This window comes from Schistocerca americana, chromosome 3 (assembly GCF_021461395.2).
Source record: "Schistocerca americana isolate TAMUIC-IGC-003095 chromosome 3, iqSchAmer2.1, whole genome shotgun sequence".
In the NCBI taxonomy this organism is placed as follows: Eukaryota; Metazoa; Arthropoda; class Insecta; order Orthoptera; family Acrididae; genus Schistocerca; species Schistocerca americana.
Genome location: NC_060121.1, coordinates 125,121,535 through 125,265,713, shown reverse-complemented (window position 1 = coordinate 125,265,713; position 144,179 = coordinate 125,121,535). Strand labels below are relative to the sequence as shown.

The 144,179-nt window shown below is 39.3% G+C and overlaps 5 protein-coding genes across 6 annotated transcripts; 4 read left to right on the top strand and 1 right to left on the bottom strand.

Moving 5' to 3' along the window:
• Nucleotides 1–5,148: 5,148 nt before the first annotated feature.
• Nucleotides 5,149–16,909, top strand: LOC124605805 (cytochrome b-c1 complex subunit 8). Its single transcript, XM_047137708.1, has 3 exons — nt 5,149–5,276; nt 9,887–10,042; nt 16,744–16,909. The coding sequence occupies exons 2-3, from the start codon at nt 9,889–9,891 to the stop codon at nt 16,836–16,838; spliced, it is 249 nt and encodes an 82-aa protein (XP_046993664.1). The 5' UTR covers nt 5,149–5,276; nt 9,887–9,888; the 3' UTR covers nt 16,839–16,909.
• Nucleotides 16,910–31,859: 14,950 nt separating this feature from the next.
• On the bottom strand, nt 31,860–32,980 carry LOC124606773. Its single transcript, XM_047138829.1, has one exon. It carries the CDS (start codon nt 32,969–32,971, stop codon nt 32,276–32,278), a length of 696 nt encoding a protein of 231 aa, XP_046994785.1. The 5' UTR covers nt 32,972–32,980; the 3' UTR covers nt 31,860–32,275.
• Nucleotides 32,981–33,779: 799 nt separating this feature from the next.
• On the top strand, nt 33,780–34,181 carry LOC124605911. Its single transcript, XM_047137863.1, has one exon. The coding sequence runs from the start codon at nt 33,780–33,782 to the stop codon at nt 34,179–34,181; it is 402 nt and encodes a 133-aa protein (XP_046993819.1).
• Nucleotides 34,182–35,342: 1,161 nt separating this feature from the next.
• LOC124605910 lies at nt 35,343–35,839 on the top strand. The gene is made up of 2 exons (XM_047137862.1): nt 35,343–35,396; nt 35,486–35,839. The coding sequence occupies exons 1-2, from the start codon at nt 35,343–35,345 to the stop codon at nt 35,837–35,839; spliced, it is 408 nt and encodes a 135-aa protein (XP_046993818.1).
• Nucleotides 35,840–84,915: 49,076 nt separating this feature from the next.
• LOC124607322 (splicing factor 3B subunit 3) lies at nt 84,916–140,643 on the top strand. Of its 2 annotated transcripts, none has more exons than XM_047139622.1 (20): nt 84,916–85,052; nt 92,122–92,379; nt 92,467–92,637; nt 98,697–98,869; nt 102,840–103,094; nt 106,614–106,855; nt 120,625–120,803; nt 121,041–121,196; nt 128,696–128,847; nt 130,137–130,292; nt 132,356–132,511; nt 132,730–132,996; nt 133,190–133,384; nt 133,487–133,827; nt 134,106–134,225; nt 137,707–137,872; nt 138,032–138,244; nt 139,852–140,001; nt 140,115–140,312; nt 140,400–140,643. In XM_047139622.1, the coding sequence occupies exons 2-20, from the start codon at nt 92,154–92,156 to the stop codon at nt 140,538–140,540; spliced, it is 3,657 nt and encodes a 1,218-aa protein (XP_046995578.1). In that variant the 5' UTR covers nt 84,916–85,052; nt 92,122–92,153; the 3' UTR covers nt 140,541–140,643. The 2 variants fall into 2 exon arrangements, with proteins under 2 accessions (XP_046995578.1, XP_046995579.1); XM_047139623.1 differs by having other exon boundaries at nt 84,971–85,052; nt 92,128–92,379.
• Nucleotides 140,644–144,179: the final 3,536 nt, after the last annotated feature.

The window sequence follows — 144,179 nt, the reverse complement described above, 5'->3', positions numbered from 1 at the left end:
TCCTCATGAACGGCTGGCGGTAACATTAAGATTCCTAGCAACAGGAATGAGCTACAAGGATTTGGAATTTTCAACTGCAATATCGAAACAAGCGTTGAGTGAAATAATACCCAACACATGTGAAGCTATTTACGCTGTCCTGAGGGATGAGTTCATGAAGGCAAGTCAAGTAAATTAAGTCTGCCAAGTTACAGATAATATTTTTGGTGTTGTAGACGTGTTTGAAACACAGTAGGCCTATATTATTAGAGATTGTATACCTACATGGCCAGTGAACTATGCTTTACTTTGTTTCTGAGTAGGCGTTTTCAGTTCGCTACTGTGTAGAAGCAACCCGTTACAAACTTTTGTTACAGGATACAAAACTCCACTCTGAATTCTAGACAGAGTTCGCAACGAATTTTTTTTATCATTATAATTACTGTTTCTCTGTTTGCCGAGGCGTCAACTGCCCGCAATTTTTCAATTAGAGCATTGTATGCTGCTGTCTTTTTGTGTCGGTCACTATATTCTTTCCTTTTAACCTTACACAAACATGGGTGGTTTCTATATATTTCAATGAATTCGCTTACAAACTCTCGAGAACACTGACGAGTATCAGCCATTTTAATGCCCTGTGCGTACAAATACTGAGCAAACAGATGTTTCGCGCCAGATTTGCGGCGATCTCCTGTCCACGCGCTCCAGCTTGTCTGCGCAGATGTGGTTTGAACCCATAGATTTGAGAGGTTTCGCTCAAACCTCCAACTCCAACTTCCAGGTTTCCACACACCTCAGGTTGGTGCACATCTTCTGTACACACGCAACGATGTGCCTGCGCAGATGTGATGTGCTCAGACATTTGCGCAGACAGATCGTTGCGTGTGGACGGGCCTTTAGGGTAAACAGACTATACAGTTACAATACGGTTACTATACATGTATAAAAAGTTGTATTACTGTGTCTTGTATGACCATGTATTATTTCCTTGTACTTTTTTGTACAATTTTGTATATATTATTCTTTGTACTACTTAATGTAAAATTTTGTATGTTCCTTTGCCACAGATTGTTTCCCATAAATTTACATGCCCCCCCATGAACCACAGACCTTGCCTTTGGTGGGGAGGCTTGCGTGCCTCAGCGATACAGATAGCCGTACCGTAGGTGCAACCACAACGGAGGGGTATCTGTTGAGAGGCCAGACAAACGTGTGGTTCCTGAAGAGGGGCAGCAGCCTTTTCAGTAGTTGCAAGGGCAACAGTCTGAATGATTGACTGATCTGGCCTTGTAACAATAGTCAAAAAGGCCTTGCTGTGCTGGTACTGCGAACGACTGAAAGCAAGGGGAAACTACAGCCGTAATTTTTCCCGAGGGCATGCAGCTTTACTGTATGATTAAATGATGATGGCGTCCTCTTGGGTAAAATATTCCGGAGGTAAAATAGTCCCCCATTCGGATCTCCGGGCGGGGACTACTCAGGAGGATGTCGTTATCAGGAGAAAGAAAACTGGCGTTCTACGGATCGGAGCGTGGAATGTCAGATCCCTTAATCGGGCAGGTAGGTTAGAAAATTTAAAAAGGGAAATGCATAGGTTGAAGTTAGATATAGTGGGAATTAGTGAAATTTGGTGGCATGAGGAACAAGACTTCTGGTCAGGTGACTACAGGGTTATAAACACAAAATCAAATAGGGGTAATGCAGGAGTAGGTTTAATAATGAATAGGAAAATAGGAATGCGGGTAAGCTACTACAAACAACATAGTGAACGCATTATTGTGGCCAAGATAGATACGAACCCCACACCTACTACAGTAGTACAAGTTTATATGCCAATTAGCTCTGCAGATGACGAAGAAATTGAAGAAATGTATGATGAGATAAAAGAAATTATTCAGATAGTGAAGGGAGACGAAAATTTAATAGTCATGGGTGACTGGAGTTCGGTAGTAGGAAAAGGGAGAGAAGGAAACATAGTCGGTGAATATGGATTGGGGCTAAGAAATGAAAGAGGAAGCCGCCTGGTAGAATTTTGCACAGAGCACAACATAATCATAGCTAACACTTTCCCGAGGGCATGCAGCTTTACTGTATGATTAAATGATGATGGCGTCCTCTTGGGTAAAATATTCCGGAGGTAAAATAGTCCCCCATTCGGATCTCCGGGCGGGGACTACTCAGGAGGATGTCGTTATCAGGAGAAAGAAAACTGGCGTTCTACGGATCGGAGCGTGGAATGTCAGATCCCTTAATCGGGCAGGTAGGTTAGAAAATTTAAAAAGGGAAATGCATAGGTTGAAGTTAGATATAGTGGGAATTAGTGAAATTTGGTGGCATGAGGAACAAGACTTCTGGTCAGGTGACTACAGGGTTATAAACACAAAATCAAATAGGGGTAATGCAGGAGTAGGTTTAATAATGAATAGGAAAATAGGAATGCGGGTAAGCTACTACAAACAGCATAGTGAACGCATTATTGTGGCCAAGATAGATACGAACCCCACACCTACTACAGTAGTACAAGTTTATATGCCAATTAGCTCTGCAGATGACGAAGAAATTGAAGAAATGTATGATGAGATAAAAGAAATTATTCAGATAGTGAAGGGAGACGAAAATTTAATAGTCATGGGTGACTGGAGTTCGGTAGTAGGAAAAGGGAGAGAAGGAAACATAGTCGGTGAATATGGATTGGGGCTAAGAAATGAAAGAGGAAGCCGCCTGGTAGAATTTTGCACAGAGCACAACATAATCATAGCTAACACTTGGTTTAAGAATCATGAAAGAAGGTTGTATACATGGAAGAACCCTGGAGATACTGAAAGGTATCAGATAGATTATATAATGGTAAGACAGAGATTTAGGAACCAGGTTTTAAATTGTAAGACATTTCCAGGGGCAGATGTGGACTCTGACCACAGTCTACTGGTTATGACCTGTAGATTAAAACTGAAGAAACTGCAAAAAGGTGGGAATTTAAGGAGATGGGACCTGGATAAACTGAAAGAACCAGAGGTTGTACAGAGTATCACGTAGAGCATAAGGGAATAACTGACAGGAATGGGGGAAAGAAATACGATAGAAGAAGAATGGGTAGCTTTGAGGGATGAAGTAGTGAAGGCAGAAGAGGATCAAGTAGGTAAAAAGACGAGGGCTGGTAGAAATCCTTGGGTAACAGAAGAAATATTGAATTTAATTGATGAAAGGAGAAAATATAAAAATTCAGTAAATGAAGCAGGCAAAAAGGAATAAAAACGTCTCAAAAATGAGATCGACAGGAAGTGTAAAATGGCTAAGCAGGGATGGCTAGAGAACAAATGTAAGGATGTAGAGGCTTATCTCACTAGGGGTAAGATAGATACTGCCTACAGGAAAATTAAACAGTCCTTTGGAGAAAAGAGAACCACTTGCATGAATATCAAGAGCTCAGAAGGTAACCCAGTTCTAAGCAAAGAAGGGAAAGCAGAAAGGTGGAAGGAGTATATAGAGGGTCTATACAATGGCGATGTGCTTGAAGACAATATTATGGAAATGGAAGAGGATGTAGATGAACATGAAATGGGAGATATGATACTGTGTGAAGAGTTTGACAGAGCACTGAAAGACCTGAGTCGAAACAAGGCATCTGGAGTAGACAACATTCCATTGGAACTACTGACGGCCTTGGGAGAGCCAGTCCTGACAAAACTCTACCATCTGGTGAGCAAGATGTATGAAACAGGCGAAATACCCTCAGACTTCAAGAAGAATATAATAATTCCAATCCCAAAGAAAGCAGGTGTTGACAGATGTGAAAATTACCGAACTATCAGTTTAATAAGTCACAGCTGCAAAATACTAACGCGAATTCTTTACAGACGAATGGAAAAACTAGTAGAAGCCAACCTCGGGGAAGATCAGTTTGGATTCCGTAGAAACACTGGAACACGTGAGGCAATACTGACCTTACGACTTATCTTAGAAGATAGATTAAGGAAAGGCAAACCTACGTTTCTAGCATTTGTAGACTTAGAGAAAGCTTTTGACAATGTTGACTGGAATAGTCTCTTTCAAATTCCAAAGGTGGCAGGGGTAAAATACAGGAAGCGAAAGGCTATTTACAATTTGTACAGAAACCAGATGGCAGTTATAAGAGTCGAGGGACATGAAAGGGAAGCAGTGATTGGGAAGGGAGTAAGACAGGGTTGTAGCCTCTCCCCGATGTTGTTCAATCTGTATATTGAGCAAGCAGTAAAGGAAACAAAAGAAAAATTCGGAGTAGGTATTAAAATCCATGGAGAAGAAATAAAAACTTTGAGGTTCGCCGATGACATTGTAATTCTGTCAGAGACAGCAAAGGACTTGGAAGAGCAGTTGAATGCAATGGACAGTGTCTTGAAAGGAGGATATAAGATGAACATTAACAAAAGCAAAACGAGGATAATGGAATGCAGTCGAATTAAGTCGGGTGATGCTGAGGGAATTAGATTAGGAAATGAGACACTTAAAGTAGTAAAGGAGTTTTGCTATTTAGAGAGTAAAATAACTGATGATGGTCGAAGTAGAGAGGATATAAAATGTAGACTGGCAATGGCAAGGAAAGCTTTTCTGAAGAAGAGAAATTTGTTAACATCGAGTATAGATTTAAGTGTCAGGAAGTCATTTCTGAAAGTATTTGTATGGAGTGTAGCCATGTATGGAAGTGAAACATGGACGATAAATAGTTTGGACAAGAGAATAGAAGCATTCGAAATGTGGTGCTACAGAAGAATGCTGAAGATTAGATGGGTAGATCACATAACTAATGAGGAAGTATTGAACAGGATTGGGGAGAAGAAAAGTTTGTGGCACAACTTGACCAGAAGACGAGATCGGTTGGTAGGACATGTTCTGAGGCATCAAGGGATCACCAATTTAGTATTGGAGGGCAGCGTGGAGGGTAAAAATCGTAGAGGGAGACCATGAGATGAATACACTAAGCAGATTCAGAAGGATGTAGATTGCAGTAGGTACTGGGAGATGAAGAAGCTTGCACAGGATAGAGTAGCATGGAGAGCTGCATCAAACCAGTCTCAGGACTGAAGACCACAACAACAACAACAAATTTACATGTACTTTTGGACAACATCCATACAATATTTATTGTCTACTAATGGATAAATAAATTAATTAATTAAATAAATTACTTTGCTTTCCGTCTTGTGTGCGATCATATCCGATCAGATATATCGCTAGTCGATCGGTAGCCAGTCTCGATCATATTACGCCGTACTGGATGTTCTGCTGAAGGTTGTGAAAGGGTAGAAGATCATAAATAGGTAAGTTGTTATTGAATTATGCGATTGAAAGATACTACCGTGGAACTTTATGACGAACATTGGTAATTTGATTAAGGACAATTAAGGTCACAAATGTAATAACGCATATATCTTTCAGTTTCAGATAGTCTGGCATCCCCAGTCCCAGTATTTTTTATTTTGTAATTACTTTATTATTGTTTTTATTCGCTCAAGGAAAATGTAGAACAGACAGATTGCTGTCGAGTGCTTTGTCAGCGCAAACGTGTTTATTTTATTTTGATTTATTTATTCCGCACAACAGTATATGTGCTAGGACGTGTCAGAAACATTGCACAAATATATTCGTTTATAAATTAGCAAGGATAGGGCAGGAAGACGGCTAGGGCCTTGTATATGGAATCCTCCCAGTATTCATCATATTAACTTGGAAAACCCAAGTAAAGATGTCTGTACAGGTAACAGGTCTCCCAAAAGCTAGTGCAATTCATTAAGACTGGCTTAGCCACCTCGCTGTGTGTATAATTTGTACATGCACCTACTCTATAAAAAGCTTACAATCTGGGCAAGAAGTGTGGTAATGATACAATGGAAATATGGAAACTTTTATGTTACACTTCTGAGAAAATGTGAACTCTGAAAGACATTATATAACACTGCTGAAAAATATAAACATATAATACCTGCCAACACTTTGTCCACATTTGACTGTTACTAACGAAAACGTTTCAGTAATGTCTTGTTTGCTGAAATTATTAAAATGAAAGTTTAGCTTATCAAAACAGAATTGAATCCATGTAATACACCTAAACAGTGTAGTATCAGCATAATTTCGTATCACTAGAGTACTGTATCAGAAGTCTGATGCTCTCATACACAATTTTATTTGTATTACCATTTATGGTAACGGAACACCCAATGTAAATGCATCCTAAACAAACGTGTGATGTTCCAAATGTGAATTTTCATGTTATTGATATTTGATGGACCAAAGCAATTAGCAAATAAGATCCAGCACTAGATGCTGGATATTTTCAGTGAGGCTTAAATAGTACAGTACAGAAAGTGATTGTAGGGCAGCATGTATATTACTAATGTGCACTTACTTTTATTGACTGATTTATTACCAAAAAAGTGAATTGGTGTCCAATGGGTGTGGCTTCTTGCCTTGTCTGTTACAATTTAATGTGGTGAAGATACCAAAGATTGTGGCCAGCAATGGTAAGGTATGGCAGAAAGAAGGGAGGGTGGAGGCAGTGTAATACCATTGTGTTCCATGCGTGCTTCTGACAAATATACCAAGATTAATAGTGTCTTTTCCCCCTTGCAGTTTGAGCACACACGTGCTTCATCATTACATTATGGTACAAAGACACGCCACATATTGTTAGATTCAGTTGACTGGTAAATTTACTGCCTTTTTTCCATCATAGGCAATGTGCATAAACAGGCAAATGATATTTTGAATTACATTAATGTTGTGTCTAGGTTCAATCACTCTGGTACTTATGGCTACATTATGAGGCAGCGTTGAATAGATTCTCACCCTCTCCTTTAATGCCAGTGGACTAGAGGGTAGGCACATGAAGCAAGATCCATACAGCACAGAGGCTGCTACAGGGAGATACTTGGTGTGGAGAGAGCTTCAGCACCTGCAATACGTCATTTTTCTGTCTGTGTCCTATCATTTCCATTTTCCTGATGGTGCTACTGTATTAATTTAAGATGGGTTAAAACATTGCATTTGAAGGTGACTAACAGAGCTCTGTATGCAATACATCACATGTTCCAGTACATGGCAGTATGTTATTCAGGGGTGTTAACCACAGTGAAAATCATTTAGTGAACCTTTCTTGTATTTGTAGTAGTTTATATATATTTTTGCAAAATATGCATCAAAATGCTCATCAGATACTTGTCCATTATGTGATATAGAGTTTCTAAATTTACCTTGTAGTTTATTTTTATGATAAAAAGTGTGTTTGTGTTGGGGACGAAAATATTAGACTGTGCTGTAGGTCAGTCTATTACAACATTTATTTGGCATTTACGTTCATGGTCTCACCAGCTCACATCTTTGTCAAATTTAAGCCTAACGTAGACCTTGGCCTCTGCCACAGATCAGTCTATAACCACACCAAGATTTCAGGGGGGGGGGGGGGGTCTAGCATCACACAAATCTTAAGATTGATTTTTATAAATTTGTACTTCCAAAAATTGAACAAAATACCCATATAGTTAAAATAATGAATAGCATGCAAATACCTTTATTATAGAGTCATATACAGAGACAAATTGCAATAAAGAGTAAAGTCAGCAATGTTAGCCAACGGGAAGGGAGGAGAAATTAGTGCAAAGGAGGTTACAAAAGACAGTGCATAGATGTGGAGAAAATGTGGAGATTTTTGGGAGAATTGGATAAATCTTCCACTGCCACTAAATTTCTGGGGTACTTGCTACCATAAGCCTCAGGGTTGGGGAGCAGTGTTACTTTCCTTTACCATGTGCAGACCTGTACTCTGGTAACTGGTCACCTCTGTCAGTGTTGTTACTTAAAATCCCAAACAGAAGTGCTATCTGAAAAACAAAGCTTCCTCTTGCAACATTCCATAATTCAACCTTCATAATACACTCTTAGACCCACTCTCTTCTCCATAAAAAAGAAGCCTTTGTGGTTGTATTCATGCAGTCCCTCCCTTCTATTTTCGCTCACTCACTACAAAAACTGTACCTAACTCCTAGTCTTCTTGTTCTTGGAGCAAAATCAGAATGATAGTATTTTTATTGCTTTCAACAGGATATATCTTATATAGTGACTGCATTTTCCCATGTTGAAGTTTTCTACCATTGAACTGAAAAGTGATGAGGAAACAATGTATAGCTGAAATAGTGTTTAAATATGCATGGTGTCTGTTCTAGGACATACACTATCATAAAAAAAGTATCTCGACACCCCTGTCTAATCTGGAATTGGCCACTAGATGTTATGAGAGGTGGTTTGTTCTGTGAAATGAGGGGCACGCGCGGAGGGGGGGGGGGGGGGTTGCCAGTGGAGGAACATTAACAGCAGGTTCCTCCCATCATAAGAGCTCAGTGACTTGGCTTGCAGTCTAGTCTTTGGGTGTCCCCTAAAAATAGATTTGTCAGGGTCATTTCAATCCTTCTAAAGCTTCCCAAGTTAACTGTTTGTGATATGATTGTGAAATGCAAATGCAAAGGAACAACCACAGCTGCTGTGACACTCAGGCATTGCAGAGGATGCTTGTAAAGAATTGCACAATATCATTGGAAAAAATTACGTATGTTCCAGATTGCTACCAGCAGTCCATCTGGCACAACGAGTGTGCATAGAGAGCTAAAAAGAATGGAGTACAGTAGGCTCCTCATAAGCCACACTTTTGTTTAATCCATGCTAAGAGACACTAGAACTGGGTGCAAGAGCGACACCACTGGACAGTGGTCAATTGGAATCTTGCTTGTCAGTGTGGGATCCATTACAGATAGAGCTGGTAAAAGAAACAGAAGATCCAAAGAAGAATGGCACATTTTGTTACACGTTCATTTAGTAAGTGTGATAGTGTGAGAGAGATGATCAGTTAACTCCAGTGGCAGATGCTACAACTGAGACATTCTCGATCACAGGGTGGTTTATTGTTCAAGTTCTGAGGGCATATGTTCCTAGAAGAGTGAAACAAATATATTGCTTCATCCCATGTATATCTTGTGAAAAGACCATGAAGAAAAAAATAGATATCAGAAGCCACCCAGAGAGGATTACTGACAATCGTTCTTCCCACAAATCGGTCATGACAGGAACAGGAAAGGGGGAAAGTGACAGTGGTACACAAAGTACCCTCTGCCACACACACACACACACACACACACACACACACACACACACACACACACACACACACACACACTGCATGGTGACTTGCCCAGTACAGATGTAGATGTAAAGTGACTTGTGATGGTGAATTGTACCATACCCTGTGGCAACCTGATCTAAGAAACTGGGTTTGGCGAATGCCTGTAGAACATCACCTGCCGTTACGTTTACTATTAACAGTGAAATATTGAGGAGGTGTTATGGCATGGGTATGTTTTTCATGGTTTGGGTGTGGTCCCCTTATTGCACTTAACGGAATGCTAAGTTCACGCAGAAATGAAAACATTTTGCAGTAATTGTATACTCCATACTGTAGAGGAACAGTTCAGAGACAACGATTGGTGGTTGTATCATCATGGCAATGCAACATATCATAAAGCAGCATTTGTGAGGTGTTGGTTTGTGGACAATAATCTTCCTGCAATTGACTCACCTGCCCAGAGTCCCAACCTGAAAGCAATGGAACAACTTTGGGATGACTTAGATACACCGACTTAGCTCCAGACTCCAGCATTCAACACCACTATCTTCTCTGGTTTTGGCTCTTTAGGAAGACTGGACTGCCGTTCCTTCAAAGACATTCACAGCTAATGGAAAGTGCCACACCAGAGATCATCTATGATGACAAAGGGTGGGCACACATCCATATTAACGTTAATAATAGGCATATTTTTGACCGGGTAGTTTGTAATTTCTTTCCCTTGCACATAATTTGTTTGTTGTCATAATTTCTCTTTTTTAGACATGGGGAAGCACTTTGGTGAATTAGCAAAGGTGCGTGGAATCATACATTATAGGCTGTCACCCTTTGAACAGCGAGCATTTGCTGGAATTTTAAGTGGTGGGCTGCCCAACCTTTTTAACAGGATACGAGATAACATCTTCAGAGTTGCACCACGTAAGTACATCTTGAGTTACCTATTACTACAGTTCTAGCAACTCTCTGAATACTTAACATTTGGCAACAAGAATGGTCTGGTTTAAATGAATATATATTCACAGCAGTTGTGCGAGATTTGTTATTATTTAGCAGTAATATACAGAGAAGGAAACGTTGTCCAACTAATGGACAACTGGGTTCACCAGTGTAGACATTCAACAGCTTTTCTTTGCTGTAAACTTCATCAACCATAGCAACATTCTGTTTGAACTAAATGAAGATACAAAAATATTCAACAAAATAGTGACTTCAGTTATGACCATTATATTTGGGAAGCATAAATTTTATCAGTTTTTTTGTTAGTATGCATAACAACAATTCGTGAAGTTATGTTCTGGGAGCAAAAATGAAATTCCTAGATTTGCATAATTATAATATGTTAATCCAGGCAAGTGCTAGAGGAATATTTATTTTTAGAAAGAGGAAAGTTGCTAGTCACCATATTGCAGAGGTGCTGAGTTGCAGATAGGCACAACAAAAAGACTTTTCCAGGTAAAGCTTTCGGCCAGTAAGCCCTTCATCAAAAATAGGCAAAAAAAAAACCACACACACACACACACACACACACACACACACACACACACACACACACACACACACACGCAATGCAACTCCTGCATACATGACTGTAGTCTAAGGCACCTGTAGCCGTAGACTGCAGTCGTGTGTGTAAACAGTCTTTTTGTTGTGCATATCTGTGACTCAGCACCACTGCTGCATGGTGAGTACCAACTTTCCTTTTCATAATATTGTTACATTCCATCCTGGATTTCCTATTGTTTGATTTTTAGAAACAGGCCTCCACAGTTCTGATTTGAAAATGAAAGATTGGCGGACAGTCAGACCGTCATGACCCTTCATGATGTTTTGAACATGAAACCTATTAATGTTGTGTAAGGGTGGTTTACCTAGCCCGTACTGCTTGACCATCACGGATTTTGGTGAAATTTTATGTGAACTTTCCCACATCTCCCTGATAATGGTTGGCAGAGTTTAACATTTGTTGAAACAATACTGGCCAAGATAAAGGCTATTGTTTGCCTCCATGCACAGCGTTGCACAGGCCGGGCATGATTTTTCGGTGACTTTGAGCCATTATGTATCAGACAATGTTGTTGTTGTTGTGTGTGGTCTTCACTCCTGAGACTGGTTTGATGCAGCTCTCCATGCTACTCTATCTCCCAGTACTTACTGCAACCTACGTCCTTCTGAATCTGCTTAGTGTATTCATCTCTTGGTCTCCCTCTATGATTTTTACCCTCCACACTGCCCTCCAATGCTAAATTTGTGATCCCTTGATGCCTCAGAACATGTCCTACCAACCAGTCCCTTCTTCTTTTCATGTTGTGCCACAAACTCCTCTTCTCCCCAATTCTATTCAATACCTCCTCATTAGTTATGTGATCTACCCATCTAATCTTCAGCATTCTTCTGTAGTACCACATTTCGAAAGCTTCTATTCTCTTCTTGTCCAAACTATTTATCGTCCATGTTTCACTTCCATACATGGCTACACTCCATACAAATACTTTCAGAAATGACTTCCTGACACTTAAATCAGGCAATATTTTGTTGAAACACTTGAAATTTGGTCATCTTGTACAACTGTAAGCTTTCTCTTAAAAATAACATAAAAAGTCTTGTCATTTGCAGCCAGAAAATTTTTGGCAAAATCAGCTCTTAAAAAAATTTATAAGTTTGGCTTCTCATACCTCGGGGACTACAGGTGTGAGTGACAAATGTAAAACTTGGCATGTTGTAACCTAACTAAACAAGGTTCTCAAGTAGAAAGATTCATTTGTATACCTTTTTCCAATACTAAATTAACTAAGTAAATAAGTAAATTAAGTAAATCTTGTAAAAAGATAAAAAATGCAGTATTTTAAACCTGATTTTGCAAACAAGTATGTTCTGTAAAACTTTCCAAACTAAGCTAGTTATAAAGTGCATGATTTTAACTGCAAAAAAAAGTGTATTTGATTGTCCAGTGGAGGCTAACAGTGGATAGGGGAAGATGGATCCCAAGAAAATAAAATTGATGAGATAACCTAATGAAAGATGTGTAACCATATTAGCGATGAATCCGATTTTAAACTTTTCAGATAGTTTGCTTGGTCAGGAGAACCTCGTATTTAAAGTCAGTTGTTTGTTTGCTGCAATTTTGAACCAACCTCTAATCTTACCAAGCTGAAAATTGCAATTTAGTACAATTATTTTAGATAGTAAATCTCACAAGTATCTTCTGTGTATATTTTGTCAAACATTGACAACAAATAAAAGAAAATTATTAAAATGTCCATGAATTATAAATTGTTGTAATTAAAAAAATGCTTCTGTTTTACTTATGCTCGTGATCTATTCCTTATTGATGTATTTATAGGCACAGTTTTAATCTAGGATGCATGGTATTATTGCTTGCAATATTGTTTCCAGGTTTTAGGTCTCTATGTATGTTATTGAATGAAATACTGCCGAATTTGACTCAGACTTTTAATATTTTATTAACAGTTTCAGTATTCTTCTTGCAGAACAACCAAGTGTTCTGCCAAACACATGACCTCAAAGATTATACGTTATGGAGCTATTCCTGTGGCTTCAGTATTACCACTTCAACAGAAAACAATTTCACTTACAACTTACTTTAAGTATACTATATCAAGAACTTTTCCTTAACCAGTAATAATAATAATAATAATAATAATTACCGATGTAACCAATCATGCAAATATTCAGTAAATAAGGCAAGCAACTTTGTGAAACAATTACATTTAAGTGCAAATGTTTTTTTATGTTTTTTGGACTAATTCATACATAAATGTCATGAAAATAATATCCTAGTTAAGGAAGCACTGATTATGATACTTTAAAATTTTATTGAAGTGTAACAGTAAGTATATAAACCTTATAAGAAAGAAGACAGGTAACTTGGTAATTACTTTCGCAAACTTGTAGATGAGAGACCTACGTTAAGTATAAAGTTTATAGATATCCTTGTGTCTCTCTCTCTCACCATCATCATAAGCACAATTAGTTAAGCTGAAACTGTACCTCACTGAAACACACATGAAATAATTTCTGTTGTTTCATTTGTAAGCAGAGGGGTTTATTAGTTATTGGGAGCTCCAACGTTAGGCGGGTGATGGAGCCCCTTAGGGAAATAGCGGGAAGGTCGGGGAAGAAGGCCAGTGTTCACTCTGTCTGCTTGCCGGGGGGTCTCATCCGAGATGTGGAGGAGGCCCTACCGGCGGCGATAGAGAGCACTGGGTGCACCCGACTGCAAATTGTTGCTCGTGTCGGCACCAATGACTCCTGCCATCTGGGTTCAGAGGTCATCCTCAGTTCGTACAGGCGGTTGGCGGAATTGGTGAAGGCGGAAAGCCTCGCTCGCGGGGTGGAAGCAGAGCTAACTATTTGTAGTATTGTTCCCAGAACCGATCGCGGTCCTTTGGTTTGGAGCCGAGTGGAAGGCTTAAACCAGAGGCTCAGACGATTCTGCGGAGATCTGGGGTGCAAATTTCTCGACCTCCGCTATCGGGTGGAGAAATGTAGGGTCCCCCTGAATAGGTCAGGCGTGCACTACACACCGGAAGCGGCTACAAGGGTAGCGTAGTACGTGTGGAATGCACATGGGGGTTTTTTAGGTTAGATACTTCCCTCCCTAGGCCCGACAAGACGCCTCCTGAGACGCGGCAAGGTAGGAGTAGGCAAAATGCAACAGGGAATAACAATATTAATGTGCTAATAGTAAACTGCAGGAGCGTTTACAGAAAGGTCCCAGAACTGCTCTCATTAATAAACGGTCACAACGCCCATATAGTACTAGGGACAGAAAGTTGGCTGAAACCAGACGTAAACAGTAATGAAATCCTAAACTCAGATTGGAATGTATACCGCAGAGACAGGCTGGACAGTGAAGTGGGAGGCGTGTTTATAGCGATAAGAAGTGCAATAGTATCGAAGGAAATTGACGGAGATCCGAAATGTGAAATGATTTGGGTGAAGGTCACGGTTAAAGCAGGCTCAGACATGGTAATTGGATGTCTCTATAGGCCCCCTGGCTCAGCAGCTGTTGTGGCTGAGCACCTGAAGGATAATTTGGAAAATATTTCGAGTAGATTTCCCCACCATGTTATAGTTCTGGGTGGAGATTTTAATTTGCCGGATATAGACTGGGAGACTCAGACGTTCATAACGGGTGGCAGGGACAAAGAATCCAGTGAAATTTTTTTAAGTGCTTTATCTGAAAACTACCTTGAGCAGTTAAACAGAGAACCGACTCGTGGCGATAACATATTAGACCTTCTGGTGACAAACAGACCCGAACTATTTGAAAAAGTTAACGCAGAACAGGGAATCGGCGATCATAAAGCGGTTACGGCATCGATGATTTCAGCCGTAAATAGGAATATTAAAAAGGGTAGGAAGATTTTTCTGTTTAGAAAAAGTGACAAAAAGCAGATTTCAGAGTACCTGTTGGCTCAACACAAAAGTTTTGTCTCAAGTACAGATAGTGTTGAGGATCAGTGGACAAAGTTCAAAACCGTCGTACATAATGCGTTAGATGAGTATGTGCCAAGCAAGATCGTAAGAGATGGAAAAGAGCCACCGTGGTACAACAACCGAGTTAGAAAACTGCTGCGGAAGCAAAGGGAACTTCACAGCAAACATAAACATAGCCAAAGCCTTGCAGACAAACAAAAATTACGCGAAGCGAAATGTAGTGTGAGGAGGGCTATGCGAGAGGCATTCAATGAATTCGAAGGTAAAGTTCTATGTACTGACTTGGCAGAAAATCCTAAGAAATTTTGGTCTTATGTCAAAGCGGTAGGTGGGTCAAAACAAAATGTCCAGACACTCTGTGACCAAAATGGTACTGAAACAAAGGATGACAGACTAAAGACCGAAATACTAAATGTCTTTTTCCAAAGTTGTTTCACAGAGGAAGATTGCACTGTAGTTCCTTCTCTAGATTGTCGCACAGATGACAAAATGGTAGATATCGAAATAGACGACAGAGGGATAGAGAAACAATTAAAATCGCTCAAAAGAGGAAAGGCCTCTGGACCTGATGGGATACCAGTTCAATTTTACACAGAGTACGCAAAGGAACTTGCCCCCGTTCTTGCAGCGGTGTACCGTAGGTCTCTAGAAGAGCGTAGCGTTCCAAAGGATTGGAAAAGGGCACAGGTCATCCCCGTTTTCAAGAAGGGACGTCGAGCAGATGTGCAGAACTATAGACCTATATCTCTAACGTCGATCAGTTGTAGAATTTTGGAACACGTATTGTGTTCGAGTATAATGACTTTTCTGGTGACAAGAAATCTACTCTGTAGGAATCAGCATGGGTTTCGAAAAAGATGGTCATGTGAAACCCAGCTCGCGCTATTCGTCCACGAGACTCAGAGGGCCATAGACACGGGTTCACAAGTAGATGCCGTGTTTCTTGACTTCCGCAAGGCGTTCGATACAGTTCCCCACAGTGGTTTAATGAACAAAGTAAGAGCATATGGACTATCAGACCAATTGTGTGATTGGATTGAGGAGTTCCTAGATAACAAAACGCGGCATGTCATTCTCAATGGAGAGAAGTCTTCCGAAGTAAGAGTGATTTCAGGTGTGCCGCAGGGGAGTGTCATAGGACCGTTGCTATTCACAATATACATAAATGACCTTGTGGATGACATCGGAAGTTCACTGAGGCTTTTTGCGGATGATGCTGTGGTGTATCGAGAGGTTGTAACAATGGAAAATTGTACTGAAATGCAGGAGGAGCTGCAGCGAATTGACGCATGGTGCAGGGAATGGCAATTGAATCTCAATGTAGACAAGTGTAATGTGCTGCGAATACACAGAAAGGTAGATCCTTTATCATTTAGCTACAAAATAGGTCAGCAACTGGAAGCAGTTAATACCATAAATTATCTGGGAGTACGCATTAGGATTGATTTAAAATGGAATGATCATATAATGTTGATCGTGGGTAAAGCAGATGCCAGACTGAGATTCATTGGAAGAATCCTAAGGAAATGCAATCCGAAAACAAAGGAAGTAGGTTACAGTACGCTTGTTCGCCCACTGCTTGAATACTGCTCAGCAGTGTGGGATCCGTACCAGATAGGGTTGATAGAAGATATAGAGAAGATCCAACGGAGAGCAGCGCGCTTCGTTACAGGATCATTTAGTAATCGCGAAAGCTTTACGGAGATGATAGATAAACTCCAGTGGAAGACTCTGCAGGAGAGACGCTCAGTAGCTCGGTACGGGCTTTTGTCAAAGTTTCGAGAACATACCTTCACCGAAGAGTCAAGCAGTATATTGCTCTCTCCTACGTATATCTCGCGAAGAGACCATGAGGATAAAATCGGAGAGATTAGAGCCCACACAGAGGCATACTGACAATCCTTCTTTCCACGAACAATACGAGACTGGAATAGAAGGGAGAACCGATAGAGATACTCAAGGTACCCTCCGCCACACACCGTCAGGTGGCTTGCGGAGTATGGATGTAAATGTAGATGTAGAACTTGAGAAATGTACATATCTGTCCTTTATAAAGTGTTTCTCAAGTATAAACACACATTTTTAAGTTTGCTGTTGGATTTACATTGTGTGCGTCTGAATGCTTGATATATTCTTACAAATTTGTAACTATTTTCCAGCCTTCATCATTGGTTATCTGGTGTATGACTTTGTGGAGAAGAAACATCTGGAAACATTGAAGAAGAACCCAGCTGACTTTGAAAATGACGAATAATTATGATTTTACTTGTAGGCACTTGTAATAAAGCTTGTAAATATTAGCACAATAAAAATCTAAAATGCTGACTTTTTCCTTTCACTGTAACAGTGAAAATAATAAATATTTCATGATATAATGTAATTGAACAATGGAAAATCCAGAATGGAATCCAACACAATTGTGAGTCTTTTTGTTGTATCTACCTGTGACTCAGCATCTCCACTATATGGTGAGTAGCAACTTTCCTTCTCATAATATTGTTGTAACTGGATTGACAAAAAAAATTGTGACATTATATTCCTAATGTCACTACTTATTTCACACTTTTACACTGCACATCATACTCAGTTACTTCTTGTAATGTATGGGAGTGAATCAAATATAACCAACGCACTACACGTGTGTGCAATATTGACATGGAACAGATCCCACTCCTGTCAGTTTTACGCGGGTATATGAGGAATGGGAAAAACAGTGGAGTGGGGCTGCTTGCGTCTGTCATTATCATATCATCTGAATAAGTTACCCAACTCCATTGTGCAGCACACTATCATCATATCGCATTCGGGAGGACGACGGTTCAATCCCGTCTCCAGCCATCCTGATTTAGGTTTTCCGTGATTTCCCTAAATCGCTTCAGGCAAAAGCCGGGATGGTTCCTTTGAAAGGGCACGGCCGATTTCCTTCCCAATCCTTCCCTAACCCGAGCATGAGCTCCGTCTCTAATGACCTCGTTGTCGACGGGACGTTAAACACTAACCACCACCACTATCATCATATTTCTCAATCTACAAGCTGTAAAACCAGGCAAAATCCTTAGGAAATTTACTGAACAATTTCAAGATCTTGCTTGATTGCTTTCTTGGCAGAAGCAATTTATGGAGGGTTCTGAGCATGTTGAGAAATGATGGCCATGATCGCCGAACTTGCACTAATAACATAGACATCATCATTTGCTGTGTTCAACTTCTTGAGGGTGACTGACACTCGATGGTTGCTGAAATTGTAGATGATAATGGGAAGTCACAGTGGGCAAGGTCAAGGCAACTGTTTTTTACAGTCCAGTATGACTCGTTGAATATAGACTTTTTGCTCTGACATTGGATAATAGAGTGCTTACAACTGTGATGATGTGAGCTGGGTTAGACAGGCATATCGCTGCAAATGACATGGGAGTAGTGATTCATCTGTAAAGACAATGCACATCCGCATGCGGCAGCACTAACCAAACAGAAGTTGGAGCAACTTGGCTGGTGGTGAACACCTTTCCGACAGCTCATACCTACCTCCCTGTGACCTTTGTGTCTTTGGCCCGCTCAAAGCTGCTCAAGAAGTAAAGATTCGACGATGGTGTGAGGGTCTGCAGACACAACTGACTGTTCTGTAAGGATAGGATATCATAGTTACCTATTCACTGGGAAAAATGTTATGGAAGCTGGGGTCTATGTGGAAAAATGAGCTACACTTGTACTTTTTCTTGTCAAATACAAAAAAAAGTTTCATTTATAGTTGATTTACTCCTCTTATGTCTAAGGCCCTATTTATGTGGAGTTACTGAATGGGAATCAGGTACTGGTTCTGTTAACTAAAATCAGTGTGGTTGTGTCAGCATGTATTATGGCCACCTCATGTACACTGGCAAATAACCAATTAGTTATCAGTTTCAGGAGAACATATATGGTGGTCACATAGTGACTGCAGAACAGAATGTCTGAAGTGTAGCTTAGTATAAGGCATAAATAATATAATACAACACTGAAAAACTATATACTTATAACACCGATAAATTTTTATAGAATATCAAAATCAGGACGTAATAGAACCTAAATTCACCTGTAACACTTCAGCAGAAATATGGAACTAATGTAAAGGTTGCACTTCAATAATGAACCACATAAATGTTAACATAAGAGCAGAACAATTGCTTACAACATTGCATACATGGCTGTATTCTGCACCTAAAAGAATGTGCACCAATTAGTTACTAGGTAATTCAGTGCACAATGAAAGAAAAACACAAATCAATCCTACAGCATTTTGGAACCCACCTACAAGTACAATCTGACAACTATTAGAAAACACTCACACCCTGCAGCTCTGTTTCAAACGGATAACGCTGTAAAAGCAAAGATAGATGAAACTGCAGATCTCTATTATATTAAGTTTGTAATATTTTTACTTATTTTTGTTATATAGTTAGAATATTTTAATTACAAAAGTGATGGAAGACATGAAAAAGGAACAGAAATAGGAAAATAAGATTTGTTCAAAACAATGCTAAGGCCAAAGCAGTTAATACGGAACTGAATACTGACACTTAAGACTGTTCCTGTTGTTATTTCCTGTAGAGCCAGGAAAGGGAACACATCTACATCTGTACTCTGCAACCACCGTGATGTGCACGGTAAAGGGTATGCCCCATTGCATCAACAGCAGAATAATAAGTGAAGGCTTGGATACTTGGGAAGAGGAACATCAAAATTTGGAAGATGAAACAGGAGACACAGGAATGCAACACCTCAAAGAGTGACAATGAAGGCGCCTTCCAAAGTGAAGGTGAAAAAAGTTCTTTCTTTGCATAACTGTTGAGGGTTGTAAAAAAAGTCCTCAGTCTATGAACGCCACAGTTGCATTTTTATATGTGTAATCCAAAAAGCTTGTTTACACTCTTATTGTAACAATGGTTATGCTGTTACTCAATAATGCAATTGGGTGGAAAATGAATAAGTTGAAAAAAAAAGGATGAAGTGTCATTCTACCGACACTGTTGGACACCTAGCCAGCCTTAACATTTTCATCGATCACTTCTTACACCTTTGGCAATATTTATTTTTAGTGCGAAAAATTCCTTCTTGTGTCATGGTTCAGAATAGGGTCAGGAAATGAGACCACGCATTTTGAGACACTCAAGAACTTCTCGCTGCATTTCCTGTAAAGTGTACCTTATAAGACTCTTCGGTGTTTAAACACATTCCTGATGTCACAGTTCTGTGACACACAGAGGGTCTGAGGACAGCACCAAGCACAAACTAGTGCAGAATCAACTGACAGACAGATAATGAGTGATAAATGGAGATTCTGGCCTTGTATTCACTGCAAAAAGCATACACGCAACTGGTGAAACTCAATGACAAATACACAAAATAAATGTAGTCATTGCATTCGAGCTGTATCATTCATTTTGTGAATAGAAGACAGTTGTCTTAAAAATAGTTGTAAAGTACATTGATGGCAGCGAAGAGGCAATAGTGGACCTGAGAGTATTTTACGGATGCCCTGCTATGCAAAGTGCCATGTCATATTTGTTCCCTGTGTATCAGTTTGAAGTGCTGAAATACAGTGGGTGCAGTCTGCTGCTTGAAGAACCATGGAATATTTCAAGGCAGTGATGCATCAACTACAAACTCTTCTTAACTGTAGATTACTAATGCTGTTATATGACGACAGTATGTTTCTGATTTATTTTTTTATGTAGGCCTATGTACTTTGGGAGTGAAGCCTTTTGATTATTTCATCAGTGTGGTGAAATTACTGGATACTGAAGATTGTGTGGAGATGAATTACAGTGAAACTATTAACATACAGGAAAGGCTGAAAATCAAAATTAATATGTCGACTTACAGAAGTAGGCACATAAAAACTTTACGAATTCACATAGTGTAAATTATACCATAGTAAACAGATATCATGTCTGTTCTTCATAAATACACTTTATGAGTGTTTATTATTTGATTCTATCAGTTTCAGTGTCTTCACTGATGATATTTTGCCCCAGATTTTGGAAGCAGCTTCACTATATGACTTTTATTTCCAATATGAATGCTGTTAGTGTATGATTCTAAGATGTTCCACAAATTTTCAGCATATGTAAATCTGGAAACCTGAGTGTCTTCAGCTGTTGCACACTGTTATGCAAGAACCATGCTGTATTTGTGGAAGTATTCTTAGTACTGCTGTATTTGTGGAAGTACTCTTAGTACCACAGTCCTAATGAAAAATGAAATTGTTTTCGTTTAGGTCTATGCTCAGCAAGCCACCATACGATGTGTAATGGAGTGTACTTCATTGCCACTCCACACACAGTTTTTTTGCCTCAGCACATGTTTGCCTTCAGTATATCATGTTGATAATTGTTCCTTCAATGAAATGCAGGATTATAATTACAGACCAACTTATCATGCACACACACACACAAATACTGACTCACCTCTGTACTTTATCACTGGAATTACTGTACATATATGGTCTTTTTTCACCAGAAGCTGAATAAATCATATTCTGATTTATTTTATTTGGTCTTATTGACCACTATAGCAGTATCTATTCTGTTTATCTTCATATTATTTATTATTATTATTCCTACTACTATTTAATTTTTTTCTGATTTAGCATTTATGGTTCCGAGTGCAAAGTTTAAAACAAAGAGTAATCACAAGCTAATTCAATGGAAAAGAAAATCCAGTTTTATTCAGCGGAAAATAATAAAATGCCTTCTTTCTGAACCCGATTCAAACTGGGTATAGATTTATGTCTCTTTCTTTTCATAAATAGATTACGATTTTCGTATTAAGCAGATGAACCAAAAATATAACCATTTAAAACCACATACTGCTACATGCAATTTCCACATGTGACTGTTCAGCTTGTGTAACAACTGCATTTAAGACCATGTAACCCATGAATAGTCAATCTGTGGCTTAACCTCTTGGTGACTTACCAATCAATTTGTGTACCCAGTCAAGAGACATCAGGACAGTTCAACTCTTACCAAGATGTTTCTTGAGATTATCAAGGATTTGGCTATATTTCTTGTGACGCTCCAGTGAAACAAATTCCTGTCACCAGTTCAAGGCCCATGTAAAGTTGCAAGTCTCCTATAACTGGCTACATAAGTCAGCTCAGTGGTCTGAACGAGAGAAGGGAAATTCTGGACTGCTACACCTGCGAATAAATCTTCTTCGTAGACCGTGCAGGTGCCATTCAACTAGACTTGTTGCACTGCAATTGTACATGTGCTGGAAACTTAGACTCTTAAAGTGTCTCTTGGTAAGTCACATGCCGATCCTTTTCAAGCATATTGCACACAGCAGTGTTTTTGGGAACAACAGGCTTTGGTCAAACTCCACAAAATCCACCAGTGACAGAAGCACCACTGTGATGAAATTCTGTAAACCAACTGCACTTAGTCTCTTCTGAAGGTAACTGATTATGAAAAGCTAAACGAAGAGGCTCAAGACATTGCTGTTGACCTACGGCTTATTAAAAACTATCCAAGGAAATCCTTCAGGTAAAATCAGTGTTTTGTAACAAGACTTTTTCTTTAAATGGTATTGCAAACAATCCACTTGGCTAATTTGTCAGCTGCCATTGTTTTAACAATACCAAATGACAAATTTTAAAACAATTGCCACATCACATCTCAGTAGTGCCATCTAAAAGGTAACCCCTGTATCATGTGGGTACATAAATCTGAAGTATCTAAAGAGGTCTCTTTCAGGATTTTGGAATCCTTACATTCAACTTCCAGTAAATTTACTTCATGTTTTCTGTTAATATTAAAAATTAGTTTCATCTGAACTGTAATGGCAGAACCATAATACAATACAGAAAATTATTTTCGTGCAGACTAGGGTTAAGGATAGAGTTATGTATACAGGTGGAAAACTATTCAACAAGCTTAACATCTAACAATACAGCAAATAATTCGGAATCCGTAACAATTGAAAAGGCAATTAAAAACATATCTCATTGGCCACTCCTTTTACAAATTACCTTGTTATTTACGTCCAAGGACAGAAAATTTCTGTTCACTACATGGAAAGTTGAAGAGTTCACTGAAGATGTGCACGGCAAGTAGTAGTGCCTTATAAAGTCTTTGTATTTACAGAGGCAGGTAACCATTTTTTTTGAAAATGACAATTTTGTAGTTGGTTTGGTCATCAACCCTAAAGTTAGTTTTGATGCTGCTCTCCCCTCCTGCTGCTTGCCTGTTACACTCTTCCTTTCAGCATAACAGCTGAACACTACATCATTGATATTCTGCATTGTGTACACATGCATTGGTCTGTCACTGTGATTGTTGCCCTTTACTGTACCTTAAACTACTGTTTTTATCCTACCACTTCATTTCATTATGTTGAGTAGCAGACTTGTTTTTTTCTCTTTGAATCATTTCAGGAGATCATCTTTTCTTAATCAATCAATCTACCTGATCTTCAACAACCTCCTGTAACACCAGCTTTCAGAGACTCCTAATCATTTCATTTTTGTCCATGTTCCACACCCGCATCAAGTTATGTCTTAGACAAAACTTTTCATGAATATTTTTCTCACCTGAGTGTTATATCTTTTGGAAGTTAATAGGTGTTTCTCATTAGTGCCATGCAGTCTGCCTTACCATGTCTTTTGTGCATAGGCCATCCTTATCTATTCTACTGCTGAGACAGCATAACTCACCCATTCCTTCGAGTGTCTTTTCCCGCATTTAACATTTAGCTGTCCAGCATGTACACTTCCTGCACACACTATTACCAATAACTTAGGTTTCTGTTTGTGCTCGTTTATAACCATCAGTCTGCACATCTTCCATTTCATTCAGTATCTGACTCAGATTCTGTTCACTTTCAGTAACTACTGCTATGTCATCAGCAAACAGCATCAACCAGATTTTCTGTCCATGACAAAATACCAATGTGATCAACAAAGTATTAAGCTCCTGACAAAAGATTGTTTTCTGCTGTTTTAACTGAGGATGCAGAAGCTTTTTTCAAAGAATCAGTTATTTCTATTTTGTTACATTACATTTAGCTGCCATGTCCTCCTTTACAGGATCTAGGAACTTATGAATGAGTCTATGGAACTAATGAATGAATGAAGGAACTGACTACAGAAGTACGGACCTACCTGACATGTGTAAATTTCTTGCTGAATTATGGAACGTATACTGTGCTTACGTACAATGACTTTTCTTGAGACTGAAAGATGCCTGTGGAACCAACATGGTTTCTGCAACCATTAATCATGTGAAGCACATCTTGCTCTGTTCATTTCAGATTCATAAAGCAGAAATTACTGGAGCTCAGACTGATCCCCTGTTTCTTGAGTTCCAGAAAGCCCCTGACTTGGTTCCATACCACTGCCTAAGTAAACAAATCTCAGTATGTCACTTTTTATTGAAGATGAATTGTCAGAAGTGTAGGTAGCAGTTAGGATGTCACAATGTAGTCTGATATGGCCACTTGAGTTCACAATATTTTACTGCCTACAATACATATCTCTCATAACGACCATTATCTTAAAATTAGAGAAATGTGGGGCCACCATGACACACCACACAGCAGCTTATTCAGTACGTATGTAGATATGTTTCTACCCAGAGGTTGTACTACTTTGATACCGACTACCGTTACACCGTATTTTACCAGAAGTATCATAGCACTTTATTTTTAACATTAGACACACCCAGAGTATCATATTAAATTACTTTTCCAAATGGAACAGTTCACAAACATATGTATTGATGCCTTGGTATGTGTTTAAGGATGCCAAAGTGTTTATTGGGATTCTATTGCCAAAAGCAAAGAAACATGTTATGTTTCTATTTGACATAATTACTATAACAGCAGTGCTGACAGCCCACTCTGTGGTCTCCAACAAATTTACCAACAAGTCAAGGAACTGAATACCATATTACTAGATTCCAGATCAGCATTTACTATACTGAATCATTTATCTAGGTCAAGTAGGAACCACTCAGTTTCATATGGCACACAGAAGCTGATAACATTATTCCTTACTATCAACAGTAGGTTGGTATTTTTCAGATAAAAGCACATTCGAGCATAAATGGAAAATGTTTTGGCTAAGGAAGTAAACATTGTTGCAGAAATTAGTTATTGTGGAATCCTAGCTCCTGATTTCTTACTACGAATTAGATCTTAAGCCTAGAAAGGGTGGAACAAAGAAGGGCAGCATGCATGCATAACTACAGAAAGAGCACATGCATAACTGCACCCTTCACCACCAACATGTCACTGGTATGTCAACTGTCAATGTTTGAGGACCCTCAGAACCACAATTGAACACAGCTTCAGTAATGACTGCCTCAAGGAGTATCTTCACAACATTGGTCTTGTATCATTTCTGCTGAATGCATGAGGCAGACAACTTTATCTCTTTCCAGTTTATAAATTGGTGAACCCAAACATTCTCTGTTATAATTGTACTGTTCCCAGCCAACGTCCACAATGCTGTTATAATTAGGAAAGAACTACAATGTATACAGACTCCTACTTACGTGGTAATCAACTTAAGACCTCTGCCCTTAATATGAAGCTAATAGTGAAGCATCTACAATACTGTGTAGAATTTGTAACAAGTTGCAAGTTGTTGATTTGATGGCAAAGTATTACTGGTCATCAGCATAACAACACCGACTGTAGGAGACCTTATCAGATGAAAAGGTTAACAAAGTTTGCCTTTGATGGTGGTAGGCATGACAGGAGTTCCATTTCATCTCACATATAATCCCCTTTCAAGGGTAGGACCAGATGCTCAAACTAAAGCCTGAGTAATCATTTTCCATGCTTTGATAGCTCAGTGTGGTCTTCTTGTGTCCTTCCTAATTTTTGCATTGTCATGTGCAGTTGGCCGATGTATTCAAAGGGGATGGCGGGTTTTGCACTCTATAGTAAGTAGATGTAGATGTTAGCATCCAGCACTCAATGTATTGAGCAGTTGCCCTCGCAATACATAGTGTTGACCATTGCAGTTGACTCGGCATACTATGGCTCAAAGTACTCACAATGCCACACAAAGTCAATATCTACACAACTTTGGTAACAGGACACTGACACGTCCAGTACGTATGGCCCGAGTTATCCTATTGTAATCTAATGTGATGAGATCTTGTGTATTCTCATTCTCAACTCGTCTGACCCTCAGATGATCAATATGATATTTGATATTAGTCACATATAAAACAGAATTTTCCCATTTGCTGATGAGAAAGGGGTATTACAACTAATTCAATGTCTCATTAGTATCTTATCACAAGACAGAACATTTCTTAAATGGAGCCTTAGACATATAAAGATGCAAATAACATAAAACTGACAGATTATTTTTTTGAATTTACATTCATTTATTGATAAGAGTAGAGGGAAGTTTTGAGGATGATTAGTAATTTCCATATTCCTTGCTTATTGTAGCTCCCTTTTCCTCACATCACGGATGACCAACCTTTGAGAAGCTCTGTTCCCTCCACACATTTCTTGTTTGTAAATCTACAGCTGTCAGATGACAAGACATTTTTTTCCCTTATCGATATTTACTTCAATTTACACTGTTCAGTTCCCAACTAGTAGATCAGTTCCTCAGAAGTTTTGCATATAGGCCTAAATGCAAACTAAAACTTCACTGTATTTAAACATACATACAAAGTTACATGCGAACGGCTGAAAGCAATGGGAAACTACAGCCGTAATTTTTCCCGAGGGCATGCAGCTTTACTGTATGATTAAATGATGATGGCGTCCTCTTGGGTAAAATATTCCGCAGGTAAAATAGTCCCCCATTCGGATCTCCGGGTGGGGACTACTCAGGAGGACATCGTTATCAGGAGAAAGATAACTGGCATTCTACGGATCGGAGCGTGGAATGTCAGATCCCTTAATTGGGCAGGTAGGTTAGAAAATTTAAAAAGGGAAATAGATAGGTTAGAGTTAGATATAGTGGGAATTAGTGAAGTTCGGTGGCATGAGGAACAAGACTTTTGGTAGGATGAATACAGGGTTATAAATACAAAATCAAATAGGGGTAATGCAGGAGTAGGTTTAACAATGAATAAAAAAATAGGAGTGCGGGTAAGCTACTACAAACAGCATAGTGAACGCATTACTGTGGCCAAGATACACACGAAGCCCATGTCTACTACAGTAGTACAAGTTTATATGCCAACTAGCTCTGCAGATGATGAAGCAATTGATGAAATGTATGATGAGATAAAAGAAATTATTCGGGTAGTGAAGGGAGACGAAAATTTAATAGTCATGGGTGACTGGAATTCGGTAGTAGGAAAAGGGAGAGAAGGCAACGTAGTAGGTGAATATGGATTGGGGGTAAGAAATGAAAGAGGAAGCCGCCTGGTAGAATTTTGCACAGAGCGTAACTTAATTATAGCTAACACTTGGTTCAAGAATATTGAAAGAAGGTTGTATAAATGGAAGAACCCTGGAGATACTAGAAGGTTTCAGATAGATTATATAATGGTAAGACAGAGATTTAGGAACCAGGTTTTAAATTGTAAGACATTTCCAGGGGCAGATGTGGACTCTGACCACAATCTATTGGTTATGAACTGTAGATTAAAACTGAAGAAACTGCAAAAAGGTGGGTATTTAAGAAAATCGGACCTGGATAAACTGAAAGAGCCAGAGGTTGTACAGAGTATCACGTAGAGCATAAGGGAATAACTGACAGGAATGGGGGAAAGAAGTACAGTAGAAGATGAATGGGTAGCTTTGAGGAATGAAATAGTGAAGGCAGCAGAGGATCAAGTAGGTAAAAAGACGAGGGCTAGTAGAAATCCTTGGGTAACAGAAGAGATACTGAATTTAATTGATGAAAGGAAAAAATACAAAAATGCAGTAAGTGAAGCAGGCAAAAAGGAATACAAACGTCTCAAAAATGAGATTGACAGGAAGTGCAAAATGGCTAAGCAGGGATGGCTAGAGGAAAAATGTAAGGATGTAGAGGCTTATCTCGCGATGGGTAAGATAGATACTGCCTACAGGAAAATTAAAGAGACCTTTGGAGAAAAGAGAGCCACTTGTATGAATATCAAGAGCAGATGGAAACCCAGTTCTACGCAAAGAAGGGAAAGCAGAAAGGTGGAAGGAGTATATAGAGGGTCTATACAAGGGCGGTGTTCTTGAGGACAATATTATGGAAATGGAAGAGGATGTAGATGAAGATGAAATGGGAGATATGATACTGCGTGAAGAGTTTGACATAGCACTGAAAGACCTAAGTCGAAACAAGGCCCCGGGAGTAGATAACATTCCATTAGAACTACTGACAGCCTTGGGAGAGCCAGTCCTGACAAAACTCTACCATCTGTTGAGCAAGATGTATGAGACAGGGGAAATTCCCTCAGACTTCAAGAAGGATATAATAATTCCAATCCCAAAGAAAGCAGGTGTTGACAGATGTTAAAATTACCGAACTATCAGTTTAATAAGTCACAGCTGCAAAATACTAACGCGAATTCTTTACAGACGAATGGGAAAACTGGTAGAAGCCGACCTCGGGGAAGATCAGTTTGGATTCCATAGAAATGTTGGAACACGTGAAGCAATACTGACCCTACGACTTATCTTAGAAGAAAGATTAAGAAAAGACAAACCTACGTTTCCAGCATTTGTAGACTTAGAGAAAGCTTTTGACAATGTTGACTGGAATACTCTCTTTCAAATTCTGAAGGTGGCAGGGGTAAAGTACAGGGAGCGAAAGGCTATTTACAATTTGTGCAGAAACCAGATGGCAGTTATAAGAGTCGAGGGACATGAAAGGGAAGCAGTGGTAGGGAAGGGAGTGAGACAGGGTTGTAGCCTCTCCCCGATGCTATTCAATCTGTATATTGAGCAAGCAGTAAAGGAAACAAAAGAAAAATTTGGAGTAGGAATTAAAATCCATGGAGAAGAAATAAAAACTTTGAAGTTTGACGATGACATTGTAATTGTGTCAGAGACAGCAAAGGACTTGGAAGAGCAGTTTAACGGACTGGACAGTGTCTTGAAAGGAGGGTATAAGATGAACACCAACAAAAGCAAAACGAGGGCAATGGAGTGTAGTCGAATTAAGTCAGGTGATGCTGAGGGAATTAGATTAGGAAATGAGACACTTAAAGTAGTAAAGGAGTTTTGATATTTGGGGAGCAAAATAACTGATGATGGTCGAAGTAGAGAGGATATAAAATGTAGACTGGCAATGGCAAGGAAAGCGTTTCTGAAGAAGAAAAATTTGTTAACATCAATTATTGATTTAAGTGTCACGAAGTCGTTTCTGAAAGTATTTGTATGGAGTGTAGCCATGTATGGAAGTGCAACGTGGACGATAAATAGTTTAGACAAGAAGAGAATAGAAGCTTTTGAAATGTGGTGCTACAGAAGAATGCTGAAGATTAGATGGGTAGGTCACATAAATAATGAGGAGGTATTGTATAGAATTGGGGAAAAGAGGAGTTTGTGGCACAACTTGACTAGAAGAAGTGATCGGTTGGTAGGACATGTTCTGAGGCATCAAGGGATCACCAATTTAGTACTGGAGGGCAGCGTGGAGGGTAAAAATCGTAGAGGTAGACCAATAGATGAATACACTAAGCAGATTCAGAAGGATGTAGGCTGCAGTAGGTACTAGGAGATGAAGAAGTTTGCACAGGATAGAGCAGCATGGAGAGCTGCATCAAACCAGTCTAGGACTGAAGACCACAACAACAACAACAACAAAGTTACATAGCAATAACACTGTCTGTAAACCCATTTAGCATTAATGAATCATTATAATTTCATCAAAGGTTTTAATTTTAAAGTAGCCCATTTATATCACAATACTTTGGTATTTGCATTGAACACATTTGTGCTTTGCTTGGAATATTTTGGAAACAAGTACCTGCCCAAGTAGTATCTTGTGAAACCAATTTTTTTCACCAGACAATGTTGTTTGATCATGGGATATTTTAGTCACTCATCCAATGAAAATTTGCTAAGACATCAAATATTGGTGCATTGGTGGGAAAAAAATGTTAAAGACCACTCTTGAAAATCGTTTGCATTGCACCTGCCGTTTTTCTCTGTAATCATATGAAGAGAAGGAAGTAAGAATGTAATAGAATAATATAATGTGAAATGAAGTCCAGCAGCAGCAACTGGACAGATCAGTGAACAATGAGACAATTGCATAGCATCAAGGAATGAATTTGTGAAATAAAATAGCATTGCAAGTTATGTGGAGTAGAAGATGCTTCAGCATACCTACAACGAAATAACTATTGCCTCTAGTTATTTCTTGGTTTACTGCAAACATATTAATGAAAGGTCATTGTAATGAGTAGGCTATACTTAATGTATTATGTGGGTATTCCTTTTTAGATGGCACTATAAAAGAGCAAAATACACTTCATAACTTCTGTGATCCTATTAAGAACTGGAAATACATCTCTTAAAATACACTGGAGTGGGGATTAAAAGAACCAATCACGGTAGATCCCCCACTAAACCTCATGGTACACAAGTTACTCAAACTATACTCATCCAGTATTTGAGAATGAGAGCACTTGGTGACTTCTAACAACAATACGTAATTTCAAACTTTCACAGAACTTCTAGCCACTGACATCCCCCTCCCACAAAATGATGAATGGAAAAAAGTTGCTACATTTTTGCTGTTCATGCAGTAAAACTGCAGCATCATCTGGCTTGATTTAGTACTATCAGCACTATTCACAACTATTTGCAGTAAGTATCCACGTATACCACCGAATGTAAAATTATACCGCTTAACAACACATAGTTTGAGGGATATGACATTTTGTACACGGGAGGTTCATTCCTTAAAGAATTGGGGGGGGGGGGGGGGGGTGTTTGCTGCTATATGTGTATTACAAGAAAGAGGACCCTATTCGAGAAAAGCCACTGCTCTTTCTGTTGAACTAACCACTAATCAGCTGTTCTTTTATTTAGTACTTCACACAAAGCATTTACATTACACGGATTAATAGTGACTATGTTCTGATGAAGTCCAGATCTGTTTAAACCAAACGTAGAGCTATGTGAAGCTTGCATTGTACTGTCCACATATTCTGATAAACTGTAGGAGTGGCTTATGTAGTATTCTTTTAGGCCTATTTTCTTTTTGAATGTCTGGAGAGTTTTAATTTCCTGCTTGATGTCTAGGCCTATTGGCAACCTTTTATTGATTTTTGCATCAAAAAATGAAACTCCATTCTGGTTCTAAATAGGAAGCATGGTTTATATAAAAATTATTTTCGCTTCCAGTACTGTGGTTGTAAATTTCAGAATTCACCTAAATTCACTTTTGTTAGCCATGAATACCTAATGGAGCATGTCTATTGGCATGTAAGTGTAATTCACTACATTTCCACCATGAAAGGAACCATTCACAATGTGGAACATGTCGAGATATACAATAATGAAAGACAGGAAAATTGTAGAAACTTCATTTGTATTCAGCATTACTGAGCACTATAATTCTTAGGCATGCTGAATTTAATCCAGTAAATCAGAATGAAAGAAGCTGCTACTTTTTATTAAAAAAAACTGCTGCCTACTTAGTTATACAAGACAGCTGTTCTTTATCTGCTGCTGGTCTCTAATACCTAACATGCCATATTGGTACCTAACAGAATGTTTTCAGTCCTACAAGCTACATATTCAAATAAGTAGTAGACAGAATAGCTAATGATGAATGTACTTAGTTTTCTTTCTAATTTGTAGGGATCCCCAATTTCTTGCTTTATGTAAGGTGGGAACTGATGAATACTATCCATGTGCTAGTGCCACCTCAATTTATTTTGCATCTGGATGCATAGGAACTTCAAAATATGTAGCCTCATCCATTGTACACCCTTTGACCTCTACGTGTGGTATCTACAGTAATATCCCAAAACATCTATTACCATGCTAATATATTATGACACATCTATCACTGACAGCAACTTGGAAATATTAATTAGCATCCATTCAGAACTCATAATTAGCATTTGCATTGCAAAAAAATAAAATGAGATAATACAAAATGATTTTTTCAGTAAACTGTTACACAGTGGAGGAAATAAGACTATTGCTGAGGGCTGCCACAACACTAAGTAATTTATCATACTAACAATGTAAGTAATTTATCAGACTCTGAAATAATAATAATACGAAACTGGTGATGGGTTCGAAGGTGAGATAACCCGTGTACACCAGTTGCGGCTCTAAAGAATGTCAGGTACCGGTACTTGCGTTAAAACAAAAATTTAGTGCGTTAAAAAATCTTTATTATTAGATAACAATTACAAATGTTGTCTAGATTAAAGGCGTACAATTACAAATGTTGTCTAGGTTAAAGGCGTACTTGATTAATGCTGAAACACTTATGTAATTCCATAATTCAAGAAACATGATTGACTTTCAATGTAAAGATTAGTATTATTCAGCATAAGCGACAACATCCTGCTGTAGTACGTGACATACGGTAACTGACACATCACTTCGGTGTCCATATAGCTACAATGATATATGTAAAATACAAATTAGTTACGTTAAGCTATGCTATCTACCATCAATATACAAACTGATGTGTCACGAGAAATGCAGCTTAGTGAAAAAAAAAGAGCCACACACACAAAGCTCCCTACCTTTAAGTGTAAACCAAACACATATTAAAATACTTCAAGTATGCGGAAAATGAGCTTTCCATTCCATGGGCGCGAGCTCTTCCAACCTTTTATCTAGGAAATTAACCTTCGACGACAGCTGTTGCATAGTACGATCTATTGTTGCCAAGCGATGTGTGCGGAGTTCTGGAACTAACGATTCGACACAGGACACACGCTTCTCCAGACTGTCGAGCTTATTTTTCACTGTTTCAATATACGTAGGAGAGAATGCCACTCGCGGGGAAGCTGGGGTATTTTGATGAATGCGAGCAATATCCAAGTAGTACGGATTTGATGCAGAGTTCCCTTGCAGTAAAGTTGACAATGTTATTAGCGTGCCGTCTTTATTCCTTAGTTTAATCACTTCAAAACCATCTTGTGGGAGCCCTAAGCAGTTTTTTATTTCCGTTTTAATTTCCATAAAATTTGAGTCATGATTTAAATGTATAGGGATAGGTGGTGAACTGAAGCCATCTGTTCCTTGTGGACATTTGTTATCTTGATCGTAACGCCGTACAATGACCCACGACGTGACGACGTCCATAACCATGACAAAGTTGTTGACAACAGAATTTACGCGATCCGTGAAGTCTGTTGATATAGGTGAAATGTCAGCTAACACCCACACAACACGGAACACAAGCACTGCTGAAATCCACACATTATTGGCATCTCTGATTCGATACGCCAACTGAGTGGCGCCAGTCATCTACCTATTACAACACAATGGCTAGCGCCAGCATCCGCCTAGACCTCAAACTTCCGAAGCCAAAGCGAAATGAATTTACTGATATTGTCCAGGTAATAGTCATTGTGACCACATAATCAACACAGACAAGGCAAATACATAATAATAATGTTGCAAACTGACGTACTACATTGCTAGGACATATGGTGATAATAGCTTTTAAGTAAGACTATTTGACCAATAGAATCAACACCGCCAGTGCCAGTCCCAAGCCCGGGGCCTCACCTTGCAAGTGGGAGGAAGGAGGAGGGGGAAGAGTAACAACCCCGTTAAAAAACCTGGGTTCGTCTGACTCCAGATGGTAGTACCCTGTAAGGGCCCCTCAACAGGGTAACAGGTGAAGACAGACAACGGTTGGAAAGCGGAAGAGGATTTTACATGTCCCAACGGTGGAAAAGCGGAGGGGCGGCTACAAACAGCATCTGTTCTCCATGTCAGGAGCAGCCTAAACATATATGCTGGCAGCAGCTCTAAAATGCCTTTGGGAGTGGCGACCCCATCGTAATAATAGCCTATATATGAAATGGTACTTCAAAACCAGCCTCAGAAAAACTAGCTTCCCTGCAGACGTCACGCAGTTTTTGGGGTGCTGGGGGAACTGTGAGAAGTGGGCTACTAGGCACCAACACAATGATGGTGGATATCATAAATGAGATGACCCTTACTGGGAAGGAGGAAGAGTTGATAGACTTCATGGAAAAGGAGAAAATAGAACTGATAACTGATGGGACTTAGTGAAGTTATATGGAAGGGAAGAGGAAGAAGGAAAATGAAGAAAGGCTTCACATGCTACTGGAGTGGCAGACAGGAAGCCAATATATATGTGGAAGCAGTAGAATACACAAGTGACAGGGTGGTGAGGATTCGGCTGAGGACAAGGAATGTAATGAAGGACTTCATCCAAGTATATGCACCACAAACAGGAAATAAAGAAGAGAACATAGAGGATCTTCTAGAGGTATTAAAGAGTATAATTACAGATGTGCAAGCAATAGTAATGGGTAACCTAAATTATCAGGTAGGCAAAGAAAGGCTAGGGAAGGAGGAGATAATTGGCCCATATGGATATGGGAGGAAAAATGAGGAAGGAGAGAAACTGGTTGATTTCTGTGAAAGAAACGGTCTGACTGTGGCAACACATGGTTCCGTAAAAAGAATAGCCAAAAGATAATGAGATATGGATGGGGTGATAGGCGGATGAAGACATTCATTGATTACCTTCTGGTGGAAGAGAAAAATCGGACACAGTTGATGGATGTAACTGCACTCCCAGGAGAGGCTATTGATGGAGACCATCGAGTGGTGGCAAAGATGAGATTCGATGAACTGAAAGACATAGAGGAAGAAAGGGGTAGGAAAATAAACGTGTGGAAACTAAAGGATGGCATGACACAAGAAAAGTGTTACTTAAACATAAAATCCCTAACGCCAAGTATAGCAGTGCTGCAGAGGAATGGGGTAGGTTCAAAGAAGCGTTTGTAAGCTCTGCTAAGAAGACCTGTGGCAGAGTGTCTGGTCTGGAAGGGTAAAGGAAAAGGAGACACCATGGTGGAATGAGAGGGTGAAGGAGGCACTTAAAGGAAAGAAGAAAGCCTGGCATGAATGGAACAGAGACAAAACAGCTGAAAGTAAAAGGAAATACCAGGATAGTAAAAATAAGTGTAAGAAAATAGTAGCAGAAGAAAAGAGGAAAAGCTGGGAGAAATTTACCTGAGTGTTGGAGCAAGATGTTACTAGTGCTAAGAAGATGATATATGGAATTACAAAGAGTATGAGGAAGGAAAAAAAAACATACACAAAGCTAGTGAAAGGGGAAAGCGGAGAGCTATTAATGCAACTGGAGGAGGTAGGTAAAAGATGGAAGAGTACTTTGATAAATTACTAAATGTGAAGAACGACAATGGAAAGGAAATAGAAGTACAGCAGGGGGGCAGAAGAGGAGGCTATAACGACGTTAGAAGTGGAACTAGCTCTGAGAAGAATAGAAACAGGAAAGGCATCTGGGATAGATGAAATTACCGTGACAATGATAAAGGCAGCTGAACCAGTTGGGCTGAAGTGGCTATATAGACTCATACGATGCATTTGAATCCAAAAATATGTACCTGAAGAATGGGGAAAGGGAATAATAATCTCAGTTTTCAAGAAGGGTGACAGGAAAGTATGTGATAATTATCGAGGGATGAGACTCATATCCCAAGTAGCAAAAATAATGGAGAGGATACTGGAAAGAAGAGTGAGTGAAAAAGTGGAAGGGCAGTTAGAAGAGGAGCAGTATGGCTTTCGTCATGGTAAATCAACAGTGGACCCCATCTTTAGTTTGTAACAGTTGATGGATAGACATTGGGAGTTCGGGAAAGCATATGACAGTTTTATCAGGGAAAAGGTATGGGCAACCTTGAAGAGAAAGGGAGTTGAAAAGCAAACACTTGAAGTCATCCAGGCACTGAATGAAAAAGCTATACTTATGTGCAGACACCAGTTGGAAGATCTGAATGTTTTAAGAATGTTACGGGACTAAGACAAGGAAGTGTGATATCACAACTACTATTTATAATGGTGATGGATGAAATAGTCAAAGAGACGAAAGAAACCCATAGAGGAAGGGAGTTGAAGCTGTTACTATTTGCAGATGATATTGTGGTGTGGGGAACAAGCAGTAAGGAGGTACAAAAACAAATAGACATCCTAAATCATGAGGTCGAGAAATATGGAATGAAATTTAGTATGGACAAAAGCAGGAGCATGGTGGTAACCAGAGGGGACAGAGAGGGCAAGGGACAAATTCATATTAAGGGACGGAATATTGAAATAGTGGGACAACTTTAAATATTTGGGAAGTGTATTAATGGGGAATACTCGTTTGGAGACAGACATTAGCAAAAGAATACAACAGAGTAGTACATTTAACCAGTGTGTGAGGGGCTTGGTGTGGGGAAGGTGCAAGCTGGTGCTATACAAGACTTGCTTCACACTCATACTAATTTACAGCTCAGAGACTTGGACTATGATGTGAAGAGAGGAGAGCAGGATACAATCCAGTGAAATGAAGTTTCTGAGAAGTATGCTAGGGAAGACGAGGAGAAACAGAGTGAAAAATGAAGATGCTAGGAAGGAAATTGGAGTGGAGAAGCTGACTGAAAAAATTGAAAAGAATAGATGAAAATGGTTTTGGCATGTGAAGAGGTTGGGAGAGGGGAGAATACCAAGAAAAATGATGGAATTCAAGACTGAGGCCAAGAGGCCAAGAGGAAGACCGAGAACAAGATGGATTCATACAATAAAGATGAATTTAAGGAGGAGAAACTGCTATGGAACCAAATTGTGGAAGAAGAATGGTGGAAAGACCGAGTAAAGTACCATTGATACCCCAACCCGATCAGATGTTGGGTAGAGGGCAAACGAAGATGATGATGAAGTAAAGTAAAAATCTACAACTATATCTACACTTTGCAACATCCTTTTGTACCAGTTATTGTGGTTTCTTCCTGTTCCATTCACGTATGGAGCATGGGAAGAATGGTTGTTGGAATGCCTCTGTATAACAATCTTATACTTATGGTCTCTATGTGAGCGATACATAGTGGTTTGTATTATATTTCTAGAGTAATCATTTAAAGATCGTTCTTGAAACTTTGTTAACAAACATTCTCGGAATAGTTTAGTCTATACTCAAGAGTCTTCCAGTTCAGTTGCTTCAGTATCTCTGTGACACACTCCCATGGGTTAAACAGTCCTGTGGCCATTCATGTGGGCCTTCTCTGTATTCGTTCAATATCCGCTGTTAATCCCATCTGGTAAGAGCCTCACACACATGAGCTATATTCCAGAGACACCCGTACGAGTGATATGTAAGCAAATTTCTTTGTAGACTGATTGCACTTCCCCATTATTCTACAGTAAATCGAAGTCTAGCAACTGCTTTAGCCACAACTGAACCTATGTGAATATTCCATTTCATATTGCTACAATGTGTTACACCTGGGTATTTGTACGAGTTGGCCGATTCTAACAGTGACTCATTGGTATTATGGTCATAAGATACTAAGTTTTTTTTGTTTTGTGTAGTGCACAATTTCACATTTCTGAACATTTAGAGCAAGTTGCCAATCTCTGCATCACATAGAAATTTTATCAAGATCTGACTGAATATTTATGCAGCATCTTTCAGATAGTACTTCATTGTAGATACCTGCATCATCTGCAAAAAGCCTGATTTTACTATTAATATTGTCTGCAAGGTCATTAATATACAACTTGAATAGCAAGGGTCCCAACACAGTTCCTGGGGCACACTCAAAGTTACTTCTGCATCTGACGATGACTCTCCATCCAGGATAACATGCTGTTTGGTCCCTACCAAAAAGTTCTCACTCCAGTCACAAATTTCATTTGATACCCCATATGATCGTACATTTGACAGTTAGTGTATGTATGGTACTGAGTCAAATGCTTTTCGGAAATCAAGAAATACTGCATCTACCTGGGTTGCCTTGATCCAAAGCATCCAGCATGTTACGTGAGAAAAGTGCAAGCTGGGTTTCACAGGGGTTTCCAAAATCCATGATGGTTGGCATTTCAGCCTTTGCTTTGGGATGCTGGTGTCACTAACTGTCTTTAGATATGGCCAGAAATTCTTTGGGTTTTGTGAAAGATCTCTTGACAATGATCTGCTACAGTAGTCATTGAAGGCATCATGCATTCTTCTCTTGAGAGCCAAATGCATTTCATTCAGCATCTCTCTGTCCATAGCACTAAGCTTTGTTTTACACCTATTATGTAGTAAATTCTGTTTCTTTAAAAGTGTCTTGACAGTGACAGTATACCATGGAGGTTCCCTCCCATTATGAAGTGTTCTACTGGGTACATACCTATCTAGTGCATGGTAAACTATTCTTTTAAACTTGAGCCAGAGTTCCTCTACATGCTTCTGCCCTGTGCTGAAAGTTTCAAGGTCCTCATTGAGATATGACACTACTGATTTTTTATCTAGTTTACTATACATTTATATCTTTTTGCTTGTTTCAGTTCTCCCTTACACTTTGGTAATCATTGTTGCCACAACTGTGTCATAGTCACTGATACAAGCTTTGACGTGGATATCCTCAAAGAATTTAGGTCTATTTGTTGCCATTTGATCCAATATATTTCCACTATGAGTGGGGTTCCTAACTATCTGTTCTAGGTAGTTTGCAGGGAATGCATTTAGTGAAGCTTCACCGGATGTCTTGTAACGCCCACCACTAACAAAACTGTGATTTTCCCAACTGATTGTTGGATGATCAAATTTTTCACCAATGATTACAGTATGATTGGTAACCTTACATACAAGTGGAAGGAGGTTTTCTCCAAAGTTTTTGGTTACATCAAGAGATGAGTCTGGTGGACGATAGAAGGATCCAGTTATCATTTTATGGCCATCGCTGATTCTCAGTCTTGCCCAAACAATCTCACATGCAGCTTCAAATCTTGGTGAATTTGAGTTTCTTGTCTACTGCGACAAATACAGCACTCCCATTTCTCTATCCTTTCGATAGACAATTATATTTTCCCTAAAAATCTCACTGCTGTCAATTTCATTTTCAACCAGCATTGTGTACCAAGTATTATGTGAGCAACGCTGCTTTTCTCAAATGCTTCAAACTCTGGTACTTCACTGCAAATTCTTCGGCAGTTTATAATTAGGATCTTAATATTCTCGCCTGTTGCAGGCATTCTTTCAGTCTTATACTGATGCTTCTGGGTTTCCTACAGTTATCGTTGTCTAGATTGGATGGAGAGTCACCTAATCTAAAAAACTGATTTTTCATATTGTTTACACCACATGCATTATTTTGTGTTTCCAGTAGTTCAACTCCACATGGTTTACATGGTTGATTTCGTGAGCTGCCTTGTGTGAACTTTCGTGCTACTTAATGATACTAATGCTGTCACCTATCTTAGCGTTTTCGCTGTTAATATAGCTTGTTCCACTGACAGACTGTTGATATTTCGCTGCAGATGCAACTTCCAAAAGTCTGGTGTATTACCTATCTTCACAAGCACAACAACAGAGCTTAATTAATTCTTTTGAGCTATTTACTAAGCTTACTTCACTATAGGTAAGGTCAACACAGTCACTGTGAAAGAAATTCCTGCACCATTGTTCACAAATCACACTAATTTCCGTGTGTTTTAGTAGTTTGTTGCCCACTTCACATAACATGCCACCTTCACTTGCTGCGACCTTGAAGTCAGTGCAATGGATGTTGAAAGATCAATCAGTTATCTTAGATAGCAAGAGTTCACCTCTGGGGCACATACTAATTCAGACTAATATTGAATTCCTGGTAGTACTTTGAAAAACAGCTATCTCAGCTACAATGTTATGTGACTTACTATGGGCTGTGTCTGCACACAGTGTCATCATTTCCTCATTGCCACCCAGACAGCTGTTTTTCAAAGTAGTATCAGGAACTCAATACGGGTCTACCTATAATTATCTAAGATTACTGATGGATCTTTCAACATCCCATTGCATTTGTTATGCCAGGAGATGTACCTTATAGAATGATAGGAGATCATATTTGTTTACTGGCTTGATATAATCCAGCCTAATTAAACTAAAGATGCGATTGCGAAACAGGTTGTGATTCCTCAATAAATGAGGATTAACAGCTACATGTGAACTTAACAATTTTTGAAGATTTTAACGAAAAATGAAAAGAATTTTTAACTAACTAAGGAAGGACAGGAACACAGCAAGATGAAAGGTTCCACAATATAGGTAAAGCAAAAAAATCAGAGAACTGTTAATTATAATTTCATCACATGAAAAAAATATTTCTTTTTCATTTCTTGCCTGGCTTCAAACTTAAAATCAAAACATTCTCGAAAGTTTTGAAATTCCCAGGCTTGACTGTGACTGCTTGTTGTGTTCCTATCCTTCCTTAGTTTAACTTCTTGCTGGCATGTGTGTTTCGACTTGTTGGCGTGTGGAACACACTGTAAAAGCTTTGATACAATAACATCAGCTTTATATTTGTTGCAGAATATCGTGACTTACTCACTGGCACATAGCAATTTTGCCTAACACAGCAGAGATCTCTGCAAATGAAATCTAACTCTTATGCAGCACTTGTTTCAATTTGTGGAACCCTGAGCATGCTCACATGTAAAGCATTCAGCTCAGTCCAGAGAGTCCATAAAAACTGGTGGACACTCTAATATTATGTATGCTCAGAATTAATTATATAAAACAAAATGTTATCTGTTACAGTAATGTATGATCTCTGAATTAAAAAGCTGACATGAAAGTTTCACTGCTCCCCATAAATGAGATTTGATGAGATTTTTCCAGACCACTCCCACCTCTATTTTAAGCTCACCTAATTAATGGACATTCCATTTGTACTTACATGTTTATATGTATCTTGAGCTTCTGTGTAGTTTCATATGCACACAAAACAAAGTTATTTCTAAAGGTGATTTCCTTCTTTAAAATACTCCCTTTTGTAAAAATAATTAGTATTATATGTATATATCAAATCCTACTGAACATATATGTCTAAAATTTTTGTATGACTCACATTTCATAAATTTCTTTCTTCAATAGTGAAAACAGGGTTTGCAAGATGGAGTTTTGTGTGATGTGAATGTTAACTCTCACAATTTTTTTTTCAGAATTTATGAGGTCTTGAACCACTGTGCTAAACTATGCATAACCAGTGTTGCAATTTCCAGCAGACTTTCCCACTGTTTGATGTAATAAGAATATTAATATCATCTGCAAAGACCACTGTAGTTCCATCATGTATTTTATCTGCCAAGTCATTTACATGTAGCAAAAATAGGACAGTTCCCAGAACTGACATTTGTAGTACTCTATACCTGATCTTTTTTTGCACATTACTGCAAAACCCAGAAATTTTTTATGTTTCACGGCCTTTGTATTTTATTTCTTTGTATTGATGACGGTTATTTAGGTTTGATCACATTTACCTTTCAGACTGGCCTCTAATTCCATAATTACTTAAGGTAAGCAAGAGAATGTTATGATCAATAGAATCAGAGGCTTTACTATGGTCAAGAAATATCTAGAAACATGTTGCTTAGTATCCACTGCTGTTAGTATTTCATTTAAAAACGCGGAAGTTGCTGATTGGGTTGACTTTCCAGCTCCCTTCCATGTAGGGAGTCACTTATGAGCCTCTCTTTATTTAAGAAGGTCGTTAACCTCCTAAGAAACAATTTTTTGTGTAATTTTCTAAAGCCTGACAAAACTAAAAGTGACCTGTAATTAGCAGTTTCACATTTGAAACTCTTCTTATACAGAGACATTACTTTTGTAGTTTTTAGTCTACTTGGAAATACACCACTCTCAAATGATGAATTTACTATGACTGCTAGTGATTCTACAATAAATCTTGCACTAACTTTGCTGATAGCATCTGGTATCTCATCAGCAGCCACTGAATATTTATTAAGTAATCCCTTTATAGTTTTAGGCAGCTCCTCTGCTGTTGCTTGGTACATACATAACGTATTTATATGAATTTTCTGATCTGACTGTACTCTCATATTGTCTCACTATTTGTGACATTCATCAAATGCTGTGCCATGTTTGAGAAATAATTGTTGAAAATAGTAACCACTTGCTTGGAGTCAATTAGTTTACTTTTATTCTTAATCAGCTTAATATTACTCTGATTAACTTACCTTGCATCTTTTTATCTTCTTTAAATTTGCCAGACTGCTTTATTTTTATTCTTGGAATTACACAATAATTTTTTATCCTTTGAAATAATTATTGTTAGTTTTTGCTTGCATCTTTTGAAGCAAATAATAAAGACAGGACTTGTATTTTGCTCGGAGTATTCATACAATCTCCTCTTATTTGGAAATTCCTTTACCACTGTTGCGATTCACTTTGTTGCCTTTCAGACGGAGTTAAATGTAATTTTTTTGGGAAAATTTATATAAAAATTGCTTAAATGTGACCATAAATTTATCATTTTTTCATTGGTATCATTACAGCCATATACGTCATTTCAGTTTTCACCCTTCAGGAACAAACAAAAATGTTCCACATTTTTGCAATGAAATCCCTTACAGTGCATCTTATTGCATGGAATTTTGGGTTTCCTGTAACTTTCATCGAAAAAATTTGAGCATGATGATCACTAAAATCCATGTTTACAGCTTAAGTGTTGTAGGCATATTTGCACGTATTTCTCAATGTATGGTAGCTGTTTTTTCGAGTTGAAACAGCTATAGTTGAGCTTATGTTGAATAACTGTGAAACATGGCAACCAATTATGCATGCCGTTTTCATCCAAATTAGAGCATGTTTTTGCAACTGAGAGTCAACAGGGTAAATTGGCATGAGAACGTTTATTGAGGAGATGGAATCATGGTAAGTGGTGGGAGTGCAGTGCTCTATGAAATTGTCCTTTCTCACTCTGAGCAAGATTGAAAGAGATGTGCATGGTTGTGTATAAGGAAATGGAAGTAGGTGAGCAGCAAGTGATAGCTAACAGATACTGATTTTGGCTGGTGTTACAGTTTGGGATAGAAGTATCATTGCCAGAAAGACATGAGGAAGATTTAGCGTGATATTAAATAAGAACATTAAAGGGTTCGAAGACTATAGATTCGTGGCCAGTAAGGAATTACCAGGATATTTATATTTGTTATTGGTATTGTTAAGTCAAGGTGAACACACCATCTGACATGAGAGCAATTACCACACAGGAATGTAGGGTTGGTGAATCTTTCATGAAAGGTGTTTTGTACTTTGCTGCACTAAGTAGCGTGGTAAATATAAGAGCAGCAGAATTTAAAATACACGTTCTCAGATATGTGATTTCCGAGCTTTATGCATATGCAGTTCGGTGTGATTTTCCAACCAGTATGAAACTGCAGGAGCAACAACACATGCAGTACTTTGAAGAATAAAAAAATTAAAGGTAGTATTTATGATCTGAAAGAAACTCCCATCAGTCATGATTGTCAGCCCAGGTCTGAACAGATAGACTGCTAAGACCAGGAGCAGAGACAGGGTCTCAGTGACACAAGAAGTGTTGGAAAGAGCGGGAACGATGAGGATGGTAAAGAAGAGAGGAAGAATCATAGAGCAGGAGAAGACGAAGGAAGTTGGTACAAAACATGTACCACAGACCACAGGAATCTGAAGGTACATGGGGAGACAGTAAATGGTAGGGGAGAGAAGAAGCAAAGAGACAGTAATAAGGAATGCCAAGGAGAAGAAAAGGAACAGCAAATCAAATGAAGATGGAGTGTGGATCAACGCCGTAAAATCCAGAGCAGCTGCGCCAAATAAACGTAGTGGGTAAGGAGACAATGAATTCAAGTTAACCGACGTTTTAAGAGCAATGAGGACAGAGAATAAAGACGTGGAGGAGAAGGTGTAACAGGGACATACAGATATAAGGAAAGAAATTATGGACAAGGAGGAAAGTTCATGAAACGAGATTCAGAAGATGAAAGAAGAAACCATGGAAATGGAAATTTGGTAGTACAAATGAATGGGATAGCACAGAAAACACAGCTGCTGTATGGCAGCTAAAAGTAAGGTGCTGGTGGCGATAGAAGAATATAGAAGAAGAGAAGCATTAAATCATGACGCTATATCAGAAAAAAATCGAAAATTGAGAAAGCCTGTAGGAAGCACAGGAAAGTTTGCGAGTCAAGATGGTGGTTCTTAGAGATCAATTAGTGAGTAGTATAGATGGAGGACTAGATGAAGGCATGTATCAAACATGGGACAAGAAGGTCGGGATGACAAGAGACACCATGAGATAATTGCATGACAGGGCATGGCACCACAAACACAATGGATGAAATAGAGTGGAAAATATGAAAGAACGTGAAATAAAGAAGATGTGTGATAAGGGGAACCGTACAAACAACATGAATTTAACAGATTATGGAACTAACCATGACTTTAAAGGTATGCTTATCATGGAACTAATCAATCCTTAATTGGGGATATCAGCATTAAGCAAATGATGAATGTTGTCACCATCAGCAGCACAGTGTGCAGAATTTAATTAATAATTAAGACCATTAATTCAATGAAAGATATTTTGAGATTTCAGAACTGGGCAAAATTCACAATTCAATTCACCTTAGAATGTGCATAACTCCGTTTAAATAGATATTTTATCTCAAGAATCTTGGACTGAATGTGTTCATTTTTAAGTTATTATTTCCTCTAATTAGTTACTCCATCACTGTAATCACTGACAAATATGTTTATGAACATGTTTTAGATAATAGGAGACTCCGTGTACTTTGGCTAGTTGTAAAAGATTCTGCAGGTTCATGTGGCGAAGTGGGGTGTGGGTGCTGGCTTTTTTGTGCATGCTGACAGCCTGACACAAGCGAAGGGAAATGTAACAGAAGGCAGTGGTGTCAGTGCATACAACAGACAAGCTGAGGGTGTGGCTGGTGTCACATGTCGCAGCCTACATCAACCAGTTCCAGCTATCACACATCCTCCAGCAGGACGCTGAACTGAAGGGGGTGGAACAAAGCACAGTGGAATGGTCTCTTGAGATGTGCTGGTGACCATCAGGTGACTGATGTGGCAGCCGAGGCAAGTACTGCTCTGCTATGGCAGAGCATTTTATCAAAGGGATTCCTGCAACCTGAGGTTTGCTGGTACATTGTCGCACGTAACTGTTCTGTTCTACAGTTGTCAGTCTTAACACAATGAGTCAGCTACAACCTGACCACCTAAATATCCTCTTCTCTTGGTGAAACTCAGTATCTCAAGCCAGTTTGCTTCACCAGACCTTTCTGTTCTAGCCAACCTCATCAATATAACCCATATTCTACCACAGGGAACTTCCTAACTGCTAGCAGTCACAGATATTAGTACAGATCAGCTTCCTCTATTTTCATAGAAACATAGTATTTGGCTAGTGGGTTGTCAGCCAACTAGCCCATAAATTGCCTTTTTCGCTCAATCAAGCATAATAATCACTGTCAAGCGACATCAGAGATCAGTACCAGTTGCATCAGCTCACCCTGATGACTGCTGTTCTGGGTTACAAACCTTTGGTCCCAAAACAACGATTTGAGAGAAGGTTAGCCACGATCAGTCGAACATGGAGATATCATAGTGCAATAATCACCCTTCTCTGAAATGTAAAGGATGAAAAGGAGGCCCACCTGCTGTCCTCTACATTGCCTGTTCCAGAATAGTAAACTGCCCTTCCTGCAAAGGTCGACTAGACAGCTGCCACTATTCTGCATACCGTTCCTGAGACTGTATTAAGTAATGCATCCCCCCCCCCCCCCCCGAATATACCTATGTATCAGTGAACCAGTGCATATGTGACATTTAACGCATGTTTCTTTTGCTATAAAGGCAGAACAGGCTCATTTTTATTTGAATGTATGTAAAAATATTTCTTTGCTTCTCGTCCTGATGTATTGTGTATTCCACATCACATATACATATTTTGCCTTATGTAAACTGAAGGTGGGTGGGGGAGAAAGGAAAGGAAAGAGAAGAATTATTGATGACAGTGGCATCAGAACTTTTTGCAGAATCAGTGGCGAAGAGTGAAAATGTGTACTAGACCAGGATTCGAACCCAGAGTCTCCTGCTTACTCGGCAGTTGCATTAACCAATGCGTAACCCAAACACAATGTTTATTGCAGTTGCACAGGTACCTTGGTATGCCTCTTGTCCAACCCACATTCTCACCTAGTGCTGCCTATCTGGAGTCCCTCTTCATGTCTTCCATGCTTGCTACTTTGAGATTCCCACATAATAATGAACATAATTGTGCACCCACACATTCATTGCATGTCAAGACGAATCAATTACAGGAATGTGTGGTGTCTGTTCTTTTGGACATGTCCAAGAAAACAGACACCATGCAGAAACTGCAGCTGTGATACATACTATGTAAACTGAAGGTGGAGTGGGGGAGAAATGAAAGGAAAAGGAAGGAATTACTGATGTAAGCTGCATTGGGATTTTTGCGGAAATACTACATGAAAATATATGCCAAACCATGATCAAACCCATGGTCTCCTGCTTATTAGGCAGTTGCATTAGCCACTGTGTCACCCAGACACAGTGTTTATCACAACAGTCCACCTGTCCACCAACCCACATTCTCAGCTTGCGCAACCTATCCTCTGTGCCCATCCATATCCTCCATGCTTGCTGCCTTGAGATTCCCACATGAGGCCGAAGATAATTGTGCATCAGCACTGAAGGTGGTAGATTCATTGTCCATCGATGTGACTCAGTTACATATCCAAAAGAACAGACACCACACATTCATGTAACTGATTCACTTTGATGAGCAATGAATCCACGACCTTCAGTGCGGATGGACAATTATATTCCACCTGATGTGGAGATATCAAAATAATGAGTGTGGAGGACATGGACATGGACAGCAGATAGGTGGTGCTAGGTGAGAATGTGGGCAGGCTGGGGGGCGTACCGAGATAGCCTGCATAGTTGTGACAAACCCTGTGTCCGGGAGGGGCAGTGGTTAACACAACTTCCTAGTAAGCAGGAGAGTCCAGGTTGAAATTCCTGTCCAGCACACATTTTCACTTGTCGAAGCTCGTTCCATAAAAAGTCTCGATGCAGCTGACATGAGTATTGCTTTCCCTTTCCCTTCTTTTCTTCCCCTGCCTCCTTTAACTCACACAATATGTATCACAGCTGTGGATTCCATTCGATGTCTGTTCTTTCAGACGTGCCACATATTCGTGTAACATATTTTGTCTGTGTCTTGTATTTATTGTTCCAAATTCCACATATGTTTGATGGTAAGGACAGCAGTAAAACATAATCTTGATTATGCCTATGTTGTTGTTTCAACAACCACCAACACTCATCATGTTGCCATGGGCCATTTAGCTGTTAAGTCTGTTGCGTATACACATGGGCCCATACAGGGCCACCTGCATTGCCACCCGCACTGCCCCCACTAGTCAGCCTGCACGCTATTTGTTCGCATCTTTCGTCTGAAACGAGTTATCGAGTAGCTGTACTTTCCTGCGTAGGACGTGCGTCCACGTCATCGTATTTTATACATTTCTGTCTGGCACATAGATAGCTAACACATACCTATGAGAAAATTTGTGGCCGTTCTAGCGATCTCGATTCTGTCTGGCATTTGTTCAAGAAAAGTCGCGAATATTCTACTGTTTTCTTGTACAGATAACCTTCGATGCATAGCGTTATAAACATGGACTATTCGCGGAATAGGAATATAGTTTACATTTAGAAGCAGAAATATTAAGACTGAAGAACAAATAATAAAAATTCCTGGTTGTAGCAAGTGCAAGTGTGAAGATCAGTCAAGAGCGAGAGTGATCAGTTGATTGTGAAGTATTAATAATAGTAATTCATAGTAATTTCTAAGTAAAAGTATTGTTATGAGACTCATAACAATATTTTTACTAATAACGTAAGAATTGTTTCCCACACCTAACCATCATACGAGTTAGGTATGGAAAACTATTGATGCATATATCTACTGTAATAGTGACTTTCGAGAAGATTCCTAAGAACGCATTGTTACTATATAGGCCCTCCATTGTGTGCTCTAGAAAGGAATGCGGTCGACAATAAAAGTTCCACACACATAAATTGCCAGATGACGTCATCATTGGAAACTCGTCCTTATATTATACGTCGTAAGGTACATATTGGTTTATCGTTTTCACAGTAGGTATTTGTTCACACTCTATAAAAGTCTGGAAGCGAACATTCTGACAGCGAATGTTCTCGAAACAACCTGGCTACACATACAAGGGAATCAGAGACGCTGCAGGTAGTCAGTTTGGAAGCTACAATTGTCGCGATAACTTGGAAGTGATAAAAAGTGAACAACTGCTGTTATTGGCTATTACTACAGACTTCAGTCAGTGTTGTGCTTAGTGATACACAGAGTGTGACTGTGTGTGTTTTAGTGCTAAGTGTACTAGTGTTGCATTTTTCAGTGCAAATAAAGTGTTTATTCAAGAATAATTGGCAGCTAATTTACCTACACCGTAACAATATGATAAAATGGACCGTTATGTAATAAGAAAAAGAAAAGTAGAAACATCTGAAGATTCTGGTCACTATTCAGCCGCAAAAGCACCGCCAGATGTACAGACAGAGCCCAACACTTCGTCAAAACATCCATGACAATGTTCATCGACTGATTCCTCTAATCCCACAGCTATTGGCAATTAATTGGATATATTAGCATCAGGAAATCACAGCTCCAAGGAAACCTGAAAAAGGTTGTATCTTTCCTACTTCTGAGCTTAACAAGAGTGGACGAGTTGAACACAGACAAGTGCACAATAATCACTTTGAACGGTATCCATGGCTGGTGTCCTCATAAGTTAAAAAGGGACTTCTTTGTATTAACTGCTCAATTTTTGTGAATAATAAAATGGTTGGAGGAAAGAAATTCTTTATCGCCAAGAAACTTGTGACTGAACCACTAGCAAAGTATACCAAACTTACTGGTAAAGATGGTGATCTTGGGATTCACTCTCAGCTCAAGAACCACATTGAAGCACCAACAGATGCAAAATTATTTTGGCAACACGAGACAACCGCGAACTTTAGGTCATAAATCAATTGTCAAGAGAGATAATGGAAAGCATTAGGGAAAACAGAGACCATCTTGTACCTATAATAAAAACAATCATATTCATTGAATTCAAAATATTCCTCTGCAATGGCATAGAGATGATGGGAGTCTTGTAACTAAAACATCACTTTGAGACCACTAAAGCGAACGCCACTTACGTAAGTAAAACAACGTGTAACGAACTTATTTCATGCTGTGAAACAGAGATGTTATTGAGAATACTGGAGGAAAAGATTCTCGTTATAACAGCATAATGTTCGATGAGACTACGGAGACAGCGCACATCGCCCAACTGAGTTTAGCTGCAGGATATGTTGATGGTGACCGTGAATTACCAGTACACACAAGAGTTTTGGGTTTCGCTGACATCAATAAAGACGATGATTGTAGTGGAAACATTGACGATGAATCTCAAGAGAGACAAGATGAAGAGCTTAGCATTACTGGTGAAGTATTAGGTACTACGATTCTAAGGAGGATGAAAAGCCTTTCTCTGTCACTGGAGAACTGTGTGGGTATAGGCTGTGTCGGTTGCTCGATTAATATGTCAGAATTGAAAGGAGCTGTGGCTACAATAAAAAAGAAAGCTATCAATGCACAAGTAGCACTGTGTCGAAGTCATCAGCTCAACCTCTCTGTCTCATGCAGGTGCAAAGTTACAAGTGTGAGAAATTCACTTGATACTATTGTAGAAGTAGTATCTTTCTTTACAGCGTCTAACAAGTGGTTTGTAACGTTGAAGAGTCACCTAAAACACTCAGTGTAGACACATTGTCAAACGAGATCGGTTTCAGTGATGTGATGCTGTTATTCAATTCGCAGTTGATCTCGGAACAGTTTGCAAAGTTCTTAAAGAAATTCAATGTTGAAGGGATAGAACAACGGCTGCCAAAGCCAATATTGTCCTTCGCTCTCTTTAGTGCCCCCTCCTTGAGGTTTTTCTGTATCTGCCACTGTGTTAAGTATACACAACACATAGGGTGCACCACAGAACTATTTAAATAATCCAGAAACATGGGTAGTCATAAGAAATCTTTCTGGTGATATATTCATAGTGTTCAAAGTTTAACAAGCCTAAAATGATGTTTTTCACCTTTGGACTTCTTTGTTTCGTTTTTGGTCAATGTCACATTAGGGTGCAATTGAATAAACTTTCATTATAGATGTTCTAAATGTCAGTACAGAAATTGAACTTTACGCACTACACATTTCTGAGACACAAATCTCAACGACCTTCAGTCAGATGATCTTGTCAAATGAGTGGCAAGGAGCCAATGTAAATCTCAGGCAGAGTAAGTTTTCACGATTTGCTGTTGAAAGTAATGTTAACTCTGACCTGTGAGTTGAGATTTGCTTTGCATTTGTTTGCTGGATCATAAGTCATTATTAAGGTGGCATCATATCAAAGGAAGTACCTTCTACACACAATCCAACAGTAAATATGAGGTTAGGGTTGTCTCCTTGGATTTGAATCTGATGAGACGAGTACTGTACTAATAATCAGTCAACACACTAAGGTAGTAAGGTCTCTTGAGGCTTGATAATCTTCAGGCAAGTCAGAGGTTGAACAAATTAGTCGAGGTATTGGCTACAAAATTTTCCTTCTGTTTGCCGCACTAGCGGTAGAGGGGTAACAGGGGTATCAGCGCACATTGTGGGTTACCTACATCAAGGACAAATACACATTCAGGGGCAAACCTATTTTCTCTTTTGATTGACAGGTCCTAAATCTACTGTTCTGCTAGGAGGATTATGATTCCCAGGGTATTATCCATCCTTTTATTTGACAAGATCTTAACCTTTTGTAACATTAAGTGGTTTTCCAAGAAACCTCCACTCCTCTCCCTCCTCCCCCGTGCCTATCCTCCTCTCCACCCCTCTGGGATCTCCCCTCGCCAATACAAGCACACTTTTGATATCAATTTGACTGACCAGTTAATTCAATTAATTAACCCCTCCCCTGAGGAAACCCCCAGTACCCATTTTCCTCCCCCACCTGGAAGTAGATGGATAAAAGACAGTTGATTGGTGATTAAGCGAGAAACCGATTGCAGTCTATGAAATATTGTTTATTTAAACAGTTTATGGGATACAAGGCGTGTTTGGAAAATTATTAAACTAATTAAAGAATTTGTTGAGAAATTGACTGCAGTGTATGGAATATTGTTTAATTGAACAATCTATGGGATACAAGGTGCTGTGTGGACTATAGTTTATTTAAAGAATTTGTCAGGAAGTCGATTTCAGTGTGGAATATTTAAACAATTGCAGAGCTTTTTTATTCTTCGCTCATGGAAACGCTGAGGATGCTAAGTTTATATTTGCTGCTCGAGTAAGGGGTGTTAAAGCTGTTATTTTTTTATTTTTCTCAGTTTTAGATGCACACTGATGTCTAAGCACAGACGGAAATATCAGAACAATTACATATCTAAAAGCTCACGACACATTTCGAAACGCGCCGCCACTTTCTGCAGGCAGACAAATTACTAGCACCTCAGTCACAAACTATTTTGTACATATCGATAGACATACAGCAGTCCTATTGCACTGACAGTTAAACCCTACAAAAGGGGGTCTACAGATCGTGAATGGAATGAAATGTGGTGTAGTAGTCACTATTTGGCGGGGTCTCCGATGTGTGCGTCTATTGTCAGGGCACTGCCACGAAGGTCAAAGCCACCCAATGTCCTAATTACAGACCACGTTACTGAATACCACCGACCATGGACTACATATCGGTCTCCTTTGATCTTGTGGCACCCAAACAAAGCATCAGGTGGGGGCATTCTGTTGACTCCAGGTTCCAGACTTGCTTCCTGTCTTTGTCTTTCTCAATAGACCTCTTCCTGTTTGTCTGAGTGACCCAAAACCTGCACACAGAGGTTTTCATCTCTTCTCAGAAAACTGTGTTCCTATTGACTAATGCTGGAGACAAAGGGAGAGCTGATGCAATTTCTATATAAAAAAGAGAGTGAAATAAGCCTCTTACACTTCCCTATCATATTAATTTCTTAACAACTTAAGGAGTAAAATAGGTCACTTAAAACACTCACCTTGAACTTGTGATGATCCTTCTTCCTATTAAAACTTATTTGCAACACTTGAGTATCACATACAAACATTGTGCAAATCGGATTTTTAGATGGTCCCTCTGCATCTTGTAACTGCTCCTCTGTTCTCTGCCCTGCCCTCCCTGCTGCTTCGTCCATGTGATTTTCCCAATTTAAGTCGGAAATGAATGGAAGTCAGAGAGCACTATATCTAACATCTCCTGCACTCATGGAGAAAGAGCTGAGTTAATGCCACGGGACCGTGTTTTGACCACTCGGTGGAAATGAGAACATGCTGTCGTAGCTCCACCAACCGTGTACTATGTGTAAGGCTACCACAAAACGAAGCTTCCTCCCTCCTGCAAAACGAGATAGTAGGAAAGATAGTACGAGCAGTTACGGGAACTGGAAGAAGCACAAGGATTTTGTTACTGCATTGAGATTCGTCTCCAAACTGCATAGAGGGTACTGGAGTCTGAAGGAGATCTGCGTATCTCAGGGTGCAATTCATGTCTATCACTAAAACATTCTCTCCCTCGTCGTTATTTTGTACCATCCAACAGAGAAAAAATACGAACTATAAAAACTCTGCTAACATCACCCAGTAGGAAACTCGGTATATTACCATGTCCCTGTCTTCCGTTATATCGAAAATAAATACTGTCTGTGTGCTGGCATCGAGCACATTTGACGATTCTATTAAATATACAGGTATTAGTCCGTTGTAGCAGGTGGCTTGTGATCAAAGTCGCTCCTACAGACCAGTGTAATCGAGGACCATATCCCACAGATTATCAGTCGCAAGAGACTGTCCATGTGTTGTTGTCTGATACATTGTTTTTCTCCAGTGTAACACATCCAAGGAGTGTATGTCTACAGTTATATACACTGCCATACATTTTGTTTTTTCCACCATGATTTCGAGGTCTGTGTCAGGTTTTAAACTGACCTAACACATCTCATAACATTGGTTCTCACAGAAAACTGGACATTGCATGGTGAAAATAATGCTGCTGCTGCTTGATTGAAATAAAAGACGGAGACAGTGTTTCTCATTGGCAAAAAAATGTGGAAGACATCACGATCCATGAAAACTGGAAACGTTTTTTAGTGTTGTGGAGCGTTTCCAAACAGCTGTCTGAGGGTGACTTATGATCTCTACATTTAAAATCATCTATCACTGTGATGTGGTAGCAGATGGCTAGGTGTTCTGTTTCGATTGCAACCCCATAGTTCAGTCACATACAATATTATTATTTCGGCAATTGATTCCACTAAGACTCTCTGTCCTTCCCCAATGAGTGCTGTCAGTCAATCATCATGTAATCAACAGCATACCAATGGGTGGATGGGATGGAAGAAACACCATTGGTGTGCTGTAATAAGGATCACAGTTGACAGCACTATCAATTTTAGCAGTTTTACCAATTCTTTTATAATAATTTCAACAATGGCCAATGATGTGGAAGCATGCTTCCCAATTCCTGTATCATTGCTAAACCACCTCTGCACTACCTTGTGGGTAGCATATACTAGATAGCGAATGTAGATATAAGACTGTGCAGTACCTCCATTCATTGTTAATTCTCGAACTTATATATATATACCATCCTCACAGTTTGCACACTCTTTATTTTTATTGTAAATATTCACATTATTTCAAGGAGAGGCTCAAAATGCTTTTACACTGGCCACCAGCTTGTACCCCTATATGTCTGCAGTCATGGTATTGTTTCTTCTGTTCACTGTGAATTGGTCTTTACATGGCAGTAACCCTTCTAACTGTAGGGCCCCCCTAGACAGGTCAGGCGTGCAATACACACCGGAAGCAGCTACTAGGGTAGCAGAGTACGTGTGGCGTGCACACGGGGGTTTTTTAGGTTAGAGGGACCCCCCCTTGGGCGAAACGATAAAATACCTGACGGCTTACCAGAGAGGACATTATCATCGTTGATAAAGAACGTCCGTCCTCAGAGACCAAAAACAGGAAAAGTTAACGTAATATTGGTAAACTGCAGGAGTATCCAGGGCAAGGTTCCTGAATTAGTATCTCTTATTGAAGGAAATAGTGCGCATATAGTATTAGGAACGGAAAGTTGGTTAAAACCGGAAGTGAACAGTAACGAAATCCTAGACACAGAATGGAATATATACCGTAAGGATAGGATAAACGCCAATGGTGGAGGAGTATTTATAGCAGTAAAGAATTCAATAATATCCAGTGAAGTTATTAGCGAGTGCGAATGTGAAATAATCTGGGTTAAGTTAAGTATCAAAGGTGGGTCAGATATGATAGTCGGATGCTTCTATAGACCACCTGCATCAGCAACCGTAGTAGTTGAGCGCCTCAGAGAGAACCTGCAGAACGTCGTGAAGAAGTTTCGTGATCATACTATTGTAATAGGGGGAGACTTCAATCTACCAGGTATAGAATGGGATAGTCACACAATCAGAACTGGAGCCAGGGACAGAGACTCTTGTGACATTATCCTGACTGCCTTTTCCGAGAATTACTTCGAGCAGATAGTTAGAGAACCAACTCGTGAAGCTAACGTTTTAGACCTCATAGCAACAAATAGACCGGAACTTTTCGACTCCGTGAATGTAGAAGAGGGTATCAGTGATCATAAGTCAGTGGTTGCATCAATGACTACAAGTGTAATAAGAAATGCCAAGAAAGGAAGGAAAATATATTTGCTTAACAAGAGTGATAGGGCACAAATCGCAGAATATCTGAGTGACCACCATCAAACGTTCATTTCTGAGGAAGAGGATGTGGAACAAAAATGGAAAAAATTCAGAAACATCGTCCAGTACGCCTTAGATAAGTTCGTACCGACTAAGGTCCAAAGCGAGGGGAAAGATCCACCGTGGTATAACAATCATGTACGAAAGGTACTACGGAAACAAAGAAAGCTTCATCATAGGTTTAAGAGTAGTCGAATCATAGCTGATAAGGAAAAGCTGAACGAAGCGAAAAAGAGCGTAAAGAGAGCAATGAGAGAAGCATTCAACGAATTCGAACATAAAACATTGGCAAACAATCTAAACAAGAACCCTAAAAAGTTTTGGTCATATGTAAAATCGGTAAGCGGATCTAAATCCCCTATTCAGTCACTCGTTGACCACGATGGCACCGAAACAGAGGACGACCGAAGAAAGGCAGAAATACTGAATTCAGTGTTCCGAAACTGTTTCACTGCGGAAAATCGTAACACGGTCCCTGACTTCAGCCGTCGCACGGACGCCAAAATGGAAAATATTGAAATAAACGATATCGGAATTGAAAAACAACTGCTATCACTTAGTAGCGGAAAAGCATCCGGACCAGACGAGATACCCTTAAGATTCTACAGTGATTATGCTAAAGAGCTTGCCCCCTTTCTATCAGCAATTTATCGTAGATCGCTGGAAGAATGTAAAGTACCTAGCGACTGGAAGAAAGCGCAGGTCGTTCCCATTTTCAAGAAGGGTCATAAATCAGATGCGAATAATTATAGGCCTATTTCGCTTACGTCAATCTGTTGTAGAATAATGGAACATGTTTTGTGTTCTCGTATTATGACGTTCTTAGATAATACAAATCTCCTTCATCATAACCAACATGGATTCCGCAAACAGAGATCATGTGAAACTCAGCTCGCCCTATTTGCCCAAGAAATTCACAGTGCCGTAGACACTGGCGAGCAGATTGATGCCGTATTCCTGGACTTCAGGAAGGCATTTGATACGGTTCCGCACTTACGTTTAGTGAAAAAAATACGAGCTTACGGAATATCGGACCAGGTTTGTGATTGGATTCAGGATTTCCTAGAAGAAAGAACACAACATGTCATTCTTAACGGTTCAAAATCTGCAGATGTAGAGGTAATTTCGGGAGTACCGCAGGGAAGCGTGATAGGACCTTTATTGTTTACAATATACATAAATGACTTAGTTGACAACATCGGTAGCTCCGTGAGGCTATTTGCAGATGACACGGTTGTCTACAAGAAAGTAGCAACATCAGAAGACTCGTACGTACTCCAGGAGGACCTGCAGAGGATTAATGCATGGTGTGACAGCTGGCAGCTTTCCCTAAACGTAGATAAATGTAATATAATGCGCATACATAGGGGCAGAAATCCATTCCAGTACGATTATGCCATAGGTGGTAAATCATTGGAAGCGGTAACGACCGTAAAATACTTCTATCCGGAGCGATCTGAAGTGGAATGATCACATAAAACAAATAGTGGGAAAAGCAGGCGCCAGGTTGAGATTCATAGGAAGAATTCTAAGAAAATGTGACTCATCGACGAAAGAAGTAGCTTACAAAACGCTTGTTCGTCCGATTCTTGAGTATTGCTCATCAGTATGGGACCCTTACCAGGTTGGATTAATAGAAGAGATAGACATGATCCAGCGAAAAGCAGCGCGATTCGTCATGGGGACATTTAGTCAGCGCGAGAGCGTTACGGAGATGCTGAACAAGCTCCAGTGGCGGACACTTCAAGAAAGGCGTTACGCAATACGGAGAGGTTTATTATCGAAATTACGAGAGAGCACATTCCGGGAAGAGATGGGCAACATATTACTACCGCCCACATATATCTCGCGTAATAATCACAACGAAAAGATCCGAGAAATTAGAGCAAATACGGAGACTTACAAGCAGTCGTTCTTCCCACGCACAATTCGTGAATGGAACAGGGAAGGGGGGATCAGATAGTGGTACAATAAGTACCCTCCGCCACACACCGTAAGGTGGCTCGCGGAGTATAGATGTAGATGTAGATGTAGAGGAATTACGGCAGTAGCTCATTATATCTTCAAGCCGTGCTTTCATTCCAATTTTAATGGATAGTCCTCTCTTTTCTTCCTTTGTAAAGCCAGGTTTCCACTGGTGGTAATTTTTTACACTTCATCCCCCACCACTATGCTTATACGCAAGTTAGCGTTTCCACATTCCAAAGTTAGAAACGCTACTTACGCGACTTTTGTGATGTGACAAGTGGAGTATTCATTAAGACGTTTCGCAGCTTTTAGCCAAAGAACTTATAGTGATTTGATGAATAAAAATCACATCCACAATCATAGCGTATGGGAATTGGCATGTTGTATTAATCGTTTGGGAGCATCCAAAACACTAAAGTAATAAGGTGATCATCTGCTGAGGACGACGTTGTTTCGTAATCATTTTCGAATGAGCAGTTTTGAAATCTTTTTGAGTCATATTTCCTTCTCTGTACAAAAGTCTAGCACAAGTATGCGAGATGCTGGGCCAGCTTACATCAAATTACAAGTAATATTGAAATATGTGGCAACTGCAGTCTCTACAATATATGCATTTCATTCTGAAAAGTACTGTTTACAAATTTTTATGCTGTCTACAGTACTGTCTACAGTATGCAAAGGATACATCAGAAGGTAAGTATTTCGTTCTACAGTTCAGCTTTGCTTTTATTTCTAGGTTTAGTCAAGGGTCTAGTATGTTGCAGGTGCTGTAAATGTACATTGGTTTATTGGCGCAATACTTAATTTTGTAACCCCTGTTCTGTTGCACAGAAGAGTCATTACTCAATGATGTTACATTTTAAAAGGATTTTAATGAGGGTCGAGAGTAATTTTAAATCTCTGAAGCCCCAAGTAAATTTCCATTTCACCACTATACACTCAATGACTAAAGCATAAAAATTATTGTTATTATACTGAAATAAAAAGATACAGTTACATTGATTGTTCTGCAGCAAAATGAACACTGGCAATTTCACACTGTCAGTTACAATATTTTTTATCCACTTCCTCACTTCACACGATGTTGTGTTACTCTGTTACAAATAATTGATTATAAAGAGCTGTTAAATGCTAGAATGATGCTCCTATCGCATTGTTTAAGAATATTTTGTCACTTTCAAAAGTGTTTATTTACTTAGTTGAGGACTAAACCCATTATTTTGGCATGACATTAAATTAAAAACAAATAAACAAATGATACTAGGTCTGTGCTGTCAAATGCACCAGAGTAGAAAGTGAGCAGATCCATCTATCAGCAGTTGCTGAAACTCGTAGGCTACAGTGTGGCAAGCAACATTGTTCAAGGAAGGTAAACGCCTTTTAACTTTCGTAAGTTACATGTAGGTTGGTGTAACATAGTGCAAGTAGGGTGTTACCACATGCAAGTTGACTTACTCAAGTGGTTGTGTGGACATGCATGTGCATTATACGCACATACAATATGCTTCAAATACTCGCCCCCTTGATGGTGATGACAATCCACATAAAAACTCACCATATTCCTGATTGTTCTATGTACCCATTCTGTCCTTCCATTGGCCTGAGGATGCAATGCGCTCGACCTCAACTTCTTTACATTCAACAATTTACACAGTTCCTTCATTAAATCTGACATGAAGTTGGTCCCTTGGTCAGTAATTATTGTCTCCAGTACACCAAACACATTTTTTTGTCCTCATGCAGTACTATGAGTGTACGAAGTTTGAAGTAAATCTGTGTCCCAAACGTTGTGACCTCCCCTTGTTAGTACTTTAATAACAGCTAAACAAACGATATAGTAGTCACACTTGCTTGTATTCATATGCTTGTGACCATGCCATCATATTCTGTTGCCGGCCGCAGTGGCTGTGCAGTTCTGGCGCTGCAGTCCGGAACCGCGGGACTGCTATGGTCGCAGGTTCGAATCCTGCCTCGGGCGTGGGTGTGTGTGATGTCCTTAGGTTAGTTAGGTTTAAGTAGTTCTAAGTTCTAGGGGACTTATGACCTAAGATGTTGAGTTCCATAGTGCTCAGAGCCATTTGAACCATATTCTGTTATTGTGTTTGGTGTCACACTTTTTATGAAGAGATAAAACTCTGCTGTTATAAACTGGAACATATTTGTTTACTATGCTTATGTTGTCTATTCAGAAAGCATGGATGCGTTTGCATGTGCCCACCCACCTACCTGCCCACCTACACACATGCGCAAATGCACACCCCTCGGCAGTCAGAGGCTGTGGTTTTTGTGTGTGTGTGTGTGTGTGAGTGTGTGCGCATGCACGCGTGCACGCACGCGCATGTGCATGTGGGTGGGTGTGCGTGCGTGCAATATGTAGCTCAACTGTGACGTCATAAGCCACTCCTTTGGAAAATATGGAGTGACATTTACTCTCGATTCAGTTCATTTGCATGTGTCCAGATCTAATGTAGTGGTTTACTCAAACCGATTATTACTTGTTTCTGCAATGAGGAAAGCTGTTTCTTTATTTAAGTTTTCAATGAATGGATACCGTTGCTTTACATTTAAATTCATTAGCTGAGTTCTCGTCCACCCCCACCCCCACTCTTCAGCTTCAACTATCTACTTTTTGATCTTAGACTCTCAATAAATGGGCTCTTGCATTTGCTCTGGTAAGAGGGCCAGTAAAGACAAGTGGAATGATATGACATGCACACCATTTGGTTTTGAGTATTGGAAATTCTCTTCTGTGGATTCTTGTAGTCTAACTTTTAGTATCCCCCCCCCCCCCCTTGCAGCAGGTATCGGGATGGATGCAGATGAGCTAGCATGGATATCACAGCAGACTAGTGTAGAACGCTGTGATGGAGTGTGCATGTAAAGCATGGCACAGGCAGAGCCACTGAATCTGGTGTTGACATGTCAGCAGTGATAGTCCTGGCCTGCCAGCTCTTGCGTTGATTTGAACTTCTTTACAACTGGCCTTCGCCTCGCACTGTGTTCCCACTTTTGTGTTCTAGAGTCAGTTGTTCACGCTGTTCATGTTTGTGTATACCTCCATGGTTTTCTCTATGTGATGTCACTTCCGGCAGTCGTTGTAGCTGTATCTGTCTCCGACTCAAATCTGCTCTCTGCGCACATGGTATACAATTCTTGACATAGTGATCCACATCTGCTTTCCTACCTCTCCACCAATACCTATCCGCCACTCTCCTATTCCTCGCTCTACACCCTCCATGACTAGATAACACGTGATCATGTGCTTCCTATAAAACCTCATCCCTCAGCTTTTCTGGCTCTTCTACCCTTGGTCCTTATTTCGTTTCCTTGCACAGACGACTGTTGTACATATTAAACTGCGACTGTGTCTGATACAACTTACAATGGTTGTCCGCATCCTATAATTCTTGCCATACCGCTAGACCATAACCTATGACTTCTACTTTTGCTACCCTCCTACTTAGTGCATCCATATTACTGTGCTTCTTCCCAGAGTTGTGCACCACCACATAGTCGAATTCACTAAGCCTCACAGCCCATCGAGCCTCACAGCCCATCGAGCGAGTCTAGTGGACGAATCCTTCAACCCAAACAACCACTTCAACACAGCATGATCTGTCACTATCCGAAATCTTCACCCATATACATAACATTTAAAATATGTGATTCCATAGATTACGCTAAGCATCTCCCTCTCTGTTGTTGAGCAACTCCTCTCTGCTGCATTCAATTGCCTAGACACATAGGCTACAGTATGTTCTTTCCATCAATTTCCTGACTAAGAACACACGCAAATGCTTGATCCGATGCATCGCATGCTAGTATAAACTTCTTTTCAAAATCTGGAAACACAAGAACCGGACTTAACGTTAATACTTCTTTCAGTTTGTCAAACGCTTCCTGGCACTCTTCTGTCCAGTGAAATTTCAAACCCTTCCGTAACAATCGCGTCAATGGCTGTGCTAAATCTGCAAAACCCTTCACGGACTTTCGATAGAAACTGCAAATTTCGATGAATGACTGCACTTCCCTAACTGTTTTCAGTTCCCAAAAATCCCTTACAGCTTGTACCAACCTTGGATCTGTTCGCACTCCATCCTTACTGATGATATGACCTAAATATTTCACTTCTTCCAATGCAAAATGACACTTCTCCTGGCTCAACGTTAAACGAGCTGCTCTTAACCTCATAAAGACTTCCCTTAACTGCTGCCTATGTTGCTCCTTACTACCTGAAAACAGTATAATGTCATCCAAATAGACAAAACACAACCATGGTTTCAAACCCCTGAAGACATTGTCTAGCAACCTCTGATACGTTGCCGGAGCGTTTTTCAAACCGAATAGCATTCTAATGTACTGGTAATGACCTCCAGGAGTAAAGAACGCAGTTTTTGGACGATCCTCTGGAGCCACCTCTAATTGATGATAACCACTTGTCAAATCCATCGTAGTAAAGTTCCAAAGTCTCTGATATGTTTGGAATGGGATATACGTCGTCTACTGTCTTATTATTGAGCTATTGGTAGTCCCAACAGAATCTATATTTCTTAGTTCATCCATAGATTTTTTAGGCACAACGACAATGCCCGCTTCCCAGCAACTATTACTCTGCTCTATAATACCGTCCGCAAGCTGCTGATCAATGAAATCCTCCACAATCGGCTGCAAATACCCTGGCACTCTGTATGGTTTACGGTAAACAGGTTCTTCATTCCCTGTTGGTATCCTATGTTGAACTGATGGAGTTGCTGGCAACGGTCCTTGCGGAAAAAACAAATCCTTAAATTCCCACAACAATTCTTTTATATGCTCGTATTCTCCTCCTTTCAGATGCTTAATTTTGTCACGCAATGCAATTCTGTCGGCAGTTAGTGGTTGATCGCTTCGCCTACCTCTCGAACACCAGTCTTCATCATCTTGCACATCCAAGTTTGCTACTAAAACTCCTTTTCTCAAATTCGCGTCTACAGCGCTAAAATTATCCACATTCACGGGAACTACTCGCCTGTTGTTCCCCTCCTGTACGCGTACAATACTACGTTTCACAAAACAATCCTATGCACCCAAAACTTCATTATCCTCCAATGGTTCAATAACACATACTGTACCCACAGGTAAATTCGACTCCACACTTACCCATAGCAACTTCCTGGTGCCACCAGACATTCTCATGCGAATTAAGCCTTAATGCTAATGTATGCGGTTCAATTGGTTTGTTCATTACGTTGAACGCCCCTCACGACACCTCTGCATTGACAGCAGTTTCCCCTAGCCGAAATAACATTCCACCAAGTTCTACAGTTCGTTGTCCAAGGTTAGTTTTGGCATGATGTTGATGCAAGAAATCTACTCCTAAGATCATGTCGTTGCCCTTGCTTACCCATGCATGCATCAAATCGGACTTTCCCTATGCGAAAGTCAACTGTCACTGACCCCAAAGGTGTGAACTCCTTATCCCCCGCTCCACGCAACCTATAACGTGGTGGGTCTAACTTACTTCGTCTCATTAAACTCTTAGTAGCTACTGACACTGTGTCCAACAAAATCTTAAACGTTTTAGTTCCTATGGATCCTACCACTGAACATTCCACCTCTGCATACGTATTTGTAGCATTGAAATTAAATGGGAGCTCCCTTAGGTGGGTCTTGGGCCCCCTCTGCCGTTTCACGCTTGTTCACCTCTATTAACTCCACTTCTCCATCCTCCACACTGCTGATTTCCATCCCTTCCTCTATCCCTTGGTGACTGGGTATATTGCCTCTGCACATGTCCTGTATGACCACACGTATAACATTTCGTACCCGCTGTAAACACTGTTTGTCTATCATGTACCTCCATTGCCACATCTATTTCCTCACATTGGATTGCCAGCTGAATGGCCGAATACAAATTTTTCGGAGTCCCTTCACGCACTTTCCGCGATATATGCGCCGGTAGCCCCTCAAAAATACATCAAGTGCCCTTTGCTCTGCCTCCTGCAACAGAACACCATTCGCTTCATCGCTCTGACCCAACTCGTAAGTGTACTCGTTAATTTCTCTTATTCTGTCCGCAAATCTCTCGACCGTCTCCCCCTGTCTCTTCGTCATTGTACTCAACCTCTCCCTAAAGTACCGAGTGCTATTCTTTTTCTTGTATCTTTCTAAAAGCCCCTCCTTCAACTACTTCAACTGTCCTGCCTTCCTTAAGGCCTCAGAACACCTTACAAATGTCTTCGCTTCACCCGTTAATCAATCTCAGCTACATGTAACAACTGTCATCCGACCAGCCATTCATCGCAGCTGATGTTTCCAAGTCCTCCACAAATGAATGCACATCCTCAGATGCATTGCCAGAAAATGGAATAATCAAACTCGGAGCAGCTGCATCAATCTTCTGCTGCAGCATCCTAGCTACAATGACTGATCCAATGCAGTTTCCCACTCACTTCTAAATGTTAATTCACTCCTTAACTGCGCATTCTCCACTGTCACCTGTGCTACCTTCCCCAACGAAATCCGCTATTCTGACACCAAATGTAGGGGCAACTTCTGACACCGAATGTAACAGCAACACCAAATGTAGTGGAAAGAGGTAGAAAGCTAAGACTCGTCAGAGCTCTCCAAGCGATTTATTGTTTTCAGTTACAGGGGCCCCGTTCCTCTCAGTCTGCATCACTGGGTCCTGCAATGCTGAGGACACCAGTTTGCTGTCTACGAAACAGCTTGTCATGTAATAGCTGCCTCAGCAACCCACGCAATGCCCTACTGTGTGTTGGCTTTGTACAGCCGTGGAGTTGTGTTGATGTCAGGATGCGCCGGCAGTCAAGTCAGCGGTCTTCGCGCGTGCCGCCTCAGCGCCACCCGCTGCAAGACGACTCGCGGCGCGCTTCCTCACCGGCATGGTTAAGAATGTGGCAACAATGAGCGGCCGCCGCAATCCGGCGTCCGAATCTGTGGCCCTCGCCTCGGGATACCTTTGCGTGTGTTGGAAGCCAACATGACTGCCCGCAGAAGCGAGCCATAGCATGGCCCGCCGCTGGCTGGCTGCAGACCCCACGTTGGCCTCAGAGGGTCGAACCAGTGACCCACCATTGACTGGAATGCTGGTGCCCCATCTGCTGCTGTGTGTAGCCGTTGGTGTGACAAGTCCCGCTGTCCAGGAGAGCTGCCACACATGAATTCTTTGTTAGTGAACCGGCACCTATTTATATGCGGCTATGCGCCTCTATTTTGCTAAATGCTTCATGTCACATACTCATAATACTTAGGTTGTCCAGTGTGCCCCTTCTACCTGTGACTTATGCCATGCAAACTGCTTCGTGTACGTTTTCCGGTGGTTCTACGCACCTGTGGCCTCTATTTTACTTCTCAACTGCCGGTGAGCGTAATTCACTGTAAACAGGCCCACACCTGGCTGTAACATGTGCACTCAGGAATATTGCACCAAAACTGACTTTTCCTATACCAAATGGTAGTGCCGCTACAATGTCATTTCCTCTTCCATTGCTTGTTTCCACTTTTATGACTCTTTCGTTGCCATTGCTTCCTCAAAAGTTTAAAGTTCAAAGATAATGGCAGAAAAAGCTATATCTTGTTCCCAAAAACGATCAGGTGCACGCAGATTAGACTGATCTCTCACCTTCATCCTTTAATTTTCTTTCATTTGTTCACCAGTATCATCCTCTTTAGATTCCTCTTGAACATCTTCTGCAGCATGGTCTCCCAGGTGAAATTCGATATATGTTTGTTCTGTGTTTAAGCTATGGGTTCGTTCTTAATTGAAATAGACATTGTAGGAGATTGTAATTTTCTTTGAGTCAGGATTGTAGAGGCGATAATTTGTGCTACATCCATGATAGCCAACACTGATCAATTTCTTTGATTTACTATCCCATTTTGATCTAAATTTATCAGGAACTGATGATCCAGACTTCCTCATGTGCCCTAAAGAAGGATGTTTTCCAAACCATTTTTCATATGGCATAATATTGTCGTTTGCTATACATGGTCAGCAATTCAAGATATATGCAGCACAGTTTGCTGCCACTGACCACAATTTGTGAGACAAGTCAGAACTTGAGAACACAGTGCATGCACACACAGCAATGGACCTGTTTTCTCGTTCAATTTAGCCATTCTGCTGTGGTGTATAGGAACTTGTTTTCTCATGTGTTTACCATTTTACTTGAAATAATCTTCAAATTGCTTATTAATGAATTCGGTTCCATTGCCACTTCTCAGAACTTTGATTTTGTTTCCAGTTTCTCTTTCAATCAGTCTCTGAAATTTCAAAAACATACAGAAAGTATCATGTTTACTTTTAAGAAAATACACGAACCTGTATGAAGTGAAATCATCCTTGAAAATTATGTACAATCGTGCACCTCCAGGAGATGGTTTTTTCATCCATCCACTCAAATCTACATGAATAAATTCACCAGGAACGTTCGATCTTGATTCCAAATTTGAATTAAAAGATTTTCTTTTCATCTTGCCATATTGACACGGTTCATAATGAAGATTTTCAACTTTCTTCATGCTGAAACCAGCTATTAAGTTCAGATCAGCCATACTCTTGAGACCAATGAAATTAATGTGCCCAAGTCTCTCGTGTCAGATCATGGCGGAATTCAGGGAAGCAGGATTTGCCTGTAGTACATCTGGACATTTAAACAATATTTGATAACACTGATTGTCCTTCATAATTAGACCTGAACTGTGAACTTCCATTCTCTTGTCGTCAAAAATAACTGTGATTCCTCTTTTTGTGACTGCTACCACTGAAAATAAATTTTTCTTTAACTTAGGAACATATAATGTGTTTTCTTAAGTCCGAGGTTGCAATTTTCCCTCAACTAATCACAATACCTCAATTGATCCAATGCCTCCTGCTTTGATGATCGAGTTGTCTCCAATCTGAACAAATGAGTCATCTGACTGAATTGGCTAAAATTTGTTCAACCACCCTATGTGTGACATCATACACTTTGATGCAACACTGTCAGCTAACCAAATGTTTCCGCATCTGTAGCAAAAACATGCACATGATCAGCACTCAAAGCTTGGTGCTCAGATGTATCAGTTTTCGTATTAAATTTTGCTAAAAGTTTTCTGCACTCAAATTTAAAATGTCCCTTTTGTGACAGTTAATAACATTCAACATCTTTTCTATTGACAATGTTAGATACACTTTTGTTATTGATACTTGAACTGAACTTACGTGCTTTGTCCGCATTAACTGCTGTGAAGGCTGTTGAGTTTTCATCATATTGTAAAAGTTTTTGTTCTTCTTTCAATAACCTTAAAGTCAAATTATCGAACGTTTATTGATCTTCAGCACATGAGTCCCACGCAGTTGAAAAAGTTGCAAACTTTGCTGGCAGACTTCCCAAAATTTTAGCCATTTTGTCAGCTTCTGTAACAGGTTCCCCAATATGAGCTAATGCTTCTTCCAAGGACTCAACTTGACTAATGTGTTGTGAAATTGTGTCTGTTGGCAACATTCTGTAATCAAAAAATTACTGCTTCAAAGCCGTTTTGTTAACTGTGGAATGCGGTTCATGAATAATCCTTAGGCTGGCCCAAATTTCAGCTTCATTTGTGCACATCATAACAGATTTCAGTTGGTCAAATTCCATCGCAGTAGATAGAATGAGCATCACCTTTGCATTTAAGTCGTCCCATGCGCTTTGACTCTCACCAGCTTCATTTGGCCTCGGTTTCTCCTAGACGATATCAAATACTTCTTCAGCACGAAAAATAATTTGCAACTGATATTTCCACAGTTGGAAATTTTTACTGTCAAATTTCTGGATACTGTACATTTTCAATTTATCCATCTTCATGTAGGCTGAATGTAAGTCAAACTTATAATATTCAGTTCAAAACGAAAACGTAGGTTTTCCACAATAGACCAGCGAAATACCATATTTCCAGAACTAGAGCATCACGGTTCACACCGCTAAAACTCCGATTAAAAGCACTCCGTTCACAGAAAAGAAACAAATACTGTATGTACGCATTTGTCTGGGCCCATAACCTTATGTCTTTAATTATGTTTGGCAGACAATCACAGAGCGAAATACGGTATATTGGAGTAAAAATAACTTATTGCTCCTTTCTTTATTGCAATCAAAGGTTGCACTGCAACCGTAAGAACAAAACAAAAAAAGAAAGTTATAATTTTTTAATGCCATGGAACACGGCCACATACATAACGAACATAAATACCTGACGCACTCACATCATGAAAACTAAAAATGAAGCTACTAAAAAAACTCAATATAACAAGCTCACTGCTGTCAACATCATTCTAATTAAAAGTTTCGTTGTACCAGGCATGACATGCACTTAAACAACAAGGGAAAGGGATTTATGTGTCATCAAATTAGAGAACTTATTAGTAATATAACAAAGGGAAACAAGTCACAAACTATCCTAGAAATGGGAATACAAGGACATCCAGGTACTGAAAATGTAAAGGAAAAAAATAAATTGTCAGTTAGCATACAAATCAAAACGCAAGGCCCATCTAAAACACTCTTCTATGCTGAGGTTGTGATGTCACCTATAAGATTAACATCATCTGAAGAAGAAAAAGGTGTGATATCTACAAGAAAAATGGAAACTCCATATGCATCAAGTGTGAAGACATCTTCATCAAACAATCCAAATAAAAGGTTGTTGGGCTGAAGAAACACTGAGCCTCTCTCACATCTCAACGATTTTTTATTTGTAGGCCTGAAAAAAGAAAAGGGATATCTGTAGGTAGTGTCAAGTGTCTCCTCCCTCTGTCTGAAGGCAGACTCCATTGGATTCTCAGTAAAGTAATACCAGAACTAATAGAATGAAAAAGCAAGAGGAAAGTAGCTCTTTTTCCATCAAAATATAAGAGGCCTCTTAAGCAAAACAGATCAACTACATATTAACACTAATGAAACGGATTGTATAAATAATGCTTAGATTTTGTGCTTAACTGAGCACCATGCCACTAATAAATGTGCCTTGACATCTATAGTAAGTTATAGTTTTGTAACATACTACTGTAAGGAAAATAAAGACAAAGGTGGAGTAGCAATTTATGTTAAGAATAGAGTAGCATACAAAGCTACAAATATTAAGAAATATTGTGTGGAACAATAATTTGAGGCGTGTGCAACTGAAATAATAACTAATTCCTACACAATAATAGTGCTAGTTGTCTACAGGGCAACACAAAAACTTTTTTACATATAATGGAACTCCTGCTGTCAGGGTTACATGCAAAAGCAAATTATATTGTAGATTCAGGTGATTTCAATATAAACTTTTTGACAGAGAACAAGAATAATATTGACTTTAAGATTATGATAACCTTACATAATCTGATATCAGTAATAAACTTTCCAACAAGAATAACATCTGAGTCCCAAACTATGTAAGTAGACAACAGAATTATACTTTCACACAGATTATAAATAGACTTTCAGATCATGATGTACAAATTCTCCCTCTTTATGGTATTAATCTATTTAAAAATCAATTTCTTCAATGGAAGCTCATAAGAGTAATGAACAACAAGGCAAAAGAAACTTTCAGCGATAGGTTGCAGCAAATGGATTGGTCTTATTGATAATAAATTTAACTGTTTGATGAATTCTGTGCTCGTTTTGAAGCAATATTTCCAAAGAAATGGGTCAGAAACAGTGCTTCCAATTCTAAAAGTAAGCCTTGGATTACAGGTCATGTAAAACCAAAAGGGAAACTTATGCTGCAATTAGATTATCTAAAGATGTATAAAAATGGAAACACTATAGATTACTGTAAAATTTTAAAGAAAGTAACACAGAAATGAAAAGCCCTTTATTATGAGAAGAAAATAAATAATTGTATCATAAAATAATGATAATTTGGAGCACTGTAAAAAAATAAACAGGAAGACGTGCAACAAGCAGAGAACATGTAAATGAAATCAGATATGAAGGTACCCTAGAAGATAATCCAAAAAGCGTGGCTGAGATTTTTAATAAATCCTTCCTATCAGTAACTTAAGAGATTGGTTGCAAGCCCGTTGTTGATGAAGCCATAACTCTTTGTCAAGCTGTACAATCAAACACAATTCCAGAAATGCACCATTATCTGGTCACTGTGGATGAAATTTAAAAAAAATCATGTCTCTAAGAGGTAAGAACTCTACAGAAGTTGATTATAATTCTAATAATTTATTGGAATATTCTTATGCGTGGATAAGGAACATTCTCTGTCATTTTTTCAATGCTTCCCTTCAAAAAGGTGTTTTTTCCAGTAGACTTAAGTATGCCACTGTGAAGCCCCTGTACAAGACGAGTAATGAAACTGAATTAACTAACTGTCGACCTATATCTCTGCTGACAGCTTTCAATAAATACTACAAAAGCTGATAAATGTAAGAATTTCTAATCATGTCATGAGGAATGGAGTTCTCAGCAAAAGTAAATTTGGATTTCAAAACGGCTGTTCAACAGAAGACACAATCTATGCACTTGCAAATGAAGTCCTAGAGACCTTAATGAGAAAATGCTAGTAGTTGGTGTCTTCTGTGTTTGGTCTAAAGTATTGGACTGTGTTGATCACCAGATTCTCTTGCAAAAAGCAAAATTAGTAGGAATAAGTGGTGTTGCAAATAACTGTCTACAGTCGTGTTTTCAAGACAGAAAGCAAAATGCTGTCTTCAATAGCTCAGGTGGAGTATGTAATGTTTCTGCACATTCTGAATGGAGTTCCATTACATTTGGAGTGCCTCAAGGCTCAATCCTTGGGCCATTTGGTTTTTTTCTTTCTTTACAATCGTATTGCCCAACTAGAATCATGTTAACAATTTCAGTTCCTCTTCTTCCTTTGTTGTTGTTTCCTATTTTTTCAGTTTTCCCTCATTTCACGACCCCCCCCCCCCCCCCATGAAGTCTCCTCCTTTCTTCTGTCCATGTTGTTCACGATTTTTTATTTCTTCCGCTTTGAAAGCCTTCCAAATTTAGTATTTTATTTTTAAAGCGGTTGCCTTCTGCTATTTCTGATTCTTGTATGTTGTTTCTTTCTGGATCTTTCCTTACTTCTGTAATCCATGCTACTATCGATTTCTTCTTCCAGAAATATAATAGTACTCGTTTTTTAGTTTATTTTCATCCATTCAGTAGAGGTGTCCGAAAAATTAATCTTTGTTTGACCATTACTTCAGATATTTTCTCTATATTTTTGTAGGTCTCATGACTTCTTATTTTCCAACCATCTGCAGTTTCTGTTGCACCCATTATTTTTCGTATAGTCCTTCTTTCCAGTACCTCTAGTTTGTCCATCTTAAAGCTCATCGTTAGGCATTAAAATCCATTTAAACATTATGGTCGTAATACTGTGGTGTTGTGTTTTAGTTTTGTTTTTCTAGATATGCATCTCTTGTAAATATTTTTGGTCAAACTTTCCATTTTGTTGATTCTTACATCTTTTGCAGATTTTTCTAGTCCATTCTGTTGTAGAGTTTCTCCAAGGTATTTATATTTGTTTACTCACTCCATTTTACCTATTTGTGTTTCAATTTGTGTAATGAATTTTGTTTTTTCAGCTGAAATTTTTAGACCCATTCTGTTTGCTACTTTTTCCAGAAGGTTTGTCTTGGGCCATTATTATTCTTGATTTTTATAAATGGTCTACCATCATGTACAAGCTGCCATGTAAATTTACTTTATTTGCTGATGATACCACAGTTCTTATGAGTAGTAGAACAGACAGCAATGTTGAGGAATCCATTAACCACATACTCTCAGATGTGGTTAATTGGTTCAAGGTGAATGGTCTCTCATTAAACTCCAGTAAGACCAGTTTTATTCACTTGGTACAAAAGCAGAAGAAGAGAGAGAGATCAGTGTGACATTTGGTAATCAGCGAATAGAAAGACCAGAAACAACAAAATTTGTTGGACTGCACATCGAAAAGAAAATGGACTGGTCTATGGATATTATAGATCTCTGTAAGACGCTTAGCTCTGCTATAAATGCTTTACAGGTTGTCACTACATGTGGTGAACCTAAAAACACAAAAGTGGCATGCTATAACTATTTTCACTCACTCATTGAATAAGGAATTATTTTTTGGGGCAACCAGCCATTAGCAAGAAACGTGTTCATTGCTCAGAAGCGATCTTTAAGAGTTGTATGTGGATTGTGCCCAAGAGAGTTGTGTAGAAATAGCTTTCGAAAACTTAAAATATACACAACAACATGCCAATATATTTTTTCTCTCATGTGTCCAGCCTGTAAACATATAGAGATGTTTCAACCAAACAGTAATTATCATGAGTGTAACACACAGAAGAAGAATAACATACACAGCAAGCATAGAAGTCTGCGCTTGGGGCAAAATGTTGTCCACTAAACTGGAACAAAGCTCTTCAGTACTCTTTCTCCTGAAATAAATACAGAGATTCATAACATGAGTAAGTTTAAGAAAGCATTAGAAATGTTTCTGCTAGCAAAAGCTTGTTTCAGTCTAGATGAATTTTTAAACAATTAAATTGTGAAATTTTGGTATTATATAATATAACTTGACATAATGCCACCAAAAATGTTATTTAACTTGAGCTCTATATCCATTTGTTGCCTGTATCCATTTTTCTATGGTGCTTTAATGATTCTAAGAAAATATATATGGTCTTTTTTCTGTATTACTGTTCAAAGAAATTACTGTATAAATTTTTATATAATTATGTACTCAAATATCTGCACATGTTATAAGATTATCAATTTGTATTTGTAAAAAAACTGACTCATTTCACGTCCTTGTGAACCCAACGCAGTTGGACTTATGGAACACGAAATAAAATCAATCAATAAATCCATCCGCCCATACGATTTGATTTCAGTTGGTGCCATATTGAAAGCTGGGCAACTATGTAGAATTTGTGGCATCTTGAGTGAATGGTATCTCATGATGCCACTACAGAAAGCCACAAGCTGTGGCAGCACATTAAATGCCTCTGTGAACCTGGATGAAGGGGACCACACCATGATTCAGGTCGAAAAAATTCGATTTTCGGTTTTCATCATATTTCGATAAATTAAGGATTTATTTATGTATTCTGAAAAGGATTTTACTGAAAACATTTTTTTTCGAACATTGAAAGAGCATTTCCCTACCATGTGTGTTTATGTGCCATGCCCACTTTTCTGCATATATTTTAGAACTTTATGTCCCCTACATTGCACGTGGCTATCCTTGGAATGCAACAGTCGATATTCTTTTGTTTCTGCTCTTTGTAAACAACATGCTTTGAAACACGCAGCTAGTTTTGTTCAAGTGTGATTTCAATTAGTTTTTATACTTACGTTTGCAATGCTTGTTTATGTGTGTTTTGTGGTGTTTATTGAAGATGACAAAACGTAAATGCATTTTCAAGAAGTGAAAATTTAGAGGAAACAAGTTTAGAAAACTTTCTGTACAAGAGGTTATGTCGCTGGCAATCGATGTTTCTAATTGTAGTTCTTCAACAAGTGCAACATCAAAGATGCTCTCACCATTTTAAGGGAGTTACAACGAATTTACTGTAAGTGACAAGGGGTGCAGTAACATTATTATAACTTTGAGAACATTATCAGATGCAATTTCTAAATTTGTACAATGTAGACAGTGTGATGAGTCACAGTGTGTGAAAATTTGTGAGAGTGCCAGTGGGAGAAAAGGCCTAGCAATTGCTTTGGATTTAATTTGCACTAAATGCCCAGCTGTGATTTCATTTATGAGTTCTTTAAAACGAGATGCAAGTGGCCCTTATGAAATCAATACTAGATTAGTTTATGTCTTATGATATATTGGCAAGGGCATGGCTGCAGGGAGAACATTTTGTTCAGTGATGAACTTAAATCAACCACCAAATAAATTTGAAAAACTGACTGCAATATTAGAGAAAGTTGTACGTGAGGTCAGTGAGGAAAGCATGAAACTCGTTGCTAGGGAAGCAGTGGAAGAAAATGATGGATGTTCGGATATTGCAGTTGAACTTGATGGAAGTTGGCAGAAAAGAGGACATTCTTCTCTGAATGCAGTAGTGACTGCCACAAGTGTAGACACTGGTAAAGTGTTAGATATGGAGATAATGTTTAAATATTGCAAATGTTGTAAAGTCAATGAACATAAAGAACACAACCGTGTGGCTAATTTTAGAGGAACAAGTGCTGGTATAGGAGTTCATGGAGTACAACAAAAATTTCATTGCTCTGTAGAAACAAGAGGTGTACAGTACACCAAATATTTGGCCGATGGTGACAGTAAGGCATAGAACAATGTGGTGAACTCTAAGACATATGGAGACGCAATTATTAGCAAATAGGCCATGTTCAAAAACGTTTGGGAACAAGGCTCAGAAAACTAACTGTTGAAATGAGTGGAAAAAACTAGAAGATGGAAAATTATTGACTGGTAACGGTTGGTTAACTAAAACTGAAATAGAAAACTTGCAGGGACATTATGGGCAGAAAATCTGGAGGCAATGAAGAGAGATGTTTGGGCCATATTCCTCGATACGCCCTCTACTGATGATAAGCCATGTCATGGATTGTGTCCATCAGGAGAAAATTCATGGTGCAAATACAATAGCGCTCAGGCAACTGGAGTGTCTTATTCTCACCAGCATTCGCTTCCTGCTGCTAATTACAGCAATTAAACCTATTTTCAGAGACTTGGCTCATCCTGACCTTCTAAGGAAATATCTGCATGGGCAGACACATTACCCAGATGAATGTTTGCCTAGTATAATTTGGAACCACCTTCTTAAAACTGTATTTGTAGGCATGCATACAATGAAACTAGGACTTCATCGTGCTGTTATTGCAGTCAATTGTGGTAATAGTGGAAAGTGTTGGGTACTGAAAAAGCTTGGAATTAATCCTGATGAAAATATGATCTCTGGGTTGCAGCATTGCGATAGAATGAGGATAGCAGATGCAGACAGGTCTGCATCTAATACGGCTAAGAAAACAAGACAAACATCCTGGAAGGTGAAAAATAAGCTGGAAGGCCTGCTAAAGGCCACAGAATGGCCATCATATGCAGCAGGACAGTTTCAATTAACTGTAAGTAACAAATTTCAAAAGTTTTTCCTTTAAAGTCAATTTCTCGCAAACTAAAATTTTCAGTACATATGCCCCATTATATCAGAAACTATCATAAATAAATCAATGAAATTTTCAGAGACTCTGTATAACATAAATAGCCGCCTCTGGTACTACATTCATTAATATTCCCTCATTAGGAAGTTCACAAACAACTATTTTCTGCAGAAAAAAACTTAATATTTTTTGCTAATAAATTTCAAAAAGTATTTCTTGAAAACTATAGAATGGATAAAGTAGATTTTAGTACAGTTGACTCTATTAGCGTTATGTAATATACAGTAAAAATATTAAGGTCCTGCATCAAATAGTTTTTTTTAGAAATGGCTCAAATATTTGCCTAAATTAACATGGGTTAGACGGGCAGAATGTGGTCCCTTTAAAAGAGCTTGTAACCTAACCCAATCTGATTCCGCCAAAAGCTGACGAAGTAAATCGGCGCGATGTGGCCGAGATGTTGGTCGAAGTTATCAGTTAACCTGTGGCGACAGCATCTGGTAATTGTTTTCTGTCCAATTGCGTTAATTCGAGGAAAGGTGTCGTGACCGATTACAACCGTTTTCAAACTATCTCTACATTGCAGGCGTAACTTTGTGATCGTTGTGATCATCATGAAACCTTTGCATTACTCTAATGCATATTTCGTGAGTTTCATTGTTTGCTCATATGTGGCGTCAGTTGACACTTGTACTTTCTTTGCGTTGCTGAAACGTTCTGACTTATATAATGAAACATTATATCTGGTAGATAATTTCTTTTTGATGCTTGGCACAACTCATTTCGACAATTTATTCTCATTGTCAAGAGCAAATATTTACATGAGTATCTTGTGTGATGTTTGTGTGTATTGTTTTGCCTCTATTGCATTGTAATGTATCGTTTTTTTTAGGTTATTAGCACTGTGCAGCATACAGCATACACTGTGTGAATTTTCACAAAGAATGTGAGTGATGGGTTGGGTGTTTTGGTTCTTGGTAAAATGGAGAAGGCACAGTACCATATAGCTTCAAAAAGACGACTACAATGGAACAGAAACAGAACTAAATACAAATCTGAAGATTTGTTCATGACAACGAGAGATCCTCGAAACACGTCATGCTAAGCTTGAAAAAATATGACACTGGTGCAGTGTTTGATTATTCAAATAATGAATGACACAGTTTGTACATAGGCTGTTTAGGTTTCTATGTTGGTAACGCCATGTAGCGCTCTATATGTAAATCACTGTCTGTGCTGTGTGCAGCCTGTGGCTGGTTTGCATTGTTGTAATTTGCTATTGTAGTGTTGGGCAGTTGTTGGCTGTTAACAGCGCGTAGCGTTGCGCAGTTGGAGGTGAGCCGCCAGCAGTGGTGGATGTGGGGAGAGAGATGGCGGAGTTTTGAGAGTGGATGATCTGGACGTGTGTCCATCAGAGATAGTAAATTTTTAAGACTGGATGTCATGAACTGATATATATATATATATATATATATATATATATATATATATATATATATATATATATATATGACTTTTGAACACTAGTAAGGTAAATACATTGTTTGTTCTCTATCAAAATCTTTCATTTGCTAAGTATGCCTATCAGTAGTTAGTCCCTTCAGTAGTTAGAATCTCTTATTTAGCTGGCAGTAGTGGCGCTCGCTGTATTGCAGTAGTTCGAGTAACGAAGATTTTTGTGAGGTAAGTGATTCATGAAAGTTATAGGTTATTGTTAGTCAGGGCCATTCTTTTGTAGGGATTTTTGAAAGTCAGATTGCGTTGCGCTAAAAATATTGTGTGTCAGTTTAGTGTTGATCAGAATAAGTAAAGAGCGAAATGTCTGAGTATGTTCAGTTCTGCTCAGCTGTTTGAAATTCAAATAACATAAGGGGTTTACCAGCACACTAATTCAATAATTTTTCTAAGGGAACGTTTCATATGTCGACCTTTAGCCGAGGATACCTCACTGGAATCTTCTGATTTTTTCTTGTAGTTTATGTAATTAGTGTAGCTATTGTTTATTGCTAGCGCGTAATTATAGAGAGAATTTTCTTTGTAGTTGTAGTTTTTCATTGTTGTACAGTAAAAGAGTTGTGGCATACATGTAGATTTGCACCAAGTATTTCGCAAATGCGCTTGCAATTAACTAGATATTATTTTCAGTGCTATGTTAATGTGTTTTCTTATTTTGCTCTTCAAATTGTGTTTTTCTGTGTTATTGTGTGAAATATTGTGACAATAATGGCGTGCGAAAAACGTAACACTAGGCTCCAAAGTAAACTGAGAAATAATAGTGACGACGAGCGTAGCTTATCAGCACCGCTGTGTAATGAATTAACAGACATTCAAAGTAGTAATTTGGTAATTGTGCATACGGAAATGGAGCGGGCGGCAAATAATGGCGTAGGCAGTGAAACAAATAGTGAACAGGGAAGCATTATCGATCGATCGCTCGACAACAGCTCGCCTCAGGATTATGAAATGACAGGACACAATCTTGCAAATACTGTAGATTCAGGTTTTGCGTCTTCACCGTTTTCTCAAATAAGTCAAGACACATTTTCTGCTTTTCAAAATGCGAATAGCACTGAGGAACATGTTTCAGACACCAGTGCATTGTTATTACAATTAATGCAACAAATGGGACAAAAGCTTCAAAAGTTAGACACAATGGAACAAAATCTTCAAAAGTTGGACACAATGGAACAAAATCAGAGACAAACACAGCAAAAGTTAGACACAATGGAACAAAATCTTCAAAAGTTAGACGCAATGGAACAAAATCAAAAACAGTCACAGCAACAGCTTCAAAAGTTAGACACCACGCTTGAACAAACACGTGAAGGTTTAACTCCTGAGTTACTTAAAATCGAATCTAAATGTCAAAAAGTCTGTAATGACGTAAAAACACAAATTTGTGAGCATTTTCAACCATTTTTTCGCGTCACGAAAATGCATTACAGAATCACGAAGCAGCCATAAAAGAACTGCAAACTATTGTTCATGAAAATCTCGACGCCTTGCAAGCTAAAATTGACTCAGTTGCATCTACTGATTCGGTTACGCAACTTGCAAAAACTCAGGAGAACTTAAAAGACACAGTAGATACGATTTCAACACAAATGGACACTCCGAAATTTGGTTCAGAAAAACACACTGAGGAAATTAGTTCACTGTCGGAGAAAGTAGCCGAAATTTCGGATCAGTTCACTAACTTATCTACAAAGGTAGATGATGATCTGAATGACACAAGACCCGTAGCCTTCAATGACACAGAAGAATGCGAACAAATTAGGAAATTCAAACAAAATCAGAATCAAATTAATGCGCAACACAAAAGAGTAATCTGGGAACAACAAGATCAGTTGGCACAAACAATACAAGAACTACATATTTCAGGGGAGACTCGCGCTCCAACATGGGAGGAGGGACATAGAAATACGGAACAGCAAGAAAAGAATAACACAGGGCACTTCGGAAATTATGAAAGAAATTGCCAAGGTACGCCGAATTTTGAGATAGAACTGCCGAAATGAAGTAACAATGACAGATATGCGACTCGCCGACATGATGATTTTGACTATAAGCTCTTCATTACTACACGTAAATTCAAAACATATAAGAATTCTGGCAACGACATTCATCCACAAGTATGGCTCCATCAAGCCTCTCATTGTTTTCCTCCCAACTGTTCATTGGAGCACAGGTTAGAATTTATGTGTGGTTACTTAGAGAATGAACCAGCTGTAAGAATGCGATCGGTCATTCACGATTGTCACAGTGAAGGAGAATTTTATCATATCAGTATATTGGTCTCAAACTACACAAGACCGAGTAAGACATAGCATCATAATGATGAAACGTTTCGAACAATCTGAATTTTCCAGTCTTGTCAAACATTTCGAAGTCGTGTTATATAAGAATCAGTATCTTTCAAACCCATACAGCCCCTCAGAACTCATCCGCATTTGCTTAATCAAATTGCCTGAACATTTACGACGTATTATTTTGGTGGGACGTTGCAAAGACGACACTGAACCTTTTCAGGGACTCTTACAAGAGTTGGAAATTGACACTGACAATCGCGGAACGCGAAAACAGGAGCACTACAATTACAGGTCACATCCGTCACAATTCCGCGATCAAAGAAATAATAACTGGACACGACAAGGCTATTCTTACAACGTAAATTGTGACCAAAACAGACATCACCCGTATGACAACCGTTAGCAGAGTAGTAATAATTACAGGGAAAGATCACCCTCTGCGGTAATGACTATCACAGAGACAATCAGAGAAACAGACAATATGGGAACCAAAATAATTACTATCAAGGGAGACAGAATAACTTCAGACACAACGGTCCACCACGCAGTTACTATTCCGGGATAAATTCTCCACCACATGACTGACAAAAAAGAAACTATGTAAACTACCGACAAAACGGCAGACCTGAATTTCATCAGAACTGGTGGGATTCAAACAGGGCAGGGCCCTCTCGACAAGGTGAATTTGTAGAAGTTAGGTATCCTAATCCTAATAATGATGCGCGCCAACAAAGAGACAGACAATGACTCACATCGCAGGCAGCTACGTGTGCTGTCTGGCTCAGAGAAAAATGACGTAGACGCTAACCTTGAGAAAAATTCCAGTATTCTTTACCGACATATACCGCATGATTATTGTGTTCAGGTTGAAACTCTGAGTACTATGAAGAGTAAAGGATTGCACCACATTTCACATGTAAAACCGTTTATTGAGAGATAATCTGCTTCTTAACTTAGTCTTTGATATAAAATTTTTCACTTCACGTTACTAGTGCGCTTTGTCAGACTTAGAAACTGTTACCATGCAACAACGTTTGAAGTCAAATATCCAGTCAAGAACCTGGGGAACTTATTTAGACAAGTAATTACAAATGCATTGTTATAGTGAACAGAGGACACAGTGTTACTGTGTGTGTACATTCTTGCTTGTTAGTTGCACAATTACGTAACGACTATAAGGCTTACATTCTTAGAACATATACTGCTAATGAGATTTTAATGCAACATTTTGGTTTACTTGAAAAGACATTCTTTATTTGAAGTACTTTCTGTGAGATTAGAGATGACTTAGTATTTGGTTTCTTTGACAGCTACACGATTATATCACGATGCTACTAATGTGTGACACAATTTACATTGTTGCTTTTGCGCTGTATCTGTTTTATATCTGCACAGTTTTTATGAATTCTTCTGGAAAGTAAAACATGTTTTAGTAGTAACTTTTGTGGTATAGCTACAATGAGACAGCCTTTTTCGTAGCACAACAATATGTTACAGTATAGTTCTTTCTTGATCATAGTAATGTACATAACAGCTACGATATCTATACATATAGTATTTCACTTTCGTTTATGATGAGGTAAGTACATTGACTTCTGCAGAACTTAGCTTTCAGATGACGACAACTACGACACTTCCACAGAATTATCTTACAGCAAAAAAGTGGTTCAAATGGCTCTGAGCACTATGGGACTTAACATCTATGGTCATCAGTCCCCTAGAACTTAGAACTACTTAAACCTAACTAACCTAAGGACATCACACAACACCCAGTTATCTTACAGCAAGACGCACATTTAGCGCTAAAGGACACGTATTTGAGCAATTAATTTTGTAGTTAAAACATTTACTTTTAAAAGATTTTTGAATTACAGTGATACAAAGGTTTTCCGTGATACATTTCATTCGACTGCTGTAATCTGTAACACCTGAGGCTATAATTACATTAATCCTCAGGGGGTACACGCCTACTTTGTGTGCTAAGCGTGTAGCTAGCGCTAGGAGCCCTAGCTAATATGGTATTTGCTTATACAACTTTACACATCGGTACCATATTTCTCTAACACAGAATTACACAGCTATCTGATTATTTAACCGAGAAACAAACTTTTTTTTATTACGTCAGTGACACATGTTTATGCAATACACAGTTGGATAACTTCATACTTATGAAATTGTGTTTCGTCTGTACTTTGTGAACAGTTCACATTTTTTCGGAACTATTATGATACTATGAGAGCTTTGAATGATGTGTTTGGTATGGGATCATGATTTTAAAGTACGTTTGAGGTAGATGACACTATTGAAATGAGGAGAGAATTTTTTTAGGTTTTGATATTATTGGAGGAAGCTACGACGATTTTGAGATTTGGCTGAGTTGTTATGATGTTATTATTACGACGACAATGTGTTTTATGCTGTTGAGGTATGTTTATGATCAATAAGCTGATGGTATACGAGGAATTTGATTATGCTATGTATTTATTATGATGAAGTATTGAAGAAGGGTCGACGAATATGTATGTGTGTAATAAAGTAAGGAATAATGAGTAGTGGTTAGCGACTCTGATTTGTGAAAAAGGATGTTGGAAATCAAGAATCGTACTTTAAGACTTATGAAATGTGTTTACATGCGTGAATGTATCACAATGCAGGCGAAAATTTTTTGGACACTGTTATATTTATAGGATTTTGTTTCTACACATTTGTAACGCAAATTCTCAACCCTGTGAAATTTTTTTATATGCGACTGCCAATGCTGTTGTAAATATTTCGGTAAGAAAGTTAAGTGACCTTCACGTAATGCGTCGTGGGCGCCCAGCTGTGCCACCTGCCTGGAGAAAAAGCCATTAGGTGGAGAAAAAAAAGAGACTATACCCTCGCTATTGACATTCCTTTGTAGAAGGCATCGCAAATACGACACGCTCATTATTTGGAAACATATTGTACTTTCTGCTACTTACTGAAATGTTTATGAATGGATGGGAAATATTCTTACATCTGCACACCTGATTATGACAAGTGCCTTTCTACGAGAGTTGAGAGAATTTCTACTGATTTATGAAATGCCACATGGCTATTGAATGATGTTTTTATGGTTTGCTTTACATAGTTGCTTGTTTTATTTGATATCTGTTTTCCAGCTGTGTTGCAGCATTGGTTTTATAAAATAAAATTAAATGCATTTGCTAATCTGAACACTTTCTGTCAACAGGTCTATTAAAATATAATTTTATGATCCATATTCTTTGAAAAAGGAGCACTTGGAAAGGAAAGAACAATAAGAAGGGATTAATAACAGTAACTGTATACATAATTTTCTGTTCAACTACTTGGTAATTTTTTTGGTAGAATAACTTGTTGTGGTGCACCACTTTAATGGCATAGACATTAAGATGTGAATAGACATTTCCCTTATCTGCATTGTTTCTTTAGTATACTATTTTTTCTGCTTGTGGGTTTGTCATGATAAGATATAAGTTATTGCATTTGCTGCTGCTGTTTGTCAGGCATGGTGCTGCTAAATTTCACTTAACAGAGTAATACTCTGTTAAGCCAGTTTTAATACTGATTTAATTTTCTTGTTTGCTGCACATTGCCTCATATTACTTGTAATATTGCAATTGCTTTGCTAATTTATACTGCTGCTTGCTTTGCCAATTTGCATTTTTTTGTCATTGCTGTTTGTGTTAACTTGCTATGTGCTGCTGCACTGCCTCATCCCTTAGTATATATATATCAGAGCTCAGTAGATTTAAGTTAGCTTAAGAAGGGGTAGACTATATAAGAAACTAACTGTGATGAATAGGAAGAAATGCATTGAGAAGCTATAAGAAAATGGTTTGGCCAAAAAAGTAATGTACAGAGGAGAATAACTATTTTGACAGAGGATATGAATAGAATACAGAAAGCATGCTTGGATAGGATTCTTTTGGTGGAAACAAATGTTGAAATAAGAGGAAAAATCTATGCAATGAAGTTTAGGGTTGGACTGCAGTACCAAACGTTACACTGAAAACAAATCCTGTCCTTTCCTTTTGTATTTGTGTTCTTCCTGTCTTTATGTGTTTATCTGATAAGAGTTATGTTGTAGAATGTTTCTAATAATGTGTTATTTACTTTGTAAAGATGTTTAGACATTATTTATTCTGTTCTGTATCAATGCTCATGTATGAAATTGATGTTTCGAAAACTATTCTCATTATTTTATTTATTTATGTCATAATTCCTGTAACACTGATGTATATGTTTATTTCTATTCTTTTCTAAAGCCTGTATTACTACAAATTTTATCTGTATTATTATGTTTTTTAATGATGTTTTCTGTACCTTTGTGATTGCATTCTCATGTTATAAAATTGTAATTGACACCAGTTCATCAAATTAAGTTACATTTCACTGTACACGTTTCTGTTGGTCATAGTATATGTACAATATATGAAAAAAGGGACTGTTAATGCTCGCACGTGTGTTGATAATTCAGCAAGGGACTGGTTAACAGCATTGCTGGTTCTAAGGACACTCCAAAAAGTTTGTGAGTGCTCAAGTGGTGGTTTATGGACTTGCTATATTATCTGCAAGACTTCTAAGGACATACCAAAAAGTTTGTGAGTGTACAAGTGGTGGTGTATGGACTTGCTATATAGTACAAGACTCTTCGATGGTGATGGTGAACCTGCACTGTCGCAACAGATGGCTGCTGGCCATCTCTACAACGACTGAAGTGGGCCTGCACCTTTGATGATCCATCAATAGCATTTTTCTACAAGGACTGCAGTGGGTCTGTACCTCTGGTGGCCCACCAATACCATAATCTCTACCAGGACTACAGTGGGTCTGCTCTGTGATGACCTACCTACCAGTATTCTTCAAAACTTCGACTGACTCTGCTGTGGGTTTGCTCTGTTGTGGCCCATTACCTGTCTGCATGTCAAGAATCAGCATTCAGCATTGTCTTTCTGTTGGAAGGACAACACTACTTCTTCAAGACTGCATGGAAATCCACTACTTCCATGTGCATTTTCTTTTACTGCTCAGACTTTGTGCATAAAATTGTAATTAATGCTGTGATGAATGATCAGGACAGGCCTTTACGGACTGTGAGAAAATTTTAGCTTTTGACCAACATTGTATCAATAAGTGTGTGCATTTGATTTCTTTGTTATTGTAATTATGAAAATTTTTTCAAATCCGTATTGGCCACTGCCCAAAACAATTTGTAAATTTTTTTGTGGGGAGCATGGGGGCTATGTAAGTAGACTGTTTAGGTTTTTATGTTGGTAACGCCATGTAGCGCTCTATATGAAAATCACTGTCTGTGCTGTGTGCAGCCTGTGGCTGGTTTTGCATTGTTGTAATTTGCTATTGTAGTGTTGGGCAGTTGGCTGTTTACAGCACGTAGCATTGCGCAGTTGGAGGTGAGCCGCCAGCAGTGGAGGATGTGGGGAGAGAGATGGCGGAGTTTTGAGAGTGGATGATCTGGACGTGTGTCCATCAGAGAGAGTAAATTTGTAGGACTGGATGTCATGAACTGATATATATGTATATATAAAATGACTTTTGAGCACTAGTAAGGTATTGTTTGTTCTCTATCAAAATCTTTCATTTGCTAAGTATGCCTATCAGTAGTTAGTTCCTTCAGTAGTTAGAATCTTTTATTTAGCTGGCAGTAGTGGCGCTCGCTGTATTGCAGTAGTTCGAGTAACGAAGATTTTTGTGAGGTAAGTGATTCTTGAAAGTTATAGGTTATTGTTAGTCAGGGCCATTCTTTTGTAGAGATTTTTGAAAGTCAGATTGCGTTGCACTAAAAATATTGTGTGTCACTTTAAGCACAGTCATTTATAATTTTTCTAAGGGGACATTACAAGTTGCAGGCTTTCCAAAAACGTCGATTGTGGTGGAGTTTGAGTCAAACATTTCTGCTTCTCATTTGTGATTGGCATATGTTGGAGTAGTAGTAATGCAAAATATTAACTGAACAAGATTTGAATCATTCCTGCCACTTAATACTGTCTTCATTAACATGTTTTTACGTATTTTCATTGTATGCATATAATGATATGAATATTTTTGCTCATTGGTACTAATTATCTGCTATGTATTGTCAATGTTAGTAAACTATATTTTAGTTAATGCCCAAACATTACAAATGTTTGAAATTATTTACTTTCAACAAAAAATTATCACTTGTGAAATTGGCATGGAGTGGCTACAATGTGTCCAGAGATTATGAATCTTGTATGCAGCTTAATTTCAACAATTTAAGTGTAATAGTATATCATGCATATTTCTATTCACACTGCCTTCCCTTTAAAGTGAGCCAAGTTAACATGGATATAGCGACCTCAGCGATCTACCTATTGGTCATGGACAATGGAATATAATTAGTGTGTGGTATATTTTAGATCACTTTACTTTGCTGTAGCTGTTTGATGGACACTTCTCCTACTGTGACATGCTTGCGAAGGTGTTAATTTGTGGTGAAATAATCTTGGGTTTTTCAAAACATGGTTTGATTCAGTTAGAGTAGGTGTCTGCTTACCTTAGAAGCTAAAACTTTTACAGCAGTGACCCTATATAGCGTATGCTAAAGTCTTCGGAATTGCTACATCAATGGCTAACATGAACACTGGGAGCAACAAGCAAGAGCAAACGCAGCAGAGCACGCCAACCGTTCAAGAGTCCAGGGCAAGTCCCATCATCCAGTGAGCACTTTGGGTTACATCCAACATTTACCCAAGGGAGGATTCTCAGACACTTTAAAATTTCGCCAGTCTGAATGACACGACCGAAATTATGGTTCGCGCAGAGAGAATCTTCAAGTAACGTTGTGTTAGGGATAATGTGGATCTATTTCATTGTGTTGAGACCCACTTAAATGAAATGCACAAAGTTCAAGCAGAACTGTGTTGCAATATCAGTGTTACTTTTGATAAAAAAGATACAGTTCCAAAGATTACTTAGAGGCAAACAATTAGGAGACAAGTCTCCCAAATAGCTACTGAAGGAACTTAAGTACTTGATGGGGACAGATTTGTTACCAGGAAATTCCAGCCACATGTTGTGGTTCAAACGACTTCCAGCTAACATTCGGACGATTTCAGCAGCTAACACAGAGATGCCTCTCAATGTTCTGGAAGCGGAAGTCACAGCAGACAGCTTGCTATACAACGATCTCTACGATGGGAGACTTCTTCATTATCAGCGATAGATTCAACGCGTATCAACCTTCCTTTTGACTATTCAGCACCTGCGAGAGATATCACCCTGTAGTGAGCATATGCGAATTAACCGGAGTTTAGAACTGCTTTTAATTTCTGAGCATAAATAATGTGTCGGAGAAGTCTCTTGTTTCCACCCGTTCTACCAACAGGCAAGGCCTGCAGGTTTCGCAGAATCCGTCGGAAGTATCTGCGACCCGTTACTAAAATCCGCTAATGTGTGGGTAGCTGATGCGACGTGACGATTTACGGCCAATTTAAATTGGCATAAAATACGAGCGAACTCAGGGGTCGTTGTTCCCCCACTTCTGATTCTGTTGTTGAGGGTGGGGGCTACGCCTATGGAAGCCATTTTGTACTTCCGGTTGCCGTTCAGAGATCTGCTACATCAGTTCGCAGTTGGCTGCCTCTTTCTCATTTTGCTGGTAGCCATATTAGAAAGTGTGTCGTGGCGGTGGTAGAAGTTTTCTCAGAAATGGATAATTGTTTTGCACATAACGGCCGTTTTTAAACTTAGAGGTAATTAATAAGTTTTTTGTGCTTACTGTGTTGATACATGACGTATTATTTCTGAATTAATGTATATTAATATTCGTTCTTTTCGTATAGAGTTCGTTATGTCCTGATTTGCTTCGTTGAGTTTCGCTGTTTAACTTTGATGAAGTTAAGTAACAATTATTGCTATTCTGTATGTCTATCATTCTGATTTGGAATTGTTTTCCAATCGGCTCCCAAGCATTTTTCTCCATTTATGGGCACCGGATTGTAATGCAGTGTTTAATTACTTTTCTGTAATTTTTTTGTCATTGCGGCAGGGGGTGAGGTGGGGTTATACGTGCTAGATATTTTTTGCAGCCCCAGAGTAGCGATGTGCAGCCGCCAGAATTTTATTCATTTTGTGTAATGTGGAGAACAACCGGTATCGTGAATAGCGCTTTCCTTTAATGCGTATTTATAAAGTAACACATCGTCAGTAATTAATCGTGTGTTTTGCTTAGGGGTTTGCTTAGGCCACACAGTTGAATTTGGAAGCCAGCATTTTAGTGTTCCTGGTTATATTAACATATGTGGAAGTTAGAGATGTAAGGAAATTTTGGTGTTTATGTAAGCTTTTGCTCGGAATTGCCCGATGGAGCATCGTGTTCATAGTGGAAAATTATCTAGGATGGGTGTTTTTTGAAATCTGATGTCTCTGCACGTAACAAATCTTATTGAATATAATTTTACAAGGTTAACCTTCCTGCCACAAGGTGGAATATCAGGCCGTGTTGTATATGACAGTTAAACTATTTTGCCTTTTATAAATTAGGTACTTTTTATTTAGGAGGAGGAGGAGATATTCAAATAGTTGTACTTTTTGTATCACCAATAAATCTTACAACTGTTGGTTTAGTGGAGAGGAGCCTCTTGTAGGTGTGGGAAACATGCAGCCGACCACAGCAGTTACGGACCTTAAGACAGCTGCAATTTCAAATATAAAGGAGGCTGTGCTGTTAGATAGATCACATGACAGTGTGTAGGCCAGCATTTGGAAGAAGTGTTGGGAGTGAGTACCAACTCACCAGCATTGTGAAGTATTGTGGGTTAGCTGACTGTTAACATAGGGAAGTTATGTAGGAGTTTTATGAAAGAGGATCAGGTAGTGATGTGGGTGGAGCTAGGAATATTCTTGATAGTGTTGGGGAGTGTGATGTAGATGGTGATCTGGAAAAGATACCTACTCAAACTGGTGGCACGTTAATTTTGTAGGTGATTGTGCAAGAAAAAGGACATTGGAAGATCTAAATTCATACGATCTGAAGAAGAATATATATATATATATATATATATATATATATATATATATATATATATATATATATATATATATATATATATATATTTTTCAACCAGGGTGCAGGAGAGCAGTAGTAAGAATAGACAATATTTTTGATTGTTACTAGGTAGGCATTCTGTTGGTAAAGGGGTGAATTGCCAATCCAACCATGATACACAAATTTTAACACCGAAAGGTTTTTAAACAAACATATATAATTACAAACTATGTAGAAGAGCTAATCCAGGGGCTATGGAGGTTTTTTATAGCTCTTAAGGTACAAGAGTAGGTATGGTGCTTGTTGTGCTGATAACATAGATGACAAAGATAATGCTTTCTGTAGCATATTTCTCATGCTCTTTGAAAATTGCTTTTTATTAGAATATTCTAAATGGGATACTGTAGAAGAAAGTGGGAATTATATCAATGTTACATGTAGTCACAGTTGAACTACAGTAGCCCATTACAAACAGTACTGTAAGGTGCCTAAGTGTTATAGGAAAGAAGAGAGTTTGCAGTACATGAATAGAATAGGTATTTCACAGGATAAAATGAAAACCATGTGGTCAGTCGTGAAGGAAGTATCTGGTCAGCAGCACAATGTTGATGATGTAAAGATGGTATGTGGTAAAAATGTTTCTGGTGCTGATGCCATATGTATGTACAATATTCTGAACATAGCTAGTGAATTAAATAAAAACTTAGTTTCTCCAGGGAGTCTTGTAACTCTTGGATAATGCCCTTCTGAGACATATTGGAAATACTCCTGTCATACTGACCAGAGGGAGATTGAGTCAGTAATTAAATCACTAAGACAAGGACTCTGAGTATGATAGTATCTAGCAGATACATATGCTGCACATTTTAGGAATGGTCAGTTTCCTGAACGGTTAAATTACTCAGTAGTAACACTGATTTATAACAGGAGGAAAGGGATTAATGTAGACAATTGTAGACCTATATCTGTGCCATTAGTGTTTGCTGGTGTTATTGAAAAGGCTGTGTATATAAGAATAATTGATCATTTCATTTCACATAATTTGCTGTCAAAAGTACAGTTTGGTTTTAGAAGTGGATTAACAACTGAAAATGCTGTATTCTCTTTTCTCTACGAGGTACTGGATGGATTAACCAATGATTTTGAATGCTACGGGTTTTTTAACTAAGGTGTTTGTGTTCACAAAATATTGCTCCAGAAGTCAGACCATTATGGAAATGGGGAGTAGCTCACAATTGGTTCACCTCATACTTTGACAGCAAAAGGTCATTCTCCACAGTATTGAGAATTGATATAATGTGGGGTCCAAGGGGGCACAGTTCAATGGGAGTTCCAGAGGATAATATTTGTTTGTTGATGACACTGTCTTGGTAGTAAAGATTGCTGTATGCAATGTTGGCGTTGTTTCAAATAGTGCAGTTAGACATAAATTCATGGCTTATAGGAAATAAACTAATGCCAAACCACAGTAAGACAGTTTTTAACACAAGGTTCAACAGAACCTGATTTTTTAATTACACAGAATGAGCATATGATTAGTGAGACTGGACAGTTCAAATTTGTAGGTGTTCAGATAGTAAACTCTCGTGAAAAGTCAATGTCCAGGATCTTGTTAAGAGACTTATTGCTGTGATTAGAAGTATCTGAAGTGAAGTGATGCACGAAAAGTAGTCTACTTTGCTTATTTTCATTACCTTTTGAAATACGGTATTATATTTTGGGTATTTCTTTCCATTCTCAAAGGGTAATTTTGGCTCAGAAATGGGTGATCTAGGCTAAGAGTGATGTAACTGCGAAACTCATGTTGACCCATGTTTGGGTATTCTGACATTGGCCCACCTACATGTATATTCTTTACCATAATTTCTGGTTAACAATATCAGTTTATTCCCACGAATTAGCAGCTTTCACTCAGTTAATACTAGGCAGAAATTTAACCTGCATTTGTATCACACTTCATTGACTCTTGTGTAAAAAGGTGTGCAGTAGTCTGCTGCATACATTTTCATTAAGTTTCCTTAAGGATTCAAAAATCTTACCAATAATCCACTCTTTCAAATCTAAACTGAAAAATTTCCTCCTGCATCACTTCTATTGTCAAGGAGTTCTATGAAAACTGATTTCTGTGTTATATTGATTGCATTTATTTATTTATTGTTCCGTGGGACCAAATTAAGGAGAAGTCTCCATGGTCATGGAACGAGTCAATACATGAAATTATAACACGATATTAGAAACAGATAAAATGAAATATAAAAAAACATATTCAGGTGACAATCGTAAGTTTAAATGAAGAAAATCAACAATGTAACACTGGAGTTTGCTTAATTTTTTAGCTCTTCCAGGAGCTCCTCGACAGAATAGGAGTGAGCCATGAGGAAACTCTTCAGTTTAGACTTAAAAAGAGTTTGGGCTGCTGCTAAGATTTTTTTTGAGTTCTTGTGGTAGCTTATTGAAAATGGATGCAGCAGAATACTGCACTCCTTTCTGCACAAGAGTCAAGGAAGTGCATTCTACATGCAGATTTGATTTCTGCCTAGTATTAACTGAGTGAAAGCTGCTAACTCTTGGGAATAGGCTAATGTTGCTAACAACAAACAACATTAATGAAAATATATACTGTGAGGGCAATGTCAGAATTCCCAGATTTTTGAATGGGGGTCGACAAGAGGTTCTCGAACTTACACCACATATAGCTTGAACAGCCCGTTTTTGAGCCAAAAATAACCTTTTTGAATCAGAAGAATTACCTCAAAAAATAATACCATACAACATAAGCGTATGAAAATATGCGAAGTAGACTACTTTTCGTGTTGAAGTGTCACTTATTTCAGATACTGTTCTAATGGTAAATAAAGCAGCATTTAGCTTCTGAACAAGATCCTGGACATGGGCTTTCCACAACAGCTTACCATCTATCCGAATGCCTAGGAACTTGATCTGTTCCGTCTCGCTTATAATATGCCTATTCTGTCTGATCAAAATATCTGTTCTTGTTTAATTGTGAGTTAGAAACTGTAAAAACTGAGTCTTACTGTGATTTAGCATCAAATTATTTTCCACAAGCCACGAACTTATTTCATGAACTACATTATTTGTTACTGTTTCAGTATTACACATAAGATCCTTCACTATCAAGCTGGTGTCATCAGCAAACAGAAATATTTTTGAATCACCTGTAATACTAGAAGGCATATCATTTATATAAATAAGAAACAGCAGTGGCCCCAGCACCGACCCTTGGGGAATGCCCCACTTAACAGTGCCCCATTGGGACTGAACATCACTACCACTCTCAATATTGCAGAGAATTACCCTCTGCTTTCTGTTCTTAAAGTAAGAGGCGAACCAATTGTAAGCTACTCCCCTTACTCCATAATGGTCCAACTTCTGCAGTAATATTTTGTGGTCAACACAGTCAAAAGCCTTCGTTAAATCAAAGAAAACACCTAGCGTTCGCAACCTTTTATTTAATCCGTCCAAAACCTCACAGAGAAAAGAGAATATAGCATTTTCAGTTGTTAAACCATTTCTAAAACCAAACTGAACATTTGACAACAAATTATGTGAATTTAAATGCTCCAATAACCTTGTATATACAACCTTCTCGATAACTTGAGCAAACACCGATGGCATAGAAATAGGTCTAAAATTGTCAACATTATCAATGTCTCCCCTTTTATAAAATGGCTTCACTACAGAGTACTTTAATCGGTCAGGAAACCGACCACTCCTAAAGGAAAAGTTACAGATATGGCTGAGAACTGGCCTAAGATACATAGAACAATACTTCAGTATTCTGCTAGATATCCCGTCATATCCATGAGTTCTTGGTCTTTAGTGATTTAATTATTAACGCAATCTCCCTCTTGTCAGTATCATGGAGGAGCATTTCAGGTAACAGTCTCGGAACACTGTTTTCTAAGAGCGCTATATGATTCCCTGTTGGGACTAGGTTTCTATTTAGTTCACCTGCTATATTCAGAAAGTGATTATTAAATACTGTACATATATGCGACTTATCAGTAACACGGACATTCCCACTACGCACTGATTCTATATCCTCGACCTGTCTCTGCAGACCAGCAACTTCCTTTACGACTGACCATATGGTTTTAATTTTATCCTGAGACTTAGCTATTCTATCTGCATACCACATACTTTTTGCCTTCCTAATAACATTTTTAAGCACCTCACAATACTGTTTGTAATCGGCTGCTGCATTTACACTTTGACTGTTTCTAACGTTTTGATATAATTGTCACTTTGTTCTAAAAGATATTCTTATCTCTCTTAGCCAGCCACCCAGGCTGCCTGTTTGTGATAGTACCCTGTTTTGAACACACTAACGGAAAGCAACTTTCAAAGAGCATGAGAAAAGTCTTGAGAAAAGCATTATATTTATCATCTACTGTATCAGCACTATAAACATCTTGCCACTCTTGTTCCTTTATAAGGTTTACAAAGGTCTCTACAGCAACTTGAACAGCTGATGACTGTATTTAACACGTGTTGCAGCACAAAAATCTTTTAAAGTTAAAATTTGTGCATCATGATCTGAAAGGCCATTCACCTTTTTGCTAACAGAATGCCCTTCTAGTAATGATGAATGAACAAAAATGTTGTCTATGGTTGTTCTACTGTTCCCTTGCACTCTCATTGGAAAGAATACGGTTTGCATAAGATAATATGAATTAAAGAGGTCTACCAGCATCTTCTTCCTTGCACAATCACTTATACAATTAATATTGAAGTCACCACGTGTAACTAACTTTTTATATTTCCTATAAAGTGAACCAAGAACCTCCTCTAGCTTTAGCAAAAATGTTGCGAAATCTGAGTCTGGGGACCTATAAATAACAACAGTTAGAAGTTTAGCTCTGTTAAATTTAACCACACCTGCACAACATTCAAACACCTTTTCAGTGCAGTACTTTGAAACATCAATTGACTCAAGTGGGATGCCGTTTTTCACATACGTGGCTACTCCCCCACACCGGAAAGAGCTCCTCGAAAAGCTGCCAGCCAACCTGCATTTACATAAACTTATAGTTCGATGTCTTTTTAGAATTAATAAACATTTTATCTGTTATTACTTTTCTGTTGTAATTTCATGCACTGACACATTCCATGACCAGAGACTTGCTAGTCAGTTTGGTCCTATGGAACCAGATGCGTGTAAAAAAAAAATAAATATATGTATGACATACACTAGCACAGTTCCCTGTGCAAATGAAAATAAATGTCAGATCCAATACTGCTTGGTGTTAGGAAGGTTAATGTAATCATTGAAAAACATTGATACACTACTCAGATTTTATAGATTCTCAGTCTTTCAAGTTGTGGTAGAGCCTTGGGATCAGTTGTGGACATATTTTTTGCTATAATTGTATTACATAATTAGTTTGATCTCTGGAAATGGAATGCTTGCAAGAAATTCCCTGTGTTGGAATATATGATGTCCAAAATTTAAAATGTTGACATTGAATTTAATGATTATTGGGATTTGTTTCAAGCAACCACATGATATTGTCCTATACTCACCATAAAATAATTATGGTGTTTCATTCCGTTTAATTCAGATGATGCTGTTTTTTGTGGGATGTATCAGGCTTAGGACTTGTATTACATTTATCCAACAGAAAACAGTTAACTGGCTACAGCAGTTAATGTAAAGTATTTGTGTTGGCAGATTGAAGATTTCTGCAGATATTGTCAAAAGTAGTTGGATATATATTGTGAAGAGATTTTATATTTCATACAGAAGTTAATAGTTTCAGGTTTCCAAGAATAAGAAAAACAGAAGATGCATCTATACAATTTAACACTACAGCGTGCCACTGGCATTACTCATGCTGTCCATGGAAACTTCAGTGGCAGTAAGACTCAAGAGATTTTAGTTTCCCGTGGGAAATCTTTGGAGCTTATGAGACCAGATCCAAACACAGGAAAAGTTCATACATTGCTGACTGTGGAAGTGTTTGGAATTATTCGGTCTCTGATGGCTTTCCGTCTTACTGGTGGGACAAAAGGTTTGTCAGTGCACTAACAATTTGAATGCTATATTCTTCATGTTTCACTGGAAGTTTTGTAACAGTTTAAATTCTTGTTCATTTCAGATTATATAGTAGTTGGTTCAGATTCAGGAAGAATAGTGATTCTAGAGTATTCACCATCAAAAAATATTTTTGAGAAAGTTCATCAGGAAACTTTTGGGAAGAGTGGATGTAGGAGGATAGTGCCAGGACAGTACCTGGCTATTGATCCCAAGGGAAGAGCTGTGATGATTGGTAAGTTGGTGTGTTGCATTTAGCTTGTATTGCCACTGTTAAAAGTTAGGTTAGTGTTCATGTTAGCATAAGACAAAGTGATTGTGATGTTTTATAGAACCAGTCTATTGTTCAGCAAAGTGGTGAAAGAATTTCAAATGTGCAAACTAACTTGGGCATGTAACTTTGAATAGTTTGAAAGAGTTTTGGATTTTTGTTTCTGTTAAAATGCAGGTTGTCTGTCTTGTCATGCACATTGGGGACACTTGTAATGTTAGTTACCACCATGGAAAATATCTTTGTCACATTCAGTTCCATCATTCCTAAGCTTATATCTCCAGCTTTCATATTATAATTTACACATTGGGAAAAATGTTAGATGCACTGGCTCATTAGAAGTGTATCAAATCTGTTTTTTGTATAGGTTGATATAATCGAAGTTCGGAATTGTTACATTGTGTATAAGAATGTCGTCTCAAATCTCTGTTCCAAATATGCTGTTTGTACATTGTGCAATTCAAAACCAAGTGTGTGCACATATGTAAAGTATGCACAGAAAGCAGACAATACAAGAATACAGTCTTGATGGGCTGCGGTAGGGTAAAACTGCACTTCTGGTGTATGCCAGTTGTGTTACAATCTGGTTTTGGTGACAAATTGTGTATTGAGTGTTGGCAGTGAAATAGGATGAACCTATAGAGTCTGTTATCATTAATCATTCATAATTTCTAAGGATCTGTAGGTTTAGAATTCAACATCAGTTTTTGTCAAAACCGCAAATTGAGACGTAAGAGTAGGTCATCAAAATGACCATGTAGATCTCGGTGTAGGCTGTGTGTCCAATCTATTATGACAGTTGTATTTTTGTGTTGAGATTTGTTTGCTTCATCAAATCGCTGACCTACAGTGTCAGCACGTCTAGTTTCCTTCTATTCACATTTGTTGACTTTGACAACTTAACAACCAGACTGCCGTATTCTAATGTAACAGAGGTCCCAGACGTATCTGTGTGCCAGTAATAGGTAAATCGATAAGCAACTTGAAAAGCAGATCAGTTAATACTATTTTTTGACTCTCCATATTGTAAACACAGGGTGTACCAAAAAGCATCATCAGATTTGGCATGTCTGTATTTCTGAAACTAATAAATATATACAATGAATTATGTTTTTTGACGAATGGGAAACTTTTTTTTCATAGGTGGTCAATATGCCCCCCTTGAGATGCATGGCATATGCCAGTGCTGTATTCAGATTGTTCCCACAATGCAGCAAACACGTCTTGATTTACAGCTTCCACAGCTGCTGTTACGCAGTGTCTGTCCCTTCATTGTTGTTGGTAACAGGAGGTGCATTAACAGTCTTCTATAAACACCCACAAGAAATAATCACATAGTGACTATGGAGGCGAGTAATGTAAGGCTGAATCATTTGGTCCAGTGCAATTGAGCCATCATTCAGTAATCCTTTGATTTAAAAATTCCCACAATTCCAGATACCAGTGTAGCGGTGCCTCATCATGTTGGTAAATGAAGTCATTCGAATTGGTATCCAACTGTGGGAAAATAGTTTCAAGCATATCGAAGTGCATGTTTCTTGTAACAGTGTTTTTGGCAAAGAAAAATGGACCATACACCTTTTCACGTGAAACTGCACAAAACATGTTAAATGTTGCAGAACTCCACTTGTTGCTTGTCACCTTCACGAAGAGCTTGCAGCAGCTGAATTTTACATGGTTTCACGTGTAAACGTCAACACAACACATGCCACATTGACTTTCTTCTTCTTCTTTTTATGAATGGGAAACTCTTATTTTTTTAATACTTTTTAATAGGTGTTCAATATGTATAATCAGTTCGTATCTTATGCCGAAAGAAATAATTCATTCATTGATTCTGATTGGATGCTGCATACTACCACCCAATTGGCTCGCGACACTAGAGCTCTTGAAGTCTTAGCAATGGAATAGTATTCAGAAGCATTAGATAGTTTGTCATTTCTCTCATGGGTTGCCAGTACGCTTTCCTAAGACAGGAGGCCGGCAAGCCTTCCCCTCCAGTGAGTGCTTTCCTGTCCAGCTCTGCTCTTGTGTTTTGTCAGAGCATGTCCTAAGACATGCACATTGGGCTGTACAAACTATTATGTGAAAGGAAGAACTAGTTAATAAACAGCATTAGCACAGTTGCAGATGATGTAGGTAATACCACCTCACAGATTTTGCATTATTTTTCTTTTACTTGACTTACTGCCATTTATGGTGAGTCATGTAAAATGTAAAAACATTTAGCAAATAGGTTCGTTTGAGCAGTTACCAGAAAGCGCCAGACAACAGGCTGAACTGCGCGTGTGCAGCTACGATGACGTAGGCAGCCCGTACTTGGTGCTTGCTCTGCTCATACGCTTTTTATCGTATTTCTGGTGGGGCATCACATGACCATGTGTAGCCGTGCCGCCCATGCGGCATGTTGTTGAGAGGACATACTGAATTGTACTTAGAGCAATTGTTTTATCATATCCCACACAGATAAAGGATGCAAATAAGGAAGCAGTTCTTGCAAAATATTATTTCAAGATTAGACTCCACAGCTTGAAGTACCATAAAATTTTGCTAAGGGGTGACTGACAGTTTTTTTTTTTTTTTTTAAAAAAAGTTCGTACTCTGCAATATTGTTATGTAGCATTTCCAACAGGTTTACATCTACACAGCACTGCAAAAAGCTACTAGGATGGAATCCAAATTACTTGCAACAAAAAAGACAGTTTGTTATGTAGCTTACACCGGAATAAAGGGCAATAAATTTCATGATTATTTCAAAATGTGAAAAAATTAACATGGTTGTCTGTGAGGCAAAGAAACTGTACAACTGACAGTTTATATTCTATTCTAGGAATAAATTTGAAGCCATGTGGGGAGTTAAAACGATAAAACATGGTATGCTGCCAGTCTAAAATTTAGCATAGAATGGCATTCTGTAAATTTAAGACGTAATCCCAAATTAAGAAATAACTTTAGGCCCAGAGGAAGTACTAGACAAGTGCCTTGTGATCGAAAAACACTTTCACAGAAGGCAGATCTATAAAATTCTGCTACAGCTGTCATTATATTTGAAACATAATATTTAGTTCATAACTACTGACCATATTTGCCTACTTAGCTTCAAGTCAATGTTTACGTATGTTCGTACATATATAGCATTAATAGATCTTACAATGTCATAAAAGGAACAGGACATCAGAGACTACTCCAACAGCATCGGAATTTCATAAATCATACTAAAATGCTCCATTCCGCTCTAATTGCACATTTCTATGTCCAGATGGAGTCTGAAGTACCTGAAATTCAGCTTTTCATGTGGTTCCTGTGATACCAATTTTCTTGGAGGTCCAGTACTGTATTATGTTTGGTTCTTTATTATTGTATAACGTCATTCGTCCCAGAAAATTGAAAATTTGCACTTGAAATTGAACGAGGTTGAAAGTAGCCAATAGCGCGGAATGAAACACTTCATTCCAAATACACCTACTGCCTCGTTGTTGTTGTTGTGGTCTTGTCCTGAGACTGGTTTGATGCAGCTCTCCATGCTACTCTATCCTGTGCAAGCTTCATCTCCCAGTACCTACTGCAACCTACATCCTTCTGAATCTGCTTGGTGTATTCATCTCTTGGTCTCCCTCTAAGATTTTTACCCCCCACGCTGCCCTCCAGTACTAAATTGGTGATGCCTTGATGCCTCAGAACATGTCCTACCAACCGATCCCTTCTTCTAGTCAAGTTGTGCCACAAACTTCTCTTCTCCCCAATCCTATTCAACACCTCTTCTGCCTCAGCAGAAAAAAAATTAACTGAAGCAAATTTCTCTATAAAATAGAGAGAAATAGCTTCATTAAGACATCAGTGGTTGATTGCTAATAATGTGTAAATAATATAAAATCAGAAAATTGAAACTACTAACTTATTTTGGTCTTTCATGGTTATGAGAATGTATATTAATTCACTTGATGGCTCCCGGCCACAGAAATCTGTTTTGTTTTCATTTGACGTGGGAGCTGTAAACGAAGACACGAAACATGTACACGGCCACAGGTCACGTGGGGAAGGCCCCCCCCCCCCACTATAACTCAGCTTGCTCTGCTCATGCGCGAATCTGGCAGCTTGGGCGTGCCAGGAAAATTTTTCCGGGTAGCTTCTGGCTACTTCTGCTTCTGCTCGTACACCAAACAACCACACTCAAAGTAGCCAGAAGCAGGAGGAAGGCACTGCTCATACACGAATTCAGCTCTGCGCATGCGCACGAGCCCGCTAGCAACTGCTCATACGAACCTAATGCTTCTAGATTCTCTGTTAACCAGATGATGGCATTCTATTTGTCAGCAGATTGTACATTTGAATTTATGATGTGAAGAGAGCAACTTTGTTGTTTGAAAACTGATATTGATTTTTGTCTTTTAAATTGTCATGCAGTTTTTTACTGTACTATGTGCAGTAGAACATTCCCTGTACGTAAATACTGCCAAGATTAGAAACAGATGGATATTGAAAGAGGTGTAGACACTTGCACATTAGGTGTGAGGAATAGCAAAATCGACAAGTTGCGAGACTAAAAGACTTCAGACAAATGTTTGCTTGTTTTGGGTCACCACCAGCCTTCTCTGCATAAAGTACCATGCTCCTTGGCTTTGTCATTCTGTGGTGTCCTAACTGTGTTGCATTTTTAGTTTGTTGTTCACTCTGTGTGTCATCTGTGCTTCGTATATGAAAGCAGAAAGACATGATAATTTCAGTACTGTATGCTAGAGAGTTTAGTCTAATTTGACAGCAAGGGAAAGTGTGAATCATGGCAAGGAATGTGTGAATAATAGATGTCAGGATTTATACTGTTCATTGCTTGCATTATTTTGAAGCAGTGGATGTAAGGGAATATTTGAAGTATTTTATGGCAAAAAAGAAAGTGTGTATCCTATAGCTAATATTATTCCTTAACAATAGTAAAATTTATTGTTCAGTACACTGATAAATTGGGCTCAAGTTTATTGCAGTGTGCATTCATTTGTTAACGTTTATTTTATTAGTTAATAAATTTGTTTGTAACAAAAGTAATTATGACATTAATATATATTCAGTGTAATTCCTGTAATATTGGGTAACTGCATGCATTGTGATGATACTGCTTTGGTCCGTGTTGCTGATATACACTGATAAGAACAACAAGGCACTGATGTATGCATGTAGTTGTCCAAAAGTAAACAAATTAACAGGAGACATTCATAAAATTCCTGTTTACCCTAAGATATATTTTCTTTCAAACGGTTTTCTTCTTAATGAAGAATGACTTGTCCTGCAGAAAGAGTTCAGTTCATTGAAATGCCCTGGAAAAATATAACTATTGCAACAGTACTTTTGCGTATATACTTCCCATTAATGATCAGTGTAAAACGATTTGTTTGAGCAGTTTTAAGCCTTTCTTGGTCCTGTCTTTGATTTCTGAGTTTGAGTTTGATTCTAATTGACCATGCCACTAACATAGCAGATATAGCTGGGATGGACTAGGGCCTTGACTTTTCTGTTGGTTGCATTTTTTCCCAGTCTGTTGCAATAATTTTATCAACATAATCATGCAGAGAAATTTAGTTTGAAGGAGTGCTAGATTGAAAACCTAAAAGTATCAGGCTTTCTCAGATATCACTTTTTTCACCTATAATGATTATTTTATTAATGTGAAGAATGAAAAGTTACACTTTGCCTCAGAGTTGATGGTAAACTGGTTTCTTATGAGCGGCTTTGAAGACAGGAAAAAGCAAGGGCATACCGCTTTCAGTATTACAATGTCTAGTAAAGCATGGAAGCGTTCAGGACATCTAAACACAGGTGTAGGTCACAAATAATCATCATCATCATCATCCCCCCCCCCCCCCCCCCCACACACACACACACTATCCTTTTCATAATGCTACATTCCATACTGGATTTTCCATTTTTTTTACTATTATTTCCTTCAGTTGTATAGCCATTTGTTATAGCTTTTAGTCTGAAGTTAAATTGGATATGATTTGTGTAATTGTGATGTAAATTATCTATTGCAGGAGCAATAGAGAAGCAGAAGTTAGTATATATCCTGAACAGAGATGCTGAGGCAAGGCTTACCATTTCTTCACCATTGGAAGCCCACAAAAGTAACACTTTAGTTTACCACATGGTTGGAGTGGATGTTGGTTTTGAAAATCCAATGTTTGCTTGTTTGGAAATTGATTATGAGGTATGTACTGTAAATTCTAACCAGCCTATAAAGTTAAAGCTAGTTACATGTAACTATCTGCCCCTAATTGGTTTTGTGATATGCACTGTTGGATTAATTTTTTTCTTAATAAAGGTTCGTATGAGCAGTTGCCAGCGGGCTCGTGCACGTGCGCAGAGCTGAATTCGTGTATGAGCAGTGCCTTCCTCCAGCTTCTGGCTACTTGAACCGTGGCTGTTCGCTGTATGATCAGTAGCAGCAAGTAGCCAGAAGCTACCAAGAGAAATTTTTCTGGCGCAGCCAAGCTGCCAGATTCACGTATGCGCAGAGCAAGCTGAGTTATAGTGGGGGAGGGTGGGGGTCCTTCCCCACGTGACCCACGTATGTTTCGTGTCTTCGTAATATTGCTGGTCTCTTGGGTTACAGCTCCCACGTCAAATGAAATCAAATCAGATTCCTGTGGTTGGGAGCCATCAAGTGAATTAATACACATTCTCATAATCATGAAAGACCAAAATAAATTGGTAGTTCCAATTTTCTGATTTTATGTTATTTCCATGTTATTAGCAATCAACCATTAATGTCTTAATGAAGCTATTTCTGTCTGTTTTATAGAGAAAATAGCTTCTATTATTTTTTTTCCGCTGAGGCAGTTAGTTTATTTGAAACAAAGTGTTTCATTCCGCACTATTGGATACTTTCAACCTCGTTCAATTTCAAGTGCAAATTTTCATTTTCTGGGATGAATGATGTTATACCATAATAAAGAACCAAACACAGTACTGTCCCTCCAAGAAAATTGGTATCACGAAAACCACATGAAAAGCTGAATATCAGGTACTTCACAGTGCATTTGGACATAAAAATGTTCAATTAGATCGGAATGAAGCATTTTAGTATGGTTTATGAAATTCCGATGCTGCTGGAGTAGTCTCTGATGTCCTTTTCCTTTTATGACACTGAAAGATCTCTTAATGCTATATACGTACGAACATACGCCCACATTGACTTGAAGCTGACTAAGTAGGCAAATTTGGTCAGTAGTTTTGAACTAAATATTTTGTTTCAAATGTAATGACAGCTGTAGCAGAATTTTTGTAGATCTGCCTTCTATGAAAGTGTTTTTCGATCACAAGGCACATGTCTAGTACTTCCTCTAGGCCTGAAATTATTTCTTAATTTGTGTTTACGTCTTACATTTATAGAATGCCAATCTATGCTAAATTTTAGACTGGCAGCATACCGTGTTTTATCATTTTGACTCCCCACATGGCTTCATATTTATTCCTAGAGTAGAATATAAACTGTCAGTTGTACAGTTTCTTTGCCTCACAGACAACCTTGTTAATTATTTACACATTTTGAAATAGTCATGAAATTTGTTCTTTATTCCGGTGTAAAAAAAAGTTATCGTACTTAGAGTTGTGGAGTCTAATTTTGAAATGAAAATTTGCCAAGAAGTGCTTCCTTATTTGCATCGTTTATCGGGGTGGGATATGATAAAACAATTGCTCTAAGTACAACTCTGTATGTCCTCTCAACAACATGCCGCAGGGCTGCCCATGGTCATGTGACGCCCCACCACGCACGAAATTCCACCAGAAAAGTGTATGAGCAGAGCAAGCACCAAGGACAAGCTGTCTGTCATCGTAGCTGCGCATGCGCAGTACAGCATGCTGTCTGGTAACTGCTCAAACGAACCTTTTGAGGTGGAGCTCCTCCACACCCACACCAGTATGATGTCCAACACAAAAGGTCTACTGCCATCTCTGCATGAGGGTTAGTTTTCACTAAATTGAGGTCTCACAGGATATGGATACTGTGATGTTTACGTACATCTGGTTAAGGTTAACCATCAATACACGCTCATCTGGAAATTGATTGGGTTGAACAAAGGGTAGCAGTTTGAAGGGCAGAGGGGAAAATGTGCCAAGGCAAGAGCCAAAGGAACAAGCCGCTGCAATAGTTGGGTTGGGTTGTAATAGCAATAGTGGTTTTCTTGATGCCTGTGACAGGTCATGCAAGACTAGGCTATGCCAGGTTTGATTTTTCTTCCCCATACACTGCATATACGCTGTGGAAAAGTCAAGAATTTTAAATTGTTTTAGTTTTCAGTTGTGATTTTTGGCTGATAGGAACTGATGCACAAAGAATTTTGCTTTAGCTTGCTACTGCTGAATAATACTGCTGCAATAAAACTTCAGTTGCAGAGGAAATGACATTTACAGTAACAAAATACAGTTTGTCTGATGACAGCGAAATGTTCCAAAGACCATGCAATACCTTGTAACGACAAACTGCTTTTGATGTGTTGTGTTGGCATAGTTTCGATGAGTGCGATGTCACATCTGTTTAATTTCTTACAGGTCATGGAAAAATATTGCAAATGGTGGTTTGAGAAGTGTTAATTTCAATGGAAATTTCTTTCTATGCAAAATGAATTACGTTAAGTGTGAGAATGTGTGATAAATTTCGTAAATTATAGTGTGTTAGACTCTTATTGAAAACTTAATACTGAAGACCAGCCACTAGAAAAATGTCGTGCTAAAAAAGAGCCGCCATTTATGCCATTATTTAAAATTTTACTGGCACATTTGTGTTGGGTATATCTTAAAAGCGTAACACATGCTAATAAAAAGTGTGGTGTCACCGCCAGACACCACACTTGCTAGGTGGTAGCCTTTAAATCGGCCGCGGTCCACTAGTATACGTCGGACCCGCGTGTCGCCACTGTCAGTGATTGCAGACCGAGCGCCACCACACGGCAGGTCTAGAGACTTACTAGCACTCGTCCCAGTTGTACAGCCGACGTTACTAGCAATGGTTCACTGACAAATACGCTCTCATTTGCCGAGACGATAGTTAGCATAGCCTTCAGCTACGTCATTTGCTACGACCTAGCAAGGCGCCATAGCATTTGATATTGAGATTATAACATGTACCGTCAAGAGCGATGTACACCAATTGTGGATTAAAGTTAAGTATTATATCAACTACGTACTTTATTTGCTACTATTAGTTCCCTTAACTGTTCCAGACCTCACGCCAGTCAGCGTGTAATTAAACGCGTGCATTTCGGCCTCCTCTAGCAACATAGTGTTGGCTCTTCTGCCAACACTTCAAAAAGGCCAAGTTCAAAGGCTGATTTTTCATATTTGTTAGTTCTTTCATAGATTACAAATTATGCCATAACAATGGCAAAATGTGTAATTATCCTTAGAAAAAAGTGTCAAGAGTTCTTGATCAGTTTCACAGGTAATTGTCTTTTCTATGGAAAAGTATGTGCTTGATGGAACATGAATTCAGCCAGGTAAATCAAGAAATGTCAGATGCACAGCAGTGAAATTTATAATTGTGCTAGTCACAAATATTCAGCTGCTGCAATTTAAGCTTTGCTCTTTTGATCCTGCCTAACCACACATTAGGGAAACCACAGCAAGAACTTTCTGACAACTACTGTTATATGTGAAAGTTTAGCTTTTCTTGTAGCCATATGGTACGCATATTAATTTAAACCATTAGCTTTTTCTATTTCTGTGCTAATATCTGCAGTCATTGGCTGGTGAGGTCACATAACATATCCTGATTTCGGTGCTGCAGAAGCTGTCATGCTGTGTTTGGTGGAATTTTTGTTTGTGCTTTCATATTACAAAAATTTGCCGTACAAATGCTGCTGCACATCAAAGATACTCACAAATCGTGTTTTTCATAAAGTGTTAGAAAGTTCTGTGCTGGTGTATAAAACTAACTATTCAAAGGGTGAAGTATATTGTCACTTCACTTTTTCACCTGGGAAAAAGTGTATTTTAAACTGGGAAATTCAGGAATTCTTCCGTGTCAAAGTATACGCTCCGATATACCTGTCATCGTTTTGTACCTCACTGTTGGTTATGTGTGAATCTGACTTACCTTCGTTGTGTAATTTCTGCAATATTTTATTTCTTAATACTGCAACTTACATCCAGCTTTGATAAATGCATTTGTTTTACAGGAAGCAGATACGGACCCAACAGGGGAAGCAGCCCATAAGACACAACAGACACTGACCTTTTATGAACTGGATTTAGGTCTTAATCATGTGGTTAGAAAGTACAGTGAACCCTTAGAAGAACATGCCAATTTTTTAGTTTCTGTTCCTGGTGGCAATGATGGTCCAAGTGGAGTTCTTATATGCTCGGAGAACTATCTTACTTACAAGAATTTGGGAGATCAGCATGACATAAGATGTCCTATTCCACGCCGCAGGGTAAGTTGACAGTATTTGAGTGATTGTTAGGGTAGTGTTTTTTTAAGTTAATGTCATTGAATGCTCTTGGTAAGTGAAAGTTCTGGTAGAATGTGTATTACCTAGGAATCAAGGTTACAGTTTGTTGCACAATAGATGGATTGAGTCAACAGTAACATAAGCTGGAAAACATTGCATGGTTTATTTTAGCTTGAAAAAGTTTGTCTAAAAGTACCAAAGATTTCTTATTTATGTGCCTGTTGAGGATTAGTATTGATAAGCGTGATTAATATAAAAAATTTTGCTGTGCCTAAATTTTTGCACTGGGTATCTCCAACACTTAAATTATTGAGTGTTGGTCGTAAGCAGTGCAATATTACATGGAGGTTATTGCATCGTTCATGTGAGATTTGTATCTCATGTGTTGGTTTAGGCTTCCTACACAAGGTTTTTTGAAGTCACTGTATTTCAAGTTTGATCTAACATCTCTGGAAATTGTTAAATACCTATGAAGTTGTCGTTACCAATAATATTGAATTTGTGTCTGCCCATGGTAGCCGAGTGGTCAGCGTGACAGAATGTTAATCCTAAGGGCCCAGGTTCGGTACCTGGCTGGGTCAGAGATTTTCTCTGTTCAGGAACTGAGTGATGTGTTGTCCTAATTGTCGTCATTATTTTTTCATCCCCTTCGACGCACAAGTCGCTTGCACCCAGCAAACAGTCTACCTGGCAGGAGGCCCTAGTCACGCGACTTTTTTTTATAGAATTTGTGAAAACTACAGCCCCCTCTGCTACGTGTTTTCCATTTATTCCCTTCCTCAGGTTCTGTGCAGAACCTCCTCATTTACCTTACCAGCCCACCAAACTTTAAACATTAGTCTATACCACCACATCTCAAATGCTTTGTTTCTTTTCAGTTCCAGTTTCCCCATAGTCCATGTTTCACTATCGTATAATGCTGTTCTCCAAACGTACATTCTCAGCAATTTATTCCACAAATTAAGGCCAATGTTTGATATTAGATTTCTTATGTCGAGGAGTGCCCTTTTTGCTAGTGCTAGTTTGTTTTAGATGTCCTCCATGCCTAGTCTGTCATGGGTTATTTTTCTGCCTAAGTAACAAATTCCTCAACTTCTGCTACTTCATGACCATTGATCCTGATAGTTTCTCATTGTTTACATTTCTCTACTTCGTAATTCTTCCTTTCACTGAGGATAGTAAATTTTATTAGTGAATCCTTTATCATTGATATCTTTTCACCTTGAATTTTAATTCTAGTCTTGAACCTTCCTTTTACTTCTGTCATTGCTTCTTTAATATAGAGAGAGAACAGTAGGGGTGGAAGATTACATCCCTGTCTTAGACTCGTTAGTCAGAGCATTTCATTCTTGGTCTTCAGTCTTATTCCCTGTTGGGTCTTGTATGTGTTGTTAATTACCCGTCTCTCCCTCAAGCTTACCCCTACTTTCCTCAGAATTTTGAAAGACTTCGCAGAATTTTACATTGTCGAATGATTTTTTTCAGGTAGACAAATCCTATCAATGTGTCTTGGTTTTTCTTTAGTCTTGCTTCCATTATCAAGTGCATTATCAGAACTGCCCCTGATGCCTTTACCTTTCCTAAAGTCAAACTGATTCGTCATTTGCAAATTCTCATTTTTTTCCCATTCTTATGTACATTATTCTTGTCAGCATCGTGGGTGCACGACCTATTATGCTGATTAAGTGATAATTTTCCCACTTGTCAGTTCTTGCAGTAGTTGAAATTGTGTGGATGATATTTTTCTGAAAGATGGTACTTCAGCAGACTCCTTTATTCTATGCACCAAGGTGAAACACTGCTTTGTGTGTTCTTAAGTCTTTCAAAGCCCTTTTAAAAATGTTAGGTGACTACAAATCCATAAGAATTGGCAGGAAAACAATAGTTTGGGCGTCATAAATGGTGTTGTGTGCTATTAATACAAGGTGGGACACAATGGACTCCATAGTTTGTCAATGAAGAGCATGCAGGTGCAGTAGTGGAGTGGGAGTAGTGGCATTAGGTGGTGCAAACGATGACAGTTACAGTAGTCACCATGCTGTGGGCTGGTGAAGATAGAGGCTAGTCGTAGAAACGTTCTTTAAAAACAGTGATAGTGTGGTGACAACAGAGTGCTTTTTGTGGGTGGTTTGGTTTGAATTGTCATGACAGTGTTCTTGATGCTAAAACCATTAGGAAATGGATTACTAGTGTTAGGGCAACAGGATGTACAGTTCCTAGAAGACAAGCTGGCCAGACTAAAACTGTGAGGACACGTGAAAACATCGTGGCAGTGAGAGCATCCATTGAACAGTCTCCCATCGCGCCCTATGTGGAAACATGCAGCTGCTCTTGGAATATTGTCCAGGACAGTAAGAAGACTTTTACACTCTGACCTTCACTTACACCCCTATAAGTTGGTTGTTTTAGAATTTAGTCCAAAAGACTGGGTGACATGTACAGATGCTTGCAAAACAATCTTACACTAATTGGATCAAAAACATCAGCAAAATTTTTGTTACTGGGTGACTAAAAACCCTTGTTAACTTCACCAAAGACCACTGCACAACCCCATAGTGACAGTTTGGTGTACTGTGTCCTCCATAGGTGTTAATGAGCCGTACTTTTTTGACTGTCGACTTGCAGCTCTTACTTTGAACTCTATGTGCTATTGCGAGATGCTGGAGAAATATTTACACCCTGAAATAGAGTATGGTGAGGAATGACATGGGGCCATTTGGTTTCAACAGGATGGTAACATGGCTCGCACTGCCTTGTAATTCACGCCAAATTATGCAAGAACAGTTTCCTGGCCGCCTGATCTGAACAGGGGATATCCCATCGTCCCCTTGCTCCACAAATTTGAGCCCCTGTGATTTTTGTTCTTTGGGGGCACCTCAGAGCAGGGGTTGACAGAGTTCAACCATGGACTTAGGAAGGAAGCTCTTAAGAGGGCAATTAACAGATGTCATCGCTGGGATAATGCATGATATGCTGAGAAGACTTTTAGAAAACTTTTCTGAACAGCTCATTATGTGCCTCGCTAGTCAAGGTAGTCACCTGTATGATATAATTTTCAGAACCTAATGAAAATAAAATGGCATTGAATGTAGTTTTCAGAAATAAAAAATTATCTTTATTGGTTTTTTGTAATTCACATGTCAAACCAGGGTGTTCAATTCTGCTCCACTTTGTATCTCAGGAAAACGGTGCTAATTTACCATGCTTAAGTGTTAGTCATATCCAAAAACCTTTGTAGTTAGTTAACTTTTGTAAGATTTATATGATGTGAAATGCTTTTAGTTAGAAGACCTTTAAAATATTAATTGAATGTACAGTCAGATTTGCTGCTTTTTTGATTTATGTAAATTTACGTGTTGATCATTAATAATTGTGGCTCATGTGGGAAATAGGTCATTAATTGGTGTGTGAAAAGGAAAAATGTAATAAAGTTAATGTTAAGAACTGAATTTCTGTCATTTCCTTAACAAAATGACCTAGTTTTCTGCTTTCTTTTTACAGAATGATTTAGATGATCCCGAACGAGGAATGATTTTTGTGTGTTCTGCAACGCACAAGACAAAATCAATGTTCTTTTTCTTGGCTCAGACAGAACAAGGAGACATATTCAAAATAACTTTAGAAACTGATGAAGATATGGTTACAGAAATAAAACTGAAATACTTTGATACTGTACCTGTGGCTACTGCCATGTGTGTTATGAAAACTGGATTTCTCTTTGTTGCTTCAGAATTTGGCAATCAGTAAGTAAAGAGCTTTCAGTATTAGTATGTTTGGTTGTAGTCTCTATGTATTTCCAAGGATGACAAGTACTCTTGCAAGGGGGACTGACTGTCTGAAATGGAGCCGTAAGGTTCTATGGAAGAAATGTCAGGGTTGCCCTGTGTGCAAAGATTATGAGAGCTGAGGATTTTTCAAGCCACAAATGTATTAAGTTACAATACTAGAGGTAGATACTGAAGTAACAACATAAGGTTACTTGTTCTGCAATGCAGGCAACTTACGCGAATAATAAGTTAGAATATTATTCCAAAGGCAGCACAGTTTTGATATGATTACCTGTTACCAACCGGGAAAAGGCCTACTGCATCCAAGTTATGAGAGAGAGCTGCTTCTAGAATATTCTACATAGGGTTATCTCCATCAGACTTGTAGATGAAAATAAAAACAACTTAAGGAGACAGTCTAGCATGTGACTGCTGTAGACCATACAGGATGAATGTCCTGATAGTATCCTCAGGGTGCATATGATCCGGGAGATCTGGGAAAAACCTTGGAATTTTTTCATCCGGGAAAAACCTGGGAATTTTTTCATCCGGGAAAAACCATAAACAACAACAGAGTGCTCATATGAGTGTCTGCCAACAGCAAAATATGTCAAATGCTTTTGGAAGACTATGCAATGTTTCATAACAACAAATTTCCTCCGATGAGCATGTCGTCACTGCTGTTTACATTAGATTGGTTCGAGCGGTTGCAAGCCAGCTTATGTGCATGTTCAGTTGAGTCGCGTATGAGTAGTACCTTCTCCCATTTCTGGCTACAGAAGTGTGGCAGTTAGCTGTATAAACAATAGGAGCAAGCAGCCAAATGCTATCTGAAAAAAATTTTACTGGTGCGCCGAAGCTGCCATATTCACGTACGCCCATCAGGCCAGGAACTAGGGGGGTAGGGGCAAACAGAGGTATCTGCCCCAGGCGACAGTTTCAGGGGTGGTGGGGGCAACTCATATTATTGAGGAAAAAGACCCCGTTTCACAAATCGCCCAGCATCCAGCGTTAGTTGGTATATTGATTACTCCTATGAATTTGATCGCATCCCTGTGGTGTTTTAACAAATTCTAAGTTGACTTTTGAATGAGTGCATAGTATATGTGATGTCTCTGCCAGGGGCCCTTTTCCGTATCATTCATACCGATTGGTGTCGTAGGTTAGCCTCAGTATTGGTGTCATTTTTGGTTCTTTATCGAAATATCCTATTCAGTAAGCTATTGAGACTTTGTACCGAACGGTCTTCCCACTAATCTTACGACAATTGTACTGAGGGGTTTTGGATTTTGGTCTGGCCCTGTCGGTCAGTGAGCTGTTGTTTACATACAACTTTAATTTGTTATTTTTAATATATTTAGCAGTTTTAGCTTTGGATTTAGTGATTGTGTTACTAAAGAATCACCAGAGGATGCATCCGGCTGGAAAGTGAGTTCATAATAGACTATATTCCTTTCTCAGAAATATGGTTAGGCTAGGTTGCTACTGTGAATGATTGCATCCAAAAGAAACGTTTTCCGTCAATATTCTCTCAAAATACGTGTTATTTTTATGCAAATAAGAGTTAAAAGATCATTAAATGTCAAGACATCAGCTCTGCTTACATATATTACACGAGTGTGAACTCATGTTACTAGTGGCTTTGTGTACTTTTCCCACAAATGGGTTAGTAATTATTGAAACGTGTTTACAACTTTCAAGTAACAACGGAAAGCAATTATGTGGAGCCTGATATTGGGAACCTTCCAAACTATCACGCATTTGTGAGTTACGCAGCACCGTTTGTCAACGGTCAACTTAGGTTCCTTTACACAGTACTAAAAGAATTGAGCTCTGTTTGTCTGTTGTTTGGCATGGCCAAGTGGTTAGCGCACGGGAATGTGAAACGGACTCAGGTTCGCACATGGGTGGATGCAAAAAAAAAATTGTTTTCTTTCTTCTTCTTCTTCTTCTTCTTCTTCTTCTTCTTCTTCTTCTTCTTCTTCTTCTTCTTCCCCCTCCCTCTTAACATATTCAACATGTTCTGAGACATTGTTATTCGTGTAAGTTTTTTTTTTTTTTCTCCCCCCCCCCCCCCCCCCCCCCCCGCGCGCCAGTATTCGTTATTACTTACAATGTATGAGCACACTTCCTCAGTAGTGATTCCATGATTTCTGTGTGTTTAAAATACAAAATATGAAATTGCTGTGAGTGAAACAACCGACAGTGACCTTTATATTTTTTCTTGTCAGAAATAATTCACCATTTTTTCCGAATATGTAACGATTTCAAAGTATGTGGTTAGACAAGAATCTAAGAGCACAACTTAAATTACTGGGAATGTAGCTAGCAGCAATCATCTTCATAATCTTGCTTGTCACAAGTATTTATCTGCGATCGAATCCTCAACCACATAATATTTTTAGACTGTAGCACCATATACGAAACTGTTTCGTTCGTGAGATGCATATCGTATAGGGAATTGGGCTACTTAATCATTTGGATCTCTAGGAGCAAGTTATAACCACATTCTGTTTCTTATTCTTTGAAACTCTCAGAATCAATTTTCGGGTATTTTTGTAGATGTATTAGTACAGTGTGGTACTACACACTATTCCTGACTCATTTTCTGAAATGCAAAATCCAAAACACAATGTCAGTGTGAATGAAAATAAGATGACATAATGCGGCATTTATGACAATCTGCAGAATACAGTAAAATACGCAATCGTTATTATGCATGCATGGAAACATGCGGTCAGAGAAACTGAAAAAAATTTATGCATTTCAGCTGAGTATCATGGAAAAGGATATACTGCGCATGATCCTGTTAAGGAGGAGGCAAGGGCGAAGAAGGTGGGCACGTCAGCTCGATGGAAAGCGGCGTCATGTGTTATGGCAACGTAAACACAATTTTCGGTACTAGGAAAAATAGCGCACCTGTGTCGTCCGATAGCTGCTTTGTGTTCGTGCGCGCTGCGGTGCGCATGTGTGGATCTGCAATCACTTGTTTTTGATTGGCTTGCGTGACACGAACTGACAACAGAGCTTCAGTTCTCTAGACACGAACAGTATCGCTATGGGAATGCATGCTGAACAATGCAGAGACTCTAATTAGAGTACTAGACCATTCGGTACTCTTGAGTACCGAAATGATTGGCACAGTGGTGGAAAGATACGGAATAGGCACCCAGGGGAATCCCTGTCGCATCTAAAAATAAACTTCCCTGCAGACAAAAGGGAACTGGTCTTTATGAACTGAGCAGAATAAATCCAAAACTGGAGAATGCCAATCGCCGTTCATGTGGATGACTGGGTTTGCAAATGATCAGCATGGTTATAATTACTAGCGAAATCCATAGATTCAGACTACCGGAGTGGAAATAAATGACTAACAGGAATAACAGGCAAAAAAGTTTACGTATTGTCTTTTCTGTGTATCCAAGAAAAATGAAATTTTGATAGAAAAAGTTTGGGTGGACCGCTGTATGACTAAGGGCCAGTTATACAGGGTGATTCAAAAAGAATACCACAACTTTAAAAATGTGTATTTAATGAAAGAAACATAATATAACCTTCTGTTATACATCATTACAAAGAGTATTTAAAAAGGTTTTTTTTTCACTCAAAAACAAGTTCAGAGATGTTCAATATGGCCCCCTCCAGACACACGGGCAATATCAACCCGATACTCCAACTCGTTCCACACTCTCTGTAGCATATCAGGCGTAACAGTTTGGATAGCTGCTGTTATTTCTCGTTTCAAATCATCAATGGTGGCTGGGAGAGGTGGCCGAAACACCATATCCTTAACATACCCCCACAAGAAAAAATCGCAGGGGGTAAGATCAGGGCTTCTTGGAGGCCAGTGATGATGAAGTGCTCTGTCACGGGCTGCCTGGCGGCCGATACATCGCCTCGGGTAGTTGACGTTCAGGTAGTTACGGACAGATAAGTGCCAATGTGGTGGTGCTCCATCCTGCTGAAATATGAATTGTTGTGCTTCTTGTTCGAGCTGAGGGAACAGCCAATTCTCTAACATCTCCAGATACTGTAGTCCAGTTACAGTAGCACCTTCGAAGAAAAAGGGACCAAAAGCTTTATTGGCTGAAATGGCGAACAAATGTACAACTAAATGAAACTTTATAGCTCCCTTAATTCGCCGACAGATAGTGCTTTGCTCTGCCTTTTGTCGTTGTAGAGTTTTAAATTCCTAAAGTTGTGGTATTCTTTTTGAATGACCCTGTATAGTCCCTGGCTAGCAGCCGCTAAAGTTCTATTCTGGGAGTAGCACAGAAAATGCGTTGTACGAACATGTAGTAACACCTAACCGGAGAATAAATGTGGGATAACTAAACCGGCGATTGTGGCAGGAATAGTGAAGTTAATCAGAGAATTAAGTTTTGACACTGGCAAGAATAGTTGCAGAATTAGTGATGGCAGGATTGTTTGTTAGAATGAGGAACAAGAAGAAATGGGGACCCACACAAATTACGGAAGAATATGACTATTCCAAATTTATATATAAATTTCGTACTACTGCTTTTCAATCTCTTGCATCAGAAGCTAGATAGTATGAATGAAATAATAAAACTATTTCCTAATGTAAAACTTATTGCTTGCAGTAGGCCTAATAGGCATTTTATACCGGTGCTTCGTGAATTATATTCTGTAATGTTATAAAAATTACCATTTGTGCAAAACAATCTCATTTATTTGGTATGCGTAACAATTGCTGCAATATTAAACAGGCCTATTTCATAATCAGATTGAGAAACCACACCAGCCTTGGGTACTATTTGTATTATCAGCTTTTCTAGTATTAGACAACGGCATTTTCTTTTCTCATGTAGCAAAACATTGGTGAACTTTCCCAGAAAGGAAAGTATGCCATATAAAGCTGTGGCAAGATTAGAGAGAGAAAAGCTAGGACTTTACGGATTGAAGAAATGTGTATTGTCCACCTTGTCTGTTATGCGTCACACAAAGCAGCAAGTTATTAGCTAATAGGCAGTAAAGACTGCAAATTTTCTGAAGAGTTCTTGTTCTGTCAGTTACAAATAATCCCATCAAGCACTAATTGCAGATTTTTTTAAAGGGGGGGCAGAATGTCAAACTGGCTGACTGGGAGCAGGAGAGGCACCACAGGACATTTTAATTTCCACTGGCCTGAATATAGTTTGATGGCACCCATTACAAAATATTACACGTTTGAATTCCACAGAGCAAAATACAGACGTGTGATAGAATAATGCTGTATGAAGAGGTGTGGCACTGCACTTTGGCACACTTAAGACCAAATAACATGTCTTATGTTCCCTCAAACATATATGTTTTATGTATCAGACTCTTGAGAAAGACGTGCGCTACAAAATGTTGAAGATACTTTTGAAAAGTCGATGTCTTGTTGTAGTGGGGATGTGGTAGTCTCCGCGTGACCCCTGTTTACGTCAAGTGATTTTGCTGCTTCCTCTTTGTTCATTGCTCCCACGTCAAATGAAAACAAAACTGATTTCTGTGACCGGGAGCTGTGAAGTGAATTAAAATACATTCACGTAATTACAGAAGGCTAAAATATGTTGTTTTATTTTGTTTCCGCTTTTCCGACAATCAAGTATTAAAGCCTTGCAGAACAATGAAGTTTTTTGCCGGTTTGTTAAAAAATGTCTTTTATTAATCTTTTCTACTGAGGCAGTCAATTTATTTGAAACGAAGTGTTTAATTCCACACTATTGGCTAGTTTCAACTGTTCGCTGCATTTCAAGTTCACGTTTTCATCTTCTATCACGTCCCCCCTGCATGTCCGGGGGTTAGAATAGGCCCGAGGTATTCCTGCCTGTCGTAAGAGGCGACTAAAAGGAGTCCCTCCCTCTCAAGGGGGTAGTTAGCGCCTGCATCCGGAGACGGACGGTTCCACGACCTATATTTGCGGTCATTTTGGTTTTTCACTTCTTCTGGTTTCTTCCTTCCTTTGGTTTTTTCCTTTCTTTGTTCTTCTCCATCTCACTGTCTTACTTACTCTTCTTCCCCTTGCCTTCTTCCCCTTGCCTTCTTCCCCTTGCCTTCTTCCCCTTGCCTTCTTCCCCTTGCCTTCTTCCCCTTGCCTTCTTCCCCTTGCCTTCTTCCCCTTGCCTTCTCTGGTCTCCGCCTCGGCGTTTGAGACAGTCTGTCGTCCCACGTGTTCGCACGCGTAGCCGGTGACGGGGTAACGCATAATTCCCCGCCCTGGGTATACAAGTAAGGCACGCACATACCCCCTGGTAAAGGCCAGGCCCAGGGAGGGGTGATTACCTGAGCTGACACCTTCCGACCATGCTGATTGGTCCCTCCGTCCGTTTCTCGGGAGGTGTGACCTGAGGTGTAAACATTCACCTAAGGAGGGAGTGCCCTCTGAGAGGGTCCCCACAAGGAAGGAGGGCGCCATCGGAGACGCTGGCAATCATTGGGGATTCCTCCGCAATGGATTTCTGTTTCTTCTCTCTATACTTCTGCCCAAAAACGGAAACTTGACCAGCCACCAATGACAAAAGTACTACCGCCTGCCCCACAGTTCCTCGTAGTTTCTCGATCTGAGGATGGGAAGGATTTTTCCTCAGTCAACCCTTTCGTTATCCAGAAGGGCGTAGATCCCATAGCACATGTTCCCTGTGCGGGTGGAGGCTCACCGCACTTTGAATTCGTCTCGTGGTGTGGTATATACTAGATCACTCGACGGATTGACTGACGAAGAGATTCAGTCTTTCCTCGCTGAGCAGGGCGTGACGGCTGTCCATAGGGTCATGAAAAAGGTCAACAATGACCTTGTGCCGACCCGGACACTTTTATTGACCTTTGATAGTGTTCAGCTGCCGTCGCGCATCAAAGCAGGCTACGAGGTTATTTCTGTTCGCCCCTATGTCCGGACACCTACGCGCTGCTACCAGTGTCAGCGTTTTAATCACACTCGCCAGTCTTGTTCCAATGTGGCTAAATGTATCACTTGTGGCAGGGATGCCCATGAGGGTGACTGTCCCCCTTCGTCTTCTCGTTGTGTGAACTGTCAGGGTGACCATGCAGCATCCTCCTGCGACTGTCCCATCTACAAGGAAGAACGCTGTATACAGGAAATTTGGGTCAAAGTGAATGCGTCCACCTCGGCTGCTCGCAAGCTATTGGCTAGTAGGAAGCCCACGCTGACCCAGAAGTCAGATGCACGGGCCTTCAAGAAGGAACCGTCCCGTCCAGACTTCCTACGTACCTCGACTTCCCAGCCATCGACCAGTACTTCCACCAAACGACCTGCCAAGAAGGCTCATAGGAAGCACAGTTCTCCTTCTCCGCCACGGCGCATTTCTCCTCCTGCACCACCCAGCGGTTGCCGCCCCAGGCTGTCATCCGTTTCGCCTGGCCGCACCGCTGGTAGCCGAACATCTGGCCGTTCACCGGCGGAGGAAGCTCCCCCTCCCGGCCATCTTACCAAGATGGCCGATGAACCTATAGAACCAATGAACGATGACTGTCCGCCTACTGATAGCGGTGGCAGTGCTCGCTCGAAGCCAGGCCCTCAGCGGCCTTCGAGGTGACCCTTTCTTTCATCTTCCTTTTCTTCTTACGATGGCACTTACTCACTGGAATATTCGCAGGATTCGCTCCAACCGAGAGGACTTGAAGTTGCTGCTCGGCTTGCACCGTCCGCTCGTCGTAGCCCTCCAGGAAACGAAGCTATGCCCATGCGATCAAATTGCCTTGGCACACTACACCTCTGTGCGTTTTGACCTACCCCCTGTGGCAGGTATCCCGGCTCATGGAGGGGTTATGTTGCTGGTCCGGGATGATATTTACTACGATCCCATCACGTTGCACACCGGCCTGCAGGCAGTTGCCATCCGAATTACTCTCCGCACTTTTACATTTTCCATTTGTACCGTTTACACTCCATTGTCGTCTGCCGTTACCAGGGCAGACATGATGCAACTTATTGCTCAGCTACCTGCACCATTTTTGTCAACTGGAGACTTCAATGCCCACCATCCCCTTTGGGGCTCTCCAGCATCCTGCCCGAGGGGCTCCCTGTTAGCAGACCTTTTCAACCAGCTCAATCTTGTCTGCCTCAATACTGGCGACCCTACTTTTCTTTTGGACACATCTCACACCTATTCCTATTTAGACCTCTCTATATGTACTCCCCAACTTGCACGCCCGTTTGAGTGGTATGCACTTTCTGATACATATTCGAGTGACCACTTCCCGTGTGTTATCTATCTCCTGCAGCATACCCCCTCTCTGTGCTCATCTAGTTGGACCATCTCCAAAGCAGACTGGGGGCTCTTTTCTTCCAGGGCGACCTTTCAGGATCAAACTTTCACAAGCTGCGATAGTCAGGTCACACACCTCACGGAAGTCATTCTCACTGCTGCTGAATATTCCATCCCTCACCCTACTTCTTCTCCACGTCGCGTACCGGTCCCCTGGTGGACCGCAGCATGTAGAGACGCTTTACGTGCTCGTCGACGTGCTTTACGCACCTTTAAACGCCACCCTACAGTGGCGAATTGTATCAATTATAAACGATTACGTGCACAGTGTCGTCGTATTATTAAAGAAAGCAAGAAAGCCAGCTGGGCTGCTTTCACAAGCACCTTCAACAGTTTTACTCCTTCTTCTGTTGTCTGGGGTAGCCTGCGCCGGCTATCTGGCACTAAGGTCCACTCACCAGTTTCTGGCTTGACGGTCGCGAATGACGTCCTTGTGGCCCCTGAGGCTGTCTCCAATGCCTTCGGCCGCTTTTTCGCAGAGGTTTCGAGCTCCGCTCATTACCACCCTGCCTTCCTCCCCCGCAAACAGGCAGAGGAGGCTAGGCCACCTAACTTCCGCTCCTCGAATCGTGAAAGTTATAATGCCCCATTCACCATGAGGTAGCTCGAAAACGCACTTGGCCGATCACGGTCCTCCGCTCCAGGGCCTGATTCTATTCATATTCGGATGCTGAAGAACCTTTCTCCTGCGGGTAAAGGTTTCCTTCTTCGTACTTACAATCGCATCTGGATTGAGGGACATCTTCCCGCATGCTGGCGCGAGTCTATTGTTGTCCCGATCCCTAAGCCGGGGAAAGACAAGCACTTGCCTTCCAGTTATCGACCCATCTCGCTTACCAGCTGTGTCTGTAAAGTGATGGAGTGAATGGTTAACTCCCGTTTGGTTTGGCTGCTCGAGTCTCGGCGCCTACTTACCAATGTACAATGTGGATTTCGTAGGCGCCGCTCTGTTGTTGACCATCTGGTTACTTTGTCGACCTTCTTTATCAATAACTTCTTGCGGAAGCACCCGACCGCGGCTGTGTTCTTTGATTTGGAGAAGGCTTACGACATCTGTTGGAGGGCGGGCATTCTCCGCACCATGCATACATGGGGCCTTCGCGGTCGCCTCCCTCTTTTTATTCGTTCCTTTTTAATGGATCGACAGTTCAGGGTACGTGTGGGTTCTGTCCTGCCAGACACCTTTCGCCAGGAGAATGGGGTGCCACAGGGCTCAGTTTTGAGCGTCGCTCTCTTCGCCATAGCGATCAATCCAATGATGGATTGCCTCCCAGGTGATGTATCAGGCTCCCTTTTCGTGAACGATTTTACCATCTATTCCAGCGCGCAGCGTACGTGTTTCCTGGAGCGCTGTCTTCAGCGTTCTCTTGACTGTCTTTACTCCTGGAGTGTCGCCATTCGTGGAGACAACAAAATTTTTAGGTCTTACATTTGACAGGAAACTTGGCCGGTCTCCACATGTCATATTTGGCTGCCCGTTGTACCCGTTCTCTAAATGTCCTCCGTGTTCTCAGTGGGGAGTGGATCGAACCGTCCTACTTCGCCTATATCGGTCGATCATCCGCTCCAAGCTGGATTATGGGAGCTTCGTATACTCCTCTGCACGGCCATCCATCTTACGCCGCCTCAACTCCATACAACATCGGTGTTTACGACTTACGATCGGAGCGTTTTATACTAGTCCCGTCGAGAGTCTTCATCCTGACGCTGGTGAATTGCCACTCACCTACCGGCGCGATATACTGCTTTGTCGGTATGCCTGTCGGCTACTGGCAATGCCCGACCACCCGTCTTATCGTTCCTTTTTTGACGACTCTCTCGACCGTCAGTATGGGTTGTATGTCTCTGCCCTGCTACCCCCCTGGAGTTCGCTTTCGTCGCCTCCTTCAACACCTTAATTTTACACTCCCTGCAACCTTTCGAGTGGGCGAGAGCCACACGCCACCTTGGCTCCAGGCTCAGGTTCGTGTACACCTTGACCTCAGCTCACTCCCAAAGCAGGTTAGCCCCGCTTCAGTATTCCACTCTCGTTTTGTCGAGCTTCGTTCGAAGTTCATTAATATGACCTTCATTTATACAGATGGCTCTAAAACCAATGAAGCGGTCGGGTGTTCTTTTATTGTCGGGGCACAAAGTTTCAAATACCGGCTTCATATCCATTGTTTGGTCTTCACAGCTGAGCTCTTTGCCCTCTACCAAGCTGTTCTTTACATCTGCCGCCACCGACTTTCTGCTTATGTCATCTGCTCCGATTCCCTGAGTGCCATCCAGAGTCTGTGATCCGTATTCGGTTCACCCTTTCGTGCACCGGATCCAACGCTCTCTTCAGCAGCTGGTGGATGGCGGCTCTCCGGTTAGCTTTATGTGGGTTCCTGGCCATGTCGGTATCCCTGGGAACGAAGCTGCAGATGCCGCGGCCAAGGCTGCGGTCCTGCAGCCGCGGGCAGCTTCTTGTTGTGTCCCTTCATCAGATTGTAGCAGGGTCATTTGTCGGCGCATTTTATCGCTGTGGCATGCCGATTGGGCTGCACTTACGGCCAACAAGCTTCGGGCTTGAAACCTCTTCCCACGGCTTGGACGTCCTCCTCACGCCCTTCTCGGTGGGAGGAGGTCATTTTGGCCTGGTTACGAATTGGACACTGCCGGTTCAGCCATCGCCATCTGCTGACGGCTGCGCCGGCGCCTTTCTGCCCATGTGGGCAATTGCTGAGGGTCCGCCACATTTTAATGTCCTGTCCGGATTTTAATGCACTGCATCTTGATCTTGGCCTGCCATGTACTCTGGATGCCATTTTAGCGGATGACCCAGGAGCAGCTGCTCGCGTTCTTCGTTTTATCAACTTGACAAACCTGTCCAAGGACATTTGACTATGCTGGTTTTTTAATCCTATGCCTGTCTGTCTTTTATAGTATTGTCCCTTTTAGTTGCTGTTTTATCCTTGTGCCTCGCGGTGCATTCCTAACTTAGTCTGGGCGCTAATGACCATTGTAGTTGTGCCCCCTAAATCCACCAAAAAAAAAAAAAAAAAAAAAATCTTATAGCACGTATGGCATTATGCCGTAACAAAGAACCAAATATGAGATAACGCAGTACTGGTAATCCTAGAAAATTTCCATCTGAATCTGGTCATACGAATGTGCACTTCAAGCCGAATAATGCATTTCAGTATGGTTCAAAATTCCCATGCTCTTAGGGAGTATCATCCAATGTCTTCTTTCTTTTACAACATAATGTAAGATCTTTTATGTTTTACACGTACAAACGCACGGGCTTCCTGTGTCATCGTAGCTGCGCAAGCATGGCGACGCCTGTTACCTAACAGGTTGTGGGAAAGTATTCCAAATGGTTGTTTGTAATGCCTTACTTTCAAAATAAATTTCCTTTTATGCAAGATGAACTGTGTGAGAGTTAAGACTGGCTTACAAAAGTGCATCGCAATCTTGATGTCAATCCTTCGGAAAGTAACATGTGGTCTTCAGTGGAATTCTAATTTATACTTTTATAATACGAAAATATGCAGTGTACATGTTGCTGCACATCAGACTATCTTTCCAAAACATGTCTCCCCCCCCCCCCCCCCCCTGCCCCCTAGAGTTTCGTTTTTTAAAGTGCTGGGAAATTCTATGCCGGTGTATAAAACCATAACCACTGAAAGGAAGTTTTACAGTTCCAGGATAAAGTATACTATTACTTAACACAGAAAGTGTATTTTCATCCAGGAGAAAGTGTATTTCTAACCAGGAAATTTGGGCAAAATCCAGGGTTTTTTCTCCTCGTCCACGTATACTATCTGTATACCATATCACACTGTATACTTGGACTTGCCCCTATAGTGTGTTTTCCCTTAACTGGAAGTGGGGATGCACCCTTAATATGTTCTTCACTTAATAGCTTCTCCATTTGTTCCTTACTGCGCAGTTGCGTCCCACATTTGTATATTAAATTTTTGTACTTTGTTCATTTTTGCTGTCCCTTTATAATTAGGACTGATACTAGCTCATTGATTTATCTCTGATAGTTTTGTGTCTTTAAACATGGTTTATTTTTAAGTGAAATCTAACTTTAAAATTTATCTGAAAGCTTGTTATTTGCTCTCCATTAAGATCTGCTCCATGGAACTCCACAGGTTCCATCCACTCCAGAAAGTTTTCATGCTTACTCGAAATGTCTTTAAGTTACAAGATGATGAAATTGTTGGCCAGAACTTGGCTTTGGGGGGAGGTGGGTTGTAATTCTGATTACTGTCTATACATAAAAGTAGAATGAACTTTGGGAACTGTTAGTTCCTTCTTTGGAAATGAGATTTGAGGAGAGTTAGAAAGGAGGAGGCTACTCTGATTTGTGGGACCCACCAGTTGATAGATATGGTGAGATATGAAGTGTAGGCATTAGAGGTGATGGTCAAAAATAGTACAAATGTACAGAGATTGGACAAAAATTGGAAAACTCTAGACATGCATACATCAATGTGGTTTCAAGAGGCACTGGATCAGAAGATTTATACTGAATACAGGGAAAGTGGAAAATCCTCATCCACCTAGCCACAATGCAGACCAATAGTGACAAAATGAAAACTACTACTTGACTCACTGCAGAACTGAATGTTGCACTCTCAAACCCTGTCAACGCCAAACAACACTGAGCTCTATAAGCAGGGAATCTCAGGATGAGCTGGAATTCCAAAACCACCCATCACTGATGCAAATCCCTGTAACAGAAAAATGTAGTGGTGAGGCAATAAAACCTGGTCTATGGTGAAGTGGAAGAAAGTTGTTTGGTTGAATGAGTATTGTTGCACACTGTTCAGAACTTCTGGTTTCATCCCAAGAGTGAAATGTGGATGGGGTTGGTGGTGGTTTGGGCAGCCATATTGTGGCATTCCATCAGTACTCTTCAAGGTTGCATTACTGCCTATGATTGTGTAATAATTTTGGCTGGTCAGGTCTATCCCATGCTACAGTGTTTGTTCCCCAATGGTGATGTGTTCAAAGATAACAGGGCCCCTGTTCGCAAAGCTCGCATCATCCATGATGAGTTTGTTAGCACAAGGATGAGTTGTGGCATCTTCCATGGCCACAGGTCACCAGATCTCAGTATTGTAGCTTTATGGTCCACTTTGAAGAGAGTATTGTGATCACTACATGAAATTGGCACCATTTTGCAGGAAGAATGGTAAAAGATTATGTTGAAAACTTGGATGACTAAAAGCTGTTTTTGATTGCCCTCGGCATTCCAGCCGCATATTAAGTGTGGTAATGTGTTGCGCTTCTGATGTTTCCATATTTTTAATTGAGACCTATGCACACACAAATTAGGAAGTCAACATTCATTTTTAAAAGTACATTATATTTCACCATCACGTGATATTTTGAAGGGATGGAATTTTAACTTTTTGCAATTTGTGACTAAACTATTCAAAATATGTACAGTCTTATTTTTTTGGTCTGAAAATTGTTTAAATTTTCTTACAGTTATTTGTACCAGATTGCACACTTAGGTGATGACGATGATGAGCCAGAATTTAGCTCTGCAATGCCATTGGAAGAAGGAGACACATTTTTCTTTGCACCAAGACATTTGAGGAACTTGGTGCTAGTTGATGAACTTGATTCTTTGTCCCCTATAATGGCTTGTCAGGTAGCAGATTTGGGTGAGTTTCTTTTGTTTTACACTGTAATAAGTATTTGCTTTACATAAGTTTATAGTTCCTTATGATGAAACCAACCGTTGCAAGGGGGACTGCGATTCTGTGAAACCTGTAAGGGTTGCGTAGGAATGCAGGGTTGCCCTGTGTGCAGAGATTATGAGAGCTGAGGGAAAGTAATTTCATTTATAAGTAACGTTAATGTGAATGTTTGTAGTTTCAGTGCTATTTTTGTCTCAACAGCAAATGAAGATACACCACAGTTGTACATGCTTTGTGGCAGAGGACCTCGCTCTACTGTTAGGGTCCTTAGACATGGACTGGAAGTGTCAGAGATGGCAGTTTCAGAACTTCCAGGCAACCCCAATGCTGTTTGGACAGTGAAGCGAAGAGTTGATGGTGAGCATTTATCTTGTAAAGCATTAATATCACAAGGTTGTAAGGCTTTGTAATCCCATCATTAGAATGTGTTGGTTGTTGGAAATAGTATTTAAACCTCATATTCTAGTCTGTCAGTTTGGACATGAAATGTGCAAGTTAATGCTAAGATGGTTACTACTTAAACAAAGTCTCACTCACGCCCTGTTTTTTAAGACCTTCATAAGTTTGAAAATTTTCAGCCTTTTCAACCAGAGAATGTTTACAAATCCATCTTTCTCCACTTCCTGCCATTCTGTTAATGATACGCAGCTCTTCGCCATTCTGGTCAGGCTTGTACCTATGGTTCTTCGCTGTACCCTTCATTTTAAGGAAATTGCCTCAAACTTTTTCCCACTGTCATGCTTCTGTATCTGTGTTTTGCTAAAGAGATTATCTCCTAATTTTTTTAAAATAAAGACTGGTTAAGCTGAATAATCACCCAACTATTCCTGATTATACGTAGAGGCAGAATTAGAGAGGAATACGACATCAGAGGAATGTTGAAACCTGTTATTTAAATTAATGAAGAGGGATAAATATTGCCCAGAGTATTGATACTTCAGCTCAAAAGTTATTGAAAGATAAGAAGTGAATAAAATTGTTTAAGCAACAAGCAGTGAAGTATTGGGAAATAAAGATCAGTAATTAATAAGAGGTGTAATTTGGTCTGACAGCAATTTTTCGAGCCAATTTTAGTTCGGTCTAAGACAAAAGGTCATTTTTTTCTCTATTTCATCAAAGTCCTCAGTTTTATTCAGGAGTGAGAAGAGAAAATGTGAGTTCTGCTTGTACTTGGGTTTTTGGTAGTAGCAGGCACACACATTAGTTTCTGAGGTGTCTATTTTGACAATGAAAAGAAGTTGGTGATTAATTTTTAGTTAGTAGTTCAGATTCTTTACCACATAATTGGCCAATGTATGTTGCTTTACTTACGTATTGGTTCTCACCATTATTATTTCAAAAATATATATTAAGTTAATGAATATGTTAAATTATGTATTTTGGAATTCTGAGCTTAATAATAGACAGACTGGTGAAATTGATAAAATCTATCAAACACCAGTTGATTTTTCTTTCAGGCGGCCTCACTGGGTAGAACTGAAGAATATGGCAAGCTTCTGAATAAGGTGAGAACTAATAGGGTAAAATAATTGTATTATTCAATTCTTAAACTGGGTCCACGAGAGTGGGCAATCTAGACAATGAGCATATACCCATTAAGGCAAAAGTTTCATTCTGTAACAAACATTCATATCCAGATAAATATTTTGAATAATATTAACCAGTCTAAATAGAACAGTTTTCAAAAGTTTTTTCGAGTGAGAATTGGCATTCACAAGCATTGTGATGATAATGCTTTGGTCCGTGTTGCTGACAAGCACTGATAATAAAACAAGGCACTGATTTATGCTTGTGGCTGCTAAACGTTTATTCTTTTACACCCATTTTAGCTTGGACATTGATTTGCTTGTGCCAGTCAAAACTTTAAATTATTAAAGTCATTGTTGGACAAAGCCATATTTGACATAACTAGTTTGCCCTAAATGGACCATCTTCATGAATATTGTGACATCGTAACCATATGCACAGCAACCCACAACCACTATCAAGCATGCTGCAAACCAAAATCTCAACAACCATAAATCAGAAGCACTTACAGCACATAATAAATCTTTGGGGAAGCACATGACAATACGGAGTATTGTGGGTTGTTGACGCTAGATTACTATGGCATAATACACCAGAAAATAGTCTTTTTATGACCTAAACTGGTTGTGTAATAATTAAATACATGTGTGCAGCCATGATTTTTAACTGTTTTAACAGGCTGTACACCACCACCTGAAAAACATGTAAAACTTGAAAAGTTGCTTTTAGGAGTACTCATGGTTCCAGAATGAAACTTCTGCAGTGCAGTGTGTTATGAAATAGCCTTCTTCGGAAGTAAAATTTGCTGGACTGGATGGGACTAGTTCTGGACCTTTAGTTTTGCCTTGTCCTGCAGGTTAATTCCATAGGAATATTTTGCTGCTAATTCTAGCAGAATTTTTCATCATTTGTGTAATTAAGACTTCGGTCCTGTCACTGCATCATTCATGCTGGATGTTGTTACAAATTCAGTCCCAATGGGGAGACATGTGCAGAAGAGTATAATGCATTGTGGTGAGTCTTCATGCCAAAATTAAATAGAACGTACTTAATCCAACTTCCCATTTGTGTAAAGGCAGTGGGTAAAATTCAGGTGTGTGTGGTAGAGTACTGAATAGTTACTCTGTACATTGGCTGTTCCTGCAACAGGTTAGAGCAAAAGACTGTGACATTGAATTGATCTATTCTATGCATTATGTTAATTATTGCAAGTAATATGTGACCACATATGCTGAGCTCAAACATAATGAGGTATCTTGAACAGAATGACCTTATTGCAAACTGGCATAGGTTTTGAAAACATCAGTCATATGAAACCCAGCTGTCACTTTTCTCACATGATGTGCTGAAAACTTTGGGTCAAGACAACCAGGTACTGCTGTATTATTTCTTGATTCCCAAAATCATTTGACTCAGAACTACACCTATGCATATTGTTAAAAGCACTGCCATATGGGGTATCAAGTCCAGTTTTTCACTGGATCGAGGATGTTTTGGTAGGGAGGATGCAGCATGTTATCCTGAATGGAGAGTCGTCAGATGTAGAATTAACTTTGGGTGTGCCTGGGGAAGTGCGTTGGGACCCCTGCTGTTCATATTTTATATTGATGACCTTGCAGACAGCATTAATCGTAATATCAGGCTTTTTGCAGATGAGTTATCTGCAATGAACTATCGGGAAGAAACTGTGTAAATATTCAGTAAGATCTTGATAAGATTTCAACATGGTGCAGACATAGCAACCTGCTCTAAATGTTCAGAAATTTAAAATTTTGCACTGCACAAAACGAAAAATGTAATATACTATGACTGTCACTGTTGGAATCGGCTAACTCCTACAAATGCCATGGTGTAACATTTTGTAGGGATATGAAATGGAATGATCACATAGGTTCAGTAGTGGTTAAAGCAATTGGTAGACTTTGGCAGTTTATTGGTAGAATACTGGGGAAGTGCAGTCAGTCTACAAAGGAGATTGCTTACAAATCACTCATGTGACTGATTCTAGGATATTGCTCAAGTGTGTGGGGCCTGTGCCAGGTAGGATTAACAGGGGATGTTGAATGTATACAGGGAAGGGCAGCATGAATGGTCCCAGGTTTGTTTTATCCATGGGTGTGACAGATACTGAACTGGAAGACTCCTGAAGATGCCCTAAACTATCCCAAGGAAGTCTGTTAAAAGTTTCAAGAACTGGCTTCAAATAACTACTCTAGGAATATACTAAAACCCCCTAAGTGTTGCTCACCAAGGGATCCTAAAGGTACTATTAGAATAGTTACTCCTCACACAGAGGCATTTGAAGGATCATTTTTCCTGTGTTCCATATATACCGGAATGAGAAGAAATCCCAATAAAAGATTAGTAAACGTAGCCAGGTGAAGAATGTACATAATATTGAAAAAGTTAGCTGTCTGATTTTCTAAAACATGCCGTGGTAACTACACAAATCACTCTTGTACTGAAGCAGAACAACAAATTTTGTAGTGTTTGCTTATGCAGGGCAAGATATGCATTGTATTAATTCTTGCAAGTAGTATTTTGTGTCCCCATTTTTCTTGATGTAAGCAATGTGTTTTTGAGAATTGTGCATATTCAGCATGTGATCCTGTACAACATGGTTGATACTGATTTACTGTGCCTGTAGTTTGAGATTAAAGTTTGGGATTTTGTGGAACTTTTGGATTCCAATAATTTAAAAGTACGCTGGAGAACAAATCTGAAAGACAAATAGCATTCAGGAGTTAAATGAAACTGTCATAAATATTGTTAAAAATAGTTTCTGCCTGGCATGTATTTGTTCCATAATTCTGTGAAGATTTGGATTAAGAGGAGAACGAATTTGCTGCAGTAGGCAAAGAATCTAGGACAGCACTTGCTTTTGAGCAGGTACAATTTTCTAAGGGCATTCATTTTCAGTATTCTGATATGTTAAAGATGGCTTTCTTAGTAGAAACTGAGACTTAATTATTGTGTGGACATTTTAATGTGGCAGTTTCAGGTACATATGTCCTGAACTGTTCTTTAAAATAAAAGTTGAGCCATTAAAAAAAAATGCTGTGTGTACTCTGCTTAGTTTTGTGTTACTCATTGTTTTTGTCCTTTGAAATGAGTGAAGGTACTAATCCTGATACAGCTTGCAGTTAAAGTAAGACTTCCAGGACATAAAGGCAGATCTGCTGTCCTACAGCCAGCCCTGTGAGAGGGAGGCAGAGCCTGTTCCCAGGCACAATACTCCTCTCCCCATGGTGATACAAATACATTTGTTCGCACTTCTGACTGCCATGTTGAAATGTTAGTGCCTACACTACAGTCTTCCATATAAATTAGTGATCATTAAAAGTTGTTAAGTCAGTGTTGTTCAATGAATAACTGCATTATACAGAAACACTAAAGCACTATTTAGGTAAGGGCACTCTGAGGTGTTCCTTTTAGTGGGATACTTGAACTCCGCTTACTTCCAATGTAATGAGCATAATTTCAGGGTATTTTAACTACTTACAGCACTGTACAAGACTTAAAATTATACAAAGAAAAACCTTGTTGTGAGGAAGATAGCTCGCCACACACCATAAAGCCTTTTCCCGGTCATTGAATTTAGATTGATCACAGTATAGCCTAATTTAGTTTGATCATAGGATAGCCCTACATTGCAGTTACGAAATTTTTTACATGACCATCTATTATTCACTCCATCACACAAGCAGATGAAAGTTCAAGAATATTTCTGCCAGTTGCATTAACGCTCTACTGTACTGTTCTCTGTACCAAACATTAATTTCCTAATTAATATTCACCACCAGATGTTGGCAATAGTGCAATGAGATCCTCACACATAATAGTGTAATAGAGTATATAAGTGGTCTGCCAGTGTTCTGTGTAGAGATCTGTTGTTCACATATAGTGATTTGCTAGAATGTAAAAAAAATTGAGATTCGAGCAGCAGTTAAGTACTACTTAGAGATATGAAGCCAAGTGAGTCATGCAGATTTTTAGAATGCGCTGTTTGACTCTGCTTTTCCATGTTAAACTGTCACCAAATGTACAGACAGGTTTAATTTTGGTTGCAACAGGTTAGATGATTTGCATAGTGGTTGGTCAAGATGTGCCCCATACCCCAAAAATTATTGCAGAAGTGCATAAGATGGTCATGGGGATCACCTACTAAAGGGGTGAGAAATTGCTGAAGTTTTAGGGATGTCATCTAAATGGACGTATCACTTTTTAACAGTGGTATTGGTTATGAAAAAATTCTAGGTGGGTTTCATGACTCTTTAATGCAGGATCAGAAATGCATGAAAATGGAAATGTCCAAACAATCTGGCATGTTTTCAGGTGAAATTTGTTTGCATTACTGTACCTCTGAGAAAGAGAAGTCACAACAGTGGAAACGTGTTGAATATTGTTTCATCACCACCCAACAAAGCAAAGGCAATGTAGTGGGATGGCAAGATCATTGTGTCAGTCTTTTCTACTGGTCAAAGAATTAAGACAATACTACGCTAACCCTCTGGACCAACTACAAAAAAGATACATCGGAAAATGCCAGTTTTGGCGAGGAAGAAAGTAATCTCAAGACAATGCATGTCCACACAAGTGTCTTCATGTGGCAAAAATACTTAAACTAAGATATATCTTGTTGCCATATGTGCCTTATTTGCCTGATTAGGTTCCATCAGACTGGAGTCTTATCAAAAGCTGCAGATTTTTCTCAGATGGATATTCTCCTCAAACAAAAAACTGACAGTGTGTTTAAAATTAGTTTTGACTTTGACAGTTCAGTGTGGGGTGAATGGAGGGAAGCATAGTTGCCAACATGTGCTGAGGTGATGACAAAACAAGTAATGCTCTGCACGGAATCTATACGGCTCACTTGGCTGCACGAACAATGGGCCAGAAGTCTTGATTCTTGTACATCTTATAGCTTAATTCTTCAGCTTAATGATGAACTGCCTATCTTTTGTAAATGGCCATAGTTATTCCAATATTTTGATATTGGGTACACTACTGCAAGAAATTCCTGAAGTTTGCAGTGAAAATAGGGATTGCTTCGAATTATTCTATAAGCCTGGAAGGATATTTGAACCAGACAGCAATCTTGAGAAACAATGTAAGTACAGAAGTCTGTTTTTATTCTGAGGGTGGGCTTTTTCATAAACTATTGGCCTGACTTGCTAGTTTAACCCTGTTTCAGGATTCTGTCGCAGTTCCAGCTGCACTAGATGTTAGTGGGATTCATATTTGTAAACTCTGCTGTGTTTTGGCAAATGAAGCAATTTTAACATGGCAATAGTAGTAGTTACGTATTACTCAAAACTCGTAATAGTACTTCAGGAATCCATATCTCATCAACTACCATTTTGGTATGGATGACAGCTCGAGACCAATCCTGTGGTGTGACATTTGCAATGGCTATTTTTGTCAACATTTCAACCTCACTGAGCATAATCTTGCTTACTTTTCACCTAGGCCCATACATTCTCAGTTTGATTTAAATGTGATACAGAAAAGGCCAGATAAAACTGTCCTATAACATTAGCCAGTTTATTGACCTTGTACAATGGAGTTTTTGGCTTGTACAGCACTAAAAGTTTCATTAACTCACACCTTATACGTGCTAGATTGAACTTCATCCACTGAAATATTTATTTGTACCCAGAGCAAAATATCCGCTTTCCTCTACTACATTGTTGGAGCTTTAGCCATCACAACAGAGGTATGGTGCATTGTCCATTACTGTTTTCAAATTTGGAGTAGTATTTTGCAGCAGGTCTTAACTGCGAAAGTGTTCTTGGATGAACAGTTTTATTCTTAATCTCATCTTCAGGCATGCTGCACTGATTTTATTAATGTAATGCTAACACAAACCGCCTGTTCACAATATTTGGCGACTGTACAGCACTTATATGCCGGAAAATATCACTTTACTAGAGCTAATGAACGTTGGTGAATCTTAACGTGCAACACGGCGTTTTACTATTTATTCATGGCATGGTAACAGTGATACTTTACCGATTGAACTTTTGGCACTGTAGGGAAAGTCGCCTTGCCATTGATGTTACCTGGGAGTGGCGGCACATCCCCTCCGGTTAGCCAGATGTCAAAAGTCGCAACTAATTTTAAACACACAATAAGTTGGGGTAGTTTCTGCGGGCCTGGATGAATCAAATATCAGAAGTAAGTTTATAAAGGGTGCTAATGCTTTAGAAAAAGTGGTCCAACAGTTCAGTAATATGTGTATAACACAGTGGTTTATTTGTGCAGTTGGAATCTTTCTGTATGCTGTCTTCTGAAATTGCCTGATGATGAACTTTTAACGTGTTTTTCAGAGGAATATGATGCATATATCATTGTGGCATTCGTAAATGCAACTTTGGTTCTTTCCATTGGAGAAACTGTAGAAGAAGTGACAGATTCTGGATTCCTGGGCACTACGCCAACACTTTCCTGCTCAGCATTGGGTGAGGATGCTCTAGTGCAGGTGTGCAATCAGTGGTTTATCCTTTTATCTGTTCACTTAATATTTATGGCCATGTTATTCATTCCACTTCTTTTTCTTCCTCTTAATTTATCTTCACTTGTATCATACCGTAACCGGACTGAAGCTGGCAGTGCTTACTAACTGTGGAGTTGTGATGAGCAGGAAAATGTGTGTGCCCAGACTACATCTATGCAAAATGTATGAAGCAACAGATTTGGAATGTGTTGAAATAGCACTTTCATGGCAGGAATAGTCACTTTTTCTACATCCTTACTGAAAGAATACTTTAGAGTTAAGTGAGACAGTAGTTCTGTGAATAAAATGCTGCTTAACACTGTGTTCTAGAACATGACAATATCTCGTAAAAGTTATTAATATAAGGGAAATATAGATTGCTATTTACCATAGAGATGACACATTAAGTTTCAGACAGGCACAGTTTAGACACTTACTCAAAGCTTTCAGCCACAGCCTTCGTCAGCAAAAGGTACAGAAAAACAAAAACACACACACACACACACACACACACACACACACACACACACACACACACACACACACACACACACACACAACCACACCACTCATAGAAGCAAGCACACCTTACACACATGATAGGCAACCTCCTGCAGCTCTGAACAATTCTAGTCAGAGATGCCGGAGTTGGCAGTCTTCTGTGCATGAGGTGAGAGTGAATGGTGTTTTTCTTTCTTTTTCTGACAAAGGCTTTGGCTGATGGCTGATGTGTAAGTGTCCTAATTGTGCATTTCTGCAACTTGTCATCTTCGTGTAAAGTGGAAATCGACCTTATCCTTACATTGACAAAAATTTGTAAACCTTTGATTTGTCTGCTTTCCGTTATTGGTACTTCACAGTTGACCTTTTTATCCATCAATCAGTGGTGCCAATACACTGTAAAATGTGGAAATATCAAACTGAATATGCTACTTGAAGTTGTAGCCAGTCACTGTGTTCAATTAACAAAAAAGGTAATTGTATATCTTGGGTGTCTTCAGAGACCAAGTTATTGTGATCTTTTAACGTTTTCCCAGAACGTACTGTTTTGTGCTGATTCATACAATGTTGGTGCAAAGACATTGCAGTAGTAACTCTTCTCTAAATTTTGGGATTAAGCACAATAGGAAGATGCATAAATGAAAATAGCCTTCCTGCTCTATCAGAACTTAAAGGCATTTGTGTTCCAATTAATGCTTTCTTCTTTTTGGTGCTACAGTATTTGTTGTTTGATGTTATCTAGATGAATCCGATAGAGGTTGTATATGTTCCAGGTTTACCCAAATGGAATCAGACATATCAGAGCAGATAAACGTGTCAATGAATGGTCAGCTCCAGGAAAGAAGACAATTGTAAAATGTGCTGTCAATCAGCGGCAGGTTGTAATTGCACTGACAGGAGGTGAACTTATATATTTCGAGATGGATCCCGTGAGTACTTTCATAATAACTAATTTTGTTAGAGTAATTTTATTTTAGATTGTATTGATGTGTTTCTTGTGCTGCAGAGTTTGGGAAGAGGAAGCTCACCTATAGCTACTAGAGAAAATGATAGATTTTGTGAAAAGTTACATTGCTTGCCCGGGGAATAGTGAATAGTGCCTTTAGGGCTTACAGATACTGGGTTTACATGAAGTCCGGGAACGCTTCCAATTATTTATTGCACAAGAACCAAACATTGTACAGATATCATACATATGTCATTTTCAAGAGTAACCCTGCAAGTTTTTTTCCATGTATACAGCCACAGCATAGTTTAGCAAGTTGCCGATAGTGCTAGTTGCAAACATGGTGAGTTCAGGTGCGGCGCAAGCTTTGTGTGTTGGAGTTCAACAAATAGTGTGCTACAGCTGTTCAACGGATGTTTAGAACAAAGTACGGTAAGAAGCCACCAACAAGGAAGTCCATTTACCACTGGCACAACAAGTCCGTTAGGGACGGGTTGCTTGTGCCCGGCAAAGAGAAGCAATGTCCCGATGTTAGTGAAGTGAACGTGGAGTGCGTATGAGGGACATTTATAAGGAGTCCAAAGACTTGGACATGTTGCAGCAATAACTGGTGGCCTCAAATGCAATCAAACTGTCCATCTTTCAGCAGGATGGGACTTCAGTCCATTTTCATTGTGAAGTTTGTGGGTACCTGAACACAGAGCTGATGCTTTGATGGATTGGCCGTGCTATGGAAGGGGACAGCTGTTTCATGAAATGGCCTCCCCGGTCACCATATCTCGCTCAGTGTGACTGTTTTCTGTGGGGACGTATTAAAGATCTGATGTATGTACCACCTCGACCACGTGATGTAGCAGAGCTCCAGGAAAGAATACGGGAAGTGACTGCCACAATCGATGATGCCATGCTGGGACAGGTATGGCAGGAATTTGATTACCGTATTGATGTCTGTTGTCACTCATGGTTCGCATATCGAATGCTTGTACAAAAAAACTTTGAGTTTCTCTTTGAAATGCAATATGTTTGACATCTGTACAATGTTAAGTTCTTGTACAATCAAGTGTTCCCAGACTTTATGTGCACCCTGCATTTAAATTGCATTTCAGCAAATATTAACTGCAGCCCTGTTAGTTGCAGAAAAAAGTAACAGTATTTATAGAGTGAGAGAGTCTTGCAGAGTAAAGGTGGATGTCAGAAAAATGTAGTTCAACACTCTACAATACTTGCTTATGCTTTTGTAATGATGTGATGTGTAGTGATTAAGTATATTGCTATCAGCATTCCACTTACGAAATTTCACCAGTTTACACCTTCAGTTCTCCCTGTAATTGACTAGGTAATCATTGCAAGTGTATGAGAAAGTGTAAAGAGACTTGATTGTAGGCAGTCTATTGCACACAGCAACACCATCAGCATCATGGTTGTTGATGGTCACAAGATTGTGCAGAAATAAATACCCACTTGTCGCCTCCATATGAAATCAGTTTCAGTTGGAGTGAACTCAAGTGTGTACAGGTTCAGTTCACTAATTTGTTTGCTGTAGTTTTGCACAAACATGATGGCAGTGTAATTTTTACTATTAATGTAAGGCTACTGGAGTGTGCTCCAGTAGCTTATTTATTTCTTAAGCTGAGAGCTATTGTAATGATGCAGTCCAAAGAAGGGGGAGGGGGACAGCATGTGTACAGTATTTCCATATTCAGTGTTGTGCTCTTATCTGCTGTCGACAACTACCATCAACTTGCTGAAAAATTGTGCAGTAGAAAAATGGCTCCTGGGAGAAATGTTTTGTAACTGTTAGAAAGCTGCCAAGAAAGCTTTTTAAAGCATGTCATGACTAGTGATTGCAGTGAAGTAATAAGACAAACATCATATGAAGGTTTCTTTATAAAAAATGAACTTTCGCAAATGACTGTAGAAGGGTTAAGTTTGTCTATAAGTGTATGATAACCAAAATAAAAAAAGTAGTTCAGCTACTTTTTTACTTGAAGTGTGTTCTTTTTGCATTTAACATTGTTTATGTTGTGGTTTTATCTGCTGTTCTAGACGGGACAGTTGAATGAATTCACTGAAAGGAAAGAAATGCCATCTGAAGCAGTTTGTATGGCACTTGCAAATGTTCCCCCAGGTGAACAAAGATCACGATTTTTAGCTGTTGGTCTTGCTGATAACACTGTCAGGATAATTTCTCTGGATCCATCAGTAAGTTATAATTTGAATTTTAAGCACCTAGACTAGTCTGAGATAGCTTCTAATGCTCATTTAGGAGTTATTGTGGATAGTTGTTGTTATTGTGATGATTTTGTCCGTGTTTCATCTGACTGCTGCTGCTGCAAAAAGTTATACTGATTGTAACTGTTTAAGATTGACCTTTATTCTCCACAGAAATTTTTCTGTCATAAGACTGTATATATTTTCAGGACTGCCTGTCACCTTTGAGCATGCAAGCACTACCTGCAGCAGCAGAATCCTTGTGTATTGTTGAAATGGGAGCTGGAGAGGGTCAGGAAGGAGAATCTGGTCCAGGTGCTGCAAGCCACTTGTATCTCAACATAGGCTTGCAGAATGGGGTGTTATTAAGAACAGTTTTGGACCCAGTGACTGGTGATCTCTCGGACACACGTACTCGATACCTTGGATCGAGGCCAGTGAAATTATTTCGCATCAGAATGCAGGATAGTGAAGCTGTAAGTGGTTTTCAGTGAATGGTTGTCAAGTATGTGTCATTAGAATGAATCATGCCTTATCCTCCTCAAGTTATTGAACTGTGCTGTTACACACTTTGTGAAATATCCTTATAAAAACTCTTTACATAAAGTGATTTTTTAAATGTGTGTTCAAATGTATAATTGTATAATTGGTGATTTTTCTTCGTTTCAGGTGTTAGCTATGTCCAGTAGGTCTTGGCTTAGTTACTATTACCAGAACAGGTTCCACTTGACACCACTTTCATATGAGTCTCTTGAATATGCATCTGGTTTTTCTTCTGAGCAATGCCCAGAGGGTATTGTTGCAATTTCAACCAATACACTGAGAATTCTGGCCCTTGAAAAACTGGGAGCTGTGTTTAACCAGGTAACACCCTAATCTGCATTTGGATGCCAAAACTTTAAGCTCAGTTCAAATGTTAAACTACAGTATTGGTTCACAACAGTTAAAAATTTACTTCCCTTGCAGGTTTCGTTTCCAGTAGACTACACACCTCGTAAATTTGTAATTCATCAAGAGTCAGCTCATCTGATTATTACGGAAACAGAGCATAATGCTTATACTGAGGAAACTAAAAAACAGCGACGTATTCAGATGGCAGAAGAGATGAAGGAAGCAGCTGGAGAAGAAGAGCAAGAACTTGCTCGCGAAATGGCAGAAGCGTTCTTGAATGAAGATTTACCTGAAAATATATTCAGTGCACCTAAGGCAGGCCCTGGAATGTGGGCATCTGTTATAAGGCTTCTTGATCCAGTGGAGGGAAAAACAGAACAGCTCATAAAGCTTGATCAAAATGAAGCTGCCATGTGGTATGTCAGAAGTTCAGAAACATTTGTATGTTTTGTTTATAGTTTGGTATGCTTGAATTTAGTTGTGGATACCGTGTGTGTGTTGGGGGTGGGGGGGGGGGGGGAGGGGCTTGAGCTCAGATATGAAGGAGTCCATCTTTTAGGATAATTTATGATGATAAAATACAACAGTCTGTTATTGTTGATGATAGTCCTGCAGTACTGACATGTTTTGATGCAAATATTTAAAAATTTTGATTTTGTTAAATATTAACACAAGCTGTGTGTGTTTTTACTAGCATAACCCTGGTGAAGTTTGCTAATCAACCAGATAACCAGCAGTTTGTAGTTGTTGGTGTTGCCAAAGATTACCAGCTGAATCCAAGACAAGTTGCTGGAGGTTTTCTGTATACTTACAAGTAAGTAAAATTGGAAATACATATATAGAATTTTTTAAGATGAGTGACTATGATGATTAAGCTGTGTCCGGGACTCTGAAGCCATTGATTATAATTACAGCACTGAAGTCATTCTATTTATTTTTCCATAAGATCCAGATTTGTAATATCTATGTGCACTCAAGTGACCATGGCTGTAGGGGCCTGTTCTAAAGATGCAGTAAAAATGCACAAAATTACATCCTAAATAAAATATTCCTACAGTTTCTATCAGAATTAAGAATATAGGACTAGACACATTATATCATGTCGTGCTATATAGTAAATGTGAAAAAGATACTGCAGTGTTGATCAGTGGGTGGCAGATGGGAGCTTGCATGTGATGGCACTTGTTGCTCAGCTTTTCAAGATAGTTGTGAGGAGGTCATTTTATTTCTTCATGCTTGATAACTTGTGTTTCTGAAACATTCATAGTGCTTATGATTAGATTGTGTTGTAACTTCCATATTTAATTTTTCAGCTACAATTATGTTTATAATAATAGTACCACAGAATGTCTGTGCAGTATCACTACCTTTGTCAGAAATGTTCCAATGCAGGTCTTTTAAAAAAAATATAAAATTGAACTTTCCAAGTAGTAATCCTATCTCCTATTGTAGTAATCCCCTTGGCTGTCTATACACAGTTGCTAAGGTTTCTCACATAAGTGAATAGGGAAATTTTAAACTGCAGTGCTTGTAAGCTCTTTTATCACAGCCCATTGGGATATGTGCAATGCCTTGAAGCTTTCCTTTGTCACCTTTTCATTCGTGGAAACAAGAAAAAATCACTAGGTGAGAGGTTTGGCAGGTACAGCACACGTGGGAGACAATAACAGCTTGTCTGGCCAAGTACTCAGTAACCCCGATAAAGCAGTATTATGGAGTCTTTAAGCAAGAACCAGCCCTGAGAGTGCTACAAATCAGGGTGGCAACATTGATTTGCTTCTCTCAGATGTTCACTGTTTGATCTGGAGGAACATAGTCTTGGTGAACTAATTCTTAACTGTCACAGAATGCGATAAACATTCTTTGTTCTCAAGGGTTGTTGTTTTACTGTTTCGAGGCTGGTGATCCAGGACTCTGCTGTTCAGCACTTTGACTGTGTGAGGGTCATGCTGGTAGCACTAACATTGATCCCCAGCAATAATCTTTGACAGAAATGTAAAACTAAACAGTGAAGTATCCAGGATGGGATGATATTATTAAATGGATAGATCACTACTCACTGTATAGTGGAAATGAAGTTGCAGACAGGCACATCAAAAATATCACTAAATAAGTATGTTTTTATCCAAAAATCTACTGAATTAGATAAACACACACACATGTAAATGAAACTCTCGCCCAGATGACCACTCCCTAAAGGTAGGTGTAAGGGTGGGTGTGTGTGTGTGTGTGTGTGTGTGTGTGTGTGTGTGTGTGTGTGTGTTGTAATTCAGAAGGCTTTATGGCCAGAAACTTACTTCAGAAGCCTTTTTGTTGTACTTGTCTGCAATTCGTTACTTCCACTACACAGTGAGTAGCAATCCATCTTCATATTATTGTCACATCTTGAAAACTATTACTCACATCTTCGTGCCTACATGAAATGAAGTATATTTAAAATTCAGTCTAACTTACCATATGATGATAATGATATGGATGAACAGTATTCCTTAGTTGTACATTGGGAAAGAGAAATGAAACGAAATAAATTCACAAACACAAGATTTAATGGGAGTAAGATGTTCTTTAAAGTGTACTACACATAGCTCGCAAATCAGACAACAGCAAAAATTGCTTAATTCAGAGTCAGTGGAAGTACCAGTGTCGCTGTTTGTAGTGACACATATCAAATCTTCGGTGCACTGTTGTGACACACCTTAATTATTCCTCATTTCCTGTATCACTCCTTTGATGTGATCCACTATCTTTTGCCGGTCATCTGGGGCTCTTTTTCAACTGTTCTTTCCAAAGGTGTTCCATTTTGGTCAGCTTAACATTTTCTGTAGCAGAATTATGTTTAACTTGAGCCTTAAACAGTTCTATTGCATTGAAGTGGCAATAATAGGGACGTAATTTGAGCATTTTATGAGCTGGTATTTTTTCACTATTTTGTCCACAATGTAAACTGGATACTTTTGCTTGTGTTGTGACACAAGTTCTAATAACTCTGCCACTGTCGGGTTCTGTATTTTACACTTCCCTGGACAGTAAATAATGTCCTTTTTATCATGGCCTTCATAGGTGCCTATCTTGTGTAACAGAGTGATGTGGCACATTATCCATAAAAATTATAGTGTGTTTTGTTAATTTTTGAAGCAGTTATTGTGGTTCATTTCTTCATGGTAGACAAAGGACTTGTTTGAACTGAATAACAGCAGACAATTAGGAATAAAACCATTGAACTTCCGGCATGTGCTACAATTATTCTTTTCCTTTTCCAGTCAAAGCTACCATACTGCTGATGGTATCATCTCTCGAGCCTGTGAGCTGCATTCACCCAATACCCTTCAGCCTGTGAGCTGCATTCACCCATGTTTCATCAAGACAAATGATATTGTCAAAATTTGTTCCTCCTAACTCCCTAAGAAAGTGGCAGCACCAGGCGTCAGTATCTTGTATTCCATTAATAACTAGCAGACAGAAATGAATTAACAGGAGAATCCTGACTTTCTCATGACTCATAACAAGGATGCTTTAGTACCCTGAAACAGGACTTGCACTCCTTCCTTCAATAATGTGTGTAGATGATGACAAATTGCATCTTCCTGAAGAGAGGTGTTTTGGGAGCCTCTACTCGAGGCGCTTCTTTTACTCCAATTTATGACAGTCCTGATTCTTCTTTTGTGAATTTCTCCTTGCAGTTTCTTATCCCTGATTGTTTGTTGAATTGTAGAGCAGCTACAGTGAACTCCACCACTCTATCCAAAGGAAGTAGAGGCCCATGCAACTGACTGCATATGATCACACCATGTCTGACACTTTCGAAAGTTTCCTCGGAGTGTGCAGACTGTCTGCCCCTCTTTCAACTGCTTTCATCCATATCGATAGGCAAGTGAAGCTAAGTTACCAAAATCTCACGCAATGGGTCGCTGAGGGTGGACTGGCACAATGCTTTAGACAGGACAGTGTAGCACAAGTGGCAACATACTGTGTGCCAACATTGCCGGGCTCCCATTGGTTTATTGGTGGTGGGAGCTGTGCACTGCAGTACCTGCCAATTGACAGCTATCACACTGTAAAGTTGGAGTATTAGTGCTGTCAGATACTTATATAGCTAAAAACTAATACTTGACTGATTTACCTTTGCTGATCAAGGTGGACATTCAGAGGTTCATATAATGATAATGCACACTCCCTAGAGTTAAATATGTACAGATGGTCATTGTCTTTATTGTTTTTCCTGTTAGATGTGAATGCACTTGAATATTTATGTAAAATGGATTATATTTGCTCTTTTGCAATTATGCCCTTTTTAGATTAAATGCGGACTGTACAAACATGGAGTTGGTACACAAGACCCCTGTTGATGAAGTACCTACAGCTATCACTCCATTCCAAGGACGTGTACTTGTTGGGGTTGGGCGCATGCTGCGTCTGTATGACATGGGCAAAAAAAAACTACTTCGGAAGTGTGAGAACAAGGTTTGAACATTTGATTAACTATAATCCCTTTTAATGAAATGATGCTTCGCACATGTTAGACTTTTGATACACTGTGATATATTCAACTTTCTGATCTGTCGTTATCAGATTGATTTTTCCTCGTTAACATTACATATCTAATTCATTCTTCTTCCACAGCATATACCTAACTTAATAGTTAACATTCAGGCCATGGGTCAGAGGATATTTGTATCTGATGTACAAGAGAGCGTATTCATGGTGCGTTACAAAAGACGTGAAAACCAGTTAATAATTTTTGCTGATGACACCCACCCACGGTGGATAACTACAGCAACTATTTTGGACTATGATACTGTAGCCACTGCGGACAAATTTGGCAATATTGCTGTGGTAAGATCAGTACATTCAACCTACTTTTAACATACCAGTCTTGTGTTTTATATTATACAAATGATTTCAGCATGCTGCAGTGATTTGTGTGTGTGTGTGTGTGTGTGTGTGTGTGTGTGTGTGTGTGTGTGTGTTACTTCAGAAAATTCAGTTTGTCACAGTAAAATCATTTTATGGAAACGGATCGTCGGAAAGGGCAGTCACTCCACTAACGGTGACATGATGCCATAAATTAAACCTGATACAATGGTGCAAAAGCCTTACTGAACCTTCAGCTTTTTCAGGCTCGAGTGACTAATGCAGTAACTCTTCAAAGTAATAAGGAATTGAGTTCACATGGGTAGCAATAAATATCTAGTCAGGCGACTTGCCTGACATAGTGATAATAAATTATAGACACAAATCTTCCTTGTGTGTTAGTCTGTTAGTGGTGACTGTATTGAAATCCCTGCCATATTGAGATAAGCCCTTACAGACAGACAAAAAATGTGGTGGGGACTTAAAATTGCATGTGTTTAAAGATGAACTGTCAGCAGATTAGTTCATAGTGTGGACACTGGTGGTGCTTTAGACAAAATTACAAGAGACTGGATAAAAAAGTATTAATCTGTCAGATGATTAAGCACCCTTAAGATTCCTCTTGTGAATATTATTGTAAATTCTAGTTGTTAAGCTAAGCTTTGTGATGTTACTGAAGTGTAAAATGGAAGTAGTTTTCTTCATTTCTTTGGGAGTAATTCTTTAATCATGGCTGTGACTTGCCACAGTTTTGACATGGTACAGTAAATTATTAAATTTTATACGCTGTTACCAGACACTGAGTGACTTGAACGATATACAGGTTGTGAGAGAATTCCCTTTAAAGACTTTGAGGACATGCTCTTTACATCAAAACAAGAAAAATCTCTAGTGAACATGTGCTCTAGAATGTGCACTTGGAGCTATGGACACTTGCTAATCTTAGCTATTATGAAATGTGTGGCTTCCATTGAAAAAGTGCTTGTAGCTCTTAATAAAATTAGGCATTTTAGAGCCCATGTTTGTTGGATATTTTGTCTTATTTTGGGGTAGGGAACCTATGCTTTAAATCTATATAGAACTTAATAAATATTCTATTTCAGTGTTGTAAATTTTTCATAAAGTAGCTGAGGTCAGTTTCCAGTTACTTTCCATTCCTGTAGTTCTGTCTTTATAGAAAATTCAGTTCATCTCTATTAAAAGTGCATTTAATATACATGGTGTATTATTTTGATACAAAAGAAGGAAAAGTGTACTCACATTGCTAAGAAACTGTTTACTACTATAGTACCTAAGATATAGCTTCAGTCATCTCTTTTAATGGGCCTGCTGTAGGAAGACTTAGGATGCTAGATTATTTTTCATTAAACCTTCACATATTTTCCAGCAGAACACTAGCACTCTTGCAGTTAACTTGTTGCACCACCAGAATACACTTGAAAGTTCACAAAAGTCTTACGCCAATATAGCATGGCTAGTTAATCCTTAGGAGTGTAGTATTCTGTTTGATGTATGTGGTTGTAGTACTTAGTCTTTTGTGTGAAAAGTTTGTGTTGTTTCTTCATTATTGTATACATATTCTTTTTTAGATAAGACTATCTGGTAATATCTCGGATGATGTAGACGAAGATCCAACAGGAAACAAAGCACTTTGGGACAGGGGCTTGCTAAATGGGGCTTCTCAAAAGGCTGGAGTGGTTGCTAACTTTCATGTGGGAGAGATCTGCATGTCCCTTCAGGTGAGGAGTAAATTGGTTATTTGCTAGGATATATGCTTTCTTTGGGAAATTAAAATATAAATATTTTCAGCTGGTGATCTTAATCATTCTTTGTTCTTGATTTCTTTCTTTAGAAAGCAACATTGATCCCAGGTGGAAGTGAATCCTTGGTGTATACTACACTGTCAGGAACAGTAGGTGTTCTTGTACCATTCACTTCCCATGAAGACCAAGACTTCTTTCAGCATCTTGAAATGCATATGAGGTCAGAAAACCCACCTCTGTGTGGAAGGGATCATTTGTCCTTCAGATCATACTATTACCCAGTAAAGGTATGACAACTTCAAATGCTACATATCATATTTGTCAAAAAGAAGTAAGCTTAACATTCATCTAACCTTCTGCAATTTTTTTTCCAGAATGTGTTGGATGGGGACCTGTGTGAGCAGTTCAATTCCATAGACATAGCAAAACAGAAAAGTATTGCAGAAGATCTCGACCGGACACCGAGTGAAGTTTCAAAGAAACTTGAGGATATTCGCACACGTTATGCGTTTTAAGCACATTTCCATTATATTACTACCATTGAGTACAAATTGTTTTATTTATGACTTTTATTTCTTTATAATGCTATATTTTGTAAATAAAGTTTAGTAAATGTGATTGCTAATCAATTTTTCGTGTTTTACTATATGCCTAATGATGTTCAGTGGCACACAGGCTTCCCTGTGTTGCTTGTAGAGGCATGCCTCATGACTAGGGACCTGAAAATTTAATACCTATATTTGGCAGAATTTACATCAACAACATTTTGTTTTGTTTGTAAGTAAATGCAAATTTAAAAGGTCGTCACACTGTGCCGGAACAAAAAGTGTCAGTGCTTAGAAACTTCTTTTTCTAAAATGGCCTCCTCCTTTGTGGCAGTAATTACACGGTCAGTTAATCGTGGTGTCTATTAAGAATCAGCAGCATTTTTCTGCCAGTGAGCTTAGGGCCTCTCTGACTCAAGGTGTTCCTCGACATTATTTTTCTCTACCTGACAAACTCGATTATTAGATATCTGCAGAATATAAAGTGTGATCTTTCGTGGACATTCATAGATGTGCTATACTTAACAGTGCTACGGGTATATTAACAAGACACTCAGCATAGTAAAACCAAACAAAATGTGGACAGAATGTGGTAGTTGCTCATCAAATGATTTGCCTTTTATTAGTAGAATTGGATTTCATCTAGCGAAGAAGCTTTGAAACTTATCAGTGAATTTTAATGAGTTTTTAGTTGATGTTAATTGAAATATTGATCTTATACTTTGAAGTACTTGCAAGTGCGTTAAAATTCTTTTTAAGGAAAGTGTGGAATGATTTGGGCAGTGCTCCGCTTACCAGCCTTGGTAGGATTAGTTCATGGAAGCTGTTCCGCATGTTGTCACTGCAAATAAGAAGCGGTTTTACATTTCAGTAAATGTTAATAATGTTGATCATAATTTCTAAACAGAAAACCAGACGTGTAAATTGGATTCACATGATAACAGTAGGTTTGTTTTTTGTCCTCGATCTTCTGACTGGTTTGATATGACCTGCCACAAATTCTTTTCCTGTGCCAACCTCTTTATTTCAGAGCAAAACTTGTGCCCTTCGCCCTCAATTATTTGCTTTATGTGTAACAGTCTCTTGTCTTGTTTTACATTTTTTCCTCTTCAGTTACAAAGTACCATGGAGGATATTCCCTGATGCCTTAACACCTCTCATCCTGTCCATTCTTATCAATGTTTTTTCTTTTTTTTTTCGTACTCCTTTCTTTGCCAATTTTGCAGAGAACCTCGTACCTCATTCGTTAAGTCCACCTGATTTTTAGCCTTCTCTGTAGCGCCACATCTCAAATGCTTTCTCAATGATAACGTATGTATCAGTAGTCAGATATGAAAGAGATGGAGAAATTCTAGCAGTTTCATAGCCAGAAGTGCAATGTTGCATCAGAACCAACTTGTATTGTGTGAAAATTTAAATTTTGGTGAAAATAAAGCTTTCTGGGTGACACGGCAGATGGATAGTTTTGAATTGCCTAGTACTGAGAGTGAAAGTGCTGTGCTAAGAGATATTGTAATAGGGGTAGGTAGTACTTCTCCTCACCAGCTGCCTTTCCAGTTACACTTGAATAGTTGGACTTGCAACCTTGTTTGTTGGTCTGGTGGTTTTGTTAGTGGTAGTGAGTGTTAGTTACATAGTGAATGCTATGTGTAAGATTCAATCTCTTAGACACAGAGTTGTTCAGAGTCATGTCAGTTCTGATGATGGGCTGAACACTTCAGATCAGTTTGGAACAGAAGTGTACAGACTTCAGATGCAGTGTAACACCAAAAATGGTGCAAGGACAGGGGAAGCAATAATCAGAAGCCCAGGATGGCCGGCGAGATGTCACACTAGTGAGGTAGCAGTCTGTTGTGAATCGGTTTGACGAATTTTGGTACGCACATTAAATTCCATCCGAATAAATTGATTTAGTTGTACACAGACCCAAGTGATTTTGGATGATGTGATTTTATTGATGAGCGATGCAGCTCATTTTCCTTTAAGTGGGACCATCAATAAACAAAATCTGTGTTACTGGGCTCCTTAGGATCCACACCTGATTCACCAGCATCCTTTACACACTGTAAGTCACTCTGATGTGCCATTGGCTCTTTTGCATCACCTCGGTTCTGAGAGTTCTGCAACCTGTACAGAAAATTAAAATAGAGATCAATATAAAAATCATTTCTGCTCTTTGTATTGCTCATGAAAACCACACATTGCATGTTGTACCGTCATACAGCAAGACCTTTAGAGGTGGTGGTCCAGATTGCTGTACACACTGGGTACCTCTAATACCCAGTAGCGCATCCTCTTGCATGATGCATGCCTGTATTCGTTGTAGTGTACTATCCACAAGTTCGTCATGGCACTGTTGGTCCACATTCTCTCACTCCTCAACGGTGATTCGGCGTTAATTCCTCAGTGGTTGGAGGGTCATGTCGTCCATAAACAGCCCTTTTCAGTCTATCCCACGCATGTGCGATAGGGTTCATGTCTGGAGAACATGCTGGCCACTCTAGTCGAGCAATGTCATCCTGAAGGAAGTCATTCACAGCATGTGCACAATGGGGGTGTGAATTGTCCATGAAGACAAATGCCTTGCCAATATGCTGTCAATATGGTTCCGCTATCAGAGGATGGCATTCATGTATTGTACAGCAGTTAACGGTGCCTTCCATGAACACCAGCATCGTATGTTGGCCCCACACAACGCTGTACCAAAACAGGTGACCTCCACATTGCTGCAGTCACTGGACAGTGTCTAAGGTATTCAGTCTGAGTTGCCTCCAAACATGTCTCTGACGATTATCTGGTTGAAGGCATATGAGACACTCATTGGTGAAGAGAATGTGATGCCAATGCTGAGCGGTCCATTCGGCATGTTGTTAGGCCCATCTGTGCCGGACTGCATGGTGCCTTGGTTGCAAAGGACCTCGCCATGGACGTCGTGAGTGAAATTGCTCATCATGCAGCCTATTGCGCACAGTTTGTCGTAACAGGACGTCCTGTGGCTGTACAAAAAGCATTATTTAACATGGTAGTATTGCTGTCAGGGTTCCTCCAAGCCATAATCTGTGAGCAGTAGTCATCCACTGCAGTAGTAGCCCTGGGGTGGCCTGAGCATGGCATGTCATTGACAGTTCCTATCTGTGTCCTCCATGTCCGAACATCGCTTTGATTCACTCCTACATCCCGGGACACTTGTTGAGTCCTTCCCGGCACAAAGTAACAATGTGGATGCAATCGAACCGTGGTATTGACCGTCTAGGCATGGTTGAACTACAGACAACACGAGCCATGTACCTCCTTCCTGGTGGTATGACTGGAACTGATTGGCTGTTGGACCCCTCCATCTAATAGGTGCTGCTCATGTGCACAGTTGTTTACATCTTTGGGTGGGTTTATAACATCTCTGAACAAAGGGACTGTCTCTGATAAAATATGCACAGTCAACATCTATCTTCAGGAGTTCTGGGAACCGGGGTGATGTAAAACTTTTTTAATGTTTGTATTTCTCCTCCCTGGATTTTAATTCCTCCTCCAAATTTTTCGTTTGTTTCCTTTACTGCTTGCTTAGTGTACAGATTGAATAACACTGGGGATAGGCTACGGCCCTGCCTCACT

What these genes read in the sequence shown, in the direction of transcription:
- LOC124605911 (XM_047137863.1), top strand. Translation starts at nt 33,780, where the DNA reads ATGAAGAAAGGCTTCACATGCTACTGGAGTGGCAGACAGGAAGCCAAT.
- LOC124605910 (XM_047137862.1), top strand. Translation starts at nt 35,343, where the DNA reads ATGGATAGACATTGGGAGTTCGGGAAAGCATATGACAGTTTTATCAGG. An exon ending in ACAGTTTTATCAGGGAAAAG is followed by an intron (nt 35,397 to 35,485) that starts GTATGGGCAACC and finishes ACTTATGTGCAG; the next exon opens with ACACCAGTTGGAAGATCTGA.
- LOC124606773 (XM_047138829.1), bottom strand. Translation starts at nt 32,971, where the DNA reads ATGACTGGCGCCACTCAGTTGGCGTATCGAATCAGAGATGCCAATAAT.
- LOC124605805 (XM_047137708.1), top strand. Translation starts at nt 9,889, where the DNA reads ATGGGGAAGCACTTTGGTGAATTAGCAAAGGTGCGTGGAATCATACAT. An exon ending in CATCTTCAGAGTTGCACCAC is followed by an intron (nt 10,043 to 16,743) that starts GTAAGTACATCT and finishes ACTATTTTCCAG; the next exon opens with CCTTCATCATTGGTTATCTG.
- LOC124607322 (XM_047139622.1), top strand. Translation starts at nt 92,154, where the DNA reads ATGCATCTATACAATTTAACACTACAGCGTGCCACTGGCATTACTCAT. An exon ending in GCTTCAGAATTTGGCAATCA is followed by an intron (nt 106,856 to 120,624) that starts GTAAGTAAAGAG and finishes ATTTTCTTACAG; the next exon opens with TTATTTGTACCAGATTGCAC. An exon ending in GGTTTTCTGTATACTTACAA is followed by an intron (nt 134,226 to 137,706) that starts GTAAGTAAAATT and finishes TGCCCTTTTTAG; the next exon opens with ATTAAATGCGGACTGTACAA.